The 118,848-nt window shown below is 34.5% G+C and overlaps 1 protein-coding gene across 1 annotated transcript; it reads left to right on the forward strand.

The window, feature by feature from the left end:
- Nucleotides 1-40,915: 40,915 nt before the first annotated feature.
- Nucleotides 40,916-118,626, forward strand: MS3_00002466 (uncharacterized protein). Its single transcript, XM_012940364.2, has 7 exons — nt 40,916-41,634; nt 50,241-53,721; nt 70,102-70,231; nt 77,248-77,681; nt 99,077-99,246; nt 110,420-111,033; nt 117,120-118,626. The coding sequence occupies exons 2-7, from the start codon at nt 50,254-50,256 to the stop codon at nt 117,539-117,541; spliced, it is 5,238 nt and encodes a 1,745-aa protein (XP_012795818.2). The 5' UTR covers nt 40,916-41,634; nt 50,241-50,253; the 3' UTR covers nt 117,542-118,626.
- The last annotated feature ends 222 nt before the right edge of the window (nt 118,627-118,848 follow it).

Consider the following 118,848-nt stretch of genomic DNA (forward strand, 5'->3'; position numbering starts at 1 on the left):
CATGCCTCTTGTACTGATGCCCTTGAGTCGATTTCCCAGTTTTCAGCCGTTGCTGTGGAGTTGATTGCCTCTATATCTGCCTTCCATATATTAGGACAGGGCGACGCAACTGTTTGACAGGCAATCTCAGCCATGAGTTTAAATAAGATGACTGCATGGTCACTTCTCCTTAGTGGTGGGAGAAAAGCCATTTGACCAACATCATCATCGTGTGTGAAGACTAAATCTAAAAGAGAAGAAGAGTTTTTTAAGTCCTTCGATAATAAGGATAGGAAGTAAATCAGTTTATAACAATCCTTGGAATTTGTAGTACTGTAGAGATCCAATTTCGCTTTGGATATATCAACAGAAGGTGTTGATATTACATATCCGAGTGAAGAATGTCTTTGGAGCCGGAAGATCTTGGCATTGACGATCGTCTACTGAAATGGCTTGAAGATTTTCTGTTAGGTCGTGGACAGAAAGTATGCATAAATTCGAAGTACTCCACCTTGAATCCAGCACTCTGTGGAGCACTACAAGTTTCTCTCCTCGGTCCTTCCCTTTTATACTGTATTGAAACGAACTCCTATGTATGATTGAATTCCTAATGTTACTGATATGGTGAAAAATATCGGGAGGCGCAGATTTATGTCCTCTTTGGGCACACTTAAGTATTGTGACTGGTTGGTTCAAGTGGCGGCTAATGCCTATCAACGCCGCAAAGTGCGTCTATATGCACTTTGGGGAAACAAAGGTAAATAGGTACAACATATACGGAGTGCCTGTACCCGCGGTGTGGTTTCACGAGGATCTTGGGGTGACAGTGAGTCATGATCTTGCAATCACGACCAACTGCCACGGGGTTGCAGCTAAAAGGCTTAGAACCCTGTGGGATTTAAGACGGACATTCACCAAGTTAGATACTACTGCTGCTTGAAAAAGGGCGATATAACTTCGTTGAGCGGGTTTGTTGGGTTAAATTACTTACCAAAATACTGCTGAATATATACTTTTCTTCACGAATTAAATACACAGAAGAATACTTACCAGTTTTATGTGACGTTTTCCGAAACAGGACTTCCAAGTGACATTCATTACGTATCAGTTTTTATTAAATTTTTGATTTATCACACATAGTCTTTCTTTGAATGATTTTTATTAGTCTCTCACTTACTCGTCATCACGACTTATGGTTGTTGACTAGTAACACATCCCATGGTACTTTTCTCCACTTCACTTTAAGTACTGCTTTTCCAAGAGTGTCCATGAAACTCAACTTGCCCGTTTGAATTTGCGTGGCAGGATGGTGTCTTGATATACCTAGTGGCATCGGCACCACTGAACTTCGAAAATTACCAAGTAAACTGAGGTCCGGTACTGTATTCTATATCTTCTGGGGCCGAATACTCGTATCAACTCCAGGACAGCTTTAGTCGACTTAGACTTCATGTAATAGACCTCTGGATATTTGGGAAAGCACTAATAATAATAGGGGGCTGCATTTGCTTTGTTTGTCCGGCAGATTTCACATTCACTCTCGACCGTGGTGTGTCATTGTTCTTAAACTCTGCTTCTCCGTCTTTCGAGATGCTTTATCGACTTTTGCACATGAGGAAGATTTTCCGGTATATCATTCGTTTTGAGCCTCAATATCCGGTCAGTAGACGTAGCTGCGTGCATGTATTTTCATTAGTCTTACCCTTAACTTATCAGTACACAGCTCGGATATCACTTTATGACGTGAGCTTTTAGGTATGACTGTTTGATTTCAAAACATTAGGCACCTGACGACGAGTGATGGGGAACTCCGTCGGTGAGTAGACTGCCCAATGTTTCGTTGTATTTGTGGATAGGCCATCTATATATAAACCAATTAATGATATATTTCGGCCCGTCATCTTTTTGCGTAGAATATTTAATATCATCAGCGAATAGATATGTTGCCTGTATAGCAACATGTAACTTTTTATTTATATCCTCTTCCTATGATACTGTTGTGATAATTGCATCTTCACTTTCTGGCTTCTAATTAGCAATTATTCGAGATAAGACATAAGCATGCCCGAACAGCGCCATTGAATTGAAACCTTGTTAATTACCACGAATCATTGTTCTCTATCACTGCACTCTCTTATCTGAAGACATTTTAGTTACACTTTACACCAGAAATAGAAGTTGGTGTGATTTTTATTTATTAATGTACTTTACCTCTGTATATTCCACCACAAATCGCATTGTTGAGGGTTTATATCCAAACGCCTCGCTGCTCCTTTGTTTAGTTTGTTTTCACCATCACGTTTTCAGTGCACAGTTGTGGAATTTCTTACGCCTGAAACGAACCTGAAACAAGCCTAACGTGCTCGTCCTTCAAGGTCAGAGCACCCTTTATACTTACTTTATAACAACTAGAAGATTCTTAGACACTTGTACTGCACAAATACTTAGCGGAATCACAATTCTGTCACACAGATAAGATTTTAGACCTGGTGTGCTTTTTTAAGTCTCAAAAAGGTTGCATTGCCACTTTTGAAACAGGTCATGAAAAGTGTACTCATAGTACATTACTAATTCATAAACCTAATTATTAACTCGATAATACGTTTGAACGAATATACTACTATATATTTTTATTGATGTGGTATAATTAACAATCTTATTTGGGGAGCATTTTATCTGTAAACCAACGTCGTAAATTATAGATTATGTCTGTAAAAAAAGCGTGTACCATCTGTCAGTAATATATTGTTATTGTGGGCAAGTAATGTAATAGCTCAGCGTTGTAATGGATTCGTCGTGTATGAGAGAATACCCGAATTTGGTCGAAATATAGATAATAATTGCTTGTAAACTGTTAGAAGGGCAAATCAATAACTAAGAACTGTGTTATGAAATTCTTCACTCCAAAACCAAAGCTAGTCCATCATTTTCAATTTAATTATTTTTCATACAGTTAGATTAGGAACTCGTGACACTTGGGCAATAGGCTATTCCTTGACATTACCTACTTACTTGCTTACGACTGTTACCCCTCGTAGAGAAGCACAGGCCGCCCACCAGAATTCTCCGTCCAACTATATCCTGGACAATCCTTTTCAGTTACTTTTCATCCTTCTGATGTTTGCTTCTAGTTCTTTGAACTTTCTCTTTTCTGTTTTTGTTCAAGATTCCAAGATAGAGCTTGCCTCGTGATGCAGTTTGATTATTTCCCTAATGTATGTATTATCTGTCGTAGTATTAGACCCCAATGGGATGATTTTTGTTATTCCAATGTTAACCTCCAGTGCGCTACAATGCCACTCGATTTGGTATTGAACCAGCTTCACGGTGGTTCTGGTGAGAGAGTAGTGTAATGATATTAGTTCTTACCACATTATCTTCGAAGCTGAACATACTGAAGATGCCACAAGTATTTGTAGTTTGACAACACTTTAAGCAATGACATCTCCCATAATTGAATCCTGCCCAGCCAGTGAAATCAAAAGTCAGAAGCAAGGAGGTTAGAAGATATGTTTGATAGGTTATCAATATATCGAAAACGGACTGGCGGTTGTAGGAGGAGTTGAGCACGGCCTTCCCAATCATGATCTGGTTATCATGAGTCGCCAAGCACCTTTATCCAGGTGAGTCCATTAAAACAAATGTAGTCAGAATCAAATGTCGAAGACTTACAGAGCTAATGACTTTAAGGATCTATTTACCGCTACAGACTTGATATCGAAATTGTAGGTTTGTCATACGACAGGCAAATCTATAAGATCTTACGTGAATTCACAACATAGTCTACACTGACTCGTCCTGTTGTGACAACTAGCAGCATAACGTTCCACAATTCTGAAGAACATACTTAGGCTGGGTAGATGGTAATATATTCAACACAAAACACATACATGTTGTCGGGGAGATCCAGAAAACCCCTCGAAAAAAGCCAAGAAAGGTTCTGAAAACATTGTAAAGCATATTATCCAATCAGCTTTCACTAGAAGTTTTGCCAGTAACATCTAGAAAGTGAAAAGTCAAATGTCGAGTTCCTGATTGGATGGTGAAATATCGAACTTTGGTCATCACATCAGTAACTTGTAACGAACGACCATGTCCGCAGGCTACGGATGCTATCTACGCATGCTGGTGGAAAGGCTTCCTGAATTATTTCTCATGACAGAAGGTTTAAGATTGGGTAAACTGTGGGATATCCTTCGATTTCTAGAAGACTTACCATACTTGTTATGGCACCAACACCAATCAGACTCATCTGCTTCTCTAGGCCTAGAAATAAATCCCTTTCATGAATGACTTCCTTAAAAGTTTTGGAACGTCATAGATTACGATGAGTGTTAGGAAATGGAGTGAGAGTTCTACGAAGATCTGCAATATTATTTTGTGTCGTTTGACGTTTTCCTTTTGTGAGAGTATAAACCTCGGTGCTTGGGGCTATGGTGATCTTCCGAATCCGGTCAACAGATGCAATGAGTCCGTCTACGGTGTGATTTCGGAATGAAACAAGACCCTCATTTACCTATTGGGGAGTCTTAGACAAGGATAACAACTTAAACAAGCCCTCGTCAAAGGTTTGTTGACCAATGACCTCTCTCATATATAGCAACATTTCTGATGCTGAGCCGTGTCGGAATTCTGTTTTGTGGAAAAGCTTGCCTAACCTTTGTCGATTGTTTACGTCTCCACATTTAAGGACAGCATTTTTTAAAGTGTCAAAATGTTGGTAAACATCACCAGTAAAAATACTGTGTGTAATGCACTTGATGAAATCACATGACAGTGCCTTTAATACTGCGAGAAATTGCACACGTTGGTCTTTCACGTCTTGCTCAGGGAATTCCTATACTTTTTACAGATCTAATTGTAGTATCTGCCTTAATTTTATGAGTAGCTATATTGCTTTGTCTTCGTTGATTGTGTTCTGAGTAATGAGTAAAGTTGTATCTGATTAATCCCTGATGCTGACAGGACATCATAAATCGTATTTCACCATGATTACACACCACAGACTCCATCTTCAAGTATTAGTTGATTAAATAAAATCGACAGGAAGCCCCAGATTTGGAATTTCGGGCTAGTTAGCATTAGTTCAAGAAGGACAAATACTATTTTAAGGGGACTGACATGTCTGCGAAGTTAACACTCAATTCAGTCATTGTCAAAGTGACAACTGGAATATCTTGGGAATAATAATTTTAAATTTGACATTTAAAAATAAAAGCCTGTTCGAACAACAAATAGAGCAGTAATCCCTTCAAGATTACACTTAAGGATTATCAAAGAGTACCAACTAATACGAAAACGAAGTCGGGCCTTCCTGACGATTTACCCTAACTACTTAAGATTAACTTGTAGGTTTTAACTTATTGAATCTGATTTCTGTTTAATAGTAGTTTAGGAAAATCACAGTATAAGATGGACATGTAACACCAATAAATATTTTACCAAATGCAGTTCAGTTGATTTATGGGTTTTAAGTTATTTACTGCTAGACTATAATTTATGGACGAACCAATCAGGTATAAAATAACAGGTCTCGAATTTTGGCGCGAAATTCACTCATCCATCTGGCCATATTGCGTCTTAGTATTTTAGATGATGTCAGTTTGTGATTAAAAACCGTAAATTTAATCCCCGACCCCAATCATCAACTGTGAATCATAATCCTTATTCTTCAAACTGCTTTATAACCCTCATTTAGCAGTAGTAAGTAGGTAGACACTCAGAACGTCACATTGGCGTTGCTCAAAGGTCGTCCATACATTATAGTCTCACCGAAAGCAGTTCATGATGCTTTTACATTGTAGTTGTATGCTTTCATTCCTTTCACTTACTCGTTCAATATCTTTCCCCATTTATAAATTACACTTGATTAACTATAAACTTGTTTCTCAATTTCACATCACAAATGTACTATAAATTGTACTTAGTAACATCTATCATTCATGACACATTGTGATCTTGTAACTTATACACATAATGATGTGAATGTTTGAGTATATAGGAATGTGAAAGCAACAGAATATACTTGATTGACTATTCTGATATACTAATTGGTGATTTTAATAATGATGTATTTTAGATGAGCAATCGATTTTTAGTATATATAAGATTTATTTTAGCATACAACCACCGCCAGGGAAGTCCAACTCACTGACCTCTTGTAGAGGGAGTGTTGCTTACAAAATTGGGAGGACGGAAAGCGAATGTCCGGAGTTGGTTGGGAAACCCTGATTCCAAACCAAGACTGCACATGCACTCCAGGATCCTGACGGAACAAATGGAGTATGAATCAATTATTGATTTCCGGTTACCATTGGTCTGCATTTCCTAACGTTATTCCACTGTCTTGTGGATCAGACCTTTAGGTCAAAGTCTCCAGATGTGATCTCCTAAGAAAACCACCTACTTCCATCTGGACACCCGAACAGTATCCCGGCCCTCATACAAATCATGTGACTTGTGTGGTGTATATGTATTCTGTGCCTCTTTGTACAAATATCTATGTGTTTAAATAAATCATATTAGTTTTAACAAAATTTTTAAAATACATTTACTATTGAAGCTAAATCATGTAAGTGGATAGAATAGATTGAATAAAAATTTATGAACGATCAAGTTAATTCCATTTTTAACTTTATTCACAGTATTAGTAACCCATCATTTATATTATGTATGCAGTACCAATTATTTATTACAAAATTATCTTTAGTATTACGTTACCACACAATACTTTCCGATCTTATGAAATGAATCATTAATACTATTTTGTTATTGTATGTATCTAATGGTATGTATCTACATTTTCAGACAGAAGTGTTAGATTCCATCAAAGCTTTTCTTTTATTTATTTCTTTTTTTGTTTTGTTTTGTTACTGTGCTACCATTTACTGATCGCTCCAATTCTTGACCTATCGTCAATTATTATTATTATTTGTTCAGAATCCTATATTTCATGAAGGATTGTTTTACGCAACTGAACAATCCCTGTATAGGTATATATATATATATAAACGTATGTAATTGTACATACAGAATTATAGGTATCGGTCTATAAGATAAGAAATAAATTAGTAAAAGTTTTTTTCGGAATTGTGACATGATTTATGCATAAATATATGTGTATGTATTTGAAATAGGAAACAATACAAGCGAGAGAGAGAGTGGGGGAGGAGAGGGAGAGAGAAAGGGAAAGTAATATGATAGGATGATAGATCTCTCCCCCCTCCTCTATTTTCTATATTTCAACTATTCATAGAATATTTATTTTTTAATTTTTTTATTCCCTATCTTCCACCACTTTCCACCTCTCAACTAACTTTCAACGTTTACTTTGAACAAATATAAGAGTAAAAAAAAGAAAGAAAGAATTTCTTGTTTTATTTCGTAGAGATTTTCTTGTTGTTCATTTTTCTTTTTTTTTCTTTATTTTACTTATTCATAGAATATAACTGATGATTTTAATCAAGGTAAAAGATGGTAAAGTTAAATATGTTTGTTTTCTTTTAGTGTTTCTATGTCTATTTAAGTGGAGATTATTTATTTCCAAATAAATATAGATTTTTCTAACAATGAATAAGTGTTTTTTTACCGAGTTAGTTTTTTAAAGGATAGGGTCGCTAACCCCATATTCAACACTCCACCACTATCCGGGTTTGGGACCGGGAATAATTCTAGAAGAGCTATAGGCGAACTTCGCAAATGACCTAACCCTCTTATCCTATACACACGAACAAATGCAAATAAAGACAGCCAATGTAACAGAAGTCTCTGCATCAGTAGGCTTCAACATACACAAGGGGAAAACCAAGGTCGTCAAATACAATATGGAGGACAGCAATCCAATCACTCTTGATGGCGAAACTCTGGAAGATGTAGAGTCCTTCACATACCTAGGAAGCATCATCGATGAACAAGGTGGTTCAGATGCAGGGACAGCATTCCTACAATTGAAGAACATATGGAACTCAAAACAACTGTCTCTCAACCAATATCAAAGTCACAATCTTCAATACCAACGTCAAGGCAGCTCTACTGTATGGAGCTGAAACTTGGAGAACTACAGCAACCATCATCAAGAAGGTACAAGTATTTATAAATAGTTGTCTACGCAAGATACTCAACATCCATTGGCCAGATACCATCAGCAACAGCCTTCTGTGGGAGAGAACAAACCAGCTTCCAACTGAAGAAGAAATTAGGAAAAGACGATGGAAGTAGTGGATAGGACATACAGTACGGAAATCATCAGACTGCATCACGAGACAAGCCCTAACTTAGAATCCTGAAGGGAAGAGGAAAAGTGGAAGGCCTAAAAACACATTACTTCGGGAAATAGAAGCAGATATGAAAAGGATGAATAATAACTGGAAGGAGCTGGAAAGGATTGTCCAGGACAGGGTTGGATGGAGAATTCTGGTGAGCGCCCTGTGCTCCTTCACGAGGATTAACCGTCATAAGTAACCTATCCTCAATTGGCTCATGATCTTAGCCATTGAAATTATAGTGTTGTTTATCAAAATTCAAGATGATCATTTTGATGTGTCAGGCAAATCTCTTCAATTTATAAATCTGTGTTCAACTGTCAATATGATTACATGAGGTTTAATATTGTTTATTCAGTTCATACATTTTATTAGAACAAAAATAAGAAGAAGAAGAAGAACTAACATGTGTATATGTTAGTAGGTTGGTGTTGGTTTCAAATACATACGATTTCCATTGAATTAGAAATTCCAATCCTGTTACCCAAGGTAAAATCAAACTGACATTGTAGTTTTCACATATATACATATGTATGCATTATCATTACTTATCTATAGAGATATACTATTGACATTTAGATAGCAATGTCAATGTGAAATTTTACTGACAGTAGATTACAAATAATAAGAAAAAACTTTTTTTTTAAATACTCCTTGACAGTTGAACCATGGAAACAAAAAATAACCAAGTTCTGTCTCAAGATTGTCTTCTTTTGGCAGTTCAATAAATAGGCTAATTATAATAATTTTCTTTTCTTTCTTTTTAAAAAGATAATATAATATTGCCTTTTATCCTGTGAATTCATTAAAACTTTTGACAGTGTTATGTCTTGCTGATTGGACGTTATATTTGTTCCCTAAGCTATTCGGATAACCCGCACGCTAGAACTATACAGCGACCTGAACACCAGAAAGAAAACACAAAGTATGAGAGAAACACTTTACTCCAAGTTTCGTTTTTGTACAGAAAACACGGGTATTTATAGATGTTAACATTTGTTAAATCAACATCATGTTTTAGCCAATCCGCTAAAAGACATATTATGCTACTGACCAATAGTAGAACACTACGTTGACATTCTAGATAGCTCCATCATGCGCTGATTGGCTAGGACTCCTCGGCTCCTTTAGGGCCTCTGGAGGCTCCGTTGCAGTTCTCAAAAAGCCGACTCAACAGACAGTATGATGGTTGGAGAGATTGTTGAATTTTATTGAGATCATGAATCAACTTAAGTTAGATCATCATTGAAATATTGAAAGTATTGAATGACTGTTTCAGTTTAATATAAGACATCATAACAACGTGCCTAAATGATCCTTCTACGGAGGATTGAATCCAAGACCTCTAGACCACTGAGCAGGGATTCAGGTTTTAAATGTTTATTTAACTTAAATTGGTTGATGAACTCGATATAATTCAATGATCTCCAGATCTCTATATTGATAATTATCATGTGCTCACCAGTGACTAGCTTCGAGTTCTAATGAGAAGTCATGACCATTGGAGTTCAACCAAGTTGAGTGTGAGGAACATAATCACTTAAAACATGGACAGATAGTCACTCAATATTGCAAACTGATTAGGAACAGATCTACACACTACTGTTGTATCTCGTCTCAATGGTTTAGGGGTTATGCATTTGAGCTCGAGACCGAAGGCCATAGATTCGATTTCCATTTGTAAAATTATGGATGTGCAATACTGAAGAGACTCGTACTGAGCAGAAACGACAATCCAGTACTTCCATGATTCCAGTTATTGTTTAAATTAGACAGGTTCGTGATTTAAACAGTTTTTTACATGATATTCCTTGTGGAAGTAGTAGCTATATCCTTTTAAAAATGGAGATTTGTGAATATAATTTAATTTGTAATTAGTTTACATAGTTGGTATAGTTCTATCCCACTTGACTGAACCATTTGTATCACATTAAACTAGATATCAAATTGATGTAGAACATAGTGAGACTATGATTTATGGACGAACCAATCAGATTTGGTTTTTGGATTTTGGCGCGAAATTCTCTCATCCATTTGGCTAAATAGAGACTTGGCATTACAGCTGATGTCAGTTCGTGATGAATACCCCCTCGAAATCTAATTTCTTATCTTGACCATCAGCTGTAAATCATCATTCGAATTTCTCACACTAATTTGTAACCCTCATTTAATCCTAGTTATCAGGTGGACACTCTCAAGGTCAGCCTAGCGTCGCCCAAAGGTTATCCATAAATTATAGTCTCGCCAATATGATTTATTGAAGATAAATTTTATTTCAATGGCTGAGATCATGAGTCAGTTGATGATAGACCGCCATGGAAAACTTGGAAGCACTGGACGGCTGTTTCGTCCTATTGTGAGACACATCAGCAGTGCGGATCCGCAACCTTGCCTCGCAGGATTCGAACCCAGGACCTATAAATTTCATTTTACAACTAGTAAATTCGATACATTACATCACTGAATTATCAAAAGTATCAATCGAATCATGGAAAATTCCATATTCACTGTTAACCATTGAGGGTTGTTTTGTTCTCTGATTCACCAATAGGATTTGTATGCCTTCATTTCACTCATTTACTCCTTGAATATCTTTTTTCCATTTACAAACTGTACTCAGACAGTCAGTCAACTACAACGTACTGTAATGAAAAAGAACACAAATGGAAACAATCGACTGTACTTGACACGACATTACAGAGCATCTCAATAAAATCTGAGAAACCATATAGTAAATCGTTAATTTGCAAAATATCAATCCATCATATCAAACTTGACTTTTCCTGGTGCAAACATCAACTCATTATCTCAGATTTCATTGTTCATACGTTTTCATACCAATCGCGTTCCGTTCCCGTTCTTTCCTCATCGACCTTCTACTGAAATACATTCTATGTCGGACCACCGTTATATACTACTTATGTGAATATAAGTTACCCACACCACAGTACGACCAGGCACATATATGAATCGATCAAAGTTGCCACACATCATTAATACGACAAGATGAATACCAAATTCATAGAAGTCGTTAATTAAATGATAGTAATATATAAAAGAGAGATTTTGTATAAGAATATATTACAGGAAGAAAGAATTAGCACGTCGAAAGATAAAAAGCAATTTTAATCTCATAGTATAAGGGAAGACAAAGAGTGTATACACCTACACCATTGTGATCGATTCAGAGCCATGTCACCCACGATCTCCAACCATTGGTTACGATAGTCATGCACACCCCACCCAAGTAGTCTGCATCTAACAACATGACTGACTAGAAGTTAGTGACTTCAAGCATTGATGCCATGTTTTGGTTTGGCCGCCTCTAACTTTCTTCCTACTATCCACAACAATATTCAGCATTGCACGTCGTGGTGATCGGTGGTTAAGCATACGTGACACGTGGTTCAACCATCTCAGTCAATGCAGATTCGCAACGTCATCAACTGATTTACCATCATTCCATAATACCCTGTGTCTAACCTCACTATTAATTACCTTGTGATACTAGCAGTTGCTGGTAATATTTCTAAGATATCTGTGATCAAATACTAGTAGACTACGAGTATTCTCTAATCTTAATGGCCACGTTTTGCAGCCATGAATTAGAACAGAACGTATTGTTGCAAATTATACTCGTCCCTCAAATGATAAATTACACTTAATTAACTATAAACTTATTTCTCAACTTCACATCACAAATGTACTATAAATTGTACTTAGTAACATCTATCATTCATGACACATTGTGATCTTGTAACTTATACACATAATGATGTGAATGTTTGAGTATATAGGAATGTGAAAGCAACAGAATATACTTGATTGACTATTCTGATATACTGATTGTTGATAGTAACGTGTACAGTGATTGTGTTTGGAGACTATACTTGAATGAAGATGATAAGTATTCATAGGTTTTTTTTCTAAATTTTAATCTTTCCTCGTAAAAAAGTTATTTTAAACAATCATTTAGTTTAAACAATTTCGAAGCTAATGGAATTAAATACTCGATAATTTACATGTTTATAATCAAAGTTGATATTCTAGACAGAAAAATATTCCAGTGAAATGAAATAATTCGAAATAGAAATTGACAATTAAATGCGCACTGTTGAGGAGTCTCACAATAGGACGAAACAGCCATTCAGTGTTCCCAAGTTTTCCATGGTAGTCTAGCTTCAATTGACTTATGATCTCAACTTTGGAAATGACTATTAAATGTTTGATGGAAAACTATATTTTTTCACATTACACAGAAACAAATTTCACGTTCACCATGAATGAATTAATAAGCAAAATGTAACTAACATTAAACGTTTATCTTAACTCGCTATTAGTTCAGCTCATTGATTATACCAGACTTCATAATATAAATGTAAACTTCGTTTGTTTTAATCGATTGATAGAAATTAAGAAGGATACTATTGTGATGTGTGCTACTTATATTGACATAAGTAATATATGATGTTAGTCATAAACAGAAGGTCTGGCAACAGAGAGACAAGAGGATCGAACAGTAAAGAATCGGAACAGAATGCAATTTGTATGAAAATGCAAGAATAATGAGGTCTGGGTCATTTTGAGACAATTGGTGGACATTTTGCAAATTAAGCATTTACTTTATGATTGTTAGATTTTATTAACAAGTCCTGTAATTTTGTATTAAGTAGGTTCCTACCATCAGAATGGGTTCTGTGGAGATTCTTAGAAATCATGAGTCAATTGAAGCTAGATCACCATGAAAACCTGGAAGCACTTGACGGTCGTTTCGTCCTCAGCAATGCGCATCCACGATCCCGCCCCCCGCCAGATTCGATTGTTCCCTACTGGTGTTCGTGTTCACTACACTATGACATTCATAACATGATGACATCAGGTATTAGTGAATACTTGATAAGGTCAAAATGTGACTCAATAAGAATAAAATAATTGGTCTGTTCAGAAGTTTTAATAACCCATGTAAGCTTGACATGGCACTAGACACTATGACTTCAATACAGTGGTATGCATCTCATTGTTAATAGTCTTAATTTTGAGGTTATGTGAAAGTTTCCAACTCATCTAGAAAAGCTATGGATGATGTGAAAACTTTCATGTACCTGGTCAGTAGCATCGATGAACAAGGAGGATCCGATGAAGATATAAAGGTATTGATTGACAAAACAAGAGTCGCATCCCTACAATTGAAGAACATATGGAACTCAAAACAACCGTCTTCAAACTAACATCATAATCTTCAATACGAAAGTCAAGATAGTTCTACTAAAAGGGGCTAGAACTATTTGAAAACTGCTGCAACGATAATCAAAAATGTTCACGTGTTTATAAACAATCGTTTTCGTAAGATACTCAATGTCCATTGGTCGGATACCATCAGCAACAGCCTACTGTAGGAGAGAACAAGCCAGTTTTCAGATGAAGAGGAAATTAAGAAAGGACGATGCAGTTGGTGGATAGGACATACATTACAGGAATCACCAAACCTCATCACGAAGCATTCACTGACTTGGAATCGTGAAAGGAAACGGAAATGAGGAAGACCGAAGAACACGCTATGTCGGGAATTGGAAGCAGACATGGAAAGGATGAATAGCAAGTGGAAAGAACTGGAAAGGATTGTCCAGGACAGGGTTGAATGAAGAATGTTGGTGAGTGACCTATGCTCCTCCACGAGAAGTAACAGGTGTAAATAAATAATTAATGTCTTAAAATGAGGCAACGATTTAAATAGATCCATAGAATGTTTCACCGCTCAAAAAGCTCAGTAACACTATCTCTATCTACAACTTAGCGACACAGTTTCGATTCCTCAAGAATTATGAGACTTCACATGAATGTCGACATAGTTTATTGATAAGAACTCATGGGCGAAAGTCTGAACCCATGAATTCCTATTTGTTTTTAGCCAACTAATACTGAGTTTAGTAATTATAACATGATTTCAGCCACTTAGTGCTGTAAATTTCGTAAAAAACCGAGCACGCTAATCAAACAAAAGCATTTCGAATATTCACATTGTTATCAAATATAGAAAGAGCCTACGATATCTATATTCCTCATATACTTACTTACTTACTTGCTTACTTACTTACTTACGACTGTTACTTCTCGTTGATGAGCATAGGCCGCTCACCAGAATTCTCCATCCAACCCTGTCCTGGACAATCCTTTCCAGCTCCTTCCAGTTATTATTCATCCTTTTCATATCTGCTTCTATTTCCCGAAGTAATGTGTTTTTAGGCCTTCCTCTTTTCCTCTTCCCTTCAGAATTCTAAGTTAGGGCTTGTCTCGTGATGCAGTCTGATGATTTCCGTACTGTATGTCCTATCCACTACTTCCATCGTCTTTTCCTAATTTCTTCTTCAGTTGGAAGCTGGTTTGTTCTCTCCCACAGAAGGCTGTTGCTGATGGTATCTGGCCAATGGATGTTGAGTATCTTGCGTAGACAACTATTTATAAATACTTGTACCTTCTTGATGATGGTTGCTGTAGTTCTCCAAGTTTCAGCTCCATACAGTAGAGCTGCCTTGACGTTGGTATTGAAGATTGTGACTTTGATATTGGTTGAGAGACAGTTGTTTTGAGTTCCATATGTTCTTCAATTGTAGGAATGAGACCCTTTCTTTGCCAATCCTCATCTATACGTCTGCATCTGAACCACCTTGTTCATCGATGATGCTTCCTAGGTATGTGAAGGACTCTACATCTTCCAGAGTTTCGCCATCAAGAGTGATTGAATTGCTGTTTTCCGAAATGTATTTGACGACCTTGGTTTTCCCCTTGTGTATGCTGAGGCCTACTGATGCAGAGACTGCTGCTACACTGGCTGTCTTTATCTGCATCTGTTCGTGTGTATGCGATAGGAGGGCTAGGTCATCTGCGAAGTCCAAATCGTCTAATTGATTCTGAGCTGTCCATTGTATTCCGTGTTTTCCTTCAGATGTCGAGGTCTTCATAATCCAGTCGACCACCAGAAGAAAGAGGAAAGGAGAGAGTAAACAGTTTTGTGTGACTCCGGTCCTTACTTGAATCCATCTGTCAGCTATCCTCTATGCACAACTTTGCATTGTAGTCCGTCGTATGAGTTCCGGATAATATTGACAATCTTCTGAGGAACTCCGTAGTGTCGAAGAAGTTTCCATAATGTCCTCCTATCTACACTGTCGAATGCCTTTTCATAATCAATGAAGTTGATGTAAAGTGACGAGTTCCATTCAACTGATTGTTCGACGATGATCCGTAGTGTTGCAATTTGATCTGTGCACGACCGATCCTTACGGAATCCAGCTTGTTGATCTCAAAGTTGGGCGTCTACCGCATTTTTCATCCGGTTCAGCAACACTCTGTTGAAGACCTTCTCTGGTATTGATAGTAGTGTAACGCCTCTGTAGTTTTCACATTTGCTCAGATCTCCTTTCTTTGGAATCTTGATGAGGTGTCCTTCTTTCCAGTCCATCGGCACTTGTTCCTCCTCTCAAATCTTTTTGAAAAGAAGTTAAAGCATGCTTGTGGTTGCTTCGATGTCCGATTTCAGTGCTTCAGCTGGTATGTTGTCGGGTCCTGCTGCTTTCCCGTTCTTGATTTGTCTGACGGCCATTCTAATTTCTTCCTTCGTTGGTGGGTTGACATCTATAGGAAGATCTATGTGTGCTGCTTCGATGTCCGGTGGATTCATTGGAGCCGGCCTTATCCGGAGTTCCTCAAAGTACTCTACTCATCTGTTCGGCTGTTGTTGAATTTCGGTGATTGGCTTGCCTTCTTTGTATTTGACCGGTCTCTCTGGTTTACTGTATTTCCCTGCTAGTTTCTTCGTTGTATCGTAAAGCTGTTTCATATTTCCTTCTCTTGCGGCTCTTTCTGCCGTCGTTCCTTGTTCTTCCCAATATTTCTACTTGTCGGCCTTAATGCTCTTCTTCATTTGCTTGTTTGCTTCTGTGTATTCAGCTTTTGCTTGGACTTGATTTGCTCGTGTTCGGCTATAGTTAATTGCTGCCTTCTTGTTCTTCCTTTCTTTGATCTTGCCCAGAGTTTCTATAGAGATCCACTCCTTATGATGGTGTTTGAATAGGCCCAGAACCTCTTGACACGTTGAAGTTAATGCTTGTTTGATGCCTTTCCAGTTGTCATCCATAGTAGTTTCTTCTTCCTTCAGTAGATCTTGAAAGGCTTGGAACCTGTTGTTGAGAGCTATCTTGAATTTATTGATTTTGTCAGTATCTCGAAGGAAGGCTGTATTGAACCTTTGTGGTGCTGTTTGTCCACTTGTCCAGTTCTTTTTCAGCTTCAGTTTTAAGTTGGTTACAACTAGGTGGTGATCTGAAGCTATGTCAACACCTCTCCTGGTTCTCACATCTTCCATTGTCCTTCGGACTTTTTGTTGATGCAAATATGATCTATCTGTTTCTCTGTAGTGTGGTCCGGTGAGATCCATGTAGCCATGTGTATACGCTTGTGTGGAAATACTGTGCCTCCTATGACCAATTTGTTGAATGCACATAGATTTGCAAATCTTTCTCCATTTTCGTTTCTCTCTGCCAGCCCATGTCGTCCCATAATATCTTCATATCGGGTGTTGTCTATTCCGACTTTGGCATCTAAATCTCCCATCAGAATGGTGAGGTCCTTTCTTGGGCATTTCTCTATGATTGACTGCAGCCGCTCGTAGAATTGATCTTTAATGTCGTCGTTGCTATCATTGGTGGCTGCATAACATTGGATAATATTCATTAAAATCCCCTCCTTTTTGTTTTGAATGATTCTTTGGTGATTCTGGATCCATGAGATTCCCATCCTACAAGTGCATTTCGTGCTACTTTGGACAGCATAAGAGCGACTCCCTGAGTGTGTAGAGAATTATCCTCTTCGTGACTGGAGTATACCAGCATCTCTCCTGTATTAAGCCTTTTCTGTCCAGCTTGGGTCCAGTGGGTTTCGCTGATTCTCAGTACTGCCAAGTTGTATCTCCTCATTTCCGTTGCTATTTGACTGGTCTTCCCGGTCTCCCACATTGTTCGGAAGTTTCATGTACCTACAAAAATGTTTGCTCTGGTTGTTAGAAGGGGCATCGGCCTCGCGGCTTCCGAAGGAACTCGGCTTTCACCATGAAGCGTCATAATTCTTCTAAATGAAGACCTTCTAACTCCCAGGGCAGAGTTAAAATGGTTTGAATTGTTCCTTCTGGTAAGCGTTTTTTTAGCGAGTTAGTTTTCTACGGGATGGGGACGCTAACCCCATGCCCAACCTTCCTCCTTTACCCAGGCTTGGGACCAGCAGTAACTCTAGAAGAGCTACAGGCGGAGTTAATTGATGATAGACCATCATGAATAATCTGGAAGCAATGGACGGCCGTTTCATCCTATTGTGGGAATCCTCAGCAGTGCACTTCCACGATCTCGCTCTCCACGAGATTCGAACCTGGAACCTATCAGTCTGGTGCGCGAGCGCTTAACCTCTAGACCACTGAGCAGGCCGGCATCCAACAGACAGTGTTAATGTCTAATTTCAACTAATCCAAGAAATTGAACCATTGTCCAGCATTATGTTCATTGAGTTGCAATCTCACTCCACTGGTCACTGCTTCACACTAGAACTCCAGGAAATACCTCTTAAAGTCAGTCACTGGGGAGCATATGATAATTATAATCAGAAGGGGGTTTTGTGGGTATTATAGTAATTTAATAGTTGAGTTCATTGAATTAGTTCCACCCCCCTCTCGCCCGACAAATTTTCACCAAGCAAGAGTAACTCTTGCTCTACCTTCAATTGACTCATGAATTCAACTATTAAATTACTATAATATCCATAAATCCCCTATAAGATTAAAATCGTTTTTTTTGTGATGATTGCATTTCGATTTGTCAATTAGGTCAAAATTATATGGTAACCTTTTTCGTTACAAACCCTCAAAGTCAATCAAATTAACCTATATTTCTAAACTATTATAAAAACTCCAGTATAGCAGCACATAACAGTTTCTTTGAGGCAACTTATTTCGTAATCGGACCATGATACGGTCAATATTATACTTGAATAAAAAAATCCTGTGAATGTCTTATATCATATAAATGCAGACTATCTAACTGGTAATTTTACAATTAATGTTTGTTAATAACAGAAGAAATCAACCTCCAGATTCTATTTGCCTTTATAGAGCTATGTAGTAGACGAATGAATATTTCACCAACTATTTCCTAAGATTAGATGTTATAACTTGAATATTTGGGCTACCTGTTCCTGTCATCTAGATATTTCAACAAGTTATCTGTACAAATTATGAAAACGCTCAATGCGAAAAATCGTAGTAGGTGGTAATATGCATTAAAAAGAATGAACATTATTCAGATATCGATTCCTGGACGGCTAACACCTAACTGACGATCACTCAATATTTATCATCAATATCGATCAAAAAAATAAGGAAAGGAAACTGGCTGAAACCCTTTATGACGACAATTCTCCGTTGTACCAAAATTATCGTATTGAACAAAGTTAATAATAATTGGTTCAAGTTAGACATTAACACCATTAGATACCGGCCGGTTCAGTGGTCTAGAGGTTAAGGGCTCGCGTGTGGGACTGGTAGGTTCTGGGTTTGAATCTCGCGAGGCGGGATCATGGATACACACTGTTGAGGATTCCTACAATAGGACAAAACGGCCGTCTAATGCTTCCAGATTTTCCATGATGGTCTAGCTTCAATTGACTTATGAATTCAATTATTAAGTAAACGATTTTGTTTTGATCTCATGTTCAATCAATAATATACGACACTGAATAATTCAAAAGTAAAATGAAATAACTATCCTTTTAGTTGGTGGGGTACCTCAAGGTTCCGCCCTAGGTTTTTTACTTTTTATAATGTATGTTAATGATCTTCCAAGTATAGTGTAGTCTCCAGTGTTATTATACGCTGACGATGTAAAAATTTGGCGAGTAATAACTGGAGACACAGACGCATGTGTACTTCAGGCAGACCTAAATAACTGGCCTAAAGAGTGGCTGATGCCTATCAACGTGGCAAAGTGTGTCTTTATGCACTTTTGGGGATTCAAAGGTTAATAGGTATAGTATAGGGGATGTGCCATTACCCGTGGTTCGGTTTCATAAGGGTCTTGATGTGACAGTGAGGCATAATCTTAAGACGACGGCTCATTGTCGGGAGGTCGCAGCTAAGGAGTTTAGAACCCTCTGGGCTTTAAAACGGACATCCACCAAGTAAGATACTACCATGTTCACCACAGTATACACAACCTTAGTGAGAACTAATCTTGAGAACTGAGTTCAGGCTTCAAGCCCCTGTTCGAAAGGTGACTCGGGTATCCTAGAAGAAGTACAGGGGGTAGCTACATGTGCAATTCCAGAACTCCGGGGTTTACCATACAAAGAGAGGCTTGAAAAGCTGGACCTCTTTACTCTGTCCTATCGCAGATTAAGGGGAGATCTAATTTTGATATACAAAATACTGTGAAATGATTTTGGAACTAAATTATTCTGTCTTCTTTTTCCTCCCAGTTGATCGGGAAATCTCAGAGGACAAAGCAGGCGAGTAGAAAAGCCAAGAACGAACAAACTACCCGTGGCACACAGGTTTTCACACCGAGTCATCAATACTTGGAACCTGCTGCTCGAAGCAGTGGTGTCCGCACCTTCAATTGACTCTTTCAGGAGAAGACTGGACAGTCACAGAAGCATACTAGAAAAGGAATAACATAGGCTGTAGGCCTTCTGTCCTTACTACACAAATCTGAATCTAGTACAAACACATCTACCTGGAAATCTATCCTTAAGAGAGAAATGGAGAAATAAATCAATTTATAAACACCAATATGTAACATTGAATATCGTTGTCATTGTACAATAAACATACAAGATGATAAGTTTTAAATAATATAAGTATCTCTTATTACAAGTATTAAAACATAAATTATAATTTTGTTTTCTCTCTTTCTTTCTTTTCTTTGTTTTTCTCAAAAGTAAAAAGTCTAATTGATACAAATCACTTCAGAATTTCCTTCTTTCTATGTATGCGATTTCAAATAAACATATTTATCTCCAACCCCCCCCACTCTCTCCCTCTTTCCCTCTATATATATAAATATATTCTCTTCTAAATAATCATCCCAATATTTTCATCCCTAGATTATTGAACAACAACTGACATTCTTAATAGTTGACAACTAATGGATACAAAACTTAAATTGTCTATTCAAATGACACTTTATTATTCTGTGAATATTTAATTGATTTGTGCTTTTTTTTCCTTAAAATTTTGTTCAAAGTCTACTTTCATTGAAATTTCATTTGTTTCTAAGGTAGAAAAAATGGAAGGGGAGAAAACTATTGTGGTTGTATAACAATGAGTAGTAGGTTTCATTGAAACAGGGAATACATTGGACATCTAGGATGCAGTTGGACGATCTAGACTTCGTAGATGATCTGACCCTTCTATCGCGAACGTGACAACAAAGGCAGGAGAAGACGACCAGTGTAGCAGCAGTCTCAGCAGCAGCAGCAGTACGTCTCAATATACACAAAGGGAAAAGCAAGATTCTCCAATACAACACAACATGCACCAATCCAATTACAATTGACGGGGAAGATTTGGAAGATGTAACATCCTTTACATATTTGGGCAGAATCACTGATGAACATGGTGGATCTGATGCAGATGCGAAAGCGCGGATCAGCAAAGCAAGATCAGTATATTTACAACGGAAGGACATCTGGAACTCAAAACAACTGTCCTCAATCCAATACCAGGGTGACAATCTTCAATACAAATGTCGAGACAATTCTACTGTATGGGGTGGAAACTTCGAAAACGACGGAAGCCATCATCCAGAAGACACAAGTGTTTATTAATAGTTGTCTACACAAAATACTTCACATCTGTTGGCCGGACACTATTAGCAACAACCTACTGTTGAAGAGAACAAACCAGATCCCAGTGGAGGAAGAATTTAGGAAGAAGTGCTGGAAGTGGATAGGACACACATTGAGGAAGACACCCAACCGCGTCACAAGGCAAGCCCTCACATGGAATCCTCAAGGCCAAAGGAAAAGAGGAAGACCAAAGAACACATTACGCCGGGAAATGGAGATAGACATGAGAAAAATGTACAAGAATTGGATGGAACTAGAAAAGAAGGCCCAGGACATAGTGGGTTGGAGAATGCTGGTCAGCGGCCTATGTTCCATTAGGAGTAGCAGGCGTAAGTAAGTTAGTAAGGTTTCATTGGAGATATACACATTTTCATGGATAGTTTTAATCATAAACTAAGAGATTCAGCGTTTATTTCATTTCAGTAGTTGAGAATATGAATCAATTGAAGCTAGACCATCATGGAATATTTGGAAGCAATAAACGGCCATTTCGTACTATTGTGGGACCCGCCAGAAGTGCGTATCCACGATCCCGTCTCGCGAGATTAAAAACTAGGACCTATCAGTCTCGCTCGCGAACGCTTAACCTCTAGGCCACAAAGCCGGGCCGGTATCCAATGGTGTTAATGTCTAACTTCAACCAATCCACAAAATTCAGCTACACATCCACCATTGTCATCAGTGATTTGTTATCACATAACAGACCTGGTCGAACTCCACTGGTCACTGCCCCTCACTAGAACTTCAGAAAATACCTCTTGGAAAGCGTCACTAGTGAGCATATGTTTATTTCATTATTAAAATTGTTTGACTTTCTCTTTCTAAGCTCAGAAATGCATAGGCTATAATATAAATTTGATTCAATTGAATATTTAGGGATGATAAGATCCCTTTGTGAATATTAATTTAGCTGAGAATAAAAATATTTTACAAATAAATTTCTCACTATAGGGTTGTGGAGATCATTATGCTTTTGATTGAGATGTTTGACCATCAGAGTCCAATCTGTGTCGGGTAGAGACAGGTATCTACGTCAGACAATAGATGAATGATTATACAGTCATTCATAGATCAGTGAAAGATAAACACTAACATAGTTAGATACTGGCTAGGCGGTCTAGAGGTTAAGTGTTCTCGCGTGAGACTGATAGGTCCTGCGTTGGACTGCTGGGTGAGCACTCCTGAAAAGTACCATATTAGGACGAAATGGCTGCCCAGTGCTTTCAAGTTTTCCATGATGGTCGAACCTCAATTGACTCATGATCTCAACTATTAAAATATTAAATTGTTCAGATTGATTCAATAAAAACATACATTGAAGACGTACATTGTGAAATTCTATGATTATAATCACTAATTTTTATGTTTGTTTGACATCAATTTAGATTATCAGATCAATCCTTTAGATAAGATCATATAACCTAGTTACTTAATTTTCTTATCCAAAATTAAATGATTTCCGAATATTGAAAGGATCTTTGATTACTAACTTATATCATTACATGAAGAATTAGAACTTCGCATGAAACACTAAATAACTGTTTCTACTGATTAGAGAGTCATCATCAGTCTACTACTAAAGTACTTTAGATCGAATCTGAAATTTCTATTGTGTAGAATACATAAAACACTATTTGTTTAATTTCGGCTGTTCAATTCATTGTCATCATTCATAACAAACTGATATCAAGCAAAGATGCTTGATGGCTACCAGAGGAATTCAGTACGTGCGTTTCATCCTATTTGGGACTCTTCAGCTAGATGTACCTACATCTCAGATTTGATATTCATTCTGGGACTCGAATCCAGTACTATTCGTTTAAAATGCCATCGCGTTATCCACTTGGCTACTGAGTCCCAAACAGGACAAAACGCGTGTTCTAGATTCCACTGATAGCCATCGTCGATCTTTGTTTATAAGGCATATGAATTAAGGCATTATCTAGGCAGTCCGCACAGGGTACACATATGCCAATAAGAGACGGATAATTTGCAGTCCTAAGCAATAATAAGATATAAGCAAACAACACCAAGTAAATTACAAGACTCGTTAACAGAACACACTCATAACATGAAATGAAATTAACTTTAACACACTGGAACTTTAAAATAAACATGATAACTTTCAGTCAGTAAGTTAAAAACCAATAATACTGAATTTTCGATCTGGCGGACGAACGCTTAAACTCTATACTGCTGAGTCGGCATCTAACGATGTTAATATCTAATTTCAACCAATCCACAATATTGTATGACCACCCACCATTGTGGATTCGCACTGTTGAGGAGTTTCAGACTAAAACTAAACGGCCATTCATTGTTTTCAAGTTTCCCATGAAGATCTAACATCAATCAACTCATGATCTCAACTATTGAAATGATTTTATAGTTGAATTCATGAGTAAATTAAAACTAGACCACTATGTAAAATCTCTAAGTATTGGATGGCTGTTTCATCCTATTATGGGATTCCTCAGCGATACTCTAAGGATTCAACTATACAATTATAAAAATATTCACAAGCCCCCCCCTTCTTCTGATAATAATCAATTGTTTATCTCATTTATTTTATATTCCACTTGTCACATAAAATAAACTTAGTCATCTTGGTGAATTATACATTTTCCATCATAAAAATATATTTGATATGATAGAAAATCAAACTATCAAATGGAAATCCCCCCTCTCTCTCTCTCGTTCTCGCCCGCTTTTGTTTTTGGTTGTTTTCCTCAACCAATAATAAATGAAGAATGATAATGATCATCTTGGATACAATCTGTGTATTTTTTTTTGTTTTTTTCCTCTTTTTTCGAATAAATTATATTCGACAGAGATAAGTTTATGAAAGCATCTATAAGATAAATAAAACAAAGAAGGTTGTACATCCACCATGGTACATTTTTTAAAGATAAATATCTATGTATACATAATGTACATCTTGTATTGTATACGTAAATTGTATATTTGTATAAACTATTCATTCAATTGGAAATAGAAACTTACGGTAGGTAGAGGAAAAAAAGGAGAAAAAAAGAAGTTGGTCTATATCTTTATTCTTTTTGCCTTTTTTTCTTTTTCTTCTTCTTCTTCTTCTCCATCTCATGTTTTTTTGCTCCTTTTTTTCTCCACAATAAAAAAAAAGAAAAACACAATATAAACTCAATAGTGAATTCTTTACAGTTTATTATAGAATCTTTCAAATGATCTACCTACAATTACAAGATTATTATAGACATTATCATCATTATGACTATCATCATCACGATCATCATCATCATCATTGTCAGCGGGGAACAACAATAATAACATAATGGTGATGGTAATCATTCTTGATACACTTCATCCTTTGTTTATATAATAATAATAGTAATAGTAATGGTAATAATAATAATAAAGTAAAAGTTTGCAATATACATTATAAGTGAAACAAATTAAGACATTAGACGCCAGTAAGTCGGAATTATCTCATTTATAATATACGATTGCCAAAATAAATATACATAAATACATGTATAGTTGAATCAAAAAAGTAGCAAATCATACATGACAAGCATAGATGGTTAGATTATTATTACCATTATTAGTCTATTCATAATAATAATAATAATAATAATAATATCAAAATTGGTAGCATAGACCTGATCAAGCATATAAATTATATGTAATCAGACATAAATAGACGTATAAAGTACATGGATATTATGAATTTTAAATTTCTGGTAGACTAAATTACAAATAAATTGTAACTATAGTAAATAAGTTTCCCTTTTGATAGTATCTCTTTGGTGTTTGTGTATCTGGGGATGTGCGTGTGTGTGTGCATGCACGTTTGGGTGTGTGTGTGCGTGCAAAATGTAGTGTAGGTGTATTATAGTTACAGATTGTATTAAAAAAGAACAACAAAAGAAATTAGTATTCTACTTATAATTTATGTATAATTTTCTCAATTTAGTAGTCACATGAGTAATCAAAAAACAAGGTGTAAGTGTAAGAAGCAGTTTATTTTTCTTCTTCTTCTTCATGTTTTACATATTGTCATTAGAGAAAAAAAGAACAACCTTTAACAGTGATAAATGACGATTATAATTTGCCAGTTATTTATAGTTATATAATAGATATCTTAATAGAGAGAGAGAAAGAGTATGATGTGAGCTACTTATATTCACATAAGTAGTATATAACAATAATCGGGAATAGAATGTATTTCAATAGAAAATTACGAAGGAAAGAATATGAACAGAAAGCACTTGGTATGGAAATGTAAGAACAATGAAATATGAAACGATGGACTGATATTAACAAGACAAAAACAGTCAAATTTGAGACAATAGATTGATAGTTTTGCAGAATAAGTATTTAGGTGAGACTATAATTTATGACGAACACCTAATAACCAGGATTAAATGATGGTTATAAACCTGTGTGAAGACTTCAAATTTCGATCTGCAGTCGACGGTTAAGGGTTAGAAATTAGATTTGTGGGGTTTTCATCATGAACTGACATCAGTTATAATGCCAAAACTCTATTTTGCCAAATGGATGAATGAATTTCGCGCCAAAATCTGAGACCTGTTATTTTATACCTGATTGGTTTGTCTATAAATTATAGTCTCGATAGTATTTACTGTATGGTTTTCAGATTTTTAGTGAGATGTTCTGTAATTTTGTGTTCAAATACATTCGGTTGTAACCAGTCATATTCTTGTTCACTACTATGAGCGTAACTTATAATTCCATTGATTTTAAGATGAGTTAGATATCGTTAAATTAGTTTGACTATTACTGATTCAAAAAATGTAGACTAATCAGTCGAGTTTTCATGTTCAACTTTCAACCATGTACAGAAATTCAGTTTTAAGAGTAGATTTTACAAGAATTACTTCATAAGTTGTTTTCTTTGCATATTATATAACACTATTGATTTCAATAGTTGAGGTCATGAGTCAATTGATGATAGACCACTATGGAAAACCCTGAAGCACTGGACGGCCGTCTCGTCACATTGTGGGGCCCCCCAACGGTGCGCATCCACGACCCCGCCCACCTCGCGAGACTCGAACCCAGGACCTACCAGCTAGATCGCTGGGCCGGCATGTCTAACTTCAATTAATCCACAAAATTCAGCGACACACCCACCATTGTCATCAGTGAGTTACTATCTCACTGCAGACCTGGTTGAACTCCACTGGTCACTGCTTCTCACTAGAACTCCAGCATATATCTCTTGAAACTAGTCACTAGTGAGCATATGTTGATTAATATCAATAGGATAAAATGGCCGTCCAGTGCTTCCAGCTTTTCCATGGTGGTCTAGCATCAATTGGCTCATAATCTCAACTGTTGAAATTACTACAATCTCCACAAAACCCCTTCTGATATTATTGATTTCAATAAATGTGCCTGTAGCTGTTCTAGGGCTACTGTCAGCTTACAAGACCGGATAAAAGCGGAAGGTTGGGTTTATAGTTAGCATCCTCATTCCGTCGGAAACAACAGTGCTAAAAAAATCGCTAACCAGAATAAACAAATTGAACCATTTACACCATTTACAAAGAGAAAGGATTCCTCAGTATACAGTCGGCTGGAGAATGCTGGAGGGCAGACTATGCCCCTCCACGAGGAGTAACAGCCGTAAGTAACTCGTTGATTTGAAGATATATCAGCAATTAGGTTTCTTCTGTTGAGTTAAATATGTAGAAGCAACTGTTCATTTTAAATTAAACAACAATCTCCACAACCCCTATACTAGTAATCAACATGTGCTCACTAGTGACTAGCTTCGTGAGGGAATTCTCAGAGTTCTAGTGAGAAGCCGTGACCAATGGAGCTAACCCTTGTCAGGTAGAGACAGGTATCTACCTCAGTACAATGGAAGTTGGTCGCGCAGTTTCGTGAATTGGTTGATGTTAGAAACTATCACCATTGGATGCCGGCTCAGTGGTCCAGTTGGTTGAGCGTTCGCGCGTGAGACCGAAGGCCCTAGGACGAAACGGCCGTCCAGTGCTTCCAGGTTTTCAATTGTGGTGGTCTAACATCAATCAGTTCATGATCTCAATCAAAAACTTAACAATCTCCCCAACCCCTATACTAGTTAAATTAAACAACTGTATTACATCAATCAAGCAACAAATGTTTTGTTATTTAGTGTTTTTATTACAAATTTATTTGTACAACTTAGTAGTTTGGTGTGATTTTAATGGATTCATGAAAATAGATCTTTAACAAGTTCGTTTTCAGAGCTGTAGAACTGTTCATGCATATATGTATATAGTTATAAGTCTATAGATAAAATGTATGTTTCAGTACATTTGGTATTTGGACAGCAGTTGAATTCATTTTTTTGTGAACTCGTTAGCAGTTCATACCTGGATCTCAGTTTTGAAGTTTGGGTTGAAAATTAAACTCAGTGTCTATCACCCTAAATAGCAATAGACATTGTCTAAGCAACTAAGTTCCAAGATGCATTAAATTAGTCGACGGGTTGGCATTTTCTTATTGTTGGCATTCACAAAGTCAACTGATCAGTCTTCTTTAAACTGTACAGATTTTAAGCCGATTGTTTTCATCTATACTGGAGTGATTACCCTTTAGTATATTGTGTATGTGGTTGATAATGATACATTATTACCTTAAGATGCTCATATTAAATTTATATACTTCATTGAATAACGCAAAGAATAAACTAATAAACACCGTAAGTGATAAGATGAAATGATCCAAATGTTTCCATCATTGTATATAATTCTGAATCTTCTTAATGAACGATGCTTTGTTAAGCATAGACGCGAATTATACAACTTTTTGAAATTGTATCTAATGCATCGAATAATAATAACAATAAAACTCATAAACTGGTATCTTTAAATGGCGAACAAATTATTCAGGGTTTTCTTTATTTTCAATGGTTGGGATCACGAGTCAATTGAAACTAGACCACCATGGAAAACCTTGAATCACTGGACGGTCGTTTCGTCCCATTGTGGAACTTCTCAGTAGTGCGTATCCACGATCTTGTCTCACGAGATTCAAGCCCAGAACATATCAATCTCACGCACGAGCACTTAACCACCAGACCACTGAACCTGCACCCACTAGTGTAAATGTCTGAGTTCAACCAATCCACGAAATTGAGCGACTTATCCACCATAGTCTTTAGTGAGTTACTATCTCATATTCTATATCTTAAAACATTTGATAGGTTGTTGTTATTGTTAATGACAAGATTCATCATAACGTAAACATTAAATTGTGAAGATTTACTGTTTCGTTAATTATTAAATACCAAGAATAAATTGCTTAAATTTGATAGTGTTTTTAAAAAATAAACACACTAAGTCGGGAATCGGAATAAGATATCAAAACGATGAATAACAATTGGAAAGAACTGGAAAGGATTACTCAGAAAAGGATTGAGTGAAGAGTGCTAGTGAGCGGCCTGTGCTCTCGCATGAGGTGTAACCGGCTTCAGTAAGTAAGTAAGTAAGTAAGTAAGTAAGTAAGTAAGTAAGTAAGTAACTAAGTAGAGTAAGTAAAGTAAGTAGTGAGTAAAGTAAGTAAAGTAAGTAAGTAAGTAAGTAAGTAAGTAAGTAAGTAAGTAGGTAGGCAGTAAGTAAGTAAGTAAGTAAGTAAGTAAGTAACTAAGTAAGTAAGTAAGTAAGTAAGTAGGTGAGTAAGTAGGTGAGTAAGTAGGTGAGTAAGTAAGTAGGTAAGTAAGTAAGTAAGTAAGTAAGTAAGCAAGTAAGTAAGTAAGCAAGTGAGTAAGTAAGTATTTAAAAATAGTTACAGAATGTTATAGATTTATGAATGATTTTCTATGCATCATTGAAACAATGGATTCCTACTATTAATTATTGTTCAACATTCTTCCTTTTATTTCAAATTTACGTTCTTATCTTAAGATAGTTCACACAATAGTTGAGTCACCTAAATTGGTGGCCACATTATAATTTGATCGATAGGAATCAATCTACACTAAGAAGGATTTAACATTTGTATGACATTGATCACCGCCCAGTGATTAATCAATTGTAACTTTGGATTCTGTTGTGATACCTGCTGTGATTATCAATTTTTATGAATATGGACTAGAATAACTACTGATTATTATTATTATTATTATTATTAAGTATTATAATAAATATCCAATAGTTGAATGTAGAAATGATTGACTTTCATTGAATACAATTATGGATAAACATACCAGTTCTCTTCTTTCTTTCCTATAATCCGTTTCAATAATGATAAATGAAATTTTATCATAAATACATTCTATTTAGCTAATTTATTAGTTGGTTAAATGATAACAGTTTTACAATCATTTACAATAAGAAAAGAAACAAACAAACCAACGTAATATAAATTCACTTAGTATTGTTTGCTTGTATCTTTCTATTATTGTTTAGGATTACAATTGGTTAGTCTTTTGTTGGTATGTGTGTATACTGTGTGGATTGTCTCGATATTACCTTAGATCAGAAAAGGTGTTGTGAAGATTTTAGAAATTTCAATAGCTGAAATCATGAATCAGTTGAAACTAGATTATCATGGAAAGCCTGGAAACACTGGACGGCCGTCTCATTCTATTGTAGGATTCCTCAGCACTGCACCTCCACGATCCCGCCCCCCTTGCCAGATTCGAATCCAGGACCTATCAGTTTCGCGAGCGAGCACCTAACCATTAGACCATTGAGCCGGCCGGCATCCAACGGACAGTGTTAATGTCTGACTTCAACCAATCCACGAGCTTGCGCCACCGTACGTCATTGTGTTCAGTGAACTGATATCTCACAACAGACCTGGTTGAACTCCACTGGTCACTGCTTCTCACTAGAACTCCAGGAAATGCCTCTTGAGCAGATGATTACCAGAAGGTGTTTTGTGAAGAGTTTAGAAATTTCAAATAGTTGGATGCTGGCTTTGTGGTCCAATGGTAAAGCGCTCGCTCGCGGGACTCATAGGTCCTGAGTGCGAACCTTGTGGGGGGGCGCTGTCGTGGATGTGAACTGTTGAGGAACCCCCAACTAGGTCGAAACGGCCGTCCAGTGCTTCCAGGCTTTTCTTGGTGGTCTAGCTTCAATTGGCTCATCATTTCAACTATTGAAACGTTAATTATTATTAATCCTCTTTCATCTAATTGCTCAATGTTAATTTATAATCGATATGTCATTATGTAATGATTATGTAACGTGTCCACTCGATGAGTATTATTTCATTATTGTTAAACAAAAAAGAAAATGGAAGAAATACAAAAAATAGTTTATTAAAGTTCTGTCTAAAACTTCCCTATACCTATATCCAAAATAGTGAAAGTGATTATACAAACTCCTATTAAATACAAAAGTTTGATTTGTGAACATGAATTCTAATAGCTTCAACAATAGGCAAAAGATGAACTCGATTCATTCCTTTTTTATTTATTAAATGTCAAAATGGGAATGTTCACTATATTGAAAGAAAGAAAAAAATTGAGAGAAAAATGAAAAAAAGAGAAAAAAATGAGAAAAACATTTTAAAAAGTAAAAAAAATAAAAACTGTCATTCTGTCATATCCATGTTAAATGATTCCCAAACTATACACATTTAACAAATTAACCTCATGTAATTCACTTTAGATTGAATAATTGGAAGGTTCTTTTTTGGTTTGTTTTAATAATGATCATTATGATTTGGATTTTTCCTATTTAAAGTATAAACAATCAATGTTAATCATAAACATTTCACCTCCTACAGTGTAATTTCATATAATAGATTCAATGAACTATTAGAAGAAGATGATGATGAATTGTTCCACTGAAATGATATAGATAAGTTGAAGTTATGAATTAATTGAAGCTAGACCACCATGGAAAATGTGGAAGGACTGTTGTGAGATATCAGTTCACTGAAGACAATGGTGTACGGTGGTGCGATTTCGTGGATTGGTTGAAGTCAGACATTAGCACTGTCCGTTGGATGACGGCCGGTTCAGCGGTCTAATGGTTAGGTGCTCGCTCGCGAAACTGATAGGTCTTGGATTCGAATCTGGCGATGGGGGCGGGATCGTGGATGTGCACTGCTGAGTAGTCCCATAGTGGGACGAAACGGCCGTCCAGTGCTTCCAGGTTTTCCATGGTGGTCTAGCTTCAATTGACTCATGATCTCAACATAAATTATTTTCTTCCTTACATTTGATATTTAGTCTCGAATCCATTTATGATGCAATCTTTTCTATCTTCCTATAGACCCATATAACTATATATATACGAATGTACAGTTTAAGGAAATGATTTCATCGAAAAGAAAAGAGATTTTCTCGCTTGATTCGTTCCTTCTTTCCTTTTCTTTGTCAAGTTTTCATTTATTATACGGAAATGTTCAAATTTCATGACAAATGAAGCTTTTAGTGGTAATCTTATTACTAAATGTAATTTGATTTAATGAGTTAAAGTAATTAGTCTCTCTTATTACATCACTCAAATTTATGATTAGGAGGAAATACAAATAGGTTATCATTCTTTTAAAAGTATTAATTTGCTTATGTGAGATCGTTTACTAGAGATTAGATGGCAATGACAGTACAAGAAGGTGTCAATCGGATTTGACTAAGTGTTTAAGCCAGTTATTTCTTAGCTGTTTAAATATTATACTCAGCCTTTTTGATGAAGTTTTGTTCTCTGAACTGGATGGTTTTGTCTTGGAGATCTAATCGTTTTCCTGAACGACATCGTCAGCACAGACTTCAGGTAGAAATGTTCTAATTTCTGCACATATGACTCCCAGAGTGTCCTGTCGACCTCGATTTTGATTGGTAATTATTGACCTCTCGCCTGTCATTATCTATCTCTTGTTTTGATTGCATCTCCATTTGATCCGATTCTTGGTCTTATATTTGTCCATGATTTTTCTGATTGACTGATAGTTTGGATCAATTTCAATGTGTCTGTCGATTGCTTATTGACATGAGTGCCAAGCTTCTAAAAAGTCCCTGTTGTATTTAATATTCCCTTTACCATAGGTTTTAACATTTTTCCAGCCGAATGTGTTTCCACGATTATCAATGTACATTAATATGATCGAAGATAATTCATGGCGTTTGACCGCTAATACTTAACCTCCTAGTTTAAATTGAATAATTACGAATGTTAAATATATGTTCTCGTACGATATAACAGACAGCTTACAGTTTATCGAGATATTCAATAATGGTAAATTCAAAGGTAAACATCTTAGATATTGAGACGGCAGACAAATATCCTGGAATTTGTGTAAATGGTATATATCAGAAGAAGGAAGTAGTTATATTAGCTGACCTGGTGATTGAAAGTGAATGGTAGACATTGAGTTACTTACTTACTCCTGTTACTCCCAATGAAGCATAGGCCGCCGACCAAGCATTCTCCAACACATTCTGCCTTGGGCCTTCGTTTCTAGTTCCACTAAGTTTTTGTTCATTCATTTCATGTCTGTCTCCATTTCTCGGCGTAATATGTTCTTTGGTCTTCCTCTTCTCTTTTGGTCTTGAGAATTCCAAGTGTGTCCTATCCACTTCCAGCGATTCTTCCTGATTTCTTCCACCGCTCGAATCTGGTTTGTTCTCTTACATAGTAAGTTGTTGCTGATAGTGTCTGGTCAACGGATCCGAAGGATATTGCACAGATAGCTGTTAATAAACACTTGCATCTTCTGGATGTTGGCTTTTGTAGCTCTCCAAGCTTCTGCCTCATACAATAGAGCTGTCTTGACATTTGTATTGAAAATTCTGACTTTGGTGTTGGATTGTGGACAGTGTTTTTTGAGTTTCAGATGTTCTTCAATTGTAGGTTTGCTAGTCTTGCTTTACCGATCCGCGCCTCCACATCCGCGTCAGAACGAACGCGCTCATCAATAATACTCTCCAGATATATAAACGTTTTTACATCTTCCAAATCTTCTCCGTCAATTGTGATTCGATTGGTGTATGTTGTGTTGTATGGGAGAATCTTGCTTTTCCTTTTGTGTATGTTGAGACTTACTGCTTCTGAGACACTGACTATTGAAGACATTTAAAATTTTTTTAAAAATTAATACGTGGAGTCATATGATGATGAATGTTCAAAGCTTAATCGAAAATGATAATCAAAGAACGAGGACGCTGTAGTCAAGAGTCATTAGTATTTATATGTTGGATAATGTTACTACAGAATAGAGGAGGTAATCCTATGATTACTTACTTACTTACTTACGCCTGTTACTCCTCGTGAAGAAGCATAGGCCGCTCACCAGCATTCTCCATCCAACCCTGTCCCAACCAATCCTTTCCAGCTCCTTCCAGTTATTATTTATCCTTTTCATATCTGCTTCTATTTCCCGACGTAATGTGTTCTTTGGCCTTCCTCTTTTCCGCTTCCCTTCAGGATTCTAAGTTAGGGCTTGTCTCGTGATGCAGTTTGACAATTTGAGTAATGTATGTCATATCCATTTCCATCGTCTTTTCCTAATTTCCTCTTCAGCTGGAAGTTGGTTTGTTCTCTCCCACAGAAGGCTGTTGCTGATGGTATCTGGCCAATGGATGTTGAGTATCTTGCGTAGACAACTACTTATAAGTGCTGGTACCTTCTTGATGGTGGTTGTTGTAGTTCTCCAAGTTTCAGCTCCGTACAGTAGAATTGATTGCCTTGACGTTGGTATTGAAGATCCTCACTTTGATTTTGGTCGAAAATTGTTTTTAGTTCCATATGTTCTTCAATTGTAGGGATGCAGTTCTTGCTTTGCCAATCCTTACCTTTACGTCTGCATCTGAACCTCCTTGTTCATCGATGATGCTTCCTATGATTATAATTACCCAAATTTAATAAAAAAGAGATTATGTAATGGGAATGAAAATAATATGGGATCGCATAATCATTCAACATAAATTAGAACCACAGATTATGTGAGAGAAGATAGAAAGAGAGGAAAAACTAAAACAAAATAATTAAAAAAGGGGTTATGTTGTCACAACCATGATTAGCATGATAGAGAAAAGCTTATCACGACTTCCTTCTATACATATATCTTAGGTTGGAAACAGTGAGTAGAAATCACCATTCCAAACCTGGAATGCTTTTAATACCTGTAAAGTCAATGTACTAGTCTTTTACTATGATAAAGAAATCACCATAATGTACGTACTTGTTCTAGGGAAAATCTATACTTTAGATGATGACACGTATGAGAGATACACTGTGACGGGATCATCCCCAAATTTCCGAAAGATATTTTAATTATCGAGAATTTTCGTCTCACTCGATAAGCTGCATATGCAGAAAAACATCGGTATTTTTAAGAAAATGTTAAGCATTAGCATGTGATTATAAAGAATCCATCAAACCTTTTAAGAATATCATAGTGATATATCACTGTCTGCTGATCTAGATTGTATTACTGTACAAGAATATCATTATTAATTTTGGTATATATGATAATACTATCATTTACTGCTATACTCTGGTCATGAAGAAGAGAATGCCTCCTACACACAGGGAGTTGCACTGTTGTTGTCTAAAGAAGCACGATAAGCACGTATGAGACGGTCATCTTATTGATTCAGAATCCTGAAAGCGTCCTTCTAAATAAACAATGAGGGGATCACAATGAGATTTGTACAATACTATGCGCCCATTAATGGTGAGAAAAAAGACAATAAAGACCAGTTTTATGAGAGACTGCAGTCGTCGTATAGAAGTGTCCAGGAAACAACCTGATCATTCTGATGAGAGATCTAAACGCCAAAATCAGAATGGACAACACCATGTATGAAAATATTATGAGGTCACATGTACCGAGAGGAAGAAATGAGGACGGCGACAATATTTCCTCACAAAGTTATATGGGTATCACCGGATCACACCACACAAAAACAGATCGATCATATCTTTATCACTAAAAAATCAGAAGAACAATGGGATATGTTAAGCAAACGAAGAAAGTACTTTTCAGCAAGAATAATAAATATATGAAGGTCAATAAGGTATCCTAGTTTGTAAAAATAGAATTCTATGATTTCAGTACGACTATCCCTTGGATTGACTGATGCAAGTTTACTGAATTATACAAATGAACCACGGTGTTGATTCTATAGTAATAAGAAACGATAGGTAAAGAAGATAGAAATAGTATGCGGTTGTCTATAGTGTGAATACAAAGTGTAATAGTGATAGTAGGTGATACTGTCTGTGATCTTTGTCACACATTTAACATTTTAGTTCTTATTTATGATCACTTAGTAGCGAGTAATAATAATCTCGTCAGGGAACTCACAAAGGATCATTAAGCCTCTGAGAGAGGCGTGTTATCATCAGTGTTACAGGGTTTAAGTCCAGCAAAAAAGGAATGTGGATATTCTTCAATACAGTATTAATTTAAACCGCCAACTGATACCATATGTGACAAGTGGCTTTCATTCACATTGAAAATGAGGCATTTATTAATGATATCGCTGGTTTAAATTAGATATGTATATGATTGACAGCTGACTTAGTGGTTGGAATATATCATACTGTAATACCTGAGAGTTTTTCATTCTATTTCTGGTTAGATAGTGAATATGCATCACCATAAAAGTTTTCTAACGAGTACTGTAATGTCTATTCTTCACTAACATATTTGTCTTACTTTAATTAATCCATGATGCAAACTTTTGTTAACTACCACAATTATAAACTTCACATCCCTACTCTTGCCATTTAGTTCACCTTAGTGACTATACAGTCTACGTTTATTTAAACTCTATAATGATACAGTTAAAAATTAATATGAATTCATTATTAACCAAAAATTTTTATAGTCACATATATACAAACCATTGTACAAAGGACGGGGGGGGGGGAAAGGGAAAGTTTCCTTCGTATAAACAGAACCAAATTAATTTTACCACACAGATTTATTTCATTTTATTTATGTATTCATCATTAATAAGCGTTGGATTTTTCATTAAATATCTAATCTTTTCATAAAACAATCCGATTCATTATGCATTCATTATACATTCATTTATATGTATGTATCTATGATTGATTGATCACTAGGTGGTGATCAATATTATGTGTGAGATGGTGAAGAAGATTTGTAGCTCAGTTAGACAATTTTGATGGAGTTTTATTCTCTGAGCTGGATCGTTTGATCATGGAGCTTTCAATAAGAATCAACCAGCATTGAGGTGTATAGGACAAGCTGTGAATTATAGGTGGAGAAATTTGAACACTTCACTTCTATCTGAAGTTTGTGTTGATGATGTCGTCCAGAAGAACGATGAAAGCTCCACGACCAAACCATTCAACTCAGAGAACTAAACTTCGTCAATGTCATGTGTGTCAGTCCCTTTCTAGTACAGATCGAATCTTAACCTGTGTTCGGGATTTCTTCCAACCACGATCTTATATTAACATAGTGCACACAATATCGAGTCACCTAAACTAGTGGCCACATAGCAATTTGATCTATACTAAGAAGGACCTGACATACATGACATTGATCACCACCCGGATAGTCCAGTGTTAAGGTTTCTGATTGTGAAGCTGGATGACACGAGATCAAATCCTTCAGGGAGTATCAGTTCCTTGAAAATTACAGGTACACCTTATTGACGAGTGCCAAATGGCACGAAACTTAGGTCCAGGATTTCTTATCGACTACCTCTAATCACTATCTTATACTTATATATCCCTTAGGTTTTTATTTATATAATGATAACATTAGAAAAGAGAAATGAGATTTTTGGAAACCTCGAACTGTTGTCGTTGTTGTTTTTCTTTTTTGTTTCCTCAAGTTTATACTTCTTGTTTCTTGTCAATCATTTCAATATCAATAATGTGAATTCCTGTAATAAATAACCATGATATGGTTTGATTGACTAAGATTTATCTTTAAGAAAAGATAGTGAAGGTATTATTTCATATTCAGAATTTCTTTTTCTTTTTTCTTTTTTTTCTTCTTTTTTCCTTTTTGCAATCTTTTAGATAAATTATACCTATAGTACTGACTATTCATACCATATCAAATTGAATTATGAATATACAGTTAGTTATGATAAAGAAAAAAGAATACTGGCGTTTATTGTATCCATTTAATAAATAATGATTAGTTCAGTGAAAGTATCAATAGATTATTTATAATTCTAAGCAAAGATGAATAGTGGCTAGCAGTGGAATCCAGTTTGACATGTGTTTCGTCTTATTTTGAACTCATCAGTTGGATATATCTGCATCTCAGATTTGATGTTCATTCTAGGATTCGAAGTCAGTATCGTTCACTTCGCGTTAATCACTTGGTTAATAAGTCCTAATAGTCAATGTTGTGGCAATGTACACAATATGAACATATGCCAATAAGAGACTGATCAATTGCAGTCCTAAATAACGATGGGAAGATTAAAGTAAACAATACCAAGTGTGTTCAATTATTTACAATACTTTATGTAACATCTGATCTGGTGAAAGGTTTAGTCGTTTATTTTTGATAAAGATGAGCTACTATGGAATGTGATGATCATGAATAGGCTAGATCGAAATAAATTAGTTTAGGAATTTAAGATGATGATTTGATTTACATTAAAATGACTGTCATATATTATAACTGCTGAGAAGTCCCATACTAGGAAGAAACGGCAGTCCAGTACTTCTAGGTTTTCTGTGGTGGTCTAGCTTCAATTGACTCATGAACTCAACCACTAAATTACTACAATATCCATAAAATCCCTCTCTGATCATTATATGCTCACCAGTGATTGACTTCAAGAGGCATTTCCTGGAGTTGTAGTGAGAAGCGATGACCAGTGGAGTTGAACCAGGTCTGTTGTGAGTTAGTAACTCACTGAAGATAATGATGGATTGGTTGAAGTTAGACATTAACAGAGTTGTATTCTGGCTCACTGGTCTAGACGTTAAGCGTTCGCATGTGAGACCGGTTGGTCCTGGTTTCGAACCCCGTGTCGTGGATGTGCGGTTCTGGGGATTTACTTGAAAAATTAAGTATTTGATGTTTTAAAACTTACTATGAATATTATAAGCGAAGACGGGTAGTAGCTAGCAGTGGAATACAGTTTGACGTGCATTTCTTCCTATTTGGGAGTCATCAGCTCGATGTACTTGCATCTCAGAGTTGATGTATACACATGACATTAAGAGACTGATCAATTGAAGGTCTAATCATCAATGGGAAAATTCAAGTAAAACAATACTAAATGAATTTAATATAAACAGTTTTTGTAAGGAATACATAACACTTCTAATTTAACACGAATTTTAGTGGTGAATGGAGTTAATTAGATAAAATATTTACTTATCTACACCCATCACCTCTCTTAAAGGAGCATAGGTCAGCCTCCATCCAACCCTGCCCTGGACAATCCTTTTCAGTTCTCTCCATTTGTCATTCATCCTTTTCATGTCTGCTTCCAATTCTCGAGGCAGTAAAGTATTCGGACTTCCTCTTTTCCGCATCCCTTCATCAGTCTAACGGAGCACTTGCCTCATGATGCAGTTTGATGATTTTCTCAATATGTGTCTTATTCACTTTCATCATCTTTTCCTAATTTCCTTCTCAACTCAAAGCTAGTTTGTTCTCTCCCACAGTACGCTGTTGCTGGTGTTATGCAGTCAACGGACATTCAGTATCTTGTGTATACAGTTGTTCAGAAATACTTGCACGTTTTTGATGATGGCTGTAGTAGATATCCAATTTTCAGCTCAGTTCAGTACGACTGTTTTGATATTCGTATTGAAGATTGTGATTTCGAAGTTGGCTTGGAAACGGTTATTACCAGTTTCATATATTTTTCAGTTGTAGGAATGTAGGGATAAAATATTAAGCATATACAAATGAATAACTTTTAAAAGGTTTGAATAATTTTTCCTGGTTAGAGTTTTTTTAGCGAGTTAGTTTTCTACGGGATGGGGTTGCTAACTCCATGCCCTTTATCCGGGCTTGGGACCGGCAGTAGCCTCCAGAAGGACTTCAGATGGAGAACTACGAAACCATCATCCAGAAGATACAGGTGTTTATTAACAGTTGTTTACGCAAAATACTTCGGATCCGTGGGACAGACACTATTAGCAACAACCAACTGTTGGAGTGAACAAACCAGATCCCAGTGGAGGAAGAAATCAGGAAGAAGTGGTGGAAGTGGATAGGACACACATTAAGGAAAGCACCCAACTGCGTCACAAGGCAGTCCCTCACATGGAATCCTCAAGACCAAAGGAGCGGAAGAGGAAGACCAAAGAATACATTACGCCGCGAAACGGAAATAGACAAGAAAAATGAACAAGAATTGGATGGAACTAGAAAAGAAGGCCCAGGACAGAGTGGGTTGTAGAATGCTGGTGGGCGGCCTATGCTCCATTAGGAGTAACAGGCCTAAGATCTAAGAAGATATACAAATGCATTTAACTGAATAACGCTTATTCAGTTCGAATATATCTCTAATGGATACCGTTTTCTTTATTTCAGTGTTTGTAGATGGGTATAAATAAGTGTTCATTGGTGATATATTATTCTACATATTGTTCGAATAATTAATATTCATTACAATTAATTTCAGTAAAATTTACCAAAATATGAATCAGTTTAGCTTATTGTCTTTGTTTATAGTTGAAGAAGCTATCAGTTGCATGATTATTGAATAGTAATTGCACTGAGATCTTTTATTTGTATCATAGAATTTCAAGTCCCGTATAATCATTTTATGTAACTTAAGTATTCTTTGATGCAAATCAGAATTTCAATCAGAGCAGGTTTTTTTTTAATATTATAGTAACTTATTAGTTGATTTTACGAGTCAATTGGAGCTAGACTACCTATAAGCACCGTACAGCCGTTTCGTCCTATTGTGGGACTCCTCAGTAATGCGTACCCACGATCCCACCTCGTAAGATTCAAACCCAGGACCCATCAGTCTCACGCACGAACACTTAACCTCTAGACCACTGAGTCGGTATTCAACATTGTTAATGTTTAACTTCAACCAATCCACGAAATTGAACCATCGTCCATCATTATCTTCAATGAGTTACTATTTCACAACTGTTATAACTTGTGAATTAAATGCTTGGATCCGGATCCCAAGTAAATCACGAATATTTATAGATAGTAGCATTTGTTAAATCAACATTATATTTTGACCAATCCGCTAAGAGACATATTGTACTACTGACCAATAGTAGCATACCATGTTGATAGTCTAGAAAGCTCCATCATATTCTGATTGGCTGGAAACTCTTCGACACTTTTAGGGCCTCTGGAGCCTCGGTTGTAGTTCTCGGAAGTTGACTCAACAACAACAACAACAGACTTGATTGAACTCACTGATTAACTATCTCATATTTTCATGATATTGATAATTATCATTTATGAACATTGTAACTATTACTACAAATATTACGTAATACTTCTTAGTACTTTAAAGTTAGTAGTATCATAGTGTTTATATTCATTATTACAGTTGTGACGCATAAAACACCATTCTTTTTTTTATAGAAACAACATTTATATTTCCCCTAAAATCAGGAAAAAAAAACCTTATTCATACGCAACTAGATCAAATCTATGTATACGCAATCGGGTTGGTAGTTTTATAAACATACATGGATACAACAAAAAAGCACCTTATGTACTATATATATATGTACATACATTTATTAATAGTGTGCTGATAAATACTCGTTTCATACTAAGATAACAAACATATATATGTAGGCTTAAAGATTTTGATAAATACGTGGGTGCAATTTCCCTTAGTTTAACTAATAATATCTTGGTATTTTTCGGTCAATTTTTACAATAGGGTGGTAATCTATATCATAGAAGAGGGTCGATTAAACTTTCTTTATCCTTAGCGTAGGCATACATAGATATTAAGTGTTAGAGATCTATGTTAAAGACGATATAGTTACGGTTGTTATTGTTGTTACTGTTGTTGGGTTGGTAATAATGATGACGACGAAGGTGATCGCAAAAATGAAATACAGGCATAGTATGAAATATATATAAATATACATTGTGCACAATTCAAGGTTCTTTTCTTTTTCTCCCCTCTTAATAATAATTATTAAATTAATATACAAACTTTGGTATCTGTGCTTTTTTGTTGTTGTTGTTGATAATCTATAGGTTTTTAGTTCGTTTATTCATAGGTATTTTCTATATTACAAACATTGGATACAGAGTAAAAATTTTAGTTTAAACATCATGATTTCACGAATACATATTCATTGTGTTCAATTCAACTGTTGGTAAATCATACTCAAGATAGAAAATCATTACCACACACACACACACACACACAGATACGTTTACTCAAAGGTACACATGGATACTAATTATTCAAGTCTTTTCTCATTTTAATTGAATATAATCAATACTACTACTAACATTATAAGTAATGTATTATAACTTTCAGGAGATACAAATTATACATAATGATTATGATAAATAAAAAGGACTAATTAAGAACTTGATTGGATTTATGTATTTAGATGAATTCAAAAGACAACATCATTTGTCAAGAGAAATTAATGTAAGTTCTAATAATGGATTTAGTAAGACTTATTTTGGTAGTATACTTATATTCTGAATGATTACTTATATATTATATTAGATAATTTATGAAACTTTATAAATACTACTTGGATATCTAAGCAATAACAACTGGGAAGAGCTGGAAAAGATTGTTGAGGACAGGGTTGGATAGAGAATGCTAGTGAACGGTCTATGCTCCTTCACGAGGAGTAACAGGAGTAAGTAAGTATCTAATCAGTAAGGGAATATTATTAGAGGAGTCATACAATAGGACAAAATGGTCGTCTAGTGCTTTCAGGTTTTCAATGATGATCTAACATCAAATGGATCATGATCTCAATCATTGATGATATTATTAGTAGTATATCAATTGATGAATTGTAAATATTCATCTCATTCACATTATTTACATAAAATATTATGAGATGGTGAAGATTTGTAGCTCAGGTGGATGATTTTGATGGAGTTTTATTCTCTGACCCGGATGGTGTGGTCGTGGAGTTTTCGTCGTTCTTCTGAATGACATCATCTCAGTTAGTAGTTTGTGAATGTAAATTGATTAGTGAGTTATTATTAAAGAAGTCAGACTAGAATGAATTAAGATAAATAAGATTGTGTTTAAATGAAATACGAAGATAAGATAGAATATTAAAAGCATAAAAGTAAATTGTAAGATGGGTTATATGTCATAAGTTTAAATGTTTACTTTCGGCATTCACAATGATTGACTGATGACTTACAGACTTGATCTAATCATTCATAGACCCATCTATATTATTATGAACTCAATGCAGAAGATATTTTAGTATTATTCAATGTTTCTAATGAAGATAATTGGAAATAAAACTGGCCATTACATAGACATTTAAATAAGTTGTCCTATTTATTTAATTAACGTACTTGCTTACTAACGCCTATTACCCTTTATGGACACCAATACTCTCCATCGAACTCTGTCATGAACAGTCCTTTTCAATTGCAATTTATTCTTTTCATATCTGTTTCCGGTTTTCGACGTAGTGTGTTCTTTAGCCTTCCCTCCTTCTGTTCCTCTTCAGAAACCCAAATGAGCATTTGCCTTGTGATGCAGTTTAGTGATTTTCGTAATGTACATCCTATCTACTTCCAATATATTTTCCTAATTTCCTCTTCAGCTGGAAACTAGTTTGTTCTCTTCCACAGTAGGCTGTTGCTGATCGTATTCCGTCAAAGAGTTTTCAGTATCTTATGTAGACAACTGTTTATAAATACTTGCACCTTTTTGATGATGGTTATAGTAGTTTTTCACGTTTCAGCTCTGTATAGTAGGACTGTTTTGATATATTCGTATTGAAGATTGTGATCTTGATATTGGTTGACAGTTGTTTTGAGTTCTATAAGTTGGAATTCTGTCTTTGCTTTGCCAATCCTCGCCTTTATGCTTTTGATGATAGTTTTAGAATATTCATGGTATTATTATTATTATTATTGCATAGTATAACAAAAGTCGAAGGCTACCTTGTGACTCTTTACGAATATAAAGATTAGATTAGGAGTTCATAATTTCTATGACTTTCTCAAAGCTACATAACGTATAATTAAACTGTCTATTAATGACTTTGAATGAACTCACTTTGTTCACATTGTACCTTCTATTAAGTAGAAAGCTTACTATCGAACTGCAAAGGCGTATGCCATATTACTTTGGTATTTGGTACCATAGTTCCTGATAAATAATTGAATGGATTTATTTCCTAGAAGATAGTCAATTACAACTGTATATTCTTGCTATGCTCGAATGCTTTGATTGGTCTATATTTATGAATTACAGGGAAAAGGTATGAGAGTTTAAGTGTTATTCCATCCAGGTTACTTTCTAATTTATATATCTTTAATAGGTTACAAGATTTCTTCGGGAAATACCTCCTTCTTTTAAATATATCTCATTGTAAATTTATTATTAGGACTTGTTAGCAAGATTCATGTCACCATACGAAACAAAAGTAACATCAACGTGCCATGCATATAATATCCAGTCTCATGGAGAACAGATAGTGTTTTTATTCTTTTTATAAACTTCTAGAATTTACATACACAAAGATTGATCTTAAAGAATATCCAATAGTCACACTATTAGTTAAGTTGAAAATCTATAATCTTAGTAACTATTTGATCTGAATTTGTGGTATTGTGAGTGACAAAAGATGTCTGAGATCAATAGCTTCAGCATTCCTCATAAGAATCCTCAACTTTGTAAGTCTTATTGATTTAAGATTGTGATCTATTATGCTTTATATTAATTGACTGTAAACAACAAGTAACTAGTATCTTTGAGTAGATCTACCATAGAGAATCATTGAAAATTTAACAGAAATATATTGAAATGATTCAAAGACATTTCTTTCAACATGAAATCAGTTTATCAACATAGTTTTGGATTTAGTTATTTCCTTCAGCTTACTGTCAACCGATACGGTAAAGTTATGTCATATATTATTTAAAACTAACGTTTTCTGAATTAGTCTCTAAGGAAAAGTTAATTTTTTATGGTAATTCATATACCTTGGACTTGATTTGTTTCTATGCACCTTCATTTGGACAATTCAAGACACTAAATTATTTTTGATTGAGATCATGAACCGATTGATGTTAGACCACCATTGAAAAACTGGAAGCACTGGATGTACGTTTCGTCCTATTGTGGGACTGCTCAGCGGTGCGCATCCACGATCCCACTCATGGGATTCGAACCCAAGTGCCTTCAGTCTCTCGCGCGAACACTTAACCTACTGGACCACTGAGCCGGCATCCAATGGTGTTAATGTCTAACCTCAACCAATCCATCTTCTATTGTACTAAGGTAGACACCTGTTTCTACCCGACAAGTATTAGCTCCACTGGTCACGGCTTCTCATCAGAACTCTAAAATGTTTTAGAAAGATATTCTCGAATATTCTTTATTTGCTCATCTACATATTCCTTGTTTTATACAGAGGAAAATTGTACATTCACATCTACGGTTATTTGGTAACTATATAAGTCTAGAGAAAGATAGAAAAGATTAAATCATGAAATGATTCATTATGTTATAGTCAGTGGGTTAAAGAATAATAGAAGGGTAGGTTTGAAGAAAAAATGAAGATAGTAAATGTCATAATAACAATTGAATAGTCATCATGAAAAATTGCTAAAGGACAATAATAACTGATTATAGTTTAGAACTATTAAAACAAAACAAGATCAAAATGTACTTCAGAAGGGAATTAAAGCCATGGAAGGATAAAAGGTTGGATGGATCATTTTTTGTGCTCAGAGTTCGGACTTGAATTGGTAGATCGTCAATGACTCAGCAACGCATAGGTTTTTTTGGATCCACTCTAACTTCGATCTAGTTTCTTTGATTGTATATGTTATTCAGAGTTGATCAGATGTTCCTGTAATAAAGCGGTGATTGTTTGGGATTCTCCTATTAAAAGCGACGTCAGATAATGTTCTGAGATACGTTTAGAAAGTGATCGATTTGTACGACCAGCAAACCTGTCCCATAAGATGCAAGTAAATTTATAGGGGTATATCGATATGACCCAAAGTGAAAGTTTATGCTTAAAACATCCATGAATTATAGGCTGACTTGAGAAGACAATACGAGTGTTATCTGAATAGAATGTATTTGTTATTCAGGGATTTTCAAATCAGTTTATTCAACATTTCACCAGCTGTATCAACTTTAAATATGTTATTCATTAAAACAGTCTTCTTTTGAACTGTCAATACTTTTTTCAGGATATTGCTTAATGTTAAGTTTCTATCGACGAATCTAGGCGGATAGCCATTTCTGATAAGTATATTTAACTCACTTGACTATTGCGTAATCTCTTTTGATATATGAAATCTCGAATCATCTTTCTATAAACAATACATTTACCAAACAAGTATAAGTACGAATGTACAGTTTAAGTAAATGAAGAGCACTATGTCATGTTCAAATGTCACAGTCTCAATTGTTTTATTAAGGATTTGTTCATTGATATTAATTAGTGATGAGTATTACCATGAAATAGATAAATATCACTATCAGAAGGATTTTTTTTGGATATTATAATGCTTTCAATAGTTGAGATCATGAGTCAGTTGAAGATAGACCATCATGGAAAACCTAAAAGCAATGGACGGTCGTTTTGTTCTATTGTGGAACTTCTCAGCAGTGCGAATCCGCAATACTGCCTCTCAAGATTCGAACCTTGAACCCAGAACGCCTAACTTTTAGAAACTATCACCATTGGATGCCGGCTCAGTGGTCCAGTTGGTTAAGCGTCCGCACGCGAGACCGAAGGCCTTGGGTTTGAATCCCGCGAGTGGGATCGTTGATGCGCACTGCTGTGGGGTTCCATAATAGGACGGAACGGCCGTCCAGTGATTCCAGGTTTTCAGTTGTGGTGGTCTAACATCAATCGGTTCATGATCTGAATCAAAATAAATATCAGTTTTCCTATTTGTTGTGTAAAAAATGTTTTTAATTACCAGTAAAGTTGATTTGACAATGATTTAATTCATTTACCCAGTATGATACTCTCATACTCAGTTTTGAGTTACACGTTACAGTTTTGTTATTGTTACTATTTGGTTAACCAGATAGTAGGTAGACATAACGATAATCAAACTTAACACTTATCAGAGGAAATGTTAAATGCTGTCACAATAATATCACAATCCCGATTAAATTCATTCAACAAGGATGTTAACAAATTGTAACGTTTAATTTCTATATCTGTACGGTTAAATATTGTTTTGGTCCATTGTTCTATACTATCTCTTGGGAGTTAATTAAGAACAAATAATGGAATAACGTTTATCAGTCATTTACCTTACTGTATCACCTTTAGTTGCTTATTATTGAATCTAATTCTACCTTCTCCCAATAAGGCATAGGCCGCAGACCAGCATTCTACAACCCACTATATCCTGGACCTTCCTTTTCAGTTCTACTAAATTTTTGTTCATTTTCCTCATGTCTGTCTCCATTTATCGATGTAATGTGTTCTTTAGTCTTCCTCTTCTTCTCCTTTGGTCTTGAGGATTCCATGTGAGGGCCTGTCTTGTGACACAGTTGAGTGCTTTTCTCAATGTGTGTCCTTTCCAGTTCCAGCGCTTCTTTCTGATTTCTTCCTCCACTGGGATCTGGTTTGTTCACTCCAACAGTTGGTTGTTGCTAATAGTGTCTGTCCCACGGATCCGAAGTATTTTGCGTAAACAACTGTTAATAAACACTTGTTTCTTCTGGTTGATGGCTTTGGTAGTTCTTCAGGTTTTTGCCCCATACAGTAGAACTGTCTTGACATTTGTATTGAAGATTCTCACTTTGGTATTGGATTGTGGACAGTTGTTTTCAGTTTCTTTTGTTGCTCACTTGTAGATATGCTTTGCCGATTCACGCCTTCACATCTGCATCAAATCCACCGTGTTCATCAGTGACGCTGTCAGCACTTTAAGAAGTCAAACTGTATTCTTATTTAACAGAAATCAATCATGACAGTTAACTGTAATAAGAACGATTAATCGATTTTTATTTACCGGAATATTTTTTTAAAAGTGAAAGACATTTCCATTGATTATATAATTCAGTATTAGACAGCAATGTAATCGAACACTAGATTTTCATTTTCGGTTACATAGACGTACATTGTAAAATTATTACTTAGACTGTCATGTCATATAAGTGTCCATCGATTTGAACTATAGTTGGTTATCCACTTAGCTATTTAATCAGGATATTCTCCGAAGACTGATCAAATTCAGTCTTGAATCTTGACAACTAAGATTTTAAGAGTTTAAATACATTTCTAGTGATTGTATCATCCAAAACGGTTCATAAACGGAAGAAGACGATTGTTATGGAGTTGTTTCTTTACAAAACAATATTTAATTCTAGGTTTATATTTGTCTAATACACGAAATCAAATTATTCATGTTTACTAGTATAGGGGTTGCGGGGATTATTAAGTTTTTGATTGAGATCATGAATCGATTGATGTTAGACCATCACAATTGAAAACCTGGAAGCACTGGACGGCCGTTTCGTCCTATTGCGGGAATCCTCAACAATGCGCATCCACGATCCCGCTCTCGGGATTCTAACCCAGGGTCTTCGGTCCCTCGCGCGAACGCGTTTATTTATATAGTAATTAAACTTTTAATTATTTTGTTAACCAGAAATTGAACTTCCCATAAGTCAGTCAAATTGTATGGTATGCTACTGATGTCAACAGATATAAGTAGTATGCAACATCAATCGAAAGTGGAATGTCTGGTGGCAGAATGGTAATGAAGATCAAAGAAACGAGAAAGAGAACAAAGAATGATTGCTATTTAACCAGGTTTCTTGAATTGTGATTATACCATAATTATTATGTAAATATACACTTATTAGGAATTGAAGACAGCCTGTCTTGCTAATTCCTGATTATCATGATTAGATTGGAATACTAAGAATACACTGAGTACTTCGTTTATTCAGGCGGTTTTGATGAAATAAATAGAGATGTATTACTTACTAATATTAAGTGGTAATCTAGCTTTAATCGACGCATGATTTCAACTAGTAAAGTTACTATAATATCCACAATAACCTTTTCTGATATGAATAAACATATGCTCCCTAGTTATTGACTTCAAGAGGTATTTCCTTGAGTTGTAGTGAGAAACAGTGACTAGTGAAGTTCAACCACGTTTATTGTGAGATCGTAACTCACCAAAGACAATGGTGGATTGTCCCTCAATTTCGTAGAGTACTTAAAGTTAGACATTAATACCATTGGATGCCAGCTCAGTATTCAAACGTTAAGCGTTCACGCACGAGACCGATAGGTACTGGGTTCGAAGCTTGAGAGACGGGATCGTGAATCCTCACTGTTGAAGAGTCCCATACTAGAACGAAACAGCCTTTCAGTGTTTTCAGGTTCTTCATGGTGGTCTAGCTTCAATTGACTCATGATTTTAACTATTAAGATAATATTAATTTATTAGGTTTTAATGATATTCCCTAAATACATAAGTGATTCAATGTACATCTATCGTTGGATCCAGTTGATACGTATAGGTAAACGGCATATAAGATTTTCATTTGAAGATAAAAATAGTATGTATATTTCACAAAACTATGTAAACAAACCCGAATACCAATAGTCTGCTGTAGAAGAGAACAAACCAGTTTCCAACTGAATAGGAAATCACGAAAAGACATTGTAATTGGATAGAACACACATTGAGGAAATTATCAAATTGCCTCACAAAGCAAGCGCTCACTTGAAATCTTGAATGGAAACGAAAAAGAGAAAAACCGAAGTACATACTCCATCAAGAATTGGAAGCATATATGAAAAGGATAAAATAGTAACTGGAAAGGATTATCCAAGACAAAGTTAAATGGAGAATGCTGATGAACGGCCTATTCTCCTCCATAAGAAGTAACAGTCCTAAGTAAAAACGTGGTAGAAAAATGTAAACAAACAAACACAATCATTTGAAAGAAGAATGGATATACGTTTAAATTAAATAACTTATTATAGCTTAGAAATAATAAATTCTTAATACTTTACTTACATACACCTATTACTCCTCGTGAAGGAGTATAGACCTCTCATCAACATTCTCTATCCAACCTTGTCCTCGGCACTCCTTTCTATCTCCTTCCAGTAGTTATTCATTCTTTCCATATCTGTTTACTAGTATGGGGGTTGTGGAGATGATTAAGTTTTCGATTGAGATCATGAACCGATTGATGTTAAACCACCACAATTGAAAACCTGAAAGCACTGCACGGCCGTTTCGACATGGTTTGTTTTAAATACCCATGAAATTATCAGTTAAGAGAGTTACATAACAAGTTATAAGTTATTTGTTGCGCTGCAAGAGATCAATCAAAACCCGATTACTTTAAGAGTGACCTCAGTGACAGTGATACTTTTTAACTCAAGTTGCAATCTCACATGAATGCTAGTTGCCTGAAGATTTTTGCTAAACCTTGATAATGAATACCAGTAAACAAGAAGTTTGGATTTAGATTTCTCACTGGCTAGCTTCAATCATATGTTAAATTGACTATGGATAATAATTGAATGAAGTACATTGAAAATATTTTTTGACTGAGATCATGAGCCGATTCATGTTCGATCACCATTGAAAATCTGGAAGCACTGGACGGCTGTTTCGTCCTATTATGGGACGCCTCAACAGTGTGCATCCACAATCCCGCTCGCGGGATTCGAACCCAGGGCCTTCGGTCTCACGTGCGAACGTATAACCAACTGAACCACTTAGCCGGCATCCAATGCTGATAGTGTCTAACATCAACCAATCCACAAAATCGCGCGACTAATTTCCGTTGTACTGAGGTAGATACCTGTCTCTACTCGACATGGATTAGCTCCACTGGTCACGGCATCTCACCAGAACTCCGAAAATTCACTCACGAAACTAGTCACTAATGAGCATATGTTGATTACTAGTATAAGGGTTGTGGAGATTATTAAGTTTTTGATTGAGATCTGTTTCTGTAATTATCACTTACTACTTATTAACAGTAATATATATATTTTTAAAATTTCTCCTTAATAAATTTCTATTTAGTGATGAATATTAAATGGCTATACCAATTACATTCCATTCATTACATGAAACATCTAATACAGAATTAATGATACATTCATGTGATATAAATAAATCACATCTATCGTCTATATCTTCGAATAATTCATATTATAATACAATAGGACATATTGATGAATCAGATCATATAGATACAAATGGATTATTTCCTGAATGGTCATTAAAATTATCATCTAAACAAGATCATTATGATAAACTTAATACTGATGATATAACACATTATACTGATCAGATATTACATAATAACAATAATAATAATATCGAATTGAATGATCCTAAATTATCCTATTCAACAGAATGTAATATAGTAGAAGAAGAAACTCATTCAACTTTATTACCTAATTGTCTCACTAAAGGTTTAAATGACTTGGTAACTAAATTAAATAATAATGATCATCATAATCATGATGTATTATACAATCAATCTGATTGTTATAATACCCATGAATTATCTAATTGTGATATTATTATACCTTCAACATTCAATATTATTACATCATTGAATAATACAGATCACGTTAATCATAAAACAAATTCATTCAATTCATCTAAATGGTATCCTATATTACATAATCGTTGTAATACCGATTATTTATATAATCCATTATTAACAAAATATGATGATCATTCATTGATTTTATCAACGAATTATACAAATGATACATTGAATTTATCAAAAATGTTTAATTTAGATAATCATGAATTTGATCAATTGAATGTAAATAAATTGCATCCAGTTACATCATCATCATCAGCAACATCCACATCTTCGTCATCATCATCGTCCTCCTCCTCCTCATTCTCATCCTCTTCTTCATCTTCATCATTTAATGATAAAGATGTACGAAGTTATTTTCTTGAAGAAGGAACATCGTTTGAAAAAGTTCGACATTTAACAACGAATAAAAATGTTTTACATAAACATGATTTAGTAGAATCTTCAAAGAATTATCATAATAATAATAATAATAATAATGATACTATAATGCCAAAGAAAGAAATTGTAAAAAAGCATATTATGAATTCATATGAGAATAAATATGAACAAGAGAAAATGATTTCGTCACCAAATTATCCTTCCTCGTCAATTGTTTCATATAATAATAATAATCATACTAATTGGATGAATAAAGATAATAATATTAAAAGTATACAAGATCATGAAACGTGTACAACAACAACAACAACAACAACAACAACAACTACTACTACTATTAGTAGTAGCAGCAGTTTAAAGAAAATTCCATCTTTATCATCATTGAAATCATCACGTTTAAAACGTAAAATTGATGGTACTTATTCATCTTATATCATAAATCATGAAACATCAATCTATGAAAAAGAATCATTGAAATTAATGAAAGAATATTCTAAACAATCTATTGATTTATATAATAATAATAATAATAATCATTTTATTGATTATTCTATTAAATCATCTACATCAAATAATGAATTACAATTTATCACTGATTCTCATTTAATCGATAATGATCATTTATTCAATCAATATAATGATTCATTACCATGTTATTTATCATCAAATATTGATTTAAATAAACAAATTATAAATCAACATCATGAATATTTATATAATACATCAATTAATTCGATTGAACATTTTCCTATAATCAATAATATAACATCATCATCCTATATACCACAAAAATCAATACAATTCGATTATTATGATAATCATAATCATAATAATAGTAAATCAATAGAGAAATCAATCAATCATAAAAATGATGAAACGATTACATTAATAAATAATATAGATAAAATAAATAATAATAATAATAATCATAATGAATATTCAATTTATTCTACAGAACAATTAAATCCTATTAATCCTATAGATCATTTTAATTCAATTACATTTGATTATTGTAATCATCCAATGACACATAGATATATATCATGTACAAATGATGAATATCATTCTTCTCCTTCTCCTCCTCCTCCTCCTCCTCCTCCACCTCCACCTCCTCCTGATCCTCATCCTCATCATCATCATCACCATCATCAACATCATAAATTAACTATAAGTAATACATTTAATGAAGAATTACAACACCCACCACCACCACCACCACAGCAACAACACCAACACCAATCAGCACCACCACCACCATCACAACAACAACAACAATCATTATCTAAATTGAATAGTAATAATAATAACAATAATACAACATTAGATTATTTTAATATAAATCCATTAACTTATTTATCATCGAATATATTACCTTCAACAGATATTAATGATAAATTAAAAATGAATTCAAAATATTTAGCTGCACAACAAGCATTAATAGTTAAATATTTTAATCATAATCATCATAATAATAATAATCATTTAACAACAATATCTCATTTTAATGAATTCAATGAATTCTTTAATGAAACTAATGAAATTAATCGAACCAATGAAATGAATGGAATTAATGAAATCAATCGAACCAATGAAATGAATGGAATTAATGAAATCAATCAAACCAATGAAATGAATGGAATGAATACAATCATTACAAATGAAAATACTATGATTAATCATTCATCTATTCATTCAATATTAAATAATGATATGATACTCCCTATTGAAGATAGTACTACTACTATTACTACGACTACTAGTACTACTACTACTACTACTAATCATAATGATGAATTATGTTTAAATAGATTTGATCCTTTTATACATTTACCAACATCTAATACACTTAATTGTATTCATGATTGTAAAGATCATTGTTTAGTAACAACAATAAAAGATAAGAATTTCATTGATTCTAATATGAAATTATGTAATATGAATACAATGACAAAAAGATTTCAACATAAATGTTCATATAATCCATTAGATCTAGATAATAATGATAATAAGAATCAATTATATCATAATCCATCAACAATCTTATTGAATAATAGATCTAATCATTATATGAATGAACCAATTTTATTCAATGATACATTCATGAATAAATCGAATACCGATTCATATTTACATTCATATCATTGTTTTATGAATGGAATAGATACATTCGATGAAAAGAATCTAAAATTATATAATGAACATAATACATGTATCAGTCCATTATTACTATTATCATCATCATCATCATCATCGTCATCATCATCATCATCTTCTTCATCGTCATCGACGTCATCATCATCGTCATCGTCATCAACACATTCCACAACATCATCAACATCATTATCATCTACTTTATTATTATCTTCTACATCTACACCATCAATGATATCATTTAGTTCGAATCATTCTAGATTATCAAAAGTTTCTAATTATAATTTAAATGATATCAATTCTATATCAATGAATGAAACAGATTGTCATCAATTATGTTTAGTTTGTGGTGATAATGCAGCATGTCAACATTATGGTGTAAGAACATGTGAAGGATGTAAAGGTTTCTTTAAAGTAAGTTCAGTTATTTTTATTATTATTCTATATTATAATGATATTTTGAAAAAAAATCTAGCATTTATGGACGTAACAATCAGATTTAAGATAAAAGGTCTCAGATTTTGGCATGAAATTTATTCATCCATTTGAATAAATACAGTCTTGGCATTAAAGCTCATGTCAGTTCCTGATGACCCCAACCCACCAAATTTAGTTCCTTAACCTAAACATCAACTGTAAACCATAATTCTAATTTTTCATATTGATTTATAACCCTCATTCAATCCTCGTTACTAGGTGTATATTTTCAAGGTTGCCTTAACGTTGTTCAAATGTCGTCCATAAATTATAGTCTCACCATCTTCTTTTATCGACACGAGATAAATAGTCTAGAAAATAATTTTCTATAGTGTAATAAGAAGGCAAAGATTATCAGAACTATATGATTAGGGCAATACATTTTGAACAATCCGATTACACATTATGTACTTGTTAATTCAAGTAGACTAGAAATAGAAGGTAAGCGGAGACAAGGATAATAAAGAAATAATGTGAAAACAATTTGAAACCTTATCACTTCTGGAATAATAATAAGAAGCTAATATTTTCAGGGTAGGCTTAAGGTGAGAACAAACTGGGTTTTTTTTAATGCAAAGAGGGGGGCTAAGGCTTCAATAAACCTTAGTAAACGCCCCCTTTACACTTTTGTACAACACCACAAAAGTTGACTTATGATCAATCTTACAACCTGTTTCAATTATGTATTTGACAATAAGATTTTTTAGTTTACCATCTTAGTTACACAATCAGTTGAATAATTGCTAATCCAATAGTTTGAATGTTAAATACTCATTATGATCCTTTAAAGTTTTACGCTCAATCTTAGATGAGACCATTGACTAATCTAGTGTATTTTGATACTATTTGTAATAATGAAGATAACATTTTGATTCATTAGATAGTTTTCTATCATTAGACTAATTGGTTTGTAGAGAAAGTTAACATTTCAATAGTCACTTCTTCATAGACCTACTGAAATCTGAGCCATACTGAACTACTCTTTTCTAGTAATTTTAAACTCTCTGATAGTGTTCATTCAAAAATTCAATGATTTCTAATTTTGAGTTTTATAAAGTCTCACAATTTGTAAAATACCAAGAAATAGGTGAACTTGAATAAAATAAATCCAAGTTATTATGCTAAATTACACTTTGACTTTGCATGATGCATTTCCAAGTATTATTAGTACGTTACTAAAGACGATCTGTAGTAGAATGTCATGGAATTTGATCTCATCTGAAATTGTTGATACATACACTCATAAAGAGTAAGCTTTCAAATTAAAACAGATATTTATGGGCTGCAGTATCCTGAAGGAAGAAATGGCGAATGAACCAATCGTTGGTCACCGGTTACCATGGGACTGCATCCCCTTACAATGCTCCACTGCCTTGTGGATAAGACCTTCAGGTTGAAGGCTCCAGGTGTGACCCCCTAAGAAAACCACCTGGTTCGGTTTGGACACCTGGGCAGTATCATAGCCCTCACACATATCGAATGAGATTTATGTGGTGTATATGTATTTGGTGCCCCCCCTGTACCAATATCTATGTATGAAAATAAATAAATAAATAATTTATGACAATAGTAAGCTTTGATGTTAGTTATAATAAATTCCATTATATAATATACGATTATCATAGTAGATTAAACAACTGTACAATATACAAGAGTATAAACCATCAGTATAGACTTTTTTGGTGGACGTAGTAACTTCAATACTTCAATTCATAAGTCAATTTAAGTTATACCACCATTGAAGACGTGGAACCACCGGAATCCATGATCCCTCACAGCCTTGATTGACTCATGAATTCAACTGTTAAAATACTACAATTTCCACTAATCCTCATACTGTTAATAATCATATGCTTATTGGTAACTACCTTCATAATGCATTTCCTGGAGTTATACTGAGAAGCCGTGAACAGTGGAGTCCGATTCGTGTGTAATAGAAACAGGTATCTACCTCATACAATGGATGAATGAGTACGCAAGATCATGGATAGATTGAAGCTAGATACTAACACCGTTGGATGCCTGCTCACTGGTCTAGAGGTTAGGCATTCACACGTGAGATCGAAGGGACTGGGCTCGAATCATGCAAGGCGGAATTGTGGATGAGCACCGCAAAGGAGTCTCCTACTAGAACGAAACCGTCGTCCATTGCTTCTAGGTTTTTCATGTTCGTTTAGCTTCAATTGACCCGTGAATTCACTTGTAAAGATATGAAAAATATTTTATAACAGAACATATATAGAGTAGCTTAAATAATTTCACAAATCATAAACATTATTTTTACGCCGTTTCTTCAAATATCATTCTGAGTAAAGTTCATTTCAGCTAGTCAATTGTTGATATCCACTAAAAAATTTACTTTATGGATTGAAACAATCAAAAATATAAGAAGTTGATTGGAACGTTCTTTTCACTTGAATGACTTCCTAGTTGATTTATAGCCTTTCAAATTCTTAAATCATAGAACTACAGTTAAAAGTTAAAAGAAGAAGAAAATCAGAGAAAAAAAGCTGTTACTTCCAGTTTTCAATGGTTAAAATCATGAGTCAATTGAAACTAGACCACCATGAAAAACCTGGGAGCACTGGACGGCCGTTTCGTCTTATTGTAAGACTTCTCAGCAGTGCACATCGACGTTCCCGCCCCCCTAACCAGATTCGAACCCATCAACTTATAGTCTCGCGCGCGAGCGCTTAACCTCTAGACCACATCCAACCGTGTTAATGTTCAACTCCAACCAATCCACGAAATTGCACCAGAGTACACCATTGTCTTTAGTGCGCTGATATCTCACAACAGACCTGGTTGAACTCCACTGGTAACGGCTTTTCACTAGAATTTCAGGAAAGAAAAATTCACTATTCTAATCTGTAATTGAATGATTTTCTTTAGCAATTAGCTTATCAGTAATAATAATGATAGTCAAGAGAAATAATGTTTGATTGCCATAAGAGTTTTCTTGATGAGACTATAATATATGGACGACATTTGAACAACGTTAAGGCAACCTTGAAAATATACACCTAGTAACGAGGATTGAATGAGGGTTATAAATCAATATGAAAAATTAGAATTATGGTTTACAGTTGATGTTTAGGTTAAGGAACTAAATTTGGTGGGTTGGGGTCATCAGGAACTGACATGAGCTTTAATGCCAAGACTGTATTTATTCAAATGGATGAATGAATTTCATGCCAAAATCTGAGACCTTTTATCTCAAATCTGATTGGTGCATCCATGAATTATAGACTTGCCGTCCTCTTCAATTTATCGTAGATTTATTAATGAAACCATGTTTAAAAGGCCATGATTAAGCAAAAACAGTTTACCACTAAATAGAAACACGTTTCGAAATATCATGCCGATGCTTACTAGTTAGTGAAAGGATCTGTTCGAGTGATTGAGTTGTCATAGTGTTAGATTTCTGTAAACAGTAATCTGACTAACATCATGCTGAAAGATTGGAATTAATAAGCGAATTGATCACTGAGCTTAAAAATAGAATAAATTGAAATCTATGTAAAATGTAGTAAGCTAATCACCATTATAGCGTTACAGGGAATAAAATAAATTCACTTGGTATTGTTTACTTGAATCTTCTCATTGTTGTTTACAACTGTAATTGACCAGTCTGTTTTTGACATATGTGAATAGTGTGTGTATTGCCTTGATATTGCCTTCATTCACAAGCATTCGAAGTAGAGATGAAAAATGGCTAGCAGTGGAATCCAGTACGCGCGTTTCATTCTATTCCAGACCTAAAAATTAGTGAGAAGATTCAAGCAAACAATACCAAGTGAATTTAAACTTCAACCCATCGCACAATCAAGTGGTTATCAGGAATCAGTAGCTAAGTGGATAATGCGATGGTGTTTGAAGCGAATGATACTGAGTTCGACTCTCAGAGTGAACATTAACTCTGAGATGCATGTACGTCCAGCTGACTAGTCTCAACCAAGACGAAACGCGCATCCCATATTCCACTGCTAACCACTATCTGTGTTTGCTTATAAAGAATAAAATAGATATAATCCGTTATTTGTTGTTATTTCAATGACTTGTGCATTTTTTTATCCACTCAGAACTATCTAATATATGATATTCAGTCATGTATAATACACAATAATCGATCTAATTCAGCCAGTAATCAAAGTTAGACAATCTGACATTTATTACTAGTCAGTTATTAATTAAAGCAATACATCAATCATAAAAGGTTAGATGTATTTAGATGAAAACAACTATTTTTCTTCTTCTTCTTCAGTCAATAACATTCTGGTTAGTCATAATTATGTTTAAGTAACCTTTAGCAATTTTTAAAGTATGTTGATGTAATCAATTCTTTTAATAAATGTAAGCAAAGTTTATGAATAACAAATCACAATATACTATACAGAACACGTGGAAGTACTGAACAGCCGTTTCATTATATTATTGGACTCCTCATCAGTGCATATCCACCAGGAGTGAGGTTGCACACTGCTGAAGAGTCCCACAATAGGACGAAACAGCTAACCAGTGCTTCCAGGTTTTCGATGGTGAACTCACATCAATCGGTTGATGATATCGATCAGAAACTTAATAGCCTCTACAACCTCATACTGATATACAGAATAATTGAATTAATTCTATTATAGAAATTATTCATCAATTCAGCTAATTCATACCATTTGAAATGTGATACAATTATGTATTTTTATTTCGTTTCAACAATTTCACTTTCAAGGACTGTGCAATCATATTTATATAAGATGATGAATGGGATAAACAAGTTTGTTCATCAGCATACTTACTTACTTACTTACTTACTTACTTACGCCTGTTACCCCTTATGAAGTAGTATAGGCCACCCACCAGTATTCTCCATCGAACTCTGTCTGGACAATACTTTCCAGTTGCTATTCATTCTTTTCATGTCTGGTTCCAATTCTCGATGTTGTGTATAATTTGGCTTTCCTTTTTTCTGTTTACCTTCAAGATTCCAAGTTACTGCTTGCCTCTTGACATTAGTATAAGCTGTATGTAGTGAGTAGAGATCATTGAATAGTCTATTCTGGAGCATGTAGCTGACTAAATACAAACAATCTCTCACTGATTATTTGAAAGCGTTTATAAGATCAAGCTAAATTTTCTGACGGGGTTATGCTCATATCATTTTGTAATGCAGGAAAATTACTCTATATAGAGCCAGATCTCTATCTTTAATTACGATTCTAATTTCCTATGTATTTTCCTTCACGTCCTTAATCGTAGTTGTGTTTACTGCTTATTTCCTCAATCATCGCCAAGTCACATATTATCTTATAATGAGTTCTTTACACTTGAATATTTTCTGTTAAAATTTATGCATTTCATTCATTAAATGACTATTACAAAACAGAAAGTAAGTAGTTGAAGTTAGACATTAACACTGTTCGATGCCAGCTCAGTTGTCTAGAAGTTATAGTAATCCCATTCAACTACTGTATTATTTATCTGCTCACAGTAATTTAGATATTTAGTCCACTATGTAAGTTTCTGTGTGAGTCTGATTGAGCACATTTCTGTACATCAATTTTTAATCTATTCTCCCATTGGTTGTAATACACAGACAATCAATAATTTATCCACAATCGATTAACACTTATAAATATATATGAATTTTTAAAACACACACATACACACTCTTGTTTCCCCTGTGTGCTTGCTTCCTGTACGCTTGCGGATTTTAACAATCTTTGATAATAAAATATCTCTATAACTGGTGTTCCGGCTTTTGAATAATCTCAAGTAAATCCATAATTCTACTAGGAGATTTAGCCTGCATTAAATATTTAGTTAACGGGATAGAATTTATTAGGGTCAGATATAGGGGAAATTAGCCACTATAAAGTTAAGCGTTCGTGCGTGAGACCGATTGGTCCTGGGTTGGAATCTCGTGAAGCGAGGTCGTGGATGCACACGGCTGAGGAGTCCCACAATAGGACGAAACGGCCGTCCAATGCTTTCAGGTTTTTCATGGTGGTCTAGCTTCGATTGACTCATGACCTCAACTATTAAATTTCTATAATATACACAAAATCCCTTTCTGAGAATAATCATAAATATATGTTTTAAAGTAGTATGAACATTGACACTAAATATATTTGATAAATATTGATAAATGGAATCGTACTGTCCTTTTAGAAATGAGAAGTTATAAGTTTTGAATTGAATCAAACGCAAAACAATAAAGATTTTTGGTTTTTTACCCAAAATTTAGAGCTTAACAGCTTTCTAAGTGTGATTAAAGTTTGATAGGACATTTTTGAAGCTTCATAGAATATTGTATTACAAGTTGAATTTCATGAAACTGCAGTACGAAATTACTTACTTAATTACTTACGCCTGTTACTCCTAATGAAGCATAGGCCATCGACCAGCATTCTCCAACCCACTCTATCCTGGGCCTTCGTTTCTAGTTCTATCCAATTGTTGTTCATTCTTCTCATGTCTGTCTCCATTTCTCGGCGTAATGTGTTCAGTGAAGAGTCCTCTTTCAGAAAATCCAGTTAAAAATTACCAAAATACTCCACAGAATAAAGTTTTCAAGAAAAATAACTGAGTAAACACATCATTAAAACCACGTCTATGGAGTTCTATATAAAATGTGGAAACAGAGTCTATTTAACTTGAATAAAATCAAAGTCGTATTCATGAAATCAGACATATATTTTGATCTTCTATTTAACTTACGCCTGTAACTTCTCATAGAGGGGCATAGACCGCCCACCAGCACTCTCCATCAACTCTTTCATAGGCAATCCTTTCTGGTTCTTTCCTGTTGTTATTCATCCTTTTCATATCTAATTCTATTTCCCGATGCAGTGTGCTCATTGGTCTTCCTCTTTTCTGTTTTACATCAGGATTCCAAGTTAGGGCTTGCATCGTGATGTAATTTGATGATTTGCTCAATATATGTCCTATCCACCAACTACATCGTCTTTTCCTAATTTCCTCTTCAGCTGGAAGCTGGTTTGTTCTCTCCCATAGTAGGTTGTTGCTGATGGTACCTTCTATTTAAGCTAAAAAGAAATTATGCTGCACACAGAATCATTATATTTGTTTGTGATTATGTAGAGTAAATCAAATAATGTTCGATAAGAGTAAAACATATCAAAGAAAATAACAACGGTGTTAATGTTTAACTTCAACCAATTCATCAAACTGCACCTCCGTTCACCATTGTTTTCAGTGAGTCACTACCTCACAACAGACATGGTTGAACTCCACTAGTCACGGCTTCTCATCAGAACTCCAGAAAATACCTCTTGAAGCCAGTCACTGGTGAGCACACGATGATTATGATCAGAAAGGGGTTTCATGGATCCGGTGAGCGGAATCGGGGATGCTCACTGATGAGAAGTTCCATACTAAGACAACAAAGCTGTTCAGTGCTTCCAGATTTTCCAAGATGGTCTGACTTTAATCGACTCATGAATTCATCTATTAAATTACTACAATCTTCGTAAAACCCTTTTTGTGAACAACAATAATATAGTTAGTAATCTACAGAAATACTTATTTTACCTTAGTATGGACAACTGTTTTTGAGCCAATTATTAACAACAATTATTTAATTTCATTAAGGAAATAAGTTGGTCAGATCTTAATATGGATGAATATCAACATGATCAACAAAAGGTTAACATAAAGTTTAAAAAATTCGACAAAATTTTTTCATACACTTATCACGTACAATAGAAGATTAGGATGCATTAATTAGAATCTTAGCTAAAGGATTCCTAGCTGGGTTAGATTCCCGGAGTAAACATCAACTCTACGATACAGGTACATCCAGCTGACGAGTCCCAAATGGGACGAAACGAGCGTCAAACTGGATTTCACTTCTAGCCACTATCCATCTTTGCTTAATAAGTAATTAGTCATTAAATATAAAATGAATTAAGCTTAGTTTCATCATTCTTTAATTCCATTTTAGATGATAGTCATATGTTTTTCTATAACCAACCCAACCTAATTATTGAGTAATAAACAAAGTTTTAATCTGAGAAGATGAATATTGGTTAGCAGTGGAATCCAGTTTGACGCGAGTTTCGTCCAATTCAGGACTCGTCAGTTGGATGCACTTGCATCTCAGAGTTAATGTTCACTCTGGAAGTCGAACTCAGTATCGTTCGCTTCAAACACCATCGCATTATCCACTTAGCTACTGAGTCCTGATAGCCACTTGGTTGTGAGATAGGATGAAGTTTAAATTCACTTGGTATTGCTTGTTTGAATCTTTCCATAGATGTTTAGGACTGCAATTGATCAGTCTGTTATTGATATATGTTCATACTGCTAGTTAAGACACAGTAAGCACGTATGTCAATAATAGACTGATCAATTGCAGTCCTAAACATCAATGAGACGATTCAAGTTCACAATACCAAGTTGGAATCATTCAACGAAATGTTAATAAAGTGAAATGTTAATATTAACAATTGATTCTATATGAGTAAATCAGTGTTATATACTTGTAAGTGACTCAAAAAAGTGAAGTAATGGGTAAGCAGATTTTTAGGGATTGTATTATTTTTACAATTGTATCCACTAGTCAATCTAAGTTAGATTACCATTACCGTTTCATCCCAATAAGTGACTCCTCAGCAGTGTGTATCCACGAGTTCGTACACAGGATCGATTAAGATCAATTTTTATCTCATTCTTTCATGTCCAGTCGAATTACCAAGATACCAATTGTCTAGAGAAGTAAAAGATATTTATTTCATTGTATCATTCCTATCTTCAGCACATTCAATATTTAGATGTTTTAATAGACCGACATTTATACAACAATCATTACTTACTTACGCCTGTTACTCCTGATGGAGCATAGGTCGCAGACCAGCATTCTCCAACCCACTCTGTCCTGGGAATTCTTTTCTAGTTCCATCCAATTCTTGTTCATTTTTCTCATGTCTATCTCCATTTCCTGGCGTAATGTGTTTTTTTGGTCTTCCTCTTTTCCTTTGGCCTTGAGGACTTCATGTGAGGGGTTGTCTTGTGACGATCTAACTGGAGTGACATATACCGGGACACTAAAGGTTCATGGTTATTTTCTACATTTTGGCTACTTACTATTCACCTAAATAAATAATAAACATATTTTTTTACAACAAGATTGATTAACGCTTTGGTGTAGAATAAATCGGATTGATAATAAATGAACTAGTCTAGTGAACGAGAACACAAATGGGGACAACCAAATGTATCCAAACACAACATTACAGAATCTCATAGTAAAATCTAAGATCCATACAGTAAATATTTCATTTACAAAATGTCATTCAATTGTCTCACACTTCGCTATCCCTTCATTTCCATAGTAATCATGCTTTGTTCTCTTTCTCTTCACTTTGATTTTCATTAACATTCTGCTACCAGACATTTCACTTTCGATTGATGATACATACTACTTATATCTGTTGACATCAGTAGCACACACCACACCAGTGCGATAATGAAAAATGTCATTTCATAATTCATTCCCTTCTCAACTGGAAATAACATCAACAATCACAGTCAATAATTGTTTTGAAGATTTTAAATGTCATCTGGTAATTAAGTAGCGTTGTAAGTAGCGAGTTGGTTTTCTACAGGATGTGGTCACTAACCCCATGCCTAACCTTCCTCCTTTATCCGGGACTGGGACTGGCAGTAACCCCAGGGAGCACCAGACGCAGTGGCCTAGAACAGATTAGGTTGGAGAATGCTGATTGGCGACTTATGCTCTATTGGAAGTAACAGGCGAAAGTAAGTAAGTAAGTAAGATAATGAAGTAAATGATTTGCCTACTACTTCTGACGATGTTCATAAATCGTCAAATAAAACCAAAAGAAAAACATCAAACAGTATACATATAGATTAGAAACTGTAATGATGTGTTGAAATTGACTATTACAATAAATGTTTCATAGTTTCATGCTTGATAAAAATCTAAAAAAATTTCTTGTTGTTGATATATATTTTGACTTTGAAAGTCTATGTACGTAAAGAGAGTTTCATTTCGATGGAGTTTTATTCTCTGAGCTGGATAATTTGGACCAAAATCATCCATCTGAGCTACGAATCTTCTCCACCATCTTAGAGTTTCATTTCATCTATTAAATCTCTGTATTCTGTTACGTAGAAACAATCATTAAACAATGAGTAGTCTAGTATGAAAACGGAAAATAATCCATGAAATTCTATGCAGAAAAACCATGAATTTGTTTGAATTTATATGCAATATTACCTGACTATGAAACTGTGGGTGTGGGGAGCTAATTGACAACATTTTTTAAATTTTAAAATAGTTTAAGTTAGACATTATTACCGTTGGATGCTGGCTCAGTGGTCTAAAGGCTAAGAGAGTGATATGTCGTATCGTGATTCACACTGTTGAGGAGTCCCGCAATGGGACGAGACGACCATTCAGTGCTTCTAGGTTCTCCATGGTGGTCTATCTTCAATTGACTCATGATCTCAACCATTGAAAACAATAAAAGTTAAGCAATAAAATGAAAAGAGTGTTTGTTGGTTTTTTATATATGTTATATATATACGCATGTTGTATACCCAACGTATAGATAGTGGCTTTAGTTCTATTTTAATACCTCATGTGTATACAATGCAAACTTTGAGTTATTCATAGGTCAGTCAATTGACTTAAAGAAGTAGCAGATGAAAAACATAATTTATTTGTATTTTATTACGAAGACATTATTAGCACTATGAGCAAAGATAGATGGCGACTAGCAGTGGAATCCAGGACGCGCGTTTCGTCACACTTTGAACTCATCACATGGATATAACTGCACCCCTGAGTTGATGCTTACTCTAGGACTCTAAGCAAGTACATCCAATTGATCAGTCCTAAATAAAACAAAACTCATTTCCTGGATTCCACTACTAGCCATAATCTATCTTTGCTTTTAATGCTTCTAACCAATTAGAGACTTTTCAAATTCAGTTCTAAACATTAATAATAAGATTCAATCAAACAATACAAAATAAATTATTATCAACACAATTTATTGACCCCTCAACCTGCACCGTCATCAACATCATCGTCAGTAGTAGTAGTAGTAGTAGTAGTAGTAGTAGTAGTAGTAGTAGTAGTAGTAGTAGTAGTAGTAGTAGTAGTAGTAGTATTAGTAGTAGTATTAGTAGTAGTAGTAGTAGTAGTAGTAGTAGTAGTATTAGTAGTAGTAGTAGTAGTAGTAGTAGTAGTAGTAGTAGTAGTAGTAGTAGTAGTAGTAGTAGTAGTAGTAGTAGTAGTAGTAGTAGTAGTAGTAGTAGTAGTAGTAGTAGTAGTAGTAGTAGTATTAGTAGTAGTAGTAGTAGTAGTAGTAGTAGTAGTAGTAGTAGTAGTAGTAGTAGTAGGATCAATCAACTGTAAATTATTCATGATGAACAAATTCAAGTCCACTATATAAATACTTTATCTGACCTTAATATAAAAAAGTTGTATTACGGTTCTTCAACCTCTCAATTACTTTCATTCACATTTTACCTTTTGATTATCTATTCAATTATTCATTGTATCTAACCATACACACATACACACATACACACATACATACACACACACACATAAGATGATATACATGTATAACTGCACCATTCATAATGTTTTGTCAGATCAACATAAACATATATTTCTCTTTCCAGAAAAAGAAATTTCTTTTTTCAAAAAAAAAGATTAAATAAATAGAAGAGAACAAAAATTTAATGTTGATTATATACTACTAACTAAAATGAATAATAGTAGTAATAATAATAATAGTAACAGTAGTAATAACAGATAGAATATTCAAAATACAATATAGAAATATTGTAATAATCAATTTAAACAAATAAATTTTATTCTTTATTGTAAACATGGGAAAATCAACAAAAGATTTAAAGGATAAATTATGTAAGAAGAAGAACAAGAACTAGAATAAGAAGGAGAAGAAGAAGAAGAAGAAGAAAAAGAAATACACTAAAACGAATGAGAATAGTTTCATAAAGTTAACACCATTAGTTTTATCTTCTTACTTTTCGATCACCATCAACACCATCCCCCTCCCACCCTTGGATTTTTTCTTTGAAAAAAAAATCAAGATTTATTTTCATTTGGTCAAATGGAAATTTCCCTATTCATAGAAATAGGAAAACAATTCATATATATGTATATGATTTACTTTGATTTCACGAAAAATTCAGAAACTCCCTATAGTAAGTAAACATAGGAAAAAGGGTCATGTTTTCAAAAAGAAAAAGGGAAAAATCCAACGAAATATATATTTCTAATGGTTGAGATCATGTGTCCAGTGAATTTAGATCACCATGGAAAACCTGGCAGCAGTGGACGGCTGTTTTGTCCTATTGTAGGACTTCTCAGCAGTGTGCATCCACGATCACACCTCACGAGATTCAAACCCAGGATCTGTCAGTCTCGCACAAGGGCTAAACCACTAGACCAGGGAGTAGACATCCAATGGTGTTCATGTCTAATTTCAATCTATCCATGAATGACTTTGCATCTATTCATTCATTGTCTGGGGTAGATACCTATCTCTACCTGATACGAATTCGACTTCACTGGTCAAAGCTTTTTACTAGAACTCCAGGAAATCATCTTGGTGCTAGGTTTTCCATGATGGTCTAGCTTACATCGACTCATAAATCCAACTATTAAAATTACTATAATCTTCACAAATCTCATTCTGATCATAATTAATGAGTCATTTGTTAATTTTATAATGTACTAGTATCCCTTTATTCACCAGTGAATATTAGGATGTACTGAAGAGTGATACTTCTTAGTTATCAAGCTTGATTAATGATTAATTGTAGATATGATGTCAGTTTAGATGGTGTTCACAATGTGTTCTTTTTTTGTTTTTAGTAAATGAAGTTGTAATAGGCAGTTTTTTTTGCTTATTTTGATATCATAAGCCAGTAACAATCAATTTGTTGCGTAGATATGAATTAATCTAAGTTAGATAAACAATAAGAACCTGAGCATTGGACGATCGTTTCGTCCCAGTATAGGATTTCTTAGAATTGCACACTTGCAACACCGCCACTGCGGATTGAACCCATGATTTTTAGTTTCACACAAGAACGCTGAATCTTAAGACCACTGAGCTGTGATCTAATCGTATGTAACTCCAATTTTAACATAATTGTCCAGATATAATAAGGAATTATATTGAGAATAGTATGATCAAATATTAACTTCCTAAGTTGTTTACACTGAAGAATTAAAAAAGATGTCTTGATAGATGAATAGGTATATGAGAATAAATGAGATAGAAAGATAATTGATCAAACTATCCATCCTGGTAACGTGTAATTTCGATTAGAAAGTCAGATCATCTTAATACCAAATATTTCCTGTTGAATACTTCCAAATAAGATTTGAACTTCTGTTTCAAGGATAATACATCTACACAGTTAGGTACAATACAAGTAATAAAATAGTGTTTGACGTTTTTGAAATTACGATGAAGTTAGCCTCATGAATTGTATTAGTGATAGCTGACTAAGATCATCGAATCGTAATAATACTATTCATTTCACCTCTGAATGTCAGTTAAATATGAATGTGATTAGTGATAAGAGAATAACATGAATAACCAAACCACCAGCCTTTTAATGATTGAATACTTCTATGTGTCGTTCATCCTTAAATTACGTTGACTAATCACTGAGCAGGGACCAATATCATATTATTATAGTCCTTAGTGCTGATCGAATTCTGTCGAACTATTCAGAATGTGGCCTTCGGTCAAGTAACCCAACATAGTATTTCCTATATTTTGATATAACCTGTGTTTCATACGAGTTTGTACTTATTAAGTTAAACGTACTTTAAATGATACCCTCCTTGAATTATTAACCCATTTTATCGTTCACCTATCCTTGGGACATCAAAAGTTTTGTATACTAATGTTATAATCGGAGAGGGTTTTTGTGGATATTATAGTAATTTAATAGTTCGATTCATGAGTCAATTAACGCTAGATTACCATGGAAAATATAGAACTACTGAACGGCGGTTTCATTCTAGCATGGGACTATCCGGCAGTGCTCATCCACGATCCCGCCTCGCGAGATCCAAACCACCGAAGATAATGATGGACAATGACACAATTTCGTAGATTGGTTTAAGTTAGACATTAATACCGTTGGATGCTGGTCAGATCAGTGGTCTAGAGATCAAGCGTTCGCGTGCAATACCGATAGGTCTTAGGTCCAGATCTCACAAGGCGGGGCCGTGGATGGGCACTGCTGAGGAGTTTCATGCTGGGACGCTCTTCAGTGCATCCAGGTTTTCCATGATGGTTTAGCTTCAACTGACTCATGAATTCAATTATTAAAATACTAATATTACCCCAAAAGATAGAATCATACTTAATGATAATCAGTTAGTTGTAAATTGTACTGTAGTACAAAAGTACACTCATGTAATCTGTATGTTATACTACTTAGTAATAACATACAGTTATGAAATTTCTTACTTTATTTCAACTAATCATATGTGTATTCAGGAGGGTCATTGATAAATTTTGTGTATGTGTGTGTGTGTGTGTGCTTATTTCTGAAGATTTTATCACCTCAAATGATTTAAAGCCTCTAAATTATCTTAATTAACTAAAAGAAAAAGATGAAAAGGTAAAAGAAAAAAGAAAAGAAAAGAAAAGTAAGGAAACAGTAAGACGTTTTACCATCTATATACACGTACACACACACATACGCACTCGCTCACTGACGCACGCACGCACGCACGCACGCACATTTATTCAGCCTATTTCATGCAAGAATAAATAAGCCTATTTTTATTTGTATAAATAAAAATGGAATGTGTAGCCTCTTTTCTTTTTTTATTATTTTCTCTACATTTTTTTCTTTTTGTAACACTATTCACCTGTAAAGAGTTTTGTTTTCTTTTTTTCTTTTTCTTTTTTATTTTACACTTTCACCTACTGTGATTACACCTTATATTAATATGAACTACATACCATTGGAATAACAAATTTATGCCGCTATATGATTATATAAAACAAAACAAAATGATAGATAACTCTCTCTCTCTATCTCTTTCTTCATAGATGTATGTACTTAAGAGGAAACAAACGAGCAACAAATACTTTATCATTATTATTATTATGATTATCAGTAGTAGTGGTGGTAATAGTAGTAGTTACAAACACTTTCATCTATATGGAATCTTCTTTTTACTTTCTCTATCGTATTCCTTTTCTTAATTTGTATATTTGTTATTAGAATAATCTAGAATTGTTTATCTTTCTTCTATATATACATATAGATATATATTGACTAGTAGAACATATCTTATCCATGTAAATAGATAGGCCAATTTTGACCCTTTCAGATGAATTGATGCCATGACTATATAGTTCGACTTGTCTATATATATGTATACTGACGTAAATAGATAGATGAATACAAAGTGAATTCTTGTTTAATTCATTCATCATTTCTATTTGATGATGATGATGATGTTAGAATTATAAGGTCAAACGTTGACTGGTATATGATCATTACCAATGTATAGTTCTATTTATATAATGATTTATATTCTTGAGAGAAATGTTTGGTATCTATTTGTCATTTGTATTAGATAGTATTACAATAACATATGGATTGATTTAATGTTAACACTTTGAGAATGGGATCGAGTAGAGCTCTTGTGATTAAATGCTCATATAGATTATTAACTTGTAAGGTAGTAACTAGGTGATCTACTTGAATATCTGAGTTATCTATTCTTATCATATAGATATTTCAACAAGTTATCTATTTTCTTGTTTTTTCTAATACATCATTATGTCTATTAGTCTTATAACCTATTCAGTTGATTTCATGAATAGTTCACAACTTTTTGTTGTACAACTTATAGAACAGCTTAATCAGAGACATAATGGTTACTGGTAATGTGCATCGAAAATGAATATACACTGTTTCGATGTCGATTTACTGGACTGCTAACTTCTAGCTGGCGATCACTCAATATTTATCGCAAGGATCGATCAAGAAATAAGAAAAGGCAACTTGCTGAAATAATAAGCGTTTTTTTAGCGAGTTAGTTTTCTACAAGATGGGGTCGTTATTACACTATACCCAACCCTCTTTCTTTACCCAGGATTTAGACCGGCAGTAACTCTAGAAGAGCTACATGTGGAGTTTTATAAATTGAAAGGTGATTATAAGCTATTACTTTGAACCAATGTCATATCTTGGCAAGTTTGTAGATAAACGTATGAGTAACATTATTTTTCTTGTTTTCCTTTTTATTAGCGGACAATTCAAAAAAATGCACAATATGTATGTCTTCAAGCTAAAAATTGTGTAGTAGATAAACGTCGACGTAATCGTTGCCAATATTGTCGATTTCAAAAGTGTTTAAAAGTTGGAATGGTTAAAGAAGGTTAGTTTAATGAAATTTATTGGATATTGATTATGAAATTTGTAAGCACAATGTGTTATTATTACCATTTATCTTTTTATTTCATGGCAATTATATCACTAATGGATTGAAAATTGAGTTGTGCTCATTAATGTAAGTGTAGTTTAGCATACAAATTTGTTGATTACAAAGAAGCAATCTGTTATATAATCCCATTTTGATCAGTATTCACTTTCTTTACTAAACACTTAAGATAACTAAATATCATCGGTCAGTTAAATGTGGTTAATATTCCGCATTTCATAATCACTAACTTACTTACGCTTGTTACTCTTAATGGAGCATAGGCCACCGAATAGCATTCTACAGCACACTCTCTCCCACTCTGCCTTTCTTTCTAATAATATCCAATTGTTGTTCGTTCTTCTCATATCTGTCTCTATTTCTCGATGTAATGTATTCTTTCATCTTCCACTTCTCCTCCTTTCACATTGAGAATTGCAAGTGAGGGTTTGCATTGTGACGTAGTTGGTTGCCTTCCTCAATGTGTGTCCTATCCACTTCCATCACTTCTTTCTGATTTCTTCCACCGCCATAAGCTGCTTTCTTTCCTCTCACAGTAGGTTGTGGCTGATAGTATCTGACCAATGGATCTGAAGTATTTTGTGTAGACAACTGTTAACAAACACTTGTTTCTTCTGGATGATGACTTTCGTATTGCTCCAAGTTTCCACTTCATACAGCAGAACTGTCTTGACAGTTGTTTTGAAAATTCTGACTTTGATGTTGGATTGTGGACATTTGTTTTGAGTTCAAGGTGTTGTTGAATTGTAGGTATGCTAGTCTTGTTTTGCCGATCCGCACCTTCATATCTGCATCAGATCCACCGTGCTCATCAATAATGCTGCTCAGATATGTAAAGCATTTTACATCCTCCAAAGCTTCTCCCTCAAATGTGGTTTGATTGATGGGTGTTGTGTTGTATCCGAGAATCTTGCTTTTCCTTTTGTGTGTGTTGAGATCTACTGCTGTTGAGGCTGCTACTACACTGGTCGTCTTCTCTGGAATTAGTTGATGTGCGTGCGATAGAAGATCCAGATCATCTGTGGAGTCGAGATAGTAAAGCTGCATTCTAGCTGTTAACTTTATCCCATGCTTCCCCTAGATGATGACATCTTCATGATGCAGTCGATGACAAAGAGAAACTGAAGGGTTAAGGGTAAGCAACCTTGCCTGACACCGGTCTTTATTTCCAACGTGTCTGTCTGCTGTTCTCCACGTATTTTGATCCACCATAGGAATTCCGTACGATTTTGACTATCTTCTCACGCACGCCGTAGTGTCGAGGAAGCCTCCATAATGTGGTCTTGTTCATGTTGTCGAATGCTTTTTAGTACTCAACGAAGTTGATGTAAAGTGGTGAATTTCATTCAATTGATTGTTCCACAATGATCCGTAATGTTGCGATTTGGTTGGTACATGATCAATCCTTACGGAATCCAGCCTGTTGGTCTCGAATTTAGGCATCTACGGAGTCTTCCGTTTTGTTTAACAAAACTTTATTGAAGACTTTTCATAATAATTCCCACTTTTTTTTCTAACTTTTCAACAATATCTAATGGAATCATTTATGTATCGTAATTTACTCATTAGTATCCTAATTTATAGATATAAACCATATAAACGAACTCAAATTCAGACTTGCTAGATTGATTTTTAGATAGAATTGAAAACTTTCAGTTCATACCGAATTACGTGAAGTTATCTCACTGGTTACAAGATTGAAAGTTCTAAAGTACAGTATTATGGGCTTTTTTTGATGGAATATTCTAATAGAGTACTAAAACAGATATATTTTAATATCAGAAGGGAATTTTTGGATATTACTGTAATTTTAATAGTTGAGATCATGAGTTAATTAAAGCTAGACCATCATGGAAAACCTAGAAATAGTGGACAGTTGTTCCGTTCAGTTGTGGGACTTCTCAACAGTGCACATCCATGATCCCACCTCATGAGATTCGAACTCAGGACATACCTGTCCCACGCTCGAACGCCTAACCATTAGACCATTGATCCGGCTGACATTCGACGGTGTTAATGTCCAACTTCAACTAATCCACGATATTCACTAACAACTCTTATATCTATTATTTCACTAGTTTCAAATAATTCTCTATGGTATGTATCAGTTTATAATGAATAATTTGTTTATTTATTTATTTGGACACATAAATACTGGTACAAAGAGGCACCAGATACATATGCGCCACACAAATCTCATCTGATTTGTGTGAGGGCAGTGATACTGTCCGGGTGCCCAAACCGAGCCAGGCAGTTCGCTTAGGGGACCACACTAGGAGCCTTCCACCTAAGGGTCTGATCTACAAGGCAGTGGATCATGGTAAGGAGATGCCGTCCAATGGCAGCCAGTGACCAACGATTGGTTCATACTCCATTTATTCCCTCAGGATACTGGATCCAATGTGCATCATTGGTTTAGGATCAGGGTTTTCCAACTCTTCTAGATGAACTCTCCGTGTCCATCAATCCTGTTAAAGCTTTTGACATTCGCTTTTCATCTTCCCAATTTCATGAACAACACCCGTGGTGCGAGAAGGCAGTAAGTAGAACTTCCCTAGCAGAGGCTATATACGCGTGGCCATTTGAGAGAATTTGGAGACGGAGAGCTGACTCTCTCCCCAATCTCGGCCGTACCAGAGCATTTGAGAGCTTTTATAGTAAACTATATATCGTCGTTTCAATGAAATATAAACTGTAATATTTATGTCACTTTTTTTAGTAACAAAAAGAAAATTTAATTATGTTAATTAAGAATAATAATAAATTCTGTTAAAACAAAACTTCAATTTTCTATATTTTATCCAAGAAAAAAAAAGACAGAAAGAAAAAAGAAAAAGAAAAAGAGGAAACTTTGCAATAACCTAAATACTCTTTATGGACGAGTCCATTTTTAAGGTTTCAATTTACCATAGTTTATTAAACGAGTGCTAATTTTGACTCTTATGAAAATCACACTCACCCACCCACACATGTATACATGCACACATACACACAAACGCACACATACAAACACACACACACACACTAAAGTACTAGTATATTACTAGCATAACAATATAGTCAAATGACTAGTCCTACATAATATGAACATATATGTAGAAGAAAATGGAAAAAAAAACATACATAGTTACTTTAAAAGTAAAATTGTATTCAATTTTCTTTACAGAAATAAGAAAATGCATCAAATTTTTTAAGTAACATAAATAGGTATACATGATAAAAGAATAAATTCTGACGTTTATCTTTTTCTTTTTTCTTTTCTTTTTTTTCCTTTCACCATTTTCCAATTTTTTTTCTTCTTTTTTTTCTTTTCATATATATTTTATTCAGATTTCATTTTGTATATGATACTGTTTTGTTTTGTGTGTGTGTATGTGTGTTTCTTTTTCAATTTACAAACTAACTAACCTATTCGATCATTTTCTTTAGTTACTATTTCTTTCACTTAACTAATATTAATATTCATTTGGTTTTCTGCTTACAAATAAGAAATATGAATGTTTAAGATAATGACGATGACGATGATGATGATGATGATGATGATGATGATGATGATGATGATGATGATGATGATGATGATGATGATGATGATGATGATGATGATGATGATGATGATGATGATAACGATGTTCGTATTGGTTACGATGATGATGGTGCTGATGATGATGATGATGATGATGATGATGATGATGATGATGATGATGATGATGATGGTGATAGCATACCAGACTGAAAGTGATTTATTTTCTTCATATATTCTTTTTTTTTCGCCTACATTTGTATGAATTATTTATCATGAATGGTAAAAGGAAGACACTATTGAATAATGAAAAAATGAACTACACCTTCATCTATCTATTTATCTCTACTTTACTTTGTAATTTTACGGATATAAATAAATGGGATAATTTATTTTTTTTCCTCTTTTTTGTTTTTTTGTTTTTTTCTTTTTTCTCTTTTTTTCTACTTCATTGTAATCAAAGCAAAACGGTAAGCGAAAATAAAATAAGTGGAGAATGTTTGTAACAGAAAATAAATGGAACTGAAAAAAGGGAAATATAATACAGACTAATCTAAAAGAAGCCTACCATGTAAATGTATTCGTATGTATATATATATACATATATATATATATATGTATGCATGTGTGTATGTGTGTGTGTGTTAAATTTGAGAAAACTTTCTATACTGTTTTGTATCATGATGATATTGTGTTCCGACAATGACATAATCATATAATTTATTTAGTAGTACAAGATAAGCAATTCTCTTCTTGTTGTTGTTGTTGTTTAAATGGAAAACAATCATGTCGTATTTTCAATGTGGTTAATGATACTTTCATTTCTTGTTGTTGTTGTTGTCATAGTTACAACTTTATAAAAATTTCACATAACTGAAACATTTTTAGGAAATAAAGAGAAAAAAATTTTATTACAGTTGCTAAGATTAGTAATTTTAAATTATTGATTATTATTTGTTTTTATATAGTAGACGAGAGGGGAGGGATGACACTATAATTTATGAGTGAACTTTGAGTGAATATAAAATGATCTTAAGAATGTTCACTTATTTACTAGAGTTAAATGAGGGTTATAAACTTGTGTGAAGAATCAACATTATGATTTACAGTTGATAGTTAAGGTTATGAATTAAAGGTTTTCATCATGAACTGATATCAGTTAAAATGCCAAAATGCTATTCAGCCAAATGGATGAATGAATTTCATGTCGAAATTCTAAATCTGATTGGTTTGTCTGTAAGTTATCGTCTCGTTGAGGAATGGAAGTATCTTAACATGCGCGAATAATAATTACATATCTTTATGAGCAAGGATGGATAGTGGCTAGCAGTGGAATCCTGTTCGCGACTCGTCAGCTGGATGTACCTGCACCTCAGAGTTGATATTCACTCTGAGACTCGTACTCAGTACCGCTCGCTTCAAACGCCATCGCGTTATCCACTTAGCCACTGAGTCCTGGTAGCCACTTGCTTGTGCAATGGGAAGATTCAAGTAAAACAATACCAAGTGAATTATATATCTTTAGTTTTAAAACGTACAGTTACTTTCAATCGTACATAATCCTTATCTTTACAATATTGTTAAATGAGATTATTATAAGCCTGTTGTTCTAGCAAAAGTTTTGTGTTTGCTTATGGTAAAGTGACAAGCTCTTTTTGGTTATTGGCATGATTACAAAAGTTCGATGAAAATCTGACATTTATGTCGTCTTCGTTAAACCATGTTGGTATATACTCATATATGAGTTGAAACTTGTTACTGTTGTAACGGGTGGATTGCAGATTATGGATGGAGCAGCGTTTTATCGATCGATTGCAGTAACACGTAAACACGTGATGAACGGCCTAGAGTTCTCATTGGTCCCGCTTCCCTGTCTAGCCCAGCCAGTTGAGTCCAGAACACAAGTCACAGCCTCTGAGATATGAATCGTTATATTTCAAACATACTCTGTTTATATACCAACCAAACAGACCACATCGTAACATAAAAATAGAAAGCAACATCTGTACAATATTTAACGAGTGAAATAAATAATGGCCAATAGGGAATGTCCATTTAAAGTCCAAGGACATCATTAGACTTAACATGATAGTGATTGGCACATTATTCCTCAGCATCCCTAACAGTTACTCAATAGATGTGTCTAACTCGAAAGGAGTGACACTTATAGACTGTTTTACTATTGCCTAAGGAAAACATCTCTAACGATTTGTTTTCGAAGGATTACTCCAAGGGGTGTAACAAAGTGATCACACAATATGAACTAATTCTTATTAATTAGGTTCTTCGTAATTATTTTATTATTATTCTTATTATTATATGCAAGATTTATATTATGTTCTCCATATATGAAGAAATTCGACCACTTCACTTTTACCTGAAGTTTGTACTGATGATGTCGTTCAGAAGAACGATGAAAACTCCACGACCATACCATTCAACTCAGAGAAAAAAACTCTATAAATATCATCCATTTAAACTACAAATCTTCTTCACCATCCCTATGGACATATGCCAATAACAGACTGATCAATCGCAGTCCTAATTAACAATGGGAAGATTCAAACAAACAATAAGAAGTGAACAATATAAATAATTCATAACGAATGGAATTTAACTGATAGCTTTTTCTAATCAGAATATGGTTGTCAGGATGAACAACTTAGAAACATTTGTTTGTATAACATTGTATCAATACTAGCTGTTCTCAATCAAAATTTCCATGAAGTTCACTAATATAAAGTCCGAGAATTTCCTAAATCCTAGTCAATGGTGAATACATGATTGTTGTTGAAATAATTATAGTTCTTAGATTTGATCCCAGAACGATTCCAGTCGTGGATTGTTAAGGAAACTTAGTGAATCACTAAATAGTTTACAACTTTTCTAAATTATTAGTGATTTTTTGATTTAAACTGATCACTGATGATAATTTCTTTTAGTTCACTCAGAAATTTACATTACTTACTTACTTGCTTACGCCTGTTACTCCCAATGGAGCATAGGCCACCGAACAGCATTCTACAACACACTCTCTCCCACTCTGCCTTCCTTCCTACTTCTATCCAATTGTTCTTCATTATTCTCATATTCGTCTCTATTTCTCGATGTAATGTATTCTTTCATCTTCCACTTCTCCTCCTTTCACATTGAGAATTGCAAGTGAGGGTTTGCATTGTGACGTAGTTGGTTGATTTCCCCAATGTGTGTTATATCCACTTCCTGATTTCTTCTACCGCCATAAGCTGCTTTCTTTCCTCTCACAGTAGGTTATGGCTGATATTGTCTGACCAATGAATCTGAAGTATTTTGTGTAGACAACTGTTAATAAACACTTGTAAGAAATTGACATAATATTTTTATTAAAAATGTCCCATTATAAAAATCTAATTTTGAATTCATTTTAATTATTTGTTTTACTTCATTTCATTAGTCGTTCGTCGGGATAGTCTTAAAGGTCGTCGAGGTCGTTTATCATCTAAAGCACGTTGTCAATTAAATGAACATGGTGGATTAGCCAATTGTTATAATGATGGTAATATTAATAAAAATCTATTACCTTTACATAGTTTTCTTCATAAACGTAATAGTATATCACCAAATTTTTCATCTATTCATGGTAAACGTTACTCAGGTTCTAATATACAATTAAATCATACAAATAGAACAAATTCCAATACTGTAAATTCAACTGTTACACTTTTATCAATGTTAAGTAGAGCATATGAAATGGTTGGACCAAGAAGTCATTCTGTAATGAATAATAATGAGAATAATTTGATTCAAAGTAATGAATGCTCAAAAAAACATGACGTATTAAATGGCGAGGTTGAAGATTCTTTACAAGCTTCATCTGATGATACCGAAGTAAGTGATTCATAAATAAAAAAAACACAACCATTTTCTTCTTTGTTTCTTAGCGATTTTCACTAGAACATATAAAGAATGCTATTGAACTTGATCTTTGGTTAAGTTAAAAATGTTTCTCGTTTTTTAAGATGTTGATCATGAATTTTCTACGTGGATCTACGTGAGATTATGGATCGGTTGATGTTAGACCACCATTGAAAACATGGAAGCACTGGACAGCCGTTTCGTCCTATTGTTGGATTCCACAGCAATGCATAATGCTATTCACTAGTGAGCGTATGGTAATTATCAGTATGGGGTTATGGGGACTCCGTGAGTAAATTCTCGGAGTTCTTGTGAGAATCCGTGACCAATGGAGCTAATCGTTGTTGGGTAAAGATAGGTATCTACTTCAGTACAATGGAAGATTGTCGTGCATTTTCGTGGATTGGTTGGTGTTAGACATTACCACCGTTGGATACTGGCTCAGTGGTCTAGAGGTTAACCGTTCACTCATGGGACGAAATATTCCTGGGTTCGAACCCCGCGATCGTGATCTTGGATGCGCACTGCTGAGGAGTCTCATAATAGGATGAAACGGCCATCCAGTCCTTCTACGTTTTCAATGGTGGTCTAACATCAGTCGATTCTTAATGATCTCAATCAAAAACTTTAATTTCCACAACTTCATACTGATAAAATTTTTTAGCTGTCACAAGAGGTAGTTTTACATATAATGATACGAGATGAGCTCTTTATCTCCATAAGCTGTATAGAAAAGCTAGATGAATTACATTGTTAGTACAGTTACAGAGCTGTACTGTGCGATAGGGCCGATAACTGAACCATCAGGATCGAATTGAGCAAACGATCGGAAAATCATATCCGATAATTTGTTCTTTTTTTTAAAATAAAAAACCGTTTCACAAACGGTGGTCGTTTATAGATTCAATACCTTGTTAATCTTCTTTAGAAGGGTACATCTATTGTTATTAGTATTAATAACCACTGCAGAAAGTGTAATGTTTTATCAAAATGGACAAATAAAGTTGGGTCTTTGCTCTAATCCATGAGTGTGCAGTATGTATTTATTGACCGAATTCATCTTTGAATAGACTAAACTATACCATGCTACAACACATCATCTGATTAAACTATAGCCTTAAAATAGTCAAGATCTTCTGTGCTATTAAAGTACTCGTAAAATGATTCTTTAGTCCAATAAACCTATTATGGAACAACCAGGTTAATACTAATAACTTACTTACTTACTTACGCCTGTTACTCCTCGTGAAGGAGCATAGGCCGCTCACCAGCATTCTCCATCCAACCCTGTCCTGGGCAATCCTTTCCAGCTCCTTCCAGTTGTAATTCATCCTCTTCATATCTGCTTCTATTTCTCGACGTGATGTGTTCTTTGGCCTTCCTCTTTTCCTCTTCCCTTCAGGATTCTAAGTTAGGGCTTGTCTCGTGATGCAGTTTGATGATTTCCGTACTGTATGTCCTATCCACTACTTCCATCGTCTTTTCCTAATTTCTTCTTCAGTTGGAAGCTGGTTTGTTCTCTCCCACAGAAGGCTGTTGCTGATGGTATCTGGCCAATGGATGTTGAGTATCTTGCGTAGACAACTATTTATAAATACTTGTACCTTCTTGATGATGGTTGCTGTAGTTCTCCAAGTTTCAGCTCCATACAGTAGAACTGCCTAATAAACATAACAATAATGTATAGTCTATGTCATTACCTAAATCAAATTGATATCCCGAAACTTAACCAAGGGATTTTTAGTACAGGATCTAATACTATCAATACTGTTAACCGAATTCACTACAGCCATGCACCAAGATGTAGTTGTTCAGAAAGATAAGGAGTCTACAAAGAACTAAAGCAACCAGTTTCTATAGGGGTATATGTAATGAGATCAGTTGAAAACAAACATTTAAATAAACATAAGCTTGGTGATAACAAAAATAGTTTTTATCAAAAATTAACTTTAGCTGCAAAACTGTCGAAAGTGAAGAAACACTGATGAACAACTTTGTTTACACTGGACACCTATTACAAACATATATGTCTTGAATATTTCTGTTTCTGACACCACTTAATAATAAAAATACTCTTAAAATCTCGGTCAAGTATATAAAATTGTACTGTCATTAATGTTAGCTTAATACAGAGATGATAGGATTTTAAGTAATATGTCACTGATTTCAAATACATCATCACTGATAAGGTTGAATAAGAGCCGTACCCTATTGTAAATTGATGGAGTTCTGGAGTGTAAATCACTCTAGCTGAGAGATTTTATAGGCTTAATCTGACTCTTTGTGTAAAAGATCTTCTACTAACTTTGTTCATTTTCTTTAACTCATTACGTTGCTTAACATTAGAAGGCTAAATATACGAATTGAATGATTAAATTTATTTGAAGCACACTCCAGCAGTATTTGTATATATGATCTGATAATGAAAGAGTTCCCATGATGAATAAAAATTACTTACTTACTTACTTATCGTTTTTAGCGACTTAATTTTCTACGGAATGGGGTCGCTAACCCCACGGCCAACTTTCCTACTTTATCCGGGTTTAGGACCGGCAGTAGCCCCAAGGGGCTTCAGGCAGAGTAACACACCTTAGAGAAAACCTTAACAATTCTCGTGTAAGTTTAAAAGGTTACTAACCGACATCATTTTGTGTTGTGTGAAACCATTCTAGTATACATTGATATGGTTCGGTGCTTGTAAGTCAACATCAAAAATACGTACATTTAGATTTTGGGGTGGTTGGAGCTCTTGGTTTGCCGATCCGCACCTTCATATCTGCATCAGATCCACCGTGCTCATCAATAATGCTGCTCAGATATGTAAAGCATTTTACATCCTCCAAAGCTTCTCCCTCAAATGTGGTTTGATTGATGGGTGTTGTGTTGTATCCGAGAATCTTGCTTTTCCTTTTGTGTATGTTGAGATCTACTGCTGTTGAGGCTGCTACTACACTGGTCGTCTTCTCTGGAATTAGTTGATGTGCGTGCGATAGAAGATCCAGATCATCTGTGGAGTCGAGATTGTACAGTTGCATCCTAGCTGTTCACTATATCCCATGCTTCCCCCTAGATGATGACATCTTCATGATCCAGTCGATCACCATGAACCCCTCTGGTGCTGCTACCGGTACCGAGCCGAAATGAAGGAGGAGGGTTGGGCATGGGTTTGGCGACTTCATCCCATAAAAAACTAACTCATTAGAATACGCTAACCAGAAACAATGAATACATCTACTTTAAATGAAAAATTAAATGTGTAAGAATTGGATTGACGGAAAGCGGTTAGTATAGTAGTTAATACTTTAAATTATTAGTCTATAAGTTGAAATTGTTTCTACACGTAATTTGAATTTCTACTGTGATATGACTTGAATTATTTTATAAAGGATCGTAATAAACCTTTGGATTAATCCGTTACTTTATCACTCTTAACTTAGATGGGTTAAATATCTCGCATAATAATAGTTCTATGAGATCATACATCAGACTCAATGATTCTTCAGATCACTTAAAATGATGACACAATGGTGTCTACACTTTCATTACATTTCAATTGATGATTAATGATAGAAACTGAGCAACTTTTTTTATTTTTTCTTGTTGTGTCCATCATGACTTAATCAATAGTTATTAACCCTTTTAAAGTTTGAAGTATCAGTTACTGTGTTCAAGTTTTAATAGACAAGTCAGTACTAGAGGTATACAACCACTGAGTTCCACAGTAGAATGAAACAGTCGTTCAATACTTCCAGGTTATCCATGGTAGTCTGGCTTAAATCAATTCATGAATTCAGTTATTAAAAATTACTGTAATCTCCAGGATATAGTATAGGAAGAAAGAATTAGTTGGTAGAAAGTAAGATATAAAACAATTTTAATCTCATAGTTTAAGTAAAGACAAAGAGTGTAGATACCTACACCATTAAGATCGCTCCTAAACCATATCACCCAATAAAGTGGATTATCTTCTATTCAAACCTAAAATCTACATTATTTCTAATTACAACATATATACAACTAAATATTAAACATCGAAGTACATAGGGGTATTTCAAAAGACTGTGAATTTCTACATTATTTGAAAAACAATTATTCCACCTAATAGTATAGTTCGATTGATTCATCATGATAAACAAGCCCAACTACCATGTCAAAGTAGCAACAATAGTTGGGACTAGTGTTAAATACATCATAAGCAATTCCATATGTATTTCAATGGTTGAGATTATGAGTCAGTTGAAGCTGGACCACTATGGAAAACCTGGAAGCACTGGACAGACGTTTCTTTCTAGTATGGGACTCCTCAGCAATGGGCACCCACGATCTCGCCCCCCGCGAGATTTGAACCTAGGACTCATAATCTCAATCATTGAAATTTCTGTAATATTCACAGACCCCTTCTGATACTAGTCAACAAATGCTCACTGGTGACTGGCTTCAAGATGTATATACTGGAGTTCTAGTGAGAAGAAGTGACCAGTGGAGTTCAACCAGGTCTGTAGTGAGGTAGTAACTCACTGATAACAATGGTAGATGTGTCGCTGAATTTTGTGGATTATTTGAAGTTATACATTAACATCGTTGGATTCCGGTTCAGTGGTCTTGTTGTTAAGCGCTCGCGCACGAGACTGATAAGTCCTGGGTTCGAATCTGGCGAGGCGGTAGCGGGATTGTGGATGCCCATTGCTGAGGAGTCTCACAATAGAACGAAACGACCTTCCAGTGTTTCCAGGTTTTCCATGATGATCTAGCTTCAACTGACTCATGATCTCAAACATTGAAATTACTATAATACCCACAAAACCCCTTCTGACATATGTATTTACAATTTTATTATAGACATATTATAAAAATAGTAAATTTTATTCATTTCTTATACCAGAATCATTCAAAATGATTGACATTAATTAGTTAATTGATTGATTAATTATTGATTCTTTTTTAATATTTTATCCCTTTAATTGTAATTTGTGTATTATATAATCTAAGTAACTAACTAGATATTTCACTATCATTATACTATTTACATATATCAAAAGTGACGTGTATATACATTATGTCCAAGAAATATGTACAATAAATAAAGTAATAATGATGATTGAACAGTAACTAGTCAAATGACAGATTGATTAAACCATATGGATATAAACATTAATGATGATGTAATATATTTTATGAATATATTTCAATGATTACACTTGTTACCATTTATGAATGAACATAGGCTGTCTATCAGCATTTCCTATATATATATATATATATATATATATATATATATATATATATATATATATATATATATATAACCTTGTCCTGAGTAATACTTTTCAGTTATTTCCATTTACTATCCATACTTTTCATGTCTGCTTACAATTCTCGACGCACTATGTGATTCGGCCTTCCTCTTTTTCGTTTCCTTTCATGATTTTCATCGTCTTTTCCTAATTTTTCTCTTCAGCTGGGAGCTGGTTTGTTCTCTCATACAGTAGGCCGTTGCTGATGATATCTGGCCAACGGATTTTAAGTATCTTTCGTAGGCAACTATTTATCAATGCTTGTACCTTCTTGATGACGGTTATAGTAGCTCTCCAAGTTTTAGCTCCGTACAGTAGAACTGTTTTGACACTCGTATTGAAGATTCTGACTTTGATATTGGTTGAGAGACTTATTTTGAGTTTCATATGTTCTTCAATTGTAGGAATTCTGTCTATGCCTTACCAATCCTCATTTTTACATCTATATCAGATCCTCTTTCCGTAGAAAACAATCTTGCTAGAAAGCAAAACGCTAACCAGAACATTTTAATGATAATATTCATATATTACTCTAATATTAGTATGTTGATTATGTTTTTGGAACATGCTCTTAGTAGGTAAAGAATGTTCATTTGCAGAATGTCGAGCTTGAAATGCTTAACGTTAAAAATTAAAAATTAATTTTCATCTTTCACCTGGAATAACACTGACACCGACGGTTTGAAATGATCTGAAATATGAATGAGAAAGAATACTTGAAAGAATTACATATGGTCATTTGTAAATAGGAATCAGTCTTCTAGTTATGACATCGTTGAAATACATTTTGTATCGGTTGTTTGAATCTTCCCATTGATGTTTAGGATTGAAATTGATCAGTCTCTTATTGGCATATGTAAATTTTGTTCGGATTACCTTGATATTGCCTTAAATCACAAACATTATCAGTAGAGATGGTTATTGGTTAGCAGTGGAATCCAGGGAGTGTGTTCTATTCTATTTGGGACTCATCCCGTTGTACAAGTTAGTAGCTATCATATCTTAGTAACTAAGTGTACGACGAGATGGCGTTTGGAGCGAACGGTACTGGGTCCGAGTCTCAGTGTAAACATCAACTCTGGGATGGAAGTGCATCTAACTGACGACTCTTATATAAGACGCAGCTCGCATACTGGATTCCACTGCTAGCCACCATCCATCTCTGTTTATAATCATTAAAATAGTTTGTCACGGAGTTGCCTAGTTTTTCTCTCTCCTACTAAATCCAAGGGAAAAATGTTACAAGACATGTATTAAAACTTATATGATGACCGTTTGGCTGAAAAAATTCCGATTTGTAGAACTGTGTATATACAATCATTCTTTGAATATACCAACAAAATTTGCTAATACTGTATACTCTGAAAGATATTTCTAACCAAACGTGATTTGATTTTGAGATTCATCTTTAACTGATAGTAAGCTTTGAGAGATGAGGTGTCCTTATGTAAGTCGAAAAGCAGTATGTCACAAATAAAGCTACTGTAATGATCATTAACCAATTTAATCAAACTAATAATCAAATAGTCAGTTTATATAACAGATTGATATAAATTGTTGTGTGACCTTTGTCTGACCTTTACATGTTCAAGCCTAGCTTTATTAATAATATGGTATGTATCCATGTCCATTCCCATTTGCTTATATTATTCCCTGTTCATTTCCATATACGTGCTCGTATTGATTTTTCACTATTAACTTTTAACATAATATATATGTGCTCGCCATGTTTGTCCCTCATCTGTACTCTAATTGGTTATCCGTAGTTCAGATATTATTTACCCTATATACAAAATAAATTAACTATTATTCAGAGAGTAGATTAATTATAGCTACACCAGTCTGTATCTATTCAATCTCCATATTCATTTGTTCAGTTTGGTTGCTCACACGAACGTCAGAAGTATACATGTTTTAAATGAGATTCGTATTTACCTTTTTATTCTTACGTTTTAACAATATGATTAGTCGATTGAAGATATACTAAGCAAAGTAGGCTAAATATTTCATTAGTATAATCTTCGTTTCAACATATTGGAATGAAACACGTGCACAAAACCGTCTCCATAAACTGCTCACTAATTATGTTGGAGTTTTCTTCTCTGAGCTGAAGGGTTTGATCGTGGAGAATTCATCATTATTCTGAACGACATTATCAGTACAAACTTCAGGTAGAAGTGAAACATTCAGATTCCTCCACATATGGGTCACAGCTTGTCCTGTAGACCCCGATGTTGATTGGTCCTTGTTGACCTTCTCCACCATGTCAATTGAATTTGTGGAAGAATCGTTCCCCCCCTAAAGTTTTGTTACCTCAACACTAGTCAACATTGCGCGTCATGATAATCAGTGTTCAGGCGTACGTAAAACGTCAACCAACAATCTCAGTCATGAAGATTCACAACCTCATCGACTGATTTACCGTCATCATACCCTAGTACCCTACATCTAACCCCACTATTACTTAACCGTTCATCCCAGCAGATGCGACCAATATTTCTAAGACATATGTGGTCATGTAGTAGTAGCTTACGAGCATCTTCTACTCATAATGGCCACGTTCCGCAGCCATATAGTTAAACAGAACGAACTGCTGCACAGTATACTTGTCCCTTAATTGATAGGCTGATATCTCGCCTTCGCCATGGGTGGTGACGTAAGTTGGCAAAAGTTAAACGAGCTTTTCGAATCCGTGGTGAGATTTCTTCAGACACTAACCCATTATGGTTGACCAGACATCCGAGATAAGTGAAGTTGTCGGCGCGTTCGACTACTTCACTCCTTATCCTTAGTTCAGGTGTTGATGCAGGCCAGTCCTGAAGCAACAAATTGCATTTAGAGTGGAAGGAACGCATCAAGAACAAAATACTATCTATTAATATTCCTAAATCAAACATACATTGATAAAGATGTTTGATTTTCAACTTCTAAGTTGCAAGTTCAAATCTTAATCCATATACTTTAGTTAAGACATTCAAATGGTATCCTCAATCGCTGTTGCTTGAGGTATAGTCCAAATCTAAATATATATTAGGTTTTACCAGGTACAGCGGTCTTGAGTGCTGTTAGAGGTATGGGGGCAGTTAGCACTTCCCGGTTGCCCACACCGCGGAAGGGTTCTTCTCTAGGTATCTGAAAACGACGTTGGTTTATAGGTGGTCTTAGTGATTTGAGAGCGTGACCACAATGCCCAAAGGACAACGGCTTCAGGCCGGTTACACACGACCATTTTGTGGGTAGTTTTCGTGTTAGTCCAGTACTTGTTGGGACCTTACCTCCAGAAACAGATATCCGTGGGATAAGGAGAGGTGCGCATTTTTAGAGTCGACCTTTTCTAACTCCACCCTTCCTTGTGGGAAGACAGCATCGCTGTTATGCTGGCTGTCTGAAGGAAACACCTTACTGCTATCATACCTCTGTACTGTCAACAGTACAATTTCGCCTTCGGGCCTTGGGTTTGTTGCTTTTAGTCTTACCGTTCTTCAACCCACCTGTTTAGCATGGTAAGACCTTGAAGAACGATTGTTCCAACCAGTATAGCTCAATTGGTTCATCACGATAGGCAGTCCCGACCATCACGTCACGGTAGCAACAACGCTGGACAATCTTTCTCTTATATATGTTACCACGATTGAATTAACTACTTCTATGAATCCGGTGTTCATCTTGCTATGTTAATGAACTATGGCAACTTGAACCGATGCACATATATATGCATCAAGAAACATTGATGTTTTTCTTTTTGAAAAAAAAAACAACACAATCATTCACCACTTTGTTTCTATTCCATATAAGGAAAACCTAATAGTGAATAGATATGAATTGGGTTGTTTACTTCTTTTCCCTATTTATTTCTATATAAATTCGTAAATAATATATATATCTATATACATAATAAAGGTAATAATGACTGTGCACTTTCTAAATGTAGAAAGAGAGAATCGTTTACATTGATCATATTAATACCCATTATCTGCTTATTTTATACCTCATTATGATTATTATTATTATTATTATTATCGACAAACATCTTATTTCTTCTAACTTTCTTCTTTCTTCATTTATTCGTTTCCTCATTTCTTATATCCTCTTGTTAACTTACTTCATTTCACCTGCTTCATCAGTATTCGTATTAACATGCAAACATGTTTGGCTATTTAACTAGTTTATTCTTTATCTATTTCCACCGCCCTCCCTCCCTCGACCTAATTTTTTTCTTTTTCTTTTTTAATCAGCATACTCTAAATTCACGTTTATGTACCCACATTTAGAAGATAAACAAAGATTGGGGTATTTAGGATTATTATTTTTCTTTAAAAATTCCTGTAACGTACAGGAGGGAGGGGGGTAAAAATGTACTAAAAAAATGTAAACTGTAGGCATCTGTAAGTATGTAGATTCATTGAGATAAATGTATAAGTATAACAATATGGTTGTATATATATATATATATATATATATATATATATATATATATATATATATATATATAATATACATTCAATGATGAATAAGCATGTACAGGTACATGTATGTGTAAATTATATGCTACAGAATATACTAATGTAATCAAGGACAAATTGTTCATTTCCCGTACTCTATTTAATCCTTTCAAAGAAAGAATCGTAACATATAGGGAATGAGATATGACTTAGATATTTTCGATTTTGATTACCAAAAATCTTCTTTTAAATGTCGTTGTGATCAATCAAAGCATCATTATCATAATTATTTTTTGTGAAAGACCTCTATTATACTTTTAGTGATCCTTAATCTAACTCCATTTGGATTACATGATGAATGTTATCGAGTTATCACAATTGATTGATCCCTGGGTGGTGATCAATGTCATGCTTGTCTAGTCCTTATTTAGTGCAGATCGAATGCTATCGATCATGTTGCAATGTGGCCACCAGTCTAGGTGACTCGACACTGCGGGCACTATATATTGAGATTAGATAGTGGTTGGAGGTAGTCGACAGGAAACCCTGGACCCGGGTTTCGTGCTACTTGGCACTTGTCAGCAAGGTGTACGTGTAATCTTGACGGAACTGCACTAATAAGGACTAGACACGCATGACATTGATCGCCACCCAGTGATCAATCGATTGTGATTACATCTCAGTCCTACAGGAGGTTAGTCACGGCTCGGATAGCTCAGTGGTAACGTCTCTGACTGTGAAACTGGGTGACACGAGATCGAACCCGCCAAGGAGCACCAGGTCCCTCAAGGTTACAGGTACACCTTGCTAACGAGTGCCAAGTAGCACGAAACCCCTGTTCAAAGTTTCCTGTCGACTACCTCCAACCACCATCGAGTGATCGAAATATACCTACCTTTAAGTTAGTGAATAATGAAGTCAAATAAGTCAAGCACAAGAATTGATGTCTTGAATATGTATATTTTGTATAATCATTGATCAGAACATACGATCAGTGAGATGGAGCACAGGAAGTGAAGAGAAATAACAAGGAGTGGAGAAGGTGTGTAAGTCAATTTGATTCAACCAAGCATGAATCGATATTTATAGTCGAACAAAAATAAGTTACAGACATGTGATGAATAAGATATGAAATGCATACACATACGTTCATATAAAAAGAAAGACAAAATCAAAATATGACTCCAGACGAATGAACAAATTGCCTTGTTCAAATGTTCGAATAAGTTATGTGGGCTTAGTATTAGTAACCGACACTATATACTATATGTAAATGAAATCAGAAAAAAAGATAATGATGATGATGACGACGACGACGACAAAAAAACAGTTAGAAAATAATTAAAGAAGCATTCCAAAAAGAATTTCATTAAATGATAGCGAATAAAGAACAATGGAGTAAAAGGTATGCATGAAACATTAACATTAATTCACATTTAAACGTCATAAAACATTATAGAGTATGCTTCGTTTCTTCTTTAAAAAAAAAGAACATAAAGGACATTGTCATATATTTTTCGGATAACTACAATATAGAAAGAAACGAAGCTCAACAGAGGGAAAGCAAAAAAATGAAGAGAACAGAGCACGCTTTATTAGATTTCATTAGCATTTACTCGTATTCACATGTATATACTTCTGTTCGATGAATAAAACAAACTACAATGAATACATTTTCTATTCAACGGACTTTATGAATAAAATATGAAACTTTTAAACGGTATCTATAATAATCAAACACCGTTAGTGGCTAGTAGTGGAATCCGCGATGCGCGGTTCGTCTTATTTACGACTTGTCAGCTGGATGTGCCTACATCTCAGACTTGATGTTTACTCTGGGACACGAACCCAGTACCGTTCGTTTATAAAGCTTGTGACCTAAGACAATATCGAGATAGTTTGCAAAGGATGCACATATTCCAACAAGAGACTGATCAATTGCAGTCCTAAACACGAATGGGAAGATACAAGTAAACAACAATATCAAGCGAACTTAAAACTCCACCCCTTTACACAAGCAGGTGGTTGTCAGGACTCAGTAGCTTAGTGAATAACGCAATGGTGTTTGAAGCGAACGGTACTGAGTTTGAGTCGCAGAGTGAACATCAACTCTGAGATGCAGGTAAATCTAGCTGACGAGTCCCAGATAGGACGAAACGCTCGTTCTAGATTCAACTGCTAGCCACTATCCGCGTTTGCTTATAAAACTCGTGATGTAAGGCAATCTCAAGGCAGTCCGCACAGAATGCACATATGCCAATAAGAGACCAATTAATTGCTGAGCTAAACAACAATGGTAATTTACAAGTAAACAATACCAAACTATCTATAATAAGAAATAATTATGTTAATCTCTTTGATGACTGAACTCTTTGTGAATTGGCTATGGTATAGATTTTACTTCTTTACTGATCATGTAGTTTTTAGATTGAAGTATTTCAGGGATGTGATAATTCATCTTGGTTTATGATAACATTACATGCATACTTCATATGATAACTGTTCAACTTTCTTATCTGATAGTATAGTATAATACAGATTTTGCTATGATAGTTGCATTTTCTTTTGTTTCCTTTGTACTATTCAAATTTATGTTCATTTAATGTCGGTTATTAATTTACTCTGAAGAAGTGGCTTACATTTAATCACGAAACATCAGAAATATAACTTTTTCACTCATTAGGATATAATAATAAAAAACATACTTATTATTTATAATCAGTATTCAACTAAGACTGAAGGTTTGTGACATTAACTGGCTAATCAATTAAAAACAAATAAAATTAGGTAGCTGTTTTATTCATCTTGTGGTGTGTGCTACTGATGTCAGTAGATATAAGTAGTATGTATCGTTAATCGAAAGTGAAATGCCTGAAGGCAGAAAGTTAAGAAGATCGAAGGAAAGAGAATGAGAGCAGAGAATGATTGGTGTGGAAGTGAAGGAACACTCAAGTCTGAGACGATTGATGCATAATTTGCAAATGAAGTATTTACTACATGTTTCTTAGATTTCACTAACAGATTCTGTAATTTTGTGTTCAGATGCATTCGATTATCCCCATTTGTGTTCTCGTTCACTAAAATATAACAATATCATGAATCTAAAGTAGGATTTTTATAGACTATACAAATGATTATCAGTTATAATCAGTATGAAGGTTATTGAATATTCATGAGCTTTTCTACATGGTTACATCGGTTTCGTTAACAACACAAATCTGTCTAGCACATAATTAATATATGGGGCTACTTACCACATCTGAATAACCCTCTATTACTTACATATATACAATATTACATGTTATCATTTGGCATCATAAGCAGTTTGAAATTCATCTGACAAGTTAATCAGTACAGAAAAGTAGGCGATCATTTTGGTCTTTCATAGTGTTTAAAAGAAATAGTTTTTTTTTATAGGTTGAAACAAAATATAAACTTGCTACTAGTTTCATCTAAATCACAGAACAATCTAAGTTAAATAACCACCAAACATTTGAAACCACTGGACTGTCATTTAGCTTTGGTATCGAACTTCTCAGTAGTACGCCTTCGTCATCTCATAAATGGGAATCGAACCCTATGGACTTATAGTCTCATGACTGAAACAGGATCCAATGGTTTACAAATTTGATTTCAATCAATTCACAGTAATGTACGACAATTTTTCACTGTTTTCGGCAAGTATCTTTTTTCGTTTACACTCAACACTGTTTAACTCCATTGTTTCTCAGTAAAACTCTGAAAATCTTCCCTCAAATTTAGTCATTGATGAGTAAATAATAATTGTCAATATGAGTTGTCTAGATTGTTGAATTTCATTTAAACTAAGGATATGTCCACTGAGGAATCTCAGGAAGTGTGCTTGGAATAAAGCCATCTCGTTTTATAATCAAAATGTAGATAATTCTTTTTAGAATACATTTAACATTTATATAGTTAGTATCGAAAGGAGTTTTGTGGAGATTGTATTAATTGCAATGGTTGAGCCCATGAATCAATTGAAGCTAGACCACCACGGAAAAGCTGAAAACACTGGATGGCCGTTTCGTTCGCCGGTTCAGTGGTCTGATGGTTAAGCACACGCGCGCGAGACTGATAAATTCTTGGTTCGAATCCGGTGAGGTGGGGTCAATGATGCGCATTGATGAGGAGTCTCATAATTGAACGAAACGCCCGTCCATTGCTTTCAGGTTTTCAATAGTGGTCTAGCTTCATTTGAATCATGATCTCAACTATTTATATAATTGATAAATATTTGATAATGAATGAATATATATACGCAGATCACACTGATCATAGATTTTATTGAAAGTAATCATTAATTAAGATAGGATAATTGTTACCAAGAAGAAAAGTTTATAGTGATCAATCGATCTGTTATATAAACTAAACCTTAAAATTAATCAATCAACATAAACTTCTCTTTCTGATACTAATTACACAGATTTCATACACATAGTTCTCTTTATCATTATGAAATTATTTATTTATTTTAACACATAGATATTCGTACAAGGAGGCACCAACTACATATGCGCCACACAAATCTCATTCGATATGTGTGAGGGCTGTGATACTGCCCAGGTGCCCAAACCGAAGCAGGTGGTTTTCTTAGGGGGCCACAACCCGAGCCTTCTACCTGAAGGTCTGATCCACAAGGCAGTGGAGCATCGTAAGGAGATGCAGTCTCATAGAAGCCGATGACAAACGATTGGTTCATACGCCATTTGTTCCCGCAGGATACTGGAGCCCATGTGCACCATTGGTTTGGAATCCAGTTAAGGCGTCAGACATTCGCTTTTCGTCCTCTCATTTTCGTAAACAACAGTAGTGCCACGAGAAGGCAGTGAGTAGGACTTCCCTATCAGAGGCTATATACGCGTGGCCATGTGAGAGCGTTTCGAGAGGGAGAGCGGACTCTCCCCACCCTCGACCATACCAGGGCATTTAGGGGCATCATTTTGAAAAGAGCAAGAATAGAGGTTCTAGCAGAATAGTATGAATTCATTTCATTTCGTTTGATTCTCGTCAGCTGCTTCCAACCTGTGATATTTATAAATAACAATTACACAATGGATTTAAATTACTAACATGAGAGGGTTTGGTTGGAAGTTATATTGAAGACGCATTTATTATTTAAACACATAAATATTGGTAGAAGGAGCCACCAAATAGATATGCGCCACATAAGTCATTCGATTAGTGTGAGAGCTGGGATACTGTCCGGGTGCCCAGACCGAACCAGGTGGTTTTCTTAGGGGGCCGAACTCAGAGTCTTCGACCTGAAGGTCCTATCCGCAAGGCAGTGGAGTAACATTAGGACATGCAACCCCATGATAGCTGGTGACCAACGATTGGCTCATGTATCATTTATTGCCTCAGAATCCTGGAGCTCATATGCACCATTGATTTGGGATCAAGATTTTCAAACTACCCTAGGTTAACCCTCCGTGTCTACCAACCCGATTAAAGCGTCAGACATTCGCTTATTATCCTCTAAATTTCGTAAACAACAGTAATGCCACAAGAAGGCAGTGATTAGGACTTCCCTGACAGTGGTTGTATACACGTGACCATGTGAGAGCATTTGGGGGCCACATTAGTATAAAATAGCAAGGGTTTAAATAAATTTAATAGACTGAATATTGTAAATATATACCTTATGTAAAAGAACATTCTACAGCATTGATTGTGACAACAGTTCAAACAGCCAGAATCAAGTGATTACATAATGAGTAAACGCTTATAGGAATAAAATGAGTAAAGCTCAGTTAATAAAACAACAATACTAATCTGGAAGATCGTCGAAATGAAAACACAATGATGTAATAAATGCAATAAAGAGCTAAAAATAATTCAAAGATGCAACGAAAGAATATTTGTCACTAAGGTAAGGAAAGAATAATAGCCATCTCCTTTGGAACAGGTTTTGACGCCTGATAGCAATGGCCTAAGCAAACTGGAGTTCAGCTGTTTACTAAATGCCTTGAAAGATTGTAATGTATCGACCTGATATCCTGTATCAAGGAGATGTTTGGTAATTGCACTATTAGAGTCTTTCTTTCTCTTATTCTGAAGCTTCTTGGAACAAAAATCTAAGATATACTCTCGTTTCTGTTCGGCTAATGTAGCTGCTTTGACAGGTACACATAAATTTATAAATACAGTTGGTGGTAACATGAAAGATGTGCTTGTTAATCTTTAATTGAATGATTAAATTAATAGTCTGGCTCCCCGGATAAGTTCTGGCTAACACAGTGCTCAATCTCAATTGATTGATCCCTGGGTGGCGACCAATATCATGCGTGTCTAGTCCTTATTTAGCGCAGACCAAATGCTATCGATCATGTTGCAATTTGGCCACCAGTCTAGGTGACTCGATACTGCGGGCACCATATATTGAGATTAGATAGTGGTTGGAGGTAGTCGACAGGAAACCCTGGACCCGGGTTTCGTGCTACTTGGCACTCGTCAGCAAGGTGTACCTGTAACCTTGAGGGACCTGGTGCTCCTTGGCGGGTTCGATATCGTTTCACCCAGCTTCACAGTCAGAGACGTTACCACTGAGCTATCCGAGTCGCGACCGACCAACCTCCAGTGCTCAATCTCTTGGTTTCTCAACACATTTCTGTAGGTAACAGTTGTATCTTAAACATTTTTTCAACATTCATCAATTCTCCTTCCAGTTTATCAATGGTACATCTCCTTTCTATCTTATAATACTATATTATACAGTAAAACTTGCTCCATTTTATTCAGTTAAAGATATGAAACTGAAAAAAAAACTATTCAATATTGTGACATATCAGTCCAGCCAATCGATATCTAAACAATGTACATTCTTTTCTCTGCATATTGCCAGCAACCACAATATCTCTGATTGGACCTTTTGTAATTTGTACAAAGAAAGGTTGTACATCTTTCAGAAACGTACCCATTAAGGGAATAAGGGCCAAGAAAGGATGAGAGGTTGGACGAATCGTTTCTGCATGCAAAGTTCAGTATTGAGTTCCTGGATTACAACCTTTCGATAAACGAGTTACAGAAGGCCCAATCAAAGATATTGTGGTTGCTGGCAACATTCAACAAAAAGAATGTATTTTGACATATGACAGATGGTTTATTATAAACAGAATATGACGTCCATATTCATAAATGTTTGTTCATTCGTTCATATTCAATTGTCTATCATCTACATAAATTATATACGACCATTCATTACCACCTTATGGATCATTTCTGTTATTCAAATAGATGGATACTACTTTTTTGTTACATTTATCAAAGTAATTTTATGTTAATGATTTGTATATTTCTAATAAAAGAAAAGGAATTATTGACAGTTGAATTTATGAATTGATCTAAACTAGACCAACAGCTGAACAACATCTAGAACTCAAAATAACTGTTCACAATCCAATATCAAAGTTAGAATTTTCAATACAACTGTTAAGACAATTCTACTGTATAGGGATGGAAACTTGAAGAACTACAAAAGTCATCATCTAGAAGATACAAGTGTTTATTAACAGTTGTCTACACAAAACACTTAGGATCCATTGGCGAGACAGTATCAACCTATTGTGGGACAGAACAAACCAGATTCCAACGGAGGAAGAAATCAGGAAGAAGTTCAGGATGTGGATAGGACACACATTGAGGAAAGCAACCAACTACGTCACAAGGTAAGCCCTCACATGAAATCCTCAATTCTAAACGAGAACAAGAAGACCAATGAACAATTTGCGCTGATAAATGGAGAAGAATTAATATCAATTGTATAGAACTAGAAAGGAAGACCGAGGACATAGTGGGTTGGAGACTGCTGGTTGGTGGCCCATGCTCTATTGGGAGTAACAAGCGTACGTAAGTAGGTGATACCACCATTAAAGACCTGAAAGCACTGGATACCCTGTTCATCCTAGGGTGGAACCCCTCAGTAATGTGTATCCAAGATCCCGCCTTTGGGACTCGAACCCAAAACCTGCAGTCTAGCTTATATTCAATTGTTAAAAACACTAAAATCTCTACAAATCTCCTTACTGAAAAAAAGATTTAGTCACTTATGGTTAATTAATATAAAGATAGGGGAGTAGCACGTTCTTAGAACTTATAAATTAGGTATAATTTGCCGTTTTCCGACCAATAGTTACCATTTTAAAATACTGATTAGGCATATTAATTAAGAAAAGACATTTGTAACTTAATACTGAAATAATACAATTGATTGGTAGGTCATCATGCTAATCAAATAGAAGGAAATGAATTCATTTTATTATTATACATAGATCATTATTTTAGTTATTCATGAATCATTTACTGACTGACCACCATGGAAAACCTGGAAGTAATGGATGGTCGTTTTGTCCTATTATGAGACTCCTCAGCGGCGCATATCCACGACCCACCCCACGGGATTTGAAACCAGGACTTATCATTCTCGAGTGAGAACACTTAGCCTCTTATCGTTACATTCTAATATTGATCACTGAGAAACGTTTAGTTTACTGATATTCAGTAGATTAATTTTTATATGTCCTCCTAAACACCAAACTGCCTAATAATATCATGTTGATAAGAATTTTATTTCATCATTCTATCATGAATTAATTAACAATTTTTGATGGAGGTTTGTTCTCTGAGCTGGATAGTTTGATCATGGAGCTTTCATCGTTCTTCTGAACGACATCATCTGCACAAACTTCAGGTAGAAGTCAACTTAAACGCATATTCAACAATTATGTTTCAGTGACATGATCTGACATCTTCTTAGAGTTTATCAAGTTTGAAATGATACAACAATCATTCATGAAGAAAGATATTCATATCATTTTACTAGTTATTCAAGTTAAAAAATTAGTGAAAGATAAAGCGAACGATGTAATGGTGGTTCAGTTGAATGATTGAAACAAACAAAACCAGATAACTTGTTGAAATATCTAGATGGAAGGGACAATAAACAGGTAGCCCATATATTCAATTGAATGATGATTTGTTAGTTTCATATAACACGCAGATGATATAGTACTGTTTGGTGAAGACGCTGATAAAATGCAGTCACTTGATAGTATTGAGGAACAATGCAAGAATGTTTAGGATGCGTTTCTCCTACTCTAAATGCAAGTTGTTGCTTCAGGACTGGCCTGCATCAACACCTGAACTAAGGGTAGTGAGTGAAGTAGTCGAACGCGTCGACAACTTCACTTATCTCAGAAGTCTGAACAGCCATAATGGGTTGGTGTCTGACGAAATCTCATCACGGATTCGAAAAGCTCGTTTGACTTTTGCCAACTTACGTCACCACCTATGGCGAAGGCGAGATATCAGCCTATCAATTAAGGGACGAGTATACTGTGTAGCAGTTCGTTCTGTTCTACTTCACAGCTGCGGAACGTGGCTATTTTGAGTCAAAGCTATTCGTAAGCTGCTAGTATTTAATCACAAATGACTTGGAAATAATGCTCGCATTTGTTGGGATCAACGGTTAAGTAATAGTGCGGTTCGACGTAGAGTATTAGAGAATGATGATGATAAATCAGTTGATGAGATTGTGAATGTTCATCGACTGAGATGGTTGGTTGGTGTGTCATGTATGCTTGAACAGTGATTACCAAGACGCACAATGCTGAATACTGTAGGGGATGGTTGATGGAAAGTTAGGGGTGGTCAAACCAAAACGCGGCATCAGTGTTTGAAGTCACTAACTTCTAGTCTGAGACATATTGGTAGATGCAGACAACTTGGTTGGGGTGCACGTAACCAACGGTTGGAGACTCTGTGTGACATGGCTCAGAATTGATCACAACGGCCTAATTGTATACACTCTTTATCTTCCCTTAAACTATGAGGTTAAAATTGCTTTATATCTTTCTTTCTACAAACTGATTCTTTCTTCTTGTATTATATTATCATACCCAATCTTTCTTTTATATAATACTACCACTGAAGTGACTGATTCTATGAACTTGATGTTCATCTCGTTGTGCTAATGAGGTGTAGCAACTTGGACCGATGAATATATGTGCCTGGTCCTACGTTGTAGCTGACTGACTGTAATCCTAATTATGAATTGAAAATTTCATTTCTCTCGTAAAATAAAATAAGTTCTTGTCTCTTATTCAACGATAATCTGTTGTTAATGGTCTAACACTTAATCCTCCTTAATGTCATAATGTTAAATTTAGCTTGAAATATAAACAACATATAAACACCCTGTTGGAATTCCATGATGTTTTGAACTACTCAAGATTCTGTAATAGAAAGTATGTCAAAGGTCATTAATCATGCTATTGCATTTTCCTTTGATCTCTCTATTGGTCTTCCCACGTTTTATTGTTATCAAAGAATGTTCCCCGTCTGATTTGCTACATAAAGAGATTGTATGTTCTCGGGATTACTGGTCATTTACTCTTACAATTTATCAATTCTTGCATAGTATCTATTATTCTTTCCCGGGTCTTTGAGAAAAGACTTTACTGTATTGTAAAGAGTGGTGAAGGCATTTAACAAACTATTTGATGAATCTTTTTAGGTCATTATTAATATGGTTGTGGTTAGATATGTAAACTCTTACAAACTTCTGGTAGGTGTTATCTTATCAGATACTAACCACCCATTCATTCATATATCTATCTAATTGTATATCTTCTGGTAGAACGAGTCGTCAATACATTAAAATCCATACATTCAAGCAAAAGTATAAAAGTTCTATAATACATTATCTAACAAATATACACTGTGATGAACACCCTGTTACAGCTGATCTAGTCAACAACTCGTATTCTATTTAAAAGATTTGTATAGATTCCGAATCTTCATAAAAGACGTTTCATTTAATTCCATGTAGTTTATTTACTTAACTGTGATGTGTATGTATGTATGTATGTGTGTATGTATGCATGCGGGTATCAGTTCCTTCCATTTTGTTTCTCTCTTTATAAAACACACTTGTTGAAATACTTGGTGATGAGAATTCTATGTTGTACCATAGATATATAGTATTGAATCAAATCATCAATCAGATATAATGATTTTGCGTTGAATATTTTGTTCTGATGGTGGTCATCATCACTGATTGATCGTATTTATCAAATTAGGTATTACGGTCGAGTTGGTTCAACATATTATGAAACTAATCAATATTGGACACTCACAAAACTCCCAGAATCTTCATATTTCATAACATACTGTTAAGCTTCAGAACCATTAGGTTGTTATCCAATGGTATACTTATGTATATATCTATGCAATGATCGACTCTTTTTTCTGCATTTTTGTTTAGTAAATGAAACTTGTTTAAGTACTTTGTTCTAATAATTCTATATTGTTATTGACTAATGCGATTAAAGTTGATGATTATATACGAGGATAGGTGACATATATATTTCAACAACAATCATCATTACAATCTCCTTGAAGTCAGATCCACAGGCTACTAAATTGAAGAGTCCTTTCAACAACATCATTCGATCTAAATGACGATTAAATAACGGACCTCCACAGTATACTTATGTATATATCTATGCAATGATCAACTTTTTTTTTTCTGTATTTCTCTTTTGTAAAAGAAATTTGTTGAACTAATTCATTTTTATTCTTTATATTTATCTTTCATTTATTCAATTCTAAATAGATTGATGAACATTATACAAATAAATTTTGTTCAATTCTAGAAGAATCCATGCAAGAATTAAAACATTATGCTGAATTAGTTCCAGGATTTATGAATTTATCAATAAATGATCGTGAAATCATGTTAAATTTACATTATTTAGATTTATTAAGTTTTCGTTTAGCTTGGAGGTAAGTTCATTTTATTTTTAATTAATTTGATAATGATTCTGGTGAGACTCTAATTTAGGGATGAGCCAATCAGAAGCATTTGAGCAATTTCAAGGTCACGGAGCCAAGTTCAACATGCGATGCTAACATACGATCGGTTCACAGCGGATTTTAGAAAGGAGGTGATTAATGAGAGGCTACAACAGATGGAACAGCAAGACTCTAATTTAGGGACGAGCCAATGAGAAGCGTCTGAGCAATTTCAATTATTAGTCAATCAGAAGACAGTATAAAGTAAAAATATATTACAAGAAAGTAATGAATTACAGTGGATATTCTTTTTTTACATGATTTAAAAACTTGTTGAGGTTTGATAAAGGCTCAGAGGTTCTGAATTAATAATGCATACGGTATAGAAACACGTGTATAGGGTTAGGGTTTAGGGTTAAGGTTAGGGTTAAGGTTAAGGTTAGGGTTAGGGTTTAGGGTTAAGGGTTAGGGTTAGGGTTAGGGTTTAGGGTTAGGGTTAGGGTTTAGGGTTAGGGTTAGGGTTAAGGTTAAGGTTAGGGTTAGGGTTTAGGGTTAGGGTTAGGGTTAAGGTTAAGGTTAGGGTTAGGGTTTAGGGTTAAGGTTAGGGTCAGGCAGCTAACATGAGATCGGTTTACATCGGATTTTAGAGAAGAGGTGTTTATCGAGAGGCTACAACCCTAACCCCAACCTAAACCCTAACCCTAGGCTACAACCCTAACCCTAACCTCTAAAATCCGTTGTAAACGGATCTCATGTTTGCACCCTAACCCTAACCTTAACCCTAAACCTTAACCTAACCCTAAACCCTTACCTAACCCTAACATTATGGACGAGTTTCCATACCATATGCATTATGAATTCAGAACCTCTGAACCTTTATCAAACCTTAACAAGTTTTTAAAGCATGTAAAAGAAGAATATCCACTGTAATTCATGACTTACTTTTAATATATTTTCACTTTATACTAAGCGTCTTCTGATTGGCTAGTAATTGTCAAGGTCATTTAAGATTCGTTGAAAGGTCGTCCCTAAATTAGAGTCTCGCCATGATTCTTTTTATTTATGATAATAATAATAGTAATGGTATTATTAGAAGAGGTTTTGTGGAGATTTTAGAAATTTCACTGGTTAAAACCATCAGTCATTTGAAGCTAGACGACCATGGAAAACCTGGAAGCACTGGACATCCGTTTTGTTCTAGTATGGGACTCCTCAGTAGTGCATGGGGCGGGATCGTGAATGCGCACTGCTGAGGAGTCCCATACTAGGACGAAACGGTCGTCCAGTAATGGTATTATAGTGAATGAGAACATATAATTGGGGACAATCGGATGTAATCGAATACAACATGACAGAATTACTTAGTAACGTCTGAGAACTATGCAAGAAATATTTCATTCGTATAATGTTATGGCAACTCACGTGCAATTGAGTTTGTTCTCATTTAACTCGGTTAAGCTCTTTTGTTAACTTATTTAGCGGACAAAGTCATCCGTACTATAACAACTTATTGTACCTTTATTATTGTTGTGCTTGTATGAAATATGTGTGCTTGAACATTGCTTACCGCCTACGCATATATTCATTCTGCTAGCTTTATTATTAACTGCTTAATTGATTCGATGATCCATTCATTGCCCTATATATATACATCTACATTTAACATTCTACACTCTCGGTTCGCTGACTCACTCATTCGCCTCACTGCTTTGTGGTCTGAATTATCTGCTAATAAAACCGTAGTCGCTGCTTCTCTTGGTCTTCTGATTTCAAACACCGTTGAGCATTATATGATAATGATTACGAGGGTGATTGGTCAATGAAGCACAGCCACTACAATGTCAATCAATTGTCTCAAACTTCATTGTTCCTTCATTTTTACATCAATCATTCTTTGTTCTTGTTCTCTTTTCTTTGAACTTCATAGCCTTTTGCCTTCAGGCAATTCACTTTCGATTGATGATACGTACTACTTATATCTATTGACATCAGTAGCACACACCATAGCATCATTCAATATTACATGTTTAGTATAATATGAAATATATTTTATACATTATTTTAACAAATTCAATTGGCATTTTTTCACTTGTATCTTCTCATTGCTGTTAAGCACTGTAATTAATTAGTCTTTTGTTGACATATGTGCATCCTGTGCAGATTGCCCAGATATTGTCTTAAGTCATAAGCTTTATAGAGCGATGATAGAAAGTGGCTAGCAGTGGAATACAGGATGGGTATTTCGTCCTATTTAGGATTCGTCAGCTGATTGTGCTTGTATCATAGGACTGATGTTCTTTCCAACTGACGAGTCTTAAATAGGACGAAACGCGCATTCTGGATTCTATTGCTAACCCCAATCCATCATTACGATTACCACAAGTTCTACTTAATTTTGTCAAAGTTTATGTGTATACGTTTAGTGATTAAATATACGTAAATAAAAGGAAATGAAACTTTAATTAGAGTATAAAATTCTTAACCATAGTGACTAACTTCGTTACTCAAGTGGAGCTCATTTTGTTTATGACAGCCATCTGTTCCCATGCGTACCTGAATCTTGCTTCGATATAAGATACACTATACAGGAAAGAAGATTTAGATTTAGTGGATCATTCGTGACTGATGAAATAACAGTTATCAGTTGTTTGGAAGATTTCAAATGTTTATCCCTGATCATTTTAATAATAACCCCGAAAGTTTTACCACAAAAGAGTGTATTACTCACTGTCATATACTGTTCACTGTTCATATAAGGTTAGAACAAGAACACGCCTAAAACTTGCAAAGCTATCAGAATTAAATAGCGAAACGTCAGTGAAAATAGTTTTATCGCTTTTATCATTCATCCTAAAATACAGATTCCTAACAATAATGAAAAGTGCACACACACACAGTCATCAAGCTTATCAATGATCAGACTAGTTTATTTATTTTATTTTAACATAAATATTGGTAAAAGGGGCACCGAATAGGTATGCGCCACTCAAGTCACCTGATTTGTGTGCGGGCTGTGATACTGCCGGCGTACCCGAACCGAACATGGTGGTCTTTTTAGCCGACCACACCCAGAGCTTTCGATCTAAAGGCTTGATCCACAAGGCAGTAGATCAACATTAGGAGATCCAGTCCCATAGCAACCGGTAGCCAATGGTTGGTTCATATATCATTTGTTGCTTCAGGATTCTGGAGCTCATTTGTATCATTGGTTTGAAATCAGGATTTTCAAACTACCCTAGGTGGACCCTCCGTGTTTACCAATCCGGTTAAAGCGTCGGACATTAGCATATCCTCCTCTCAATTTCGTAAACAACAGTAATGCTACAAGAAGACAGTGATTAGAACTTCCTTAACAGTAGTTGTATACACGTAGCCATGTGAGAGCATTTAAAGAGGGAGAGCTGATTCTCCCCATTCTCGGCCGTACCGGAGCAATGGCTTGATTAACTTTTTTTCGAACTTATTACATTTATTACAAAAACTATTTTTAAATCTGACTGGTTTTGTGCTTAGTCTAACATCCAAATAGTTTGATAGGTCTCAGATGAGTTATATATTCATCTTTCCTTATAATTATTATTATTGATTGTTCATTGTTGTTGGATTGTGTCGGGTTTTTTGATGTGGAAATATATTTACGTTCTGGTCAGGCTAATCACGTGTTCTTGATTTGAGTTGTGTTGAAGTCTTGTAGAATAAACATTGTGACGGAATCTAGTGTAGATATTCGTCTAAGGTAAATTAACGTCCCATTCGTGTAGACTCGGAAAACCAACCGTTATAACAATATCAGAGACTTATTCAAAGTAGATAGTTATTTGTCGAATCTAAATGATACAAAAAGATGATTTGCTCTGAATCTCATTCAAAGGTAAAACAAATAAAATTTAACTGACCGAATAACCACTCATATATTTTATTGGATTGTTAATGATTGCAAAGAATGTATTCCGATTCATGGATTTGATAAATCAGTACTGTCAAATCTATCTATCTATCTATCTCACATCTATCTATCTATCTATCTATCTATCTATCTATCCACACATCTATCTATCTATCTATCTATCTATCTATCTATCTATCTATCTATCTATCTATCTATCCACACATCTATCTATCTATCTATCTATCTATCTATCTATCCACACATCTATCTATCTATCTATCTATCCATATATAACAGTTTTAAATGTGTAATGCGAGTAAGTCCAAAATTCTGTTAGAATTGGATAATATATTGATTATTCTTCAGATTGTTGTGATATTTCTTAGAGATCATCATCAGGAGTTGACGATGGTCTATGAAATATTGAAGATCTATGATCTATGAATGATGATATTTAATAACGTTTAAAAATCTTATTCAATGAGTATTATAAGATCATGGATTTCTGATCCCATGATTAAGACTTCATAAACAGTCGGTTAATTGGAAATTAAATTTTTACACGACTTTGTAGCTGAAATGGCAAGGTGTTTATTACAAAATTAAATATTTACCTATTTATAGTCTGAATGAATTGTATGGATAATTAATTGTGCTGTCAAAACAATCAACACAAATCATTCTATATCAGAAGGGGTTTTATGGATATTATTAGTAATTTTAATAGTTAAGATCATACCATTTCAAGCTAGACCACCATAGAAAACCTGAAAGTACTGAACAGCTGTTTCGTCCTATTGTGGGACTCCTCAGCGGTGCGCATCCACGATCTCACCTCATCAGTTCCTAATCCAGGGCCTATCGGTCTCGCGCGCGAACACTTAGCCGGTTATTTCTGATATATATATATATATATATATATATATATATATATATATATATTAACATAATAATAATAATAATAAGGTTAAGGGATGAGTTCATACGTTAGTATAACTAAGTATGAAAAGAGTTAATATTCATTGCTGATTCGTATATTCTCAGTACAATATGTTCAATGGTCATTTTTAATGCCTTCACCCAATACTATCATAACAAACACATTTAACGAATAGAACATCTCTCATAAACATATTACTGAACCAATCTAATAACTTTTCATCATATAATATATAAACTGTCTAGTGTTATTATAGGACGTTACATAATATTAGAATACATGCATATAACTTAATAGTTGAGATCATGAGTCAATTGAAGCTAAACGATTATAGAAAACTTTGAATCACTGGATTGCCGTTTCGTCCCATTGTGGGATTCCTCAACAGCTTTCACTGACTAATGATCTCAACTATGAAAATTACTATAATTTTCACAAAACCCCTTCTAATATATCCATATCTATATACTGTTTGAGTCTACAATATGTATATTATGTTCTAATTATAAGTATTTACAATCAGATTATACTGAATTAATCAGTTGACATCATATACTTAATCAATAATAAATGATACATTAGTTAATTATATATATGAAAGACCTACACAAATAATACACCAAAAGTCGGATAAAATGAAAGAAAAAGAAAAGGAGAAATGAATTAGAAGTGCCAAGTTATTTCTTTCTTTGACAAGTTACAAGCAAACAACTAAACACAGGTAGACAGAGAGGGTATATCCATCCACCTATCTATCTATCTCTCTATATACCATAGAAAGAATACTAAATATAATATCTTAACATGTACACCAGTAGATGCTTATGCTTGCTCGTTTTATCCCTCTGTTGTTTTCTTTTTTCTTTTCATTCACTAAAGCATAAAAATGAGCTTGTCAAATAGCCGCTTATATACAGTAACACATATGATTAGTTAGTTGTCTACCACCTTAATTACATACATATTTACGTAAATATTTGGTTACATTTTGTTTTTAGATTCGTTCTTTTTTCTTCTTCTTTTTTCTTCCCCCCTCTCCCTCTTCTTCTTCTTCTTCTTCTTATTCTTTGGATTGGTAACAATAACAAAACTGATAATATTCATAATCATAATTATTATTATGATAAAGAATAATGTTCACCAAAATTCATTATCTATTTTACATTGGTTACCTAAACTTATTTTACTTTTTGTTTTGTTTTATTGTTCACCTATAATGCCTATTTATCTATTCAACTAAGTAGATATACATAAGACAAGAAGAAGAAAACGGAAAAAAGAAACAAAATAGAAGAAGGTATGATAAACTATTGCCTAAATACATTGAAGTTATTTAACACTCAACTGATTCATTACTATCTATTCGTTTCTTTTTTTCACTGATTTTTCTTTTTTCTTTTTTCTTTTATGCATTTCTTTTACTTAAGCATAATATATGTAGCCATAGCCATATATTTATCTGTATATAACTATGGAAATTCATTTAATTCAATCTCTTTTGTTTTTTCTCCTTTTTCTTCTTTTTTTTATTTTTCTTCTTCTTTTTCATTTTTCACTGCATTTAATGTTTTTTTTCTATTTTTTTTTAAAAAAAGAAAGAAGAATATTCATAAGTGAATATCTACCAAGTTTTTGACAGTTGACTAATGGCCAAATTTTTCTCTGTATGATTACTTCTTTGACTTATAAGTGTGTGTGTGTGTGTGTGGATGTGTGTGTTTGTGTGTTTATGCGTGAGAGAGAGAGTGTGTGTGTGTGAGAGCGAGTGTGCGTGTGTATGAGAAAGTGAGTGAGAGAGAGATAGAGAGTTATGACTATTATTCCCCTAATTCTATTTTTCATTTAGTCAAAAAAAGAAAAAAAAATTTTTTTAGAAAGAAATGCAGCACCTTAGTTGATTATTTTCATTTTTTTTTCTTTCTTTCTTTGTTTCTATCTCTGTTTCTATCTATCCTGTCTTAGTAAGTTTGGTATTCTCTTATTCATCTTTCAAATTGCAATGTATTGCCAACTAAACTAATAGATTATATATATACATTTATGTTTAGTATTCAGATATTTTATAATAGTATTTGTTTGTATGTATATATATATATATATTTATGCGTGTGCGTGTGTATGTGTGGCACCTTAGTTACGAAAGGTATAAAACATTATGTTTCTAATTCGAAACAGTGATAAATAATTTTTTTTTCTTTCTTTCTCTTCACATATATCAAAAAAATATTTTAAAAAAAATGTTTGATCGGTTCCAAAAGGTAGATAAACAAAAACTAACATGTATGTACATGTATCTATGTGGATAAGTATATATACGTATGTATGTGTGTATCTATGTATGTATGTATTGTACTGTATATAGATAATTGAATGTCTTATTGTAGTATGCTGGAATTTGACAAACTCTGACAGGTTTATTGAAGAACCCAACACAATTTTGTATTGTTTATATAAGTAGATATATATGTAAGGAACAAAATGAAGTAATCTTCTCATAAAACAAAAACTATCTTTTTTAACACTGTCAATTCAATCTATTTGGGCTGTATAGTTGAAAACGTTGCCTACATCATTTCATAAGAATAATTATTCATTTTGGATGGATGTAATACAAGATAGTTTCCGTTTCTCCGTGACCAGCGGAGGTAATCTGTGTCGGGTAGAAACAGGTGTCTACCTCAGTACAATGGAAGATGGTCACGCAACTTCTTAGATTGGTTGAGGTTAGACATTAACACCATTGGATGCCGGCTCAGTGGTCCAGTAGGTTCAGCGTTCGCGCGCGCGACTGAAGGCCCTGGGTTCGAATCTCACGAGCGGGATCGTGGATGCGCACTGCTGAGGAGTCCCACAATAGGATGAAATGGCCGTCCAGTGCTTCCAGGTTTTCAACGGTGATCTAACATCAATCGGTTCACGATCTCAATCAAAAACTAATACAAGATAGTTTCCGTTTTTTCTAATTAAAATTTCTATTCAACATGATAAAGAAAATAAGTACTTGTTAGAATGTAAATTTACTTTAAATTACTTTTCATAAGTAAAGATGAATAGTGATTAGTAGTGGAACCCAGTTTGATGAGTGTTTCGTCCTTTTTGAGACTTGTCAACTGGATGTGCCTGGTTGAATGAGGTTGCTTGAATGTCTCAGTTTCAAAATAGGTAAAATAGTGTGTTGAAAAACTTGACTGATTTATATTGTTGTAATTATTTCTAAATTGAAGAGGTTACAAACATTTGTAATGGTTGATTGAATCATTTCATTATAATACTTATGACTTAATGGCAATATAGAAGTAATCTTGATGAGATGCACATATAACAAAAAAGAGATTGATCAATGAAGAGATTCAGGCAATCAATACATAATCAGTTCAAAATTTATCTCACTGTACAAGTTAGTGGTTATCTGTGATCAGTAGCTAAGTGGATAACGTGATGAAGTTTGAAGCTACGGTACTGGGTTTGAGTTTCGGAATGAACATCAAATTCAAGATTCAGGTGTATACATCTGATAAGTCTCTAATTGGACGAAACATCCTGGATTCCATTGTTAGCTACATCTATCTCCGGGGTGGCAAAACCAAGACGTGGCATCAGACCACAAAATCACTAACTTCTAGTCTTAGCCATGTTGAGAGATGCAGACTACTTGGTTGAGATCCGCGCAACTATCGTAACCAATGGTTGGAGGGTCTTGGTGACATAGTTCAGAATCGATCACAATGGCGTTAGTGTATACACTCTCTATCTTCCCTTAGACTATGAGATTAAAATCGCTTCATATCTTTCTTTCTACGAACTAATTCTTTCTTCCTGTACTTTATCCTTACCGCAATCTTCCTTTTATATATTACCACCTCTGAATTAACTACTTTTATGAATCCGGTGTTCATCTTGTTGTTCTGATGCAGTATGGCAACTTGGACAGATGCATATATGTGTGCCTGGTCCTACGTTGTAGCTGACTCACTGACTATAATGAACAGATTACAACTTTGTCAATATCTGGGTTGAGAGTGAATAATAAATTCCTGGGAGATTACAATACACTTAAGTAATCGTTAACTACTCATACAGAACATCTTAATTCATGTGTATTGGTTATTTGAAACTCTTCATTGATGTTTAGGATTGCAATATCGATCAGTCTTTTTTAGCATATGTGTATCCTGTGTGGATTTCCTCGAAATTGCCATTAGGTTACAAGCATTTTAAGCAGAGTTTGATGATGACTAGGGGTGCAGTTGAAGACTTGCATTTTGTTTCACTTTGGACTCGTCAGATGTATCTCCATCAGAGCTAATGTTCACTCTGACACTTAAACCCATTACCGTAGCTGCAAACGTCATCACGTTATCCACTTAGCTACCAATTCAAGATAGCCATTGGTTGGTGTAATGAAATGAATTTCTAATTCATATGTACTGAATAAATGAATCTTACCATTGACGTTAGGAACTTCACTTGTTGTTCCCAGCGATATTACAAGGGATATGAAAAATTTATGATCCTTCGTGATTATCAATAATTCGTTAATTGATTTTATATAAAGGATCTAAGGAAATACTAATAGCTTAACTAGCTGAAAACAAATGAGAGAAGCCTTAAATCGAATTCTGGTGCTATTTAATACCCTTTAGAGAAGAGCATCTGAAATTATGAAGGGACTAATGGTCCTTGTAAGATTCAGACTAACTGTTGGCTGAAACTTATTGATGATATGTAATAATGATCTCATATGGGGATTAAAAGTAAACATTTCTCTTCTTATAATATGGACATTATCACAAAACCAGTGAGTTAGGATTCGCTGTCATAAATTTATGGTTTTAGTTAGTTCAATGTTGTGTGATGGTCGTCCAATTCTACTACTACTACTACTACTACTACTACTACTACTACTACTACTACTACTACTACTACTACTACTACTACTACTACTACTACTACTACTACTACTCATTTCTGATTTTCCTGTTATTGCTATAAAGAAATTTCAATAAATTCATCTTATTCTGTACATCAAGTGTAAACGCTTCTTAGAATATTATTTAAATAATAGAGAACTAGATAGTCACTTGCGTCTAATATGGAACTTTAAAGCAGTGCGCATATATAGCCTAACTTGGCATCAAATTTATGACAATCCGGTTTCGCTACGAGCGCCTAACCTTTATACAATGTATCCGATATTTGGTGGTCTGTATTTCTCACCTCAATCGATTTATGGTATTGTTCAACTATTTTCTGATGTTATTAAAAATAGAAAATTCAAAATCATTTTTCTTCGTCAATACGGTATAAATATTAGTCAAGTATAAACATAAATTTAACTAATCATATTCATGTGTATACTGTACAGGTGACTGATCAGTAATATATACTTGGTAATATGGTGTGGTGTTAGCTACTAATGTCGACAGATATGAGTAGTATGTATCCTCAGTCGAAACTGAAATGCCTGGCAGTAGAAGGTTAAGAAGATTAAAGAAAAGAGACTGAGAACAAAGAATGATGAGTGTGGAAATGAAAGAACAATGAAGTCTGAGACAAGTGATGGGTATTTTACAAATGAGGAATTTACTGAATGGTTCTTAGATTTTACGATGAGATTCTGTAATTTTGTATTCAAATACATCCGGTTATCCCCACTGATGTTCTCGTTCACCACAACAGGATTTTGAATATTCAGGATTTTGTCAACAAGTTAATAGTTTGAGTAATCACGATGCGAGATCGAATACAAATGTATATCATATATTTTTAAATATGAAACAGCGTTAAATCACATAGATAAAAAGAGTTTCTTAATTATCACTAACATACATAGACTATTACACAAAATTATGTAGGATTGATATTCGACACATTGAATTGTATGGGTGTTTACTTAGATATGATGTATGTTTTTAATGATATTTTCACTTAAATTATCTCTTAGCAGTGACCAGTGGAGTTCAACTGGGTCTGTTGTGAGATTGTAATTCACTGAAGACAATGATGGATTTGTCGATAAGTTTCGTGGATTAGTTGAAGTTAGACATTAACACCGGTGAATGCCGTTTCACGAAACTTATAGGTCCTGCGTTCGAATCTCGTGAGACTAGATCGTGGATTCGCACCGTTGAGGTGTTCCACAGGAGAATGAAAAAACCGTTCAGTACTTCAAGGTTTTCCATCGTGGTCTAGCTTCAATTGGCTCATGATTTCAACTATTAAAACTACTATAATATCCACAAAACCCCTTTGGATATAAATATTTAAATCATAACAAATATTGATTTTTCATTTCAGATTGATTTATTTACTCATTTATTTATTTTGTTTATTAGGTGTGCCATGGAAACAGAAGTCACTACACATTCAAACTATACACCAACATCATCTATAGAAAATCATTCCGATAATTGTATAAAATTAAATCAAATTATACATGAAAATTCTTTCATAGAAAAACCGTTTGAAATCTCTTCATCCATAAGAATGACACCGACAACACCTTCAGCAACAACAACACATACAACAACACCAACGGAAACAACAGCACTATTACCAGTAACAACAACATCAACAACCACAGCAACAACAATGACTAAAACAAATACATCATCTAATTATGAAAATATTTATATTCCAACTATAAATAATTGGAATCAACAAATGCATCATTCAAGAATGGATAAATCGCGTTTTATTGATTATTATAAAACAAACTACTTATTAAATAATAGTAGTCATAATAATAATCATAAAAATAAAGAAATTTTATTTATTTTTGAAAATGGTAAATCAATGTCATATAGAGAATTATTAAAATCTGGTTTTGGTAATTGGGCTAATCAAATTAAACAATTTAGTACACAATTAAAACTATTAATACAAGATGATTATAATGCAATTTGGGGTTTAGCTGCATTAATTTTAGTGAATTATAAATCAATCAATTGTAAGTTCTTTTCTTTTTTTTGTTTTTCTCTTTTTGTTTTTGTCTTGCAAATGTTTATTGTTGACTTTTCCATGACTAACTATTTACTCTAAGATATTTCATACAATAGAATGAATGAGAAGTATGAAAATGTATGTTTTTATTTTTTTATTTATTTAGACACATAAACATTGGTACAAGGAGATACCAAATAGTTATGCGCCACATAGATCATTCGATTTATGTGTGGTCTGGGATACTGCCCGGGTGCCCAGACCGAAACAGGTGGTTTGCTTAGGGGGACACAACCTGAGCGTTTGACCTAAAGGTCTGATCCACAAGGCAATGGAGCATCGTAAGGAGATGCAGTCCCATGGTAGCCAGTGACTAAAAATTGGTTCATACGCCATTTGTTCCCGCAGGATACTGGAGCCCATGTGCACTATTGATTTGGGATCCGGTTAAAGCGCTGGACATTCGCTATTCGTCCTCACAATTTCGTAAACAACAGTAGTGCCACGAGAAGGCAGTGAGTAGGACTTCGCTGGCAGAGACTATACACGCGTGACCGTGTGAGAGCATTTCGAGAGGGAGGGTGGTCCCACCTCACTCTCGGCCATACCAGGGCATTGGGGGGCAAAATGGATAGTTACTTGCACTTCGATAAATTTCGGTGATGAAATATGAAATAAATATCCAGTCAGTCAGTAAGCTACAGCGTTGAATCAGGCCCATATACTGTACAAAACTCCTGAATATGACCCATCGAATAAACTAAACAAGTTTGAAGCAAGGATTTTTAAATTTTCTAATGATCATGATACATTTAACCTACTACTGTTAAATATGTTACAATTGAATCACTTGAACGAATCCAATTAATATATATACATTGGCGATAATATGATACATTGGATTAGGGTTGTTATTTCCTAATCATAATAACTGATGTGTTCTTGATAATGCATTGATGAAATGAGTATGAAGTCAAATGAAATCAACTAGAATGTATCATTTGTTTTCTATTCAGTTAGTCAGTTAGTTACAATGTAGGATCAGGCACATATATGAATCGATACAATTTGCCATACCTCACTAGCACAACAAGATGAACACCGGATTCATAGAAGTTGTTAATACACTAGTGGTAATATATTGAAGAGAGATTGCATATAAGGATATAATACAGGAAGAAAAATTAGTGCGTAGAAAGAAGGACATGGAGCAGTTTTAATCTCATAGTTTAAGGGAAGACAGAGAGTGTATATACCTACACCACTGTGATCAATTCTGAGCCATGTCACCCAGAGTCTACAACTATTGAGTACGACAGTCTAGAGGACCCCAATTAAGTAGTCTACATCTACCAACATGGCTCAGACTAGAAGTTAGTGATTTTGTGGACTAATGCCACGTTATTGGTTTAGCTACCCCTAAAATTGTTTCAGCCATCTCCGACACTAGTCAGCATTGCTGAAATTAATATTAAACTACGAGGTTTTCTTAGTATTAAAATATAAATTGTGATAGGTAAGATTGATCTATTTCAATTAATGACTATTTGATGTTGTCTTTATTCAAGTCATGTAAACTTGTCCAAACCTACTGATATGAAGTTAACAGTCTATATGACTTAAAGGTGAAGTATTAATACATGTTTATTATTATTGTCATGAATGATAATGTTAGCTTGCTCACTTGAACAAACTCAAGCCACACATGAACAACAACATTTTTAGTACTATTGAAGATTAGTTGTGGCCAGATTCGTTTGTTGGTGATATTTCAGACTATAAAGCCAGATAGTGCGGATTGGATTCATACCTAGAGCATCCGTTTAATCAAAATAGTAGATATGTCTTACTGATGAATGCCAACTAACATGAAATCTAAGTTCATGTTGTCCCATCTATTGACTCTAAACGCTTCACATAAAAAAATTATCTTTTCATTCTGTTATACGGTTTCTTATCAATTACAGACAGCCTGAAGGTACAGAGAATAATATGATGAACATGAATAAAGGTTTCAGATACTTCTGTTAATGAGGTTTACATGAAAGTTCGTAAGAAAACAGAAACTCTTATAGGAAAGAAGATGGTCTTAGATCTAAGTTTATCATTATACATACTTCCTAACACTTTTACGACCAAATATGTAGAGAAATAAGTCTAATAACACATAATAAACTTTATGCTAAACACTGAATCATATTGTACACAATGCATATATCTATATATACTATATGTGAGCAATGACTTTGGTATGGTGAACGATTCAATTACTCACTTACTATGTGATTCTGAAACGGAATATGAACTGCCTAAAGTTTCCAGGTTTATCACCTCTCCATTTATAAACGTCTCCTGTTTATCTTCATCTACATCAATTTATTGATAGACGAATTAATAACAAAACATTAAGTAGTAGTCAACTTTCTGATGACTGAGTACTGAGGGATGACGTAGTTTATCATGGAAAAGCAATCATTTGAAAAGCTTTCAAATGTAAGCCTCTAATCATTCAACACAATGGCATTATTTCATGAATGTGTTTACAATCTTTCCGAATAAGCGAACAATACTATTGTAGTGAACAAGTAACAAGTGGGGACAATCAATTGTATTTGAACATAAAATTACAGAATGTCTTAGTAAAATCTGAGAATCATATAGTAAATAGTTCATGAGTCAATCGTCTCAAACTTCCTTGTCCTTTCGTTTCCACACTAATCATTATGTGTTCTTGTTCTATCCTTCTCGATCTTTTCGACCTTCTGCTGTCAGACATTCTAATCCTGATTATCGTTACGTACTACTCATGTTGATATAAGTAGTGTGGTGTGTGCTACTTATATTGATATAAGTAGTATATAAAGCGAGTTGAAGAACGTAATGTCTGGCAGCAGAAGATGGGGGAAGATCAAGAAAGGAAGAGCGAGAACACAATGGAACTTGTAAGAAACCGCATGAACAATGAAATGTGAGACAATGGATTGATGTTTGCAACGGCAACAGTCCGGTTTGATATGATGGAATAACATTTTGCAAATTAACGATTTACTATTTTGGTTTATCTATTTTATCAAGTAACTCTGTAAATTTGTGCTAAATATATCCTGTTGTCCCCACGCGTGTTGTGTTCACTACAGTAGTACATACTACACTATATTAAGAGTAGCTTTCAGATTACTGAAACAATTGAAGTAGTTTAAATATTATGTTCCTTTTGTTGATAAATATTTAACTATGCAGTTCAAAAGCAATATCTTCCTTTTATAAACTCTTACATATCATGTGAATACTGACAGTTTGTACACATATGTAAATTGGTTTATCACGGAGTTTTGTTCTCTGAGCGGGATGGTTTGGTCGTGGAGCTTTCATCGTTCTTCTGAATGACATCATCAGCACAAATTTCAGATTTCACTTCTATTTGAAGTTTGTGTTGATGATGTCTTTCGGAAGAACGATGAAAGCCCCAAGACCAAATCGTCCAGCTCAGCGAACAAAACTCCATCAAAATCATCCACCTGAGCTACAAATTTTCTCCACCATCTCAAAATCATATGAGTGTAATACGCTTCTCGTTGTACGAAAATGGGGGAATTTCGCCAAAAGACAGGCTTCCACTCGAGAACAACTATATTTTCTCCATGAAACTGGTTTATATCAGGTTTCAGTTTCATTATCAGTGATTGATTCCAAATCATGTTTTAACAGTAATGTTTAAAATGAACAGAAAAATGAAGACAGTAGTTGTTGTAATTCAGGAACTTTTCATCAGATTATATTCGTTTATGTATAACAGGATGATAAAAATATCATCGATTTTGATATCGTCAAGTGTTTCAGAAGCTGCTATCACTAAAATTCATTGATTTCTAGATGTCTTGGTCATTGGTGGTAAAACTGATATTCTTTTAGAGATATGACAGTTAATAATGCTGTTATTGAACGATTTGGGTTGTAACTATTCGTATTTACTTTTACTTACGAGTTTGACCCTCAGTGAAGCATAAGCCATCGACCAGCATTCTCCAACACACTCTGTCCTGGGCCTTCTTTTCTAGTTCCATTCAATTCTTGTTCATTTCTCTCATGTATGTTTCCATTTCCCGGCGTAATGTGTTCTTTGATCTTCCTCTTCTCCTTTGGCCTTCAGCATTCCATGTGAGGGCTCGCCTTGTGACGCAGTTGGGTGCTTTCCTCAATGTGTGTCCCATCAACTTCCAGCACTTCTTCCTCCGCTTATTCCTATTAAGATTAAGATTAATAAAATTAGACTAACATTCCTAATAAAAAAGGAAACATGCTTTTGTTACTGAATGCTAATTAATCATGATTATCAACAGAGTTCTACAGACGACTACAACAGGTTATACTAACTTCATTAGGGATGTTACTTTTCCTAATGTTACCTAGACCCACTCAGCCTGTTTTTCAAAGTCAATGATTGACCATAATCCAACGTATTCGATATAATTCATAGTTTAAAATAAACCTTTAAATCTTAACAAAAAGATGCCTAATTGTCAAATGAACAAGTATTTTCGCCGAGACTCTAATTTATGGACAACCTTTGAACAAATCTTAAGCGACCTTGGGCCAATCGGTAAACAGTCAGCATAGAGTAAAAATATGTTATACAAAACCAAGGAAATAAAGTGGATACACTTCTTATACGTGGTTCAAATACTTGTCAAGCTTAGAAAGGGGTTCAGAGGTTCTAAAATCGTAATGCATGCAGTAGAGGAAATCATCCATATGGCTACAGAATAGTCGGCCTCTGGAGCCATGATAAAGTCTCAAAAACTCTTTCAGCCTCGATCATATAGCTTCAATATTGTTGATATGCACTCCGGTTGTTGATTGCACTAAATGCTACTTGTGGATAACGACAAGATGCACATAACCAAGTCTATGTAGGAGTCTGTTTGCTCTCCAAACATCCCTATATATTGTAGTACCTGGCTGCAGCCAGTGTTACTAGTGCTTTTATTATCCAGTTCACAATAATTGTCATAATTTGCCTTAGTTAGGAATTATATATGAGGTCTTTAGTACGAACTGACATCAGCTGTAATGCCAGAAATCTATTTAGCCAAATGGATGAAAGGCTTTCGCGTTAAAATCCGAGATCTATTATCTGATACCTGACTGTTTCGTCCACAAATTATAGTCCCACCGTTTTATTCGTTATAGCCGCTCAATTGTCACGTTTTGCACAAAATTCCCTGTGAACTGATCGTACGTTAGCATTAGGCACTGAAGTTGGCGCCGTAACCTTGAAATCTCTAAAACGTCTCTGATTGGCTCGTCCATAAATTAGAGTCTCGCCGTATTTTCCATTTGTATTGGTTGTATCAGTGTATATATATAACAAAATTATTAAACGATTCTTTTGTAGTGGCTTTATTCCATTAATCAATCACCTCAGTAACTGTTATATCATAAATCTCAATGGTGTTTTAGGATAGCGCAGATCACAAAGCTCTAAGCACATCGAACGAACTTTGAAGCAAATAGGCGAATGTGTGTGTGTGTGTGAGCAATTACATAAACAAATGTATAATCAAATTGCATAAGGACACATGCAAAGTAAATCAAGGACTAATAATACGATCTCAGTACATATATACATAATGGATAGGACATACATTACGCAAATCATCAAACTGCATCACGAGGCAAGCCTTAACATTGAATCCTGAAGGGAAACGGAAAAGAGGAAGGCCAAAGAACACATTAAGTTGGGAAATAGAAGCAGATGTGAAAAGGACGAATAAAAACTGGAAGGAGCTGGAAAGGACTGCCCATGACAGGGTTAAATAGAGACTGTTGGTGAGCGGCCTATGCTCCTTGACAAGGAGTAACAGGCGTAAGTAAGTAAGTACATATATACATAGGGAGGAGGATGAATCATCAACATTTTAGCTAGAGTCTGTCATGTGCTCTTGTGATCATAATAGTAGAAATATAGAGGAATTTTTACTATTCAAACAACATTATCTATTCAGTAAGTGAATCAATTGTAGGATGGTTGCTATACGATAACAGTACGTTGATTGTTTTTCATCTTTTTTTCTTCTTTATTTTTGTTTTCAGATCTCACTCCATTGTCAAATTCTAGTGAAGTTTATTCATTACATCATAGATTTGTTGAAATGTTAAAAAGTCATTGTTGTTCATCAACTCAACATATAAATTTAACATCAAATACACAAACATCATTCATTTATGATTCGACTACTACTACTAACAATAATAATACTACTAACAATATTATAAGTAGTAATAATAATTCATCTAAAAAAGCTAATAAACTTAATACAAATGATCATCTAATATCCACTTCATTATTACGTAATGATTCAACATATTTTTCTAAAGTATTTCAACAAAAAGATATGATACATGAAATGACACGTGAATATTTAATTCAACCATTACAACACTTATATGATCATGATCCAAATACATATTCATGGTTAAAAGATATTTTAGAAATAATCAAATTATCCGACTAGATGTAAACACGATCAAGATCCATTTTGTTGGATCAATAATGATCTTATTCATAAGGAGATAATAATAAATAACTAATGGTATGGAAAGTAAAACAAACAAACACACAAACAAACAAAAAGTCACAATTATCTTCTATCATGATGATTATTAAATTTCTACAGGTAAAATAAACTCAGTTTTCGCTCCGCTCCGCCCCCCCCACGATCCACCCCCTCCCCAATTTTTTTCCCATTTTTTTATTAAATAAATCAATATTCGTTTTTTCTTCCTCAAATAGTTTCCATTTATCTCATTTTGGTATCATTAAAGTTCTATCAAGAAATGAACAGTCTAATAGGATGATAAATGATGTATTATAGTGAGGTTAAATCAAATAGATAATTATATATATACATAAAGAGACAGAGAGAGAAAGAGAGACACAATTTACTATTATGCTTTACATTATATATTGTATTCATGAATTAAAACAAAAAACAAAAACAATAAAGACAAATAAAATTAATGCAGCTTATGATTTATTCATTCTTTTTTAATGGATTCAGTATATACTACTTATAATTCGTGATTAAGAATAGAAAACGACAATGTTTTTGTTGTTGTTGATTATTACGTAACACTATTACTATTATTACTATTATTATTACTATTACTATGGTTACTATTATTATTATTATTATTATTATTATCGATTAAGTAATCAGTCAATAAAATGTAATCATTCAAAAGACAATCATCTGATTAAGTGATTTGTTAGATAATTTAAAGAAAATCTTTATTACTACTGATAAGACTACTCAATATTACTACTACTACTACTACTACTCCTATTACTATTACTATTACTACGATTGTTTTGTTTTTTCTAATTACTATGGATAATATTATATGTATGAAAATGGCTAAATAAAAACACAAAAAACAAACCCATAAAGATCGATACATGTGTATAAACAAGTTACTATGTGGAGGGTGTTTTTTTTTGTTGTCGTTGCGATTTTCAGTGATAACAATGATTAACATTATGTTACTAATTAATTTATTACTTTAAAGAAAAGAAAATATAAAGAAATTGAGTGTAAAAGAATTTTCTTTTTTTGTTTGAAGATTGTTTTTTTTCGGGGGTGGGGGGTGTTATAACTTGTGGCCTGTGTGCCCTGTTAATGTATAATGTGATGATACCGTGAATTAGAGAGCAGTGGATTATCAATCGAAGCAATGACGCATAAAACAAGTACCAGTAGTCTAGAGTACATATCGGTCCTGCTTCCTGTCTAGCCCTGCCTGTTAAGTCCAGAACTCAAAT

This window comes from Schistosoma haematobium, chromosome 1, assembly GCF_000699445.3.
Source record: "Schistosoma haematobium chromosome 1, whole genome shotgun sequence".
NCBI classification, from domain to species: Eukaryota; Metazoa; Platyhelminthes; class Trematoda; order Strigeidida; family Schistosomatidae; genus Schistosoma; species Schistosoma haematobium.

Excerpts from the sequence above, each read along its gene's own strand:
- MS3_00002466 (XM_012940364.2), top strand. The coding sequence starts at position 50,254 with ATGGCTATACCAATTACATTCCATTCATTACATGAAACATCTAATACA. Across the intron at positions 77,682-99,076 it reads CTTCATCTGATGATACCGAA|ATTGATGAACATTATACAAA; the intron begins GTAAGTGATTCA and ends AATTCTAAATAG. Across the intron at positions 99,247-110,419 it reads AGTTTTCGTTTAGCTTGGAG|GTGTGCCATGGAAACAGAAG; the intron begins GTAAGTTCATTT and ends TTTGTTTATTAG.